Raw genomic sequence first — 140,278 nt, forward strand, 5'->3', positions numbered from 1 at the left:
CTGTGTGGAAACCCTCAAGAGTCTGAGCGGGTTTTGAAGACCAGACGCCCCCTGGTTATAACACTCTAGCATTGCAGCAGGGCCAGCCACCCCCGGTGCATTCACAGTGACCTCTAGTGGATGGGAGGGGCAGCTGAGCCCTGTGACCCTGGCCACAACCCTAACTGTGAAAGTAAATTGTCAGCTGCTAATGGCTAACACACCTCGCTAATGGCTAACAGCACTGGTTTTAGCTAAGGTCAGGCTAGGGCAGGACTGACTGTCCAGCAGCGCAGAGCACGGCTAAATTAATTAGGGTAATTAAATTAATTTGTGGGTCAGCTTCTCATAGGAAAGTTTTAACCAGAAATGACTAGATTTTATATCACAGCTTTACTAGATTGGATGGACGAATAAACAGCTATGCAGAAAGAATGGTAGGATAGCTAGCAGGGACCAGTGTTGCTACTTTGGGTTGACGCAGTAACTCTAAGGCTTCAATTCCTCAAAAGCTGAACTAAAAGGCATGAAAAGCACAGTGAGTTTCAGTACCCTGTTGTCCTTGCATTATGTCTACACAAAATCCTGTTTCCTGCTCTGTCTCCTTGTGATTACTGTTCTTACGAGCTCAGCGTGTCTGCTGGTAAATATTGATGTTAAAATTCCAAACTTCTGTTGTCCGTGCTGTTCTAAACAGGCAGCCCTTGAATGGGACACACGTGCTTCTGTTCAGCTGTAGCATCTATTATGTGAATGTGCTTGCGTGTATTAAAATGTCTTCTGTATACAGTAAGCCACTGACCCTTCTTTGTCAGCTGTGTAATGGTTTCCCTAGAGAAAGGGTTGTGGGTACCAAAAGTCACTTGTTCTTACTTGCATTTCCTGCTGTGAGGAATGTCCATTACCAGATAAGCGGTGATAGAGATGGTCTTTTATCCACTATGGGATAGAACACAATTTACCTAATGCCCATATGTAAAAACTAAAAACCTGACCTTCTAGCATTCACACCTTAGGGAACACAACCCAGAATTCCAGATTTTGCTTTTCACTGTGGCTTTAAGTCTGCAGACAGCCCATGCACCTCTTTTTTCAGCACTCCGCCTTCCGACCCCAACATCTTCCTGTCCCATCCCATACACCAAAGCAGCAGGTGGATCTTCCAGGCCCATAATCTGGGACAGGAAGGGAATAGCAGCTCTGAACTCTTACAGCTAGAAGCAACTTCTGCCTCAGGAGAGAATAAAGGGGCTTTTCCACTACCTCTCACACCCATAATAGCTTGGCAGCCAGTAGGGCAGCTGGTTCCTGGGGTTTGTCCTGAAATAGTCTCTTGTAAGTCTGGGGCCTCTAAAGTCCTACACGCTGAGGGCTCTGTGGTCTAGGTTATGTTAAATGTCCTGTCATGTTCTCCGCAGCCAATTCAGCACAGCACAGCATCTAGACCTCTTTCGATTCTGAACAGCGCCAGCCTCATGTACATGATCTCATTTTTGCAGGTTGCTTTGGCCCTTTCATCCCCCACTTTCTGCTCATGGTTCATATTCTCTTTGTGATGGCCTGATGGTAGCAGAGCGGATTCCAGAAAGTTCTTTGAAACCAGTGGGATCTTATTATTCCTATTTAGTGTTCTCATTCCCCACCTGGTCAATGTGACTCAGCCCAGAATACCTCCAGATCATAGAAGTGTGAAAATTAGTCAATGTGTGAATTTCACTAACTTTTTTTCAACTGCTCATCAGTTGAGCCTTATAGAGCCCTGCAACCCGAGTTCACTTTAAGCATTGACTGTGCCCTTTAAACCCATGCCCATCCTAAGCAGGAAGAGTGTTTCCACAATCCTGAATTTGAGCCAGAAAATGGGACTGTCAGCTAAAGCTTATTAATCGTCAAACTTTGAACCTCAAACTGAAATAATTCTTTACGTGCTCAGAGTAGCTTTTAATATGGTTTCTGAGCATCTGTACTAAAAGGTATCATCACTGTGGACAGTCTCCCAGTTACAGTGACAAGTTCAATGGTGAAAGCACATGACCTGAGCCAGACCAATCAGAATCAGTCTCTTTGGCGAGAACTACTGAGGGAGTCTCTCTCCTTCCCCTGAAGTTGCTAAGCAGGTAAAATGAAAACCCGGAGATGCTGATGGCCAGTTTTGTTCCCACATGGAAAGAGCATTCCTAAGACTGAAACACCAACTAAAGGCAAGCAAAGCTAAAAGATGAAAAGAAACAATATTCTAGATCCGGTTATACTTGACTCTACCCAAATCTATCCCTGAAGTTTTCAGTTATACCAGACTTTAAAAAATGTTTAAAAAAAAAAAAAAATATATATATATATATATATATATATATATATATATATATATATATATATATATATTTGCACACACTATGCAATGAAAAATGTCCTACATAAATTGTAATTGGATCCAGGAGTATTTTCCCAAAAAGGTTTAGCCTAACATGTTTGGTGGAATATTAGAAGATGACATGTAGTCAAAAAATAGTTTGAGAAATGAATTGGACAAATTTTAAAAGACATAGTATTTCTCAGAGACTTGAACTGGGTGATATGCACGTTAAATCTCTCAGAAGAGTAGACATAGTAAATAATCCTTTTCCACACTCATGAGAGTCTTTGGGACAAGTTTGCTAGAGAATATACTTTGGAACATGCTTAGTTTGAGTTTTCTCAAAGTCCAGGCTTTTAGGAAGAAGCAATGCTTTAAGGGGATGACCAAAGAAACAAATCCTTCCAGGATCTGTTCTGGACTCAACTAGATTTATTCCAAATGGCAGTGCCTTTCATGCTAATACTGAATCTGATGATTTATAGAAAAAACTTTTGTCATTCCCCAAAGTTTCAATGGGCATCAAACTCTGTGGCCAAGCAAAAACTCAACCTCAACTGAAAAGACAGAAACTCCACAAATTTTCTCAGGATAACTCTGTTTTCATCAGATCTGCCCTCTTACTCTGTCAGTTTTATTGTTCAACTTGAATGCTTTAGGTGAAATGGCATGTCACACACAGAACAAGAAGACTAAACGACATCTGTGATTTTAGAGTTATTTTAATAACCGGGTTTACAATAACAGTCACTTGATGAACTTTTTTTTTCTTTTTTTTCTTATCTCAGCTAATCTCAAAACACAGTTTTCTTCACGGTTCAAACCAAACAGCTCTTCACATTCCAGAGCTGCCTCACAGCTACCACAGATCACAGGGAGATTTACTGTCTGTCCATATTCACCAGACACAGAACTGAACACTCACATACCATTTTCCAAAGAGGGAACTTACAAGGAATGCTGGCTGCCCAGGACAGCCCATGTGTATATCTGGAAAGCAAGCTGGAGCTTTTCAGGGAGAAGCCCTGGGAAGCTTGTGGGACTCATCACCTCGTTGTTGGGAAGGGCTTCTCAGGGTGAACAAAAGTCCAGACTTAGGGGTGAGGCCTTTGGAACAGAAGCATGACTCTGGTGTAGTCATGAAGAAAAAGGCCGAAGGACGACTGGACTTTGAAGGAAACCCATTTTCCGGATGACTACAACACTTCCATTTTTAGAAAACTTAGTAAGAAATCTCTCTATTGGGGTGGCTGATTTAACAGTTCCACAGATATTTCCTCTACTACCTAAGATTGTGGCCCTGCCAGACAGAACCCTAGTGGATCGCCATCTGGGTTTAGGAACAATATGAGAAGGCTGGGGGTGGGGGTGCATCCTTAGAGAGGGGCCAGGCCAAGACATGAGACAGCAAAAGAAAGCTTGGGAGGAGGATAGAAGATCCAGCATGCCGTCCCGCAGTTGGATGAGGTGCCAGTGAATTCTGAGAGGGCCGTTCTCTTCTTAAACCCTGTGTAGGGCTCTTTGATATATCTTATGAAACAGGACAAATTGAATATAAATTTTACCTTTTGTAAGAAGGAACCAGAAATCAAAGTCAAGGAAATAGTGGGGGTGTTCTTGGAATTCTCAGGAATTTCTATGCTTGGAAAGTTACTAATAGTAAGTGAAGAAAGGGAGGCTTCCTCAGATCACGTTGCCCGTCATGAAGGCATTCAAGGGCTGTTCCTACAGCATGGAAAACTTCTGCAGAACATAGAGTTCTGGTTGGACGTTTCATTCAGACAGCCTAAATGCAACCAATTGGGCCATGAAAGATTTATATTCATGGAACAGAGAGGTTAGGGAGGGGGATGAGTTGGACTCGGGCTATAACAGCAACAAAAATACAGAAGGGGCCGCTCTGACTAGTTATTTATGTGTCTTTTCCTCCATCTGGTGGTTATGGCTGGTACTACAAGATATCCTAAAGCAGAGCCCCGCCAACGAGGTATACAGAATATGCTTCCCACTTGACAAGCTACTCGTCTGCAAAACGGTCACTCCAAGTTTGCAACAGGTCCCCACATCTTTGAGTTATAAACCAAGAGTTACATCCACATCTTCACGTAAGTTTCCCTAAAATAAAGACCTCATGAAAAAGCCTTAAAAGTAGCAAAATTCCTTCTTTTGAGGGGAAATCATCGTTTTCATGATTAGAACAGAAATTAGCTTGCTACGGGAAATCCTCTTTTCTGGCTATTTCCAAATTCCTCTTCAGCTACATGTTCCCTTTTCTCTGGCCTTCCACTTAAAACCTTCGGTTAACGACAGTGGTTTCTCTGAAGCACCTGAAAGTGTTTGAGGCCTGCTCTTCTCTTCAAAGTACTTAGTACACAGGGTTACGGGTTCTACCAGCTGGATCTCCCAACACAGACGTCTGATCCCAGGTTGAATAGAGTTTTCAATACATATGGGCCTCTTAGTTCTACAGATCTACGTCTGGCTCACAGAACTCGCTCCAACATTGAATTTTCAGAAGTGGCAAGATGTGGAAATGGACATTCAGCTCTGACAGACAAGGTAGATGCAAACACTCCTTGCTAACTTCCTTTAGGTGCTATGTCAGGAAGGCTGGGTGCCACAGGCATCTGCTTTGGGATATTTTGGTACTGAAACCAAAGTTCCTCCAAAGGATGTGCTAATGGAAGGGGAGACAGATGGCTTAGGATTGAAAAGTAGAGCCACGGCCATAGAACATGCTCCTTCTGCTCCAGACTGGCTTTCCCAAACTCCTGCTTGACTCCCATATAAGCTGAGATGACCTATTTGTTGTAAAAGTTAAGGAACATCTAAGAAAATAAAATTTCAATAACAACAACAACAAAAATCCTATTCAATCATGGCTGTGCCTGGATCTCAGGAGATCAAGATGGTGAGTCATCACCGGCCCCTCTCCGCTCCTGTCCTAACTCAGGGTGCCAGAAGCATGCTTCTTTTCTTGGTTTGCAAAGACAGGAGAGTGAGAGGTGATCTCCAACGCAGGTTTAGAGGGAGGCGTTACTGAAGTGTGGCTGCCCCCACCCTGAGGGCTCGTGCTATGCTCCCAGCGGTTGCCTTTTAAGAGCACCAAAGAGGTGTGGGTAGGCCAGACGAGAAGTATCTTTCCTCTCTTCCTTCCCAACCCAGGAACGAGAAGAGTTTGAAAGCAATGCTGAGAAAGAGGCCTGACCAAACACTGGCACGACCAAGCAAGTGGAAGCAATGGTTGGGTTTTGGTGTTTTAATAAAATGTTCAAAGGAATAAAATCTACTAAGAGAGGACGTGACAAAGTCCGGAACCCAAAGAATGCCTGCCTCCTCTGTAGACCCCAGGGGACCATGATAGGTGCCCCAAAGAGCCATCTTCCATGGAAATAAATGTAATTCATTAACACAATACACAGGACCCCTTATGCTCACCCACCCACCCCTCTCCCCTCCGTACATACCCTATCCCAGCCCCTCTGAGCCCTCTGCCTTGCTCTGGGCTCCCACCACCCACTCACCCCAAATAACTGTGTCCCTTTTGTTCATTTCCTGATATCCAGCTTTGTGTGTCCCCTTGTCTTAAGATGCAGCACTACACACACTCTCAACACTATATAGCAGACTCTTTTACCTTAGAGTGTCTGATTGCATGCATGTAAATGGGAGGAGGGAGGGTCAACAAAATCAAGGCTAGGCATAAACAGAAGACAAAGCAATATTCGTAAAGCTAGGCAAGCGAGCGTAACATTAGAGAAACATAAGGCTTGAGGCTTATTGATTCTTTAGATCGCAACTGTTTGGATTCGCTTTCCTTCTTAAATATCGGTGTACCATTTTGGCTTCAAAAAAATCTCTTCTTGCTTCTGCCCCCTTTCTTTGGGAAGGGGTTGCTTAACTCAGGGATGTGATGTTAGAACGGCCTCCAGGGGGCGCCACGATGCGCTTGCTGGCCGAACGAACTCCTTCATCCACTTGAGTGCCTGCAGTTGACAATAAATTCCCCGGGAGAAAAAAGGGGGGAGGGGGAGTGGACAAGAGAAAAACTGGATTAATTTTAAGACTGTAAGATATTACGTGCGTTCCTGGACTCATCTCCCAAGAAACTCCCATTCTAGTCTGTCGGATATTCCAGCGTTTCATACCTATCCTTCAGAAAAATCGCCCTCCGCCTGGGAAAGCCGGTTTCTAATCCAGATTTCATCAGACCCTCAGCATCATACCAGTGATAATAAAGAGAACAATGAGGATGGGATGAAAAATAGCTGCTTACATTCATTGTGACAAGCAATATTTTAAGTGTTTCTCAGGTTCTTTCATTCAATTCTCACCACTCTCCTTTGAGAGGTACTGTTGTTATCCCATTGAAAGAGGAGGTGACTGAGGCTGGGAGGGTTTAGGTAACATGCCCAAGGTCTCACAATTGGAGTGGTGACGACCGGGCCCCTATAGCCACGGTACCAAAGGAAACACTGATGTCCATCCATAAGAAAGGAACCGCTAAAAGTTTAGGGATTACAGTAGCCAGGGAGCAGAAAATGGCAAAAACAGTGACAAAAGTTTCTGTGACTAGCATAATGTGACCCCTGGTCATGTCATCTCAAAACTTTTAGCCCTTTTGTTTTCCTCCCCTATGTACGTCCCCTTATGTTTTCCTCCCTCTTGTCTGTTTCTCCCATTCCTTACTCCTCTTCCTTCCCTAGACTGTTTTTTCTCTACGTGTCTCTGTTCCTTCTTGTTATCTTGCTTCCCTCACATTTAAATAGTTCATCATAGACATGCAAATCTACATTCCCCCCCCCCCCCCAATTTTAAGACTACTGGTTATGGAGCAATTGAATAACTATTTTCTATTAATATCAGGTAGTTCTTAAAGAATAGATAATATTAATGACACGGTAAATGGCATTCATATTAATCCCATGGTAAATGTTCAATCAACAGTAGCTATTGCTGGCTTTATTATTATCACTAGGAAGGGAAGAATATAATAAAAATCCTAGGTTAGAAGAAGCTATTGCAGTTTGAACATAAAAATAATCCGAGTTCTCTCTTAACCTGGGCAAACAAAGAAAACACAACACATTGTACAACTCTCACATTCTTATGTAGAGAATCACTATCAATTCACAAAGGAAACCATCTTGCCCCAGCCCCCCCCTCACCTCCACCAGACATGAGCTCTAAGTAGAACTAACTGGTCACCCTCTAAACCTGATCTTTAACCTGAGTTTACCTTGCTTTCTCAACAGGACTACTTTTTGATTCAGCAAACCTTCCTGCTTGCCCTGTAACCAGCTCCTTAAAAGAAGGTCCAGGTTAGCGCCGAGGGTCACCCGATAGTCGCTGGCCGCTGATCTTCCGCTTTCCCCCTCTCTGCCCTTTCTCACTCATGGTCGCCCTCAGCTTGTCTGACTCACCTGAGAGGCTAAATCCCGACTGATGGAGGTTCCTCACGGGCGGGTTCGGCCTCGTGGGAGAGCCCCGGGTGGAGCCCGCAGGGGTGCCCCCCTTAGGTGTGCTGGTCAGGTCAAACACCGGCCCATCATACATGCCCCTCGGGACCGCGTGTAGGTCTGCCATCTGCAACAGAGAGAGCGCGTCACCATTTATTCCTTCAACAAGTCAGGGTCTGTTCTAGGTAGCACAAATATATCAGTGAATTAAGCGTGTGTGGTGGGAGCTCGATAATAGTAACAACAAAAAGGTTATTTTAAAAGGAGAACTAGTGTGAAAAAAAGTGGGGTGTTGCGATAGTGATGATGGAGGAGGTCAGTAAATAGGTGAACCTTGGTCTTAAGGATCCAAGGAGCTTGTTATGGAGCCAGGGTTGAGGGAGGGAGGAGGCTGGGGCACGAAGAGGAGAGGTGGATGGTAGTGTTCCCAGCAGAGGAAACCCATGGTGGAAACGCTACGGACTGTTAGGTCCGCCTAGGTGGCTGGAGCACAGCCCGTGGGACGGGTGGTGGTGGGCGATGAGGTCGTAAGTGCTGGCAGGATGAGCTCCCGTGGGAGCTCCACCCTCCGGCTCCTCAGCACAGATGGGAGTTGGCAGGCCTTGAAATGAGTGTCCTGTGGTCGGACCCACTGGCCTCTGGCTGTGAACTTGCCCTGGGACTGTGAAGCCAGCCAGCAACATCATGCAACTGATGCTCTGTGCTAGGCCTGGTGCCAGGTGCTGGGGCTTATGGCGGCGTGAAGCACGGGGCCTCCTCCAGAGGGGCTCACAGTATATTAAACACTGCAAGACCCCGCCCCCACCAAAGGCAGCAGTACTGTGTCACACACCCTCCACCTGTTACAGGTGAGGCAATGAGGACACATTCCAGAGGAGCCTGACAGGACAGGAAGGCTCAACGTAAGACCTGGAGGACGTCTGCCAGGAAAAGCTTAGCAGCGCATGTGCAAGCTTTCAGTGGGTAGAGCCCTGGAGATAGAGGCTCGCTAAGTAAAGGCTGGGAATCCTAGCAGAGAAGTGTGCCATCTTTAGTTAGGCCCTCCTCCTCTGCTAGTGAGTGACTCAGGTGCAGGCACATTGGCCACACTCATCCTGTTGGCAGATGCTAGTGACCCAGGTGGGATGCGGACTACATCTGTACTCCCCAAAATCCTCGACCAATAACTGCACATCATCCTCGCCTCTTTGGGTCCAGAGTCTACGTCACATTGGTGGAAATAAAGAGCTGATATGTGGGACGTTTGAAATAAAAAACATAAATAAGGTTTTATTTGAACTTCAGAACTAGCTGAGTTATAAACGTTTGTCCCTGAGGAGGAACTAGACAGAATGGGACAGGGAGGGGTGGGTGTGGGCTGCGGGTTTGCATTGTAAGCCTTAAAGAGTAATTTATTTAAAAAAAAAAAAAAAAGATGTGTATATATATATATATGTATATATGTATATGTATAGATATAGATATGATTTTGAATCATTGCAATTTTAAATTCTTTTAAAGAGAAGCACTATAAAATGGAGAAATACCATCTGAGAAAAACTTTCTTTGGCCAAAAAAAGTTTTGAAGCCCCTTTTCATGGACATTAAATCTGTGCTATTGTCCTCCAGGAAGAGATCGTTGCTGCTGTGAACATTGGGGGGAGGGTCTGGGGCACTCAGAGCCCTCCGGATCCACGGTTCCTATCCCCATGCCTGGGGGGACACAAACCCCTTCGCCCCACTCCTCGGTTCCCAGGCTCCTCACCTTCCTCCGGGCTTTAATGCGCTTGTAGACGTAGTCGGAGAAGGGGCTGCAGGGGATGAAGCGGCCGGCCCCCTGGGTCACGTGCAGGTTGCCATCTTCCAGCATGATCTTGCCCTGGCAGATGACCACCAGAGGAGCCCCGCGCAGTTCCATCCCTTCGAAGATGTTATACTCTGCAGCCTAGAGACAGGGGTGAGGGGCAGAGCCATAGGTGTGGGCGTGGGAAGGGCAGAGAGAGGAATTGCGGCTCTCCTGTGCTTGGGATCCTGCCTTCGGAGTCCCTAGAACTGACTCGCCAGGGAAGTGAGGAAAAGCCTAACAGCGCATGTGCAAGCTTTCGGTGGGTAGAGCCCTGGAGAGAGTGGCTCACTGAGTGAAGGCTGGAATTCCTAGCAGAGAAGCGTGCGATCTGTAGTTAGGTCCTGGTGTGGAAGTCAGTGTTGTCGCTGGCAGTGTTCAAGGAGAAGCTGGATAACCATCCGGGATGCTGTACTTGGCAGTCTTAGTTCCCCACGAGCTCGAAATGAAATAATGTAATACGACATGGTGTTTGAGCAAAGGCCACTCCCATCAAAAATGGGATTTCTCCCTACCTCCTTCAGTATTCAACAAGCGCAAGCATCGCTGGAAAGTGGTGAAGGACATCAGTCTGGAGTTGGGTTGTCTGGGTTTGAATCCTAGCCTCACCATTTCCTTGATGCCTAACTTATTTAATCTCTCTGCATCTCCCTTTCCTAATCTATAAAATGGGGATAATAATACTGTGTTTCCAGGAAAATAAGACGTAGCCAGACAATCAGCTCTAATGCATCTTTTAGAGCAAAAATTAATATAAGACCTGGTCTTATTTTACTATAAGACCAGGTATAATATAATATAATATAATATAATATAATATAATATAATATAATATAATATATAATACAGGGTCTTATATAATTGAAGACTAGGTCTTTTATATTATATCATATGATACCCAGTCTTATTTTACTATTTTACTTATTATAGTAAAATAAGACCGGATCTGATATTAATTTTTGCTCCAAAAAACGCATTAGAGCTGATTGTCCGGCTAGGTCTTATTTTCGGGGAAACACAGTAGTGCCGACCTGTGCAAGACTGTTATGGAGATCGAATGAATTACAAGCACAGTGCCTGAAACCTAAGTGTTTAAAAACTATTAACTATTTTTACTAGCAACTATTAAGCCCCTGCCTGTTAGGTACTGGGCTTTAATTATTATCTTCCGCCCAAAACTCATGAGGAAGTCATCAGTGCTGGTCACCAATTATGTTCTTATTCTTTTTCCTGCTAGGCACAACGTGCCATTGCACTTCCTGCCCTTCTGGAGGAAGGTATGGCCACAGGACCAGCTTTGGCCAATGCAGAGGGAGAGGAAGTAATGGCTTGGGAAAGCTTTCCAAGCCAGTACATGGTTTACATGACCTGGCCCCCTGCCTCAGCCATCCTGGAAGCCCGTGTAGAGATGGTACTTCTATCCGCCTCCATCCTGAATGACTGTGACAGGCAGAGCCCCTCTGTTGACCCACTTTGGAAAGCAGGAGTGAGGAATACACTGTTGAGGTTTTAGGTCACTGAGAACTTGGGATGGTTTGTTATTGCAATACATCCTAGTCTAACTACCCTGGTACACCACACACACACACACACACACCTCTCCTGACCAGGTTCCTTGCACGCATTCTCCATGCTGCTCCACCCCCAGCAGCGCAAGCCTTACCGACTGGTGGTTCTTGGCAGACACAATCTTGACAGCATCTGGATCCCAGATCACCAGGTCGCTGTCAGAACCCACAGATATTCTCCCCTTACGGGGATACAGGTTGAAGACCTTGGCGGCATTTGTGCTTGTCACAGCCACAAACTGGTTTTCATCCATTTTCCCTGTGGCCTATTGGAATACAAAAAATTTTTTTAAATTGTCGGTGCAGGGCTTCTGAAGTCAGAGCAGGGTGACCACAAAGGCCCCAAAATATAAAATGGGACCTGTGAGGTTGTGAGCACAGAACCTCACCCAGCAAGCTTCAGAATCGGTCGGGCTGTCATGGTTATCCAGGCAAAATGGTTAAACGCATAGCTTAACAGGGAAGTATCCATTTTTTCTGGTTACATTTACTTACTTTTACCCCCTTCAATTCCAAAAAGGATTATAGAGAATTCACAGTAAAAACAAACGTGATGATGAGCCATTTGTTACATATGTGTTTGTATTTACATGGGCACAGGATAAAAATGGAAAACCTCACCCAAATGATAACAGTGGTTATCCCTGGGGTGTGGAATTTGAGTAATTTGTTTTCTTTCATGTGTGTGTTTTTCGGTGGTTTCCAAGTGTTCTTTATTGAGAATGTCTCATGTTGGTAATAAAAAATGTATATTATTTTGTAACAATTCCAGATAGTGCAAGATAAACATACATTCATCAATACATAACAATGTAAAAAAAAAAAAAAAAGGACCAAATGTAAGTATGTAAGAGAAGAGACAAAAATATTTATCCTTTCCCTCTTCTCAAAACAGAAAGCCTAGGTAAGGAAAAAAGAATTTAGTTTAAAATCTAGCTTTGAGTTTCCTGGTAGCCAAGAAGGAAAGGGAAACCTGTTGGATTACACTGTGTAGATAAATGAGGTACTAGATCATATGCATTCTATTTGGCTCTGAAATAAGTGTTTTTAGGGTTTTTAAAATAAAACAGAGGGACATGATCAACTTCATACGTTAGTTACTAATCTTACTGAAATCTTTGGGAGAACGTCCATTTGCATGGCTATTTTTTAGTCAGCTTCTGTGATGTTAACCATGAAAGTAAAACCAGGCCCCTTTGCCATAAGATACTGATAGCTAATCACTTTTACAGCCTGGCCACTCTCCCATGACCTTGATCCTTACCACGGCCTTGTCCCAGATGACAGACATCCGCTCCTCTACACCATTGGTGCCCTCAGGAATGGCTGTGAAGTTGTCCTTCCCGATCGCCTTCTGGGCGGTGCTGAAGGTGCAGTGAGCACTGCCAGAGAGCTGCAGGTCCCCACTGGCAAAGGAGAAAAACTCCATGTGAATGGGACAGGTGGCTAGTGGCACCTCGGAGGCCCAGACTCGAGAGGCTAGTGTCAGCGTTTGGAGTGTCACAACTTGAGTTTGGAATCCTTCCTCTACCTCTTGCCAATTATGTGAACTTGAGTGCGTGTCTTCCCCTCTCTATGGCTTGGTTACCCCGTATGGGAAATGAGGGGGTGGGATTAGATCATCTCTAGTGTAATAAAATAGAAGGGACCCAAATGATGGATGGGACTGATAGGCAGAGGGCAGCAGCAAACGAGTCCCCCGATAATTTTGGTTAGTCATCATGACCAGCTGTTCAAAATTAGGCAAATCATTCAGTCTCTGACCTTCAGCTGCTTCATCTGTAAAATGGTTATGAAAGTTTCTCACTCACGAAGTTATTACGAGGAACAATGAGATGTGAGTAGTCTCGCCCTCGTGCTTGGCACACACTCCATATTAACTGCTATTACCATTATTAATATGATAACAATAGTATTTTAAAAAATACGATGGGGAAGAGCCTGTTGTCTGCGTTCCAGATCGCAGGGGAATTCTCAATGTCTTTTCCTCACTGCAGACTCTAGTCTAGCTGATGGATGGATGGGCTGCTTCAGTCCTCATCCCACCGGCCCCAGGATGTTTCCACACAAGGTCTACTGCTTGTCATTCTGCACCAACCTGGACAGCAAGGAGTTGATATAGTCAGGAGTGGTTGGGTCAGGACTCAGAGGTGGAGATGTCACAAATGCAGCTGCTTTGGCCCAATTCTTGCTCCAGTAATGGGTTCCATCTGTGCCAAGGCTGGCCGTGATGGGCTCGCCAAAGACCACATTTCCTGTGAGGGGTAGGAAATAGGCAAAGCGTTTGCATAAGCCCTGGGCCTGGCTTAGATAATCATAGCCCCTTAGCCTACTCAAAGCTATAGCTTTGGAGAGGCCTAGGTTCAAGTCCAGAGGCTTACTTTTCCTAAGCCTCTGCTTGTCTAGCTGCTAAATGGGAACATGTTATTATATTCCCTAGATTATCAGAAGCCATTGGTTGCAAGATGCAGTATTAATTCTCAAATTTTGAGTCAAAAAAATATATACCGGGGATGAAAAAAAAAAAAAAAAAGCCTACATGTGACTTGTATTCCTCTTTTGTTATCAGTCTATATTATTACAGCTTTAACAGTTTTTTCCTTTCTTAAAATGTGTATACATTTTTTTTGGCACCCTTTGTATATATATAGGTTATAAGATTCATTCTCATTTCAGAAATTTTAAAATCTGGAATAGATCTGTCCTGAAATTGATAAAATGATGCCTACTTCTCAGGTTTGCAACAATGAAAGGATCTGGCATATACAAAGCGTCTGGCACATAGGAGAAGGTGAATAAATTGGATTTCTTTATGCCTCCTCCTCCTTCCCGTTGTAGGGGCCCAAAGGCCCAAATGTGTGCACATCACTGGGAACAACTGGATCCTGCCGTTCCAAGGACATGCTTCGGTTCCACAAAGGAAAATCCACTCCCATGGATGAAAGGCTCTCATGGTCATTTCCATCATGTTTGTTACTCCTTAACCTAAGGCAAGGGGTGATTTGCTTAAGGACACACCATAGTCTGGGGCACATCAAAGGATGGACTCTGCATCTGGAATTAGGGGCTTCAATGACGAAACCAAGGACAGGGGAGGAAGTATATTGGGAAATACACTGATCTAATCTTTTGCTGAGCTTCTTAAAGAAGAAGGGATAGTGATACAAAAGGCAAACGCTATCTAATAGAAGGTGGGTTGGCACCAAGTTTTTCAGTGCCAAAATCTTGGGCTAAAGATGGCCCTTATAGCTCTGGGCTTCTTTAGTTTTGGTCCTCCATCTTCCGTTCAAGTCCCCCACAAGGTTGAAGTTTAGGAAGCCTTTATGGCCAGGATTATAAGTAGGTTTTTCCTTGCTTCAACTCCTATCAATTGGTTTTGGTTGCTCGGAATTCTGTGCAGGGAAGAATTCTACTAATGCTTCTGGTCTTACCAGAAAAGACTCATGACTGATTTGTGATGCCTGCCGTGGGCAAAGAAGGAAGCAACAGCAACGATGCATGAGGTTGGACACCGTGTATGCGCACAGTGGAAAGTTTGCGAACTTAATTGTCCGACCTCGTATATATGACAGCCCTGTTCTGTGGGATGACAGCAAAAAGGATCCACACAGGATTAATGAGAATTTCAAAGGCTCTCCAAAAATATTTACCAAACTAAGGCATACAGGACTACAAAGAAATGAAGAAATGAAAAGTCAAGGCAAGCACTCAAGTATCGTTTGGAAAAATACACTGTTAAAAGTGGAAGAAGTCTCCCTTTGGACTATCCTTACCTGGCTCTCTGTAGAACAAGGAGATTGTCACTATCGTACCTGGGTTTGAAAACTATATCTCCCAGCTGAGAGATCCTGGACAAGTTGTGTTTCAATTTCCTCATCTGGGAAATGGGGGTAAGAATGCCTATTTCTCAGGGTTCTTTGAGAATTCTACCTAATAAGACATTTAAGTACAGGCATACCTAGTTTTATTGGGTTTCGCTTTATTGTACTTCGCAGATATTGTGGTTTTTCAAATTGGAAGCCAGACCCTTCACCAGCCAAAAGACTTATGAAAGTCTCAGACGATGGTGAGCATTTTTAGCAATAAAGTATTTTTAATTAAGGTATGTGTTTTTTAGACATAATGCTATTGCATTTAATAGACTACATTTAGACATTTAATAGACATTTATTAGTCTATTAGACATTTAATAGACTACAATATAGTGTAAACATAACTTTGATATGCACCAGGAACCCCCAAATTCGTGTTTACCTGGCTTTATTGCAATAGTTACTTTATGGCGATGGTCTGGAACCAATCCCGCCATATCTCTGAGGTCTGCCTGTCTCTATCTCAGTGCAGGACACACATTGGTCCTCGTTAAATTGTAGATTCCTAATATTAATTCTGAACAGCCATGCTGAGTTGGTAAAGAGCACTTGGTGATTAAACTCACTGAGCCTTACAGAGTAACCTGGTCAGGGAGGAAGACTAACCCTGCTACACTCTATCTTCCTGCTCCAAACGCTCTCGATTTTGTCCTTGAGAATTACAGTTCAGGAGATGTTTACTGGCTTCGATCTCAACAGCCAGTTTTTCATCACTGAAGTAATGCTGCCCTTCCACCCTGGAGATACAGCTGTACTCATTCTCCTTGCCAGCGAATCATGAGCCAGAAGGTCAAGGGTGAGGAATTTTTCTACATGAAGTTTAAAATGAGAGCCAGCATATAATTGAAACACTCTGTCCTGATGCCCCCAGGTCATCCTGAGAATGGGTCCCAGGCAGGATGTAGCCATCAGCAGAAGGTCCAAGAGGGTGGGTAGGGTAGGTGGTCATGGAAAGAGGTGTGAGGGTGTTCTCTAGGCTCTTTTCTTTCTGTTCTTTTTCTTTTTCTCTCCCTTTCTCTAAGAATGGGTGAGGAACATTGGGCTGCTTTCCTGGTTCTCGCCCGGTGACTCATACCCAGTGGATCAACCACGCATGTCCTGTTGAGACGTTTAAAAGTTGAGAGAGAAAACAGCAGGCTTACCGTGAGCAGGGTGAGGCAGGAGGTGCCCCAGAATCTGCCAGCTACAAAGAGTGTCCAGACAATTAGGAAGATTCCCTTCCCATCAGAACAGGGTCCCTTTTGCCAAAAGGCCAGGCAGCTGAACACTCAGCCATCAGAGTCAGCTAGGACTATTTTTAGCTACCCCAGTCACTCACATCTGGAGTTTAACAGACCAGTTCTGAGTTTGGTAGGTGAGTCACTCAGCGTGGGTCCCTCCACTACCAGAACAGCTACCGGCACACAGCAGTAACATTCACAAGCCAGACCTAGTGATCCCTCTCCCACAACCACACCCAGAGCCCTGTGTCTCTCGTTTCTCAATGCCATTCTGTACACCAGTGAGCCCATGAGTCTGCTATTAAGGACAAGAATGAAAAGCAGAAAAGACAGCTTCAAAATGACAGTAAACTTTCGCTTAGCACAAGGAGAGCCTATGAAGCCCAAGCCAAGAGCCGTGGAGGAAGGCAGCAGGCAGTGGGGACAGAGCCCTGGGTCATGAAGGTCATGCTGCTGGACACATTTTGGAGATGCATTCAACCTCTTTTTAAAATAACCTGTGCTCACCTGTGTGGCTCAGCACGGGGGGAACCCTGCCCCTGTACCCTGCCCTCAGTCCTGGCCAATCAATTATGCCAGAGCAGATACTGGTTCAGGGATGAGCCCGTGACCCAAGCCAAGGTCATCGCAGTCCTCCTGGGGACTTGGGCTTGAACTGTTGGAAAAGATGTACTCTACCTCCTTATCAGGCCCCCCACCTATTGTGGAGAACAACAGGTACCTCTTGGCTTTTATTCTTGTCACTGTTCAGACAGAAGCCAAGCAGACCCAAAGCAGGAATGAGTGACAGAGCCCTAATCCTATTGTTTCAAACGCTCCATCTGGCCAAGCCTGAAATACCTTCAACCAGTAAGTTACTTTTGTTTGTTTTAAGTCAGTTTGAGTTGGATCTTTGACTACGGCACCCAATATAATCTTGACTAATTAGTCCATTTATAAAGCTCAGATAATGCGAACTGACAATAAAAGATCAAAGGGGGGAAGAAAGATGAACCAAGTCTGCAAAGAACTGATCCAAGCTGTGTCATCTCAGGCAAAACCCTTACCCTTTCCTGAACCTCAGTTTACTCATCTGCCAAGTGGGAGAAATCTGGGATCCTGCTATCCACGCAGATATGGAAAGGATCAAATGGGCTAATGTGAATGAGGGGCTTTCTAGGCAGCAAGACAATAAGCAAAGTAGGCACCATTTATACCACAGGATATCCAGGGACGCAAGGGGCCACGTGGCACATCAGGGCCCCAAGATCTTGGGAGCACAAATCACCTTTTTTCCTGGCTTGTGAGATGAGGTCGGCCGCGCTTTTGCTCATGACCTTCGTGACATAGAGAGGGCAGTTGGTTTGGCTGGCGATGGTGATGGCACGGAACACAGCCTCAGCTTCCAGCTGCAAAACAAACAAACAAAAAAGAGTCTCCAAGAGTCAACAGGAAGAGAAGCCTCTCGAAGCTGCCAGTGCCCTGCCTGGCACTGGGAACACAGCGCAAAGGTAGAAGCCTAGAGAATCTGGAGACGGCCGCGCTGGATAGGAACCTCAGATCCAGCACTTCCCAGCTGTGTCCCTTTCCCGGGCTTCTCAGTGCCTGCGCCCCTCCCCTGTGAAGTACAGGTCAGGACAGGACAGCATAGGGCTGTCGAGGGAAAGCGCAGAGTAAATAAGCCCCGCCATCAGAGGAGCTGGAGTCTTTCCTTGGCCTACTCTCCTCTCCCTGTCATTATCACAAAGGCTACATGTGACAGAAGCCTTCAGCCCCCCCCCCCCCCCCAATCTTTCCACAGCGGATTCTCTGGCAGAACACATTCCCAATACCAATATGTATAAAATAACCAGTAAAGACCATTAGCCATCACGTGTCCTCAATTCCTTTCCTGTGGCAACGGCTGGTCAGTGATGGGTTAATTCCAGCAGGCATGTCTCATCCTAACAATTCCCAGACTTCTCAGCACAAAGACGTCTTTTGCTATCAATCTCCTCCACGCCACCTTAATGTAGAATTCAGGTTTTCAAAGATGCTAATCGGCCCCATTACGAGTATTAAGTAAGAAATAACGATGTTTCACTTATTTTTTATTAGCAAATCAGGGCCTGGAGCTCAGGTGTTCTCAAAAGGCCTGGGTCTGAGTTCTGGTTCTGCCACTTAGAAGCTGGGTGACCTCAGGGACCTTACACAACCTCCCAAAGCTTCAGTTTCCTTGTCTTTAAAGTGGGGATAATAACAGGACCTTTCACATATGGCTGTTGTGAGGCTTAAAAGAGTTCATCCTTGTAAGGCAATGAGCTCACTGCTAGGACAAGGCCATCCCTGAAGGGTGGCTATTGGTCTTCTTGCTGATGGCAGCTTCTGACCAGTGTGCGAGAGCCTTTGTTACTACCCAACGTTACCACCCACGTTAGTCCAATTCAGCCCGAAGCGGAGACACTAACTAGCATTTGTCCATTTAATCGTTAACAGCTCCTTTTGGGATGGATATGACATTCTGGTTAGCCTGCGCAGACCAACACTTTAGAAAAAAACAAAAATAGCTTGTAGATGCTCCATGCTTATATACTACAAACCAGTACCTGGCCATGGGGAGTGTGGTGCATCAGACAGACTCTAAGAACTCGGCTGGTCCAGCTGGCACCTCCCCAAGCTACACTTTGTCCCATGTGGACAAGACCCGATAGGCCCCTGACCGCAGGGGAATGTGGCCACCTTCCTGAAGCACCCAGACAGCTGGAGTGGCGTCCCTGGACCTCGGGCTCTCCTCTCTGAGCAGTATCACTCGAGATAGAATCTGGGTGTGCTTTGAGCTGAAGAGGGGCTGGCTGCTTCCATGCCAGTCCTCCTTCTCCACATATACGCTGACCGCTCCAGCCGCCCCCTGCCCTCAGCCCAGGCCCTTTGATCTCATTCCCTCACAGCCCTGCAGGTTTTTCAGCACCTTGACAACATGACTATCTTTAGAAGGTTACATCATTCTCCAACTTCACCCAAAAGGGCTTCCAGGGTTGCTGGGATCTGCAGCCGAGAGGCTTTCTACTAAAAAGGAGACGGGAATGTGGAGGGGGAGATGGGGAGGGTTGAACAAACAAACCAAGGAACAAAAATAGACTTTGTTCAGAAATCCCCTGGCTGCTGCGGAAGGATCTATCTTGCCAGCACATCTCCACAGTGACCAGCATTTAAGAAAAGTGTCACAAACAGTGCTGGTCACCCTGGGCTACTTGCACTGTGCAAGCAACTTTCCGATCCTTCAGACATGATGGGCCAGCGCCTTAACTCTCGGAGCTTCATGACACACCAGTAACACCAACCACCCAGAGCAGCACAGCAAAGACAAATAGGACAATGCAGTTAGCACAGCACCGGGGAAAAGCCAGGATTCCTTACGAGGCACCTGGCATTAAGGACACAGATGGTTTTCAGGAATGCTGTGACTAAACCCATCACAAAAATTTTTAACTTGAGGTATAACTGACATATAATACTGCATTAGTTTCAGGTGTACCACATCATGATTCGACATTTGTGCCTACGGTGACATGATCACCACAATAAATCTAGTTACCATCCCTCATCACACACTTACACATTTTTTGCTTGTGATGAGAACGGTGAAGACCCACCCTCTTAGCTACTTTCAAATATGAAATACAGTATTGTTAACTACAGTCACCATGCTGTACATTACATCCCCATGTCTTATTTATTTCATAACTGGAAAGTTGTAACTCCTGACCGTCTTCATCCAATCCCCCTACCCCCTGTCTCTGGCAACCACCAATCTGTTCTTTGCATCTATGAGCTTGGTTGGGTTTTTTTGTTTTTTTTTTTTTTAGATTCCACACATAAGTGAGAGCCTATGGTATTGCTCCTCCTCTGACTTATTTCATGTAGCATAATGCTCTCAAGGTCCATCCATTATAAATGGCAGAATTTCATACTTTTTTATGGCTGAATAATATTCCAGTGTGTGTGTGTGTGTGTGTGTCTGTGTGTGTGTGTGCGCGCGTGTGTGTGTGCATACCACATTTTTTTCATCCATTCATCTATGGATGATCAATGGACACTGAGGTTGTTTCCGTATCTTGGCTACTGTAAATAATGCAACAATGAACATGGGAGTGCAGGTATCTTTTCGAGTTAGTGTTTTCGTTTTCTTCAAATAAATATCCAGAAGTAGCACTGCTGAGAGTGCTATGTATAATTTTTTGAGGAATGTCCTTACTGTTTTCCATAGTGGCTGCACCGACTTATATTCTTACCAACAGACAAAATTATAAATTATTTCAGTTGGTAATGAAAATATCATTAGACAAAGGATTTTCTGGGGTGCTGATAATATGCTATTTTTCCATCTGGGTGCTAGTTACACAAGTGTATTCAGTTTCTGGAAATTCATTGTACCTTTATGATAGGAACCCTTTTCTCTATGTGTGTCACATTTCAATTTTTTAAAAATATTCAAAACGAGATGGGCAATGAGAACGCAATGATTTCTGGTTCTGATCTCTGCTTCTACCTGTTGCAGAGTGTGGGGCTTGGAATGACACATCAGGAACAGGGTTCACTTTGCTGACATGAAGACCGTGAATGGGCTCCAGGAGCCAGACCCAGGCTGGTCCCCCAACGCCAATATGCTTTCAGCCATATGGCCAGCCAGTTCACAGCTCTGTGCCCGTGCCAGCAGCTGAGGTGGCTGACATCCCAGATACACGGAATCAGCCCCTAGTTACCTTTCATTCGCTCTTCAGCTGCTAAACACAGTCGCTAATCAGCATTCATTTTACACACGGGAAACTTCCTTCCATACCTAGATGCAATCATCACCTTCCAAACTGACAGACATAATGCCCAGGAAAAACCCATTCAGCCTCTTGTCCACATGGCCAGTATTTTACAGGACTCAAAATATAATATGGAATAAGGGAATAAGTGGAAACGTCTCTGAGATTCACACCGATTAAGAAAGGACTTAGATATTTACCACTCCTAATGAATAACTACAGAGTACACTCCAACTGGCACTATCGTTAGAGAGAGTGGGGATCAGAAGTCATCACTTCCTTTATATTGTTTCTAATTTTCTTAGGGGCCCTTGAGGTAGATTAGTCAGCAGTGGTCTTTGGAAGAAGCATTCTGATAGTGCTGTCTGGTATTCAGAGTTTTGTTTGTTCATATACTGTGGGTACATGTGCCTAGGAAAGGCTGAATACAAACAGTCCAAGTGTAAAATGACTGACAGGCCATAAGGGAAGCTGCTGAGGTTGTGACTGTGATAATGAGAGTCTTGTGGAAGATGCTGGTAAAGAAGAAAGCTTCCACTTTTACGACTTCTCTCCTTCTCCCAGCTCCCATCACCCTGCAACTTACCTCCTCTGGTCTGCTCAGTACATGACCTTCTGGGCCAGTTATCCCCATTTCCAACATCCGGTTTTGCTCCTACAATGAGAAAAGAATAGAAAACACATTTTAGATAAGCTGAATTGAGATGTGGAAAAATTATGCATATTCTCATCTAAAGATGTGTTCAAGAGAAAAATAATAAGATACGTGTGTTAAATAAATTTGTTCACTCTATATCTGGAATTGCAAAATAGGGTAGAGTCTGAACTAAAAGGAGGAAAACACATTTAAGGGTGGCTTGCTTTTATTAAAAGGAAGACAGTCTGTTAAAGAGTATCAGTTCTTTTCTACGTTACGTATCAAAAGTCACACCAGATCATTTATTCTTGATTTTTTCCAGATGCGGACATCTCTGAAAGTATACTCCCTTAACTCGCGTTTTTCTGGGTTTTTTTTTTAAATTCATTCATGCATATTAAAACCTATTCATTCATCAAAATTATTCAGTATTTGCTTCATGTTAGGCTCTAGGTGACGTACTTAAATGACGGCAACGAGGCCCCTGACTTCACAGGACTCACAGTGTCATGCGATGCGTCCCAAAGCCTACTCCACCCACCACCTACATCAGAATTAACTGGGTTGCATTTGCAGAAATATAGATGTCTGCATATCCATGCCTACCAAATCAGGATATATGAGGTTACATACTAGGAATCTGCATTTTAACAAGCCCCTCAGGCTGTTTTATGCTTTAAATTTATGACTTAAATGAATGGACTAGAATTTAACCAGACAAAATAATGCCTCTGAACAGCATTACTTACATTAGTCTTTTGGTCAAATTCTATTTGACCCCTCGTGGCTGATGGCTAAATTTCTCAGACTTCTAGCCAGCTTTCTGGAAGAAGCAGGTGGCTGAGCAGTGAACAAGACACATGGGCTAATTGGAACTGGCACAAATTCTAAGCCACCATCTCTGCAGGTTTGCTGGCATTCACTCTCCAAGTGCAAAAGTCACTTCCTACAAACCTCTATACTGGTGATGTAAGAGAAGGGGAAAGTGAATTGAACAATGCTTTGTCTCACTTTGGAACTACAAGATGTTTAGAAAGGAAGGGATTCCTTCGACCTGGAAAAGAACACTATTTTTATTGTTTTTTGTTTTGTTTTGTTTTGAATAATATAAAATTTTAAACGAGTAGTAGAAAGAAAGATGCATATATTATAAGCAACCATGACATGTAAAATGGTCACTGTCCCCAGCTCTATAGCAGGTCAGAGGGTGATTTTTCCAGTATAGCACCTCCACTTTTCATTCTGACTGTTTCACTTGTCGAAAACATGGACTTAATAAAATCCCTCCTAGACTCTGGTGAGTTTCTACTCTGAATTGCCTCCTGAAGTCACATAAGGACTTCTGCCTAAAGCATCTTCTGTCTTACTATACGACACACTCAAAGAAGGATAAGCTCGCTAGAGCAGTCTTCCCAAGCACATGCAAATCACCAGGGGAACTTTTTCAAAATACACTCGTCTGAACTCTACTCCTGACCTTCTGAATGAGAATCTCCAGAACTCAGAGAATCCTAGGAATCGTTCTTTAAGCTCCACAGGCAATTCCAGTGACTGCTCACACTGGGAAGTCCTGTCCTAAGAGCTATGCTGCCCCTGCAGCTGGAAGAGTAAGAATGGCTTGTGAAGACCCATCGGCACCACCTGACATGGGTAGGGAGCAGTGGGCAGCTGGAAGCACTGATGGCTGATGCAGTTACATTCCAGTTTGGGTCATGGCACAGTTTCGGTTTGCTCCATGAGGAAAGGGACACTGTCTTTTTCATCTTCCTTCTTCAATGTTTTACACATAGTAGGTACTCAGTAAATACTTGTGAGATAAATGGCTAAGGATGCTGCAATCTCAGATTGTCCTGTCAGCTTGAAACTTTTAAAAAATGTCCCTTGTTGAGACCCATAGAAGAGAATTTTCTCAGTCACTTTGGCATAAAGCGCAGCAAGAAACTCTGAGTACAGCAGCTGCCTTCATTTAGATAATGTGATAAAATCTTTCAGCTCAAGCTGAATTTAATAAGCACACACTAGAAACTCATCCAAATGGAGACATGCCCTTATTCTTTTTCTGACTGAGAACAGATCTTCCCAAGGTAGGGAAGGGTCGGGGTGAGGGAAACCAGAGACACAGAAGAAGTTGAAGAAAGGGCTTTAAGTTGGAGTCCGTTTGCCACCACGGGGTCCAGAATGAAGAAGCAGGGAGTTTGGTTTCTAGGGCATCTGGATGGAGGGCTGGGGCCTCCAGCTGCTGCACTGAAAACGTGGAGAAAGGGGAGGAGGAGTGACAGCTCTGATACCACCAGGAAGCCTCCCACGGGAGCAAGGCAATTGGACCCTCTTTGGAAAATGATTTCATTATCTCTGAGTGTGTGGAGGACGTGGGAGAAGGCTGTCAGGGGGGCTGACTAATTAACCTCCTTGGTCAAAAGGAGAGGAAACGCCACACTTAGCTCACCTCCTCCACTAGTGAGGCAGCACTTGACCAGCCGGAGCCCTGCACTGCCCGGGCACTGCCTCTCCAGAAGGCCTGCAGTTGGATGGTGGAGGAAGAGCCTGGATGCACCATCTCTGGGTAAGATGCCCACTGAGGCACATCACCTTAGGGAACTAAGCTTTTGTCCTCACAGTAATTGGCTGTGATCCTCTCGCCAGTGACCTAATCTTTCCGAACCTCATTGTTCTCATCTGTAAAATGGGGAGGTTGGCAGCCATCATTAAAAGGTTGGGTGAAGGTGAAATGAGAACCTGCTAGAGCACTTATCAGAGCCTGGCACACGGTAGTAACCGCTGCCCAAATGGGACCTGCTATTGGAAGCTCACGGGTCTGACACAGGGTTGGCCTAAGCATTGTTCCCATGCTCCTGTCAATCACGTTCACCAAGTGCTGGGCGATTCGGAAACGAAGGCACAGCCCAAGCATTTGTGAGCTATGGAATGCATCTGTCTTGGCTCACCTCTACCGCCTAAGGCCTGGCCAAAGGCGCTCAGGAAATGCTCTCTGAAGGAATGAATAATGGTTTCTTGTTATTAATGTTAGCAAATGGACTAAGAGCACTCACTCTTTTCTGGCAGCCTCCACCTAGCGGAGGCCAATTCTGAGAAAAATAAAACCCTGGTTAAAATACATCTGTGCAATTAGCCCATTAAGCAACCTGGAGATGGAGAGACAAGTGCTTTCTGCTTCCTTACAAATGATCAGTTGGGGCCTTCGGGCCCTCACGTTCATTACTCTTTCCTCAGGTTTCTCAGTATGATTTCTAGGAAAGCAGGGGGACATCTTATCCCCACAAGACATAAATTCTTTATTATCTAAGGCCATGAGTTCCACAGTTCTGGATCGGATCTCTGGCTTCTGAGAAATGCTGCCTTAGGGTTTCTCTTAGGACAGAGAATGTCATGTAGCTTGGACTCATTTTCAAAAGAGCATCAACAATGCTCTCCCAATAGCCTGATTTGAAAACCTCCTCTTCCAGGAAGCCTTTTCTGATTCTCCAGAATGGCCCGATACCTCCCCGTTTTCCAGCAGCTTCCACTTTGTCTCTCACTTGTCCACATTTCCTTTTTTTCCCTCCTTCTAGACTGTGAGGTCCTTGAAGGCAGGTTTTGAGCCGAGTACTTATGCTGTTGTCTTGCACACACTGAGAGTGCGAGCAACAGCGAAGAAATGAGGAACCATCTGCTTCGGGATGCAGACCAAAGCCCATGCAGAAAGCACATTTCAGGGAGCTGCATGCTGTTACCTGGGCAATGATATCCCCATTCTCAGCATGAACTTGAGCAATGGCTCCCAGCTCTCCCAGACAGGTGAAGATCTCGTAGAGCTGAAATAGAAATGAGTCTCTTGTCACCTTCACAAGCCAGTGATGCTTTGAGCAGTCAAGGGCTGTAACTAGAGCCAGAGCAGAAACGAATGGGGTAAGCCAGAGGAAACACGTGACTAGGGCAGAAATACAGGCTAAAACACACACAACCAAAGGGGAGTAGGAGTCCAAAGGAACGCTGGGAAACTGTCTATATAAAGAGCCTACTGTGTCTCCTGGGCAGACAGGGTGAATACTCAATAAAGTGCTACCAACTCCTCTACTCTGCCCCCAGCACACATTTGTATGGAATTATTTCCCAGTGAGCTGAGATAGAGACCCAGAATCCTTCTCAGCAAGTGCTTCCGAAAGCCACTATAGCCTGGTGAGAATCTAACACAAAAGCTGAAATCCCTATGCCTTAACTTCTCCAGGAAGACCTCCCTTCACCTGCAAACCAGGAGGTATGGGAACTGATTTCTTGCAGTTCCTCGGAAAACTTGAGAGTTGTCTAAAAGAAACACATCTCACAAATTTCTTAGGGAGAGAGTCAGAGGCAAGCTGGGACGATTATCCCACATAGCAGGCCCTCCTTAATCCTGCAAGGCTGAGCACCTCACGTGTTCACTGAGCTCAAAAGGGGTTTGGACTTGTTTGGTAGATGGAGACTGAGGCATGTTCTTTTGAGAAAGCTGCTGCCAGTGGAAATTCTAGCTCTCCGTCTGCTTTGCCATGGGCACCCTGCCTGTTACCTTATTTAAAATGTAGTGTGGACTGCGAGGGCTTCAAGAAGCACTCTGGCCCAGCGGTCTCCCACAGTGACTCATGTTGAAAGAGCCAAGGTCATCAGCAGCAATAGGAAACCCATCCACATACCCCAAACCACACAGTGGTGGGCTGTTACCTCTGTGTTGGACACTTGATACAAATCCTTATAGGCCATGTAAACCATGAAGGAGTTCACCCCTGCAAGAGACGGAAGGGAGGGAAAACAGGAAGAAGACAGCATTATCATGACCATTCTCCATCCTCGATTCTCACTTCCATCGCCCACGGGCCTGAGTGCATTACAGGCTCCCGTCCAATACCAAGCGGATGCTTCCCGTTCTCTAAAAGCATTTTCCTATTCCCTCCTCACCCTTTAAAAGCAACAATTCCATGTGATGTCATAGAGAATGGTCTTCTGTGCCTCTTTCTTGCCTCCCACCTCCAGCACTCCCCAGCCGAAGGTCAATAAGCTTCGATACGGCCCAAGGCGGTATATGTCATTGAGAATCACTGCAGCACACTGGTTGTATTCACACACTGGGTGTGGTACCACATACTTGTCCAGTGAGCTTCTTGAGCCTAACCTCTTGAGCCTCAGTTTCCTCATCGGTAAAATGGAAAAATAATAATACCCTGCTTCATAGGATGGTTGGAAATGTTAAATGAGCTAACACATTCAGGCCTGGCACTTATGTGGTCACTATGAATGGATCTCCTGGGATTGGTTCAATTCAAGATTTATTGAATATCTGCTCTACACGAGGCCTGTGAGAGGAGGCATGAGATGGACTCTGTCCTTGGAGAACTAACAGAGCTAATGGGCAGATGTCAAGTGTCACCTTGTGCTTAAATATCTACGTCTTAAGGGTTATAAGGAAAGAGTCATTTATTTTTTCACCCGAAATGAATTATTAATATAGTAATTTACAGAAATAGGTGGGATTGGGAACAAAGAGTCATTTTGGAACACAGAGGATAATTTTGGTCTCCTACCATCAAGGACACTCAGTCCACAGTGGTCCAAGCCAAAAGCGGGTGGTAATTTGAGAACTTCCTTACCCAGAGTGGTTCAACTGAGGGCAGTTTTCCCCAACACTGCCCTTCCCACAGCCTGTGTCATCCATGGAGTGACCCAGGCGCTTTGGAAGGGAAGTGGGTGTTAAAGCCATTCAATTTTCTACCCCAGTTCAGATGCCCAGTGTGACAGGAGACAGAAGAAATAAGGGGAGGGGTTATTCTCACATTCTCTAGCAGGAAGGATTGGGCAGAGCTTGTGGGCTGAAGAAGGGGCTGGAAAGGAAAACTCATCTTCCAGGAAGTGACACTCAGCCCTCCAGCCCAGAGCACACTCCTGCCCTGCACTCACTCCCACCATGTGCTTCAAGACGGCTCAGTGAGTACAAATGATGGAGGTTAAAAATTCCTAATCTCGCATTGATTTGCTATGTGACCTTAGGTAAGATGTTCATCTCCCCTGACTCAGTTTCTTCCTGTCAAATGGGTAGCACTGCATGGGGGTGAGAGCACAGATGGTGGGGAGATCTACTGCTTACTAGCTCTGTGATCCTGGGCTACTCATTCTGAGCCTCAGGTTCTCCACCTGACAAGTGAGGAGAGCAATCCCTATCCCATGGGGATCCTGTAAGGAGTCAAACAATGGCATAAATAAAGTGCCTGCAACATAGTGGTGCCCCTACAGCCAGCAGCCATGCTCGCGGTTCCAGGCTCCAGGCTCCAGGCAAGGAGAAGGGACTCAAAAGAGTGGGTGGTGCAGGAATGATGGGCGAGGGGGAGGCCAGGGAGAAGGAGGAGGGCACATGGAAGCCCACCTTTGTCCTTGATCAGGCTCTGCACCTCTTGCTTGATGCTGTCGTTCCAGTGGGTGATGTCCACATGCAAGGCGTAGTCACAGCAACTCTTCCCATCGGCCCATTCTCGCCACTTCTCATAGGCCTCCGTCAGGCTGGACTCAGGCTCGGGCACCACGTGGTCGACTGAATGACAGAGGCCCCAGACAGGTGACTCCTTGACATGGTCCTTGTTCCCCTCTGCACAGGTCTGCCCCTGCTTGCTTAGCTACGACCACACAAGCTCTATTTCTTGAGCATGGAATTAACCTTGTAAAGTGCTGCTGATGATTTAACTGTCAGGTAAAACTATGTGACCTTGGGCAAATTACTAACTTCTCTATACCTCAGTTTTATCCTCCTTAAAATAGGTACCAAGCGGAGTGGGGGACAGGATGTCCTGATGCCTTCCTTCTAAGTTGGTTATAAGAGTAAGTGGGAAAATACATGTAAAACGCTCTGCCTGATGCTTGGCACATAGTACGTGCTCAATAAATGTTAGCTATCAATGTGTATAGTATGTGCCATCATTACCAATCCTACAGGGAGTCCCTAATAAGAGATAACAGTCGGACTCCCTTCTAAGGGTGGAGAGGGGTTTTAAAGTTTTGTCAGGGCACAAGAGAGTGATATTCTCATGCTGACAAGAGAGTGACATTCTCATGCTGACTGGAAAGAGCCAGTGCCAGTTAAATGAACCTGACACGGGGCCCACAGATCTTATTTCTGTGTAGATCCTTTGTCAAGAATCTGGTTTCCTTGAGGCCCAAACCTATTCTTGCAGTACCTGCAACAATGAATAATATTTTTAAAAATAATAACATTTACAGTTGCTGAGAATAAGGCAAAAGTGACACACTTTCATAGTTCCCCTGGACAGTTGACGGAAAGTGTGAATTGGTACAACTTTCCTAAGAAGAATGTGAAATATACATCAAAACCTTGACACTTTTCATATCCCTTAACTCAAAAATCATTCCTGTGCCTAAGAATTTTTCCTAAGGAAATCAACATGGCTGTATGCAAAATCTGGGTTCTAAAGCTGTTTGTCACTGCAAATTATTTATATAAGTGAAAAAACTAGAAACAATTAAAATCTTTAACAATAGGGAAGCTTGATTAAATATGTAAATCATGATACCTTCATAAAATGGATGATTAGGCATCCATTTTACATGTTGTGGTCGAATAAAAATAAATGAATGGAAAGACATCCATGACATACTATTTTGCAAAAATGGCAGGCTAAAACATACTATATCTATTATGATCCTATTTTTGTTAAATAGAAAAAAATATGTATAGCCAAACTAGAACAGCGATGTGGGATTTATGGTTGGGTTTCTTTCTTTTTTTATTTTTGCATATCTAGGGTTTTTAAATGATCTACGAAGGACACGTATGCTTTGTAGTTCTTTGGACACTTTTCTCCCTTGTCACCTGAAACTCTGACTTTCTTCCTGCTTCTTCTCTAACGCAGAAGACCAAGCATAATGCACGTCTCCAGAATGCTGAACCAGTCCAACTCCTTGGCCAGATGGCAGGAAGCCAAGCCAAAGCCACTCATTTCCTCAGCTTTCTATCACAAACAGCCTAAGTGCACTTATCGGAAAGCAAATACAGGGAGCTACATTACTGATGTCTGGACCCACACCAGGGCCTTTTGGGCAGGCGGCTGCTGAGAAGTCAGCTGGTTTCCTCCCTTCAGCTGGAGAAAAGCTTTGGTCTCCCTGAATTGCACCTTTTATGGCCCTGATGCAATTTTCCTGGGCTTCCATACCCAACTAGCTGAAGCTGAACCCTGCTAGTGCATCTGTCAAAAGGAAGCAAAAGATAATGAGTAAGTCTATGGCTCAGCTGTGCTGTGTTCTTGGATGGATGTATATGGTGTTACAATAAACAGTGCTCTTGCTGACCAACTTTGGGCCAGGGGTTGGGAATGGATCCAATTCATCAGGATTCCTTTGGACAGGATGGACTGCCCTGGAAGGCTATCGGTTCCTGGGTTTCTTTGGAATTGCAATAGTTACCAGAAAACAAACAAACAAACAGATAAACAAACACAAGAAACAAAACCCACAACTTGCTTAATCTTAGAGATGAACTTGTCAAAATACAGCCCAGACAACACTAAGTGCCACTCAAGTCCACTGATTTCTCCAAAACAGCAAGTCTCCATTATCGTTCTCTGTGGGATGCTTCTTAGCTCCATTCGCACATTCTGCTATCTTGTTCTCTGCCCCTCCTGCCTCTGACCCAAGTTGGGAGCTCTGAAATAACTTTCCTCCCACTATCCACAACTTTTGTATTCCACATTCTCCAGTGATGGGCCCAGAGGTGATCATTTCTGATGCCCCATCCACTGCACACCCAGCTCCTACTGTTAAGGCAGATAAGAGAAGACAGCTGTTTTCATAGTCATAAGCCTCATGCATCGCCTCTATGGAGCTATGGCGAGCTGCCCATGGCCTCACTGCAACCTGCTTTTCTCAGGTCCCATCAGGCAGGAAGTCTGTACAGCATCTTAAGGGAAGTATATAAATTATCATCAGAGAGCACAGTGGTTAACGCATTAGTTAAATACTCGCTGCTTGGGACCAGGAGCGTGTGATATTGGGGGACCTACTGATCATGGTTGTGCCGCCCGCTAAGGCAGCCTTCGTCCCTTGGAAGAAGTCATCCACCGTGGTCATCCCCTTGTAGGGCATCTGAAAGTGAGTGTGGACATCAACGCCTCCAGGGATCACCATCTTCCCATTGGCCTCGATGGTCTTCACGCCTCCAGGGACAATCAGGTTGTCTCCAATTTGCCTGGCAAGACAGTGACACAACTGGTCATTTTAAAGAGCGACTTCGAAGACAAAAGTAGGATTATAAGGATTTTAAACTTTGTAACATAGTCGTCAAAGTAGTCTTTGCAAGTGATTCACTAGCTTAGCAATCCAGACACAAGTAAAGGTAGATATACACAGACAACAGTTTTTACAGACACGAAACAATCCAATATGAGGTTTGGTGGAACCATGTGTCCTGGGTTAGTACTGTAATCCCAGGGGTCTGATAGTGTCTGGAATACAGGGTGTGAAATAAATATTTTTGAAAGTATTTTTATTATCGCTTTCATTTTGTTCTTTATTTTAGTTAAGGGTGAGGAATAATAACATTTGGAAAAGGATTGAAAGGGTGTAAAATAATGAACTGTTAGGAGATTGTAGGAGGTAATAAATCGTTGAAAGAACAGGTATGTGAACTTAGCTATCCTCTACGTGGGCTCATCTGTGCTCCTAACAAAAGAGGAATCAGTCCTTTTGTACCTCAGTCTTCACTCCCAATTCCACCCTTCCCTGATAATTTGTCTAAATCACATCTGAAGGCAGATTCAAAAGCAGGAAGTCAAAGAAGCAGATGCCCAGCCCCAGATGCTTTTGTGGGGTCAGCATCTCAGCAGAAGCTTCAAGCCAAGGAAGATGATGATGAAAACCTCCACCAGACACACCTTTGCCCAGGAAGCTTAAGAGTCCCAGGGACTTAATCCCAGGGAGGAAGAGTGCGGGACTCAGGTGGAAAGGAAGCCGGTGAGTATGCCAAAGGCACACTACACAAAATAAGTAACAAACACAACTACTCTTGGCACAGTGCCACTTCATAGCCCATCCCATGTTGCTTGGTTTATATGTGATTTCACATCCTTGATTTAAACAGCCAGTGAAACCTGCCCAATATGGATTCCAGGTAGAACTATGATTCATAAGCCCTGCATTGTCCTTAAATATGACCTACCTTGGGGATACATGTGCCCCACCTCCAGTGGCACGAATGCCTCCCCTTTTGTTCATAGCCAGCCAAGAAAGACACTCTGTTGGGGCAGTGAGACGTCCACACTAGCCTGCCAAAATCTTCTGCAACTAAAATATTCCTGACATCTCTAACAGTTCAACTTCACCGCATCTCCACTGGGTCATTCCAGAGCCACCACAATTCAAAACACACTGTGGAAAAAATGCAGCCTCTGATTGTAACCCCGTTCTAGTCCAGATACTGGCCAGTTGTGTTCCTGTTTTTCGCCCTCCCTGATTTTCCTCTGAGCGAAGCTGAGAACCAAGGGCATGAAGAGTTGCCTGGCCTGTGTGTGTGTATGTAGTTGCGTTAACCCGATTTTGACAACTGGTATAACACCAAGTCTGAAACAGAAATGCCTTCCCCCTTTTTCTCCATTAAAGTAATCAAGGTCACGTTAATCCTTGAAGGCTCAGCTTCCATCGCCCTCCTTACTCAAGTTTCTACTGACAGGCAGGTCTAATAATTAAGAGTGTGAATCTGCTCTGGATATGGGCTGTCTAGAAGCACAATCTTGGTTATGACCTTGGACAAGTGACTTAGCCTCACGAGGTCCCAATTCCTTCATTTGTAAAATGTAGTAAAAATGCCTCCTCCATAGGGTTGTTGTGTAGATTAACTATTAATAGGTGTTAGGCCCAAAGGACACTGTTAGATACATAAGAATTCACCAAATATCAGCTATTATGCCGCTCTCATATAGCTCTACTCCCGTATAGCCCTCTCCTTCTTCTGAATCTCATCTACCATGGTTCCCCGAAAATAAGACCTAACCGGAAAATAAGCCCTAGCATGATTTTTCAGGAGGACATCCCCTGAACATAAGCCCTAATGCATCTTTTGGAACAAAACTTAATACTATAAGACCTGGTCTTATTTTCAGGGAAACACAGTATTTACTAATGCAACACTTGATAGTAATATTACCTGGTAATATTCTATCTGTGCTTTGCACATATACAGATTTCTCAGTTCCCCTACGCGATAACAAGGTCCCTGGGGGAAGAGAACACGACGGTTTGGGTACAATGGGATCTACCATTGGTGAGAGAGCATGTGTCCAGTGACTTAGACAACTGCCTTGCACATAGCAGGTACTCCATAAATAGTCATAGGAAAACAACTACGTCACAACTGGAGTCAATTACAGATACTTCCTGACTTACGATGGGGTTACATCCCAATAAACTCACCATAAGACCAAAGTATCATACGTTGAAAATGCATTTAGTACACCTAACCTACCAAACATCATAGCTTAGTTTAACCTACCTTAACGTGCTGAAAATACTTGGATTAGCCTACAGATGGGCAACATCAGCTCTCTGCTGCTGCCCTTTATCACAAGAGGGTATCATACCTCCTATCACTCACCCAGGAAAAGATCAACCTTCAAAATCTGAAGTACGATTGCTACTGAAGGTGTTTCACTTCCGTACCATTGTAAAGTTGAAAAATCCTAAGTCGAACCATCGTAAGTCAAGGACAGACTATATTTCTGTTTTTACGTTCTGTGAATTAACAATGTTGTTGGAATTAACAATGTTGTTGTAAAATTTCAGGATTAAAGTTATATTTACCTAACCTTCTCTCCACCATCAACACACACATCTGATGGTTAAATTCCTTCTATACCATCCTTGGAAAGTGACGTTGTCTATTCTAATAAAGATGGTAAAAAGGATTCATTTTACATATTCAACTCTGAGAGTAGATGCCTGAAACACTGTGTGAAGACGGATTCTGAGCCTGTATTTAAACAACTGCGAAAAGTTCTGTGATCAATTAGTGATGCCTGTCATGAGCTCTGAAATGAGGAAGAAGCATTAGGTATTAAAGTTTTTTCCATCGTTAAATCTCTAAATGAGGGAGTTCACTACCTCCAAAGAGAGCTGAATATATATAATAATTTTTTAGTAATAGTAAACTATAAAATCAAGTATGGCTCATATTTTCACAAAATTATTGTTTTATATTGGTTATTTCCATTTTCCCTACTTCTAATATGAAAAAGTAATTATGTAATTGGCAAGGCAACTAAACACCAATGTCTTCATTCTTCATTTGTTTGTTTATTCATTCATTCATTCATTCAATGTATTTGATTACTATGTTGATCTTTAGAAAGTTATTTACTTTCTCTGTTCTCCTTTCTCCTCATCTGACAAGAGGGTAATAATAGTACTTACATCACAGGATTGGTGGCAGGTTAGATAAGTCATGTAAAACATTCAACACAGTGCCTAGCACATAATACACGCTCAGTAAAAGGTAGCTGTTATAAAAGTGCTAAGTGCTCTGTGTGCTAAGTACTGCGTTAAGTGCTGGAGATATAGAGATGTACAAGGCATGGTCCTTGCCCTCAAGGGGGGCCTAACAGTGTCAGAATTGCTACGCTTGACAAAAGCACAGGGTGTTTTCAAAGCTCATAGAAGGGGAAGCTAGCCTAGATTTGGGGGCTGGTAAGGAATGTCCACCTACAAAAAGTAATAGCTAAGCCATGTTTTCAAAGATAAGTAAGAAGTCTCCTATAACCAGAATCTTAAACTAGCCCATGAAGTTGAATAATATAAAAATAAAACTGAACGAGGTCAAGGATGGCTAATAGGATGAGTTGGATACACCAGTTTTACGTAATATCTTATCACTGTGTACCTTGCTTTATGTGATGAAAAGCTATGTGTAGGTCAAAATATTTGTTTAAAGGTCACTAGGTAAGGAACCTGCACATAAAGGTTACCTGGCTGTGCTGCCTACCGGCATCTAATAGCAATCTACTTTTTAAAGTAATTCTACATGCCTAAACTATCTCTTGAAATCTTGCCCGGAATGTATGTCCTATCTGTGCTCGGCTCAGCTAAGCCCTACCTAACTCAAAGTTCAGTTGAAATGCCTTCTCCACTCCAAAAGAAACATCTTCCTCTGAAGAGATCTGTGCTTTCTGTGCACTTCTAAATCACTTAGCTCATTTGAACTGCTTTGGTACATATCACAAAAGGCCTTATATTTTTAGGGTGCTATAATTTTTGCACATTTTTCAGTATTCTTCATGACAGTCATCACCTATTCCACGTCTCCAAGACCCACAGAGTGCCATCCACTCAACTTGTACAAAGTAGCCCTCAGCATCATTTGATTGATTAAATTCAGACTTTCCACTTCATTCATGTGAGTCAAGTGTCCTAAGGCTAGCTTCCACTTTTAAAGGACCAGGTGCATCCAGACTGAAGGGTTAAAAATAAAGACTCATTTTTAAGGAGAAAAAATAAATAAATAAACACAGGGGAACCACCAGTCTAGGAAGCAGAAAGCAGCAAGCTTCTTTCTGAGCCTCTAATGGAGAGGTAAAGTACAAAAAGATACAGAGAAATGTTCTAGATACGTACTTTATTAAGCCATCTTCCATGTAAATATCAGCGTAAAAGGACTGATCATCGTTGACGATTCTGCCTCCCTTGATAAGAAGACGGTCACTCTAGAAAAGAAGGGACACGTGAGTCATTCTCAGAGCTAAGATTTCAGAGAAGAGTGGGCTGTCAAGGTTTTCCCAACTCATTGCTCTAGAGATCAGGTAGGAACACAGACACCTGCGTGCTCAGTGTACTCAGGATTTGAAAGAGTTGTATTTGTTGGGGATCCAGTCTTTCTCGTTTGCCTCGAACTCAAATTATCTTGGAGTTTCAACTTTTGCTTCTGAAATTTATCCTAGCTACTCAGAAACGTAGCTCCTTCAGGGGAGACACTCTTTTTAATTATGTTTTCTGCTTCCGTAAGCACTAAATATTTAAAGTGGGATAATATGTACCTCAGTGCCCAGCACCCCGTCTGGTATTCTGTTGGCACTCATTAGTGATTCTCAAAAATAGAACTTAAGATCAGGCATACCATGAAACAACCTTTAAAAGTCTTTATAATGACATGGGGGGTATGCTACCTTTAAAATTCAGGATGCTTACGCATGTATGCACACGTGCACACAAAGTTGTGGAATGTATAAGAAAACCACTCGATGGAAAAAAAAAGACAAAAGAGCGATACAATTTCACTTGGGCTGGAGAAATTATGCAGGAGTCATATTTGCTTCATTATACTCAGTATTTCTCATATTTTCCAAAATGTATTTCTTTATTGGTTTTATTATTTAAAATTTGCTTTTTCGTATGAGAAAAGTCTCTTTAAAATTACAACTTAGATGAAGTTTGGATAAGTGATCCAATTGGAAACAAGGTACACATACTCCAAAGCTTTTAACAAAATACGAACATACTTTAGGTATAAGTCAGGAGAGAAATGAATCAGCTTTAGAGATCACAGATTTCATTAAATGAATGGAGCTTAGACTGCAGCATGAGGGATGGTGAAGCTGTGTTAGGTTCATGGGGGAGAAGAAAATTCTTAGGAGCCCGGTTGAGTGGAACGAGAGCACGAAAAAAGAACAGCTGGTTGGATTTTGTTAAGAATACAACTTACGGAATTCAACTACCTCCCTCTCTCCCTCCCTCCCTCCGTTATTCATCCATCCACTCTTCAGCAAATAATTATTCAATATTTATTATTCAACAGGTGGGGAGGGTGCAGTTGTGAATGAGTCATACCAGGTCATAGCTTTAATGGAATTTAAAGGGGAAGTCTGGCACTAAAGAAAACAGAATGTGAACAAAACAAATAAAATGTAAAATTATATCAGGTGTCACTAAATAGAGGGGGAGGTGGGGCTTGTTTAAATAGAGGCTGGAAAAAGCCTATCAGTGTGGAGGGAGCTTAGGGAACGACGAGGGAAGGGGCATGAGACGAAGTTGGTGAAGTAGGCCCTGGATATCAAAAAGGACATCGGTTTTATGGAGAAGGCAAGCCCACAAACAAGCTGACTTCTAGCTTCAGAAATGAAAGCGAACAGGGCCAGAAAATGAGAACTGAAAGCAGGGCTCCTTGAGGGATATAGCAAATTACCACTTCGTTTGTCCTGCGTCCAAGGTATTGCGTGAGAATAAGAAATTTCATCACGCCATATTGTCAGGGGAGAGGATTTTTTTTAACTGCAGATCATTGAGGCGCTTAGGAAATCAACCTGTGAATGTGGCAAGGAAAATGTGCTAATGTGATCAAATACAAACTCCCACCACACGTGATCTACAAGCCCCTGGTGGTCTGGCCTCTGTCCTTACGTCCACCTTCATTTCCATCATGTGTTGCCTCATATTTTATACAGTGGCAAAACTAAGAAATATGTATTTCTTGACGCAGACCAGGCTCTCCGGCCTTAGCAAAAATGTTCTCTCTGCCTTCTCATATGCGTACCAACCATCCTCTCCTTTATCCAGGCCCCAGTCAGTGGGTTTCACCTGTAGGATACATTACCACCAATTTGGACTTTCTACCGAATTCCATCAGCTCCCACCGCCATTTAGTTCAAACAATTATATTGTTTTACAACAGCTGGTTTATTGTTTAATTGTCTCCTGACTACACCAAAGACTCTTTTAGCCTTGGAACCATGTGTCTTTTGATCTTTTTACCTTAGTTCCTGGAGCCCATCCTCGACAGCTGATCAAATGAATGAAGGGTGGGACCCAGGAAGTTGTATTATTAATATATTGGTATGATGGAAAGGCCATCTGAGTCAGAAAACTATGTGAAGTAGCCAGAAAATTGGGCTTTTGAGATTTATTTTTTTAAAATTGAAGTTGTTATCTACTGTGTCAACAGTAATTGAAAAATTACATGAGGCAATCCTAGGATGGTGCTTTCTAAACTAGGGTGCACATTAGAAAAGTACAGATTCCCACGCCCTGCTCTGGCCACCAAATCTGTATTTTATAAGCTCCATCCATAGCTTTTATGCAGCCATCAACCAGCCCAGACCAAGTGACAAACCAGTAGCAGGAACACTACCCCTGGCACAGTTGTGTGTGTCTATGAGGGCAACAGAAGCATCTCCAGCAGGAGCTTTGTATTAATAATAATCTCGGTAACTATAAGTTCTCTCTCATAACTCAGTGTTTGTCTGGTGTCCTTTATCTTTCTAGCAAAGAGCTGAAGCAAGCTGGTTTTGGAAAGGAGCCAGTTAATGCCCGAACGGAGACCAGCTGTGAAATACGACCATCCTCCTGCCCAGGGACATCCAGCCCTGAGCCATGAACCATCACTTCCTTCAACAAGTATTAAATGTCAGCACAGGAGCGAAAGCTACCTCAGGCCGTGTCCATCAGGGGGATTAGTCAGAGCTGATCTGAGTGGAACTGACACCATTGAGATGGAGTCATTGGAACGTCTTCAAATGATAATTAAAAAAACCTTCTTTGGTTCAATAACCAGGAACCTAAACAGACACAGCACAAAGACGAATTATAGGTCTGGTAGGTTTCAGAGGTGGGAGTCACAAGACCCCTACTCCGTGGGCTATAGTGTATGAATATTATTATTTGTTTTCATCATGCAGAGCAGAGCTATCGAAACCTCAACTCACAGAGCTCAAGTAGATGCTGCCCCTGGGGTCCTCAGCCTGTCCCCCTAAAGTGGTTAATCAAACTGCTTTATTAATTTTAATTCTTTCCATGCATGCGGGATGGGATCCTCTACAAAGGGCAGCCCAGGCAAACTGTCCTCAGACACAGAAGAGTCTGCAAAGCAAGCCTTGGGCTTGGCTTTGAAGAATGACATACGACTGACCGCTCCCAAGCCACATAAAACCAAACCTCACTGGTTACAGAACAGCCTTGCCTGTGAATTCATGGACCAGCTTTGTAGAGTAGTAACACATGCGAGGGACAAAAACCAACAACATGAACAAATCTGACATCTAAGATTAAAAGGCATCCTTGATGATGTTAGAAAGGACTGGTGAATGTGGGCTTGTGGCCTCTTTACTTTCTGTTCCTGGCAGCTAATGTGGTCAGGCATCCATGAGCTGATGCCCAAGGAGGTAAAATGGTCTAATTTGGAGCCTTCCAATGTTTCTCATGTAATGATATATATAAAGAATGATGGTATTTCTAGAGCACATTGGAATAATCTGGTGGGTATTTGAAACCAAAAGTGTAGCAATTCAGAGCCTCAAGCAACCAGCTGAGAACTCTTGGCTGCCTTAGACCCTGCACAGCCATCAAGGGTGAGTGTGCCAAGGTCTTACAGCCCATCAGCGTGCCAAGCAAACCAGCAGGCAAGCTTGGGTCCAGCTGGAATCTCCCACCACTGGGAGAACCAGGCAGACCACTCAACTAGGTGTTAAAACATAACCTCTCAGAACCTTAGTTTTTTTATTAGCTGAGAGAGAGAGAGAGAGAATACACATGTATAAAATATCCAGCATACAGTAAACACATCTAAATATTAGCATTTATTCCATTCATATGATTTATAGTACCTTACATTCTTTTTGAAAGCCTTAAGAGTATGTTGAAGTGAGGTGACTGCACCCATTTTCCAAATGGGGAGATATACACTGAGAGGGGAGTGAGTTTCTCTGAGTGACAGTCAACTAGTTCCAGCCGGAAGCAAATCCAGGTCTCCTACCTCATGGCACCACGCTGATGTCCACCTGAAGACACTGTACCAATTGTCCTTAAACCTTATGACAGGTGGCTCTTTCTGACAGGACTCTCTTCTCTATTTGATACTGAATCTGATTGTTCCAGTGCTGAAACTGCTGACCCGTTCTCTGTGGTCGTAACTTTAGGAATCCAATCAATACCTTTTCTGCCTCTACTTATAAAATCAGCGCATTAAACCTGCCCCTTATGGCCTGAATGTGTTAATGCAGTTTATAAAGGGACCTAATTTATAATCCAGGGTTGCACAGGCCCTTGAAGTCTGATATTTTTCCTTCACTAGGATACAATAATGATTAAGAAAAACAACCATAAGAAATTAGGAGTTTGTGAGAAAAAGGGAGAGGAAAGAGGAGAGAGAGAGAGAGAGAGACAAGAGGGAGGAATGGAGGGAGAGGGGGAAGGGAATGCAGGAGGAAATAAATTCCACAAGGGACGATGGTAAGGATGGCTGTGATTCAAACTAGAATAGAGAATGAAAGGACAGAATCTTGAACACAAGCCTATTGGAGAGATTGGCTCCCATTTTAGTTTTCCTCATCTAGTTTTCAGCTTAAAGAACTTAAATTACCACCTCTGTCTATCTGAGGTAATGAGAACATGCCTCCCAAAGAACCCAGAACACTCCATGGATGTCTCCCCAGCCAATGAGGCCAGCCTGAGAACTGTGCTTAAGGCACATCTGTTTTATACTCTGCAGACATCCCAGCAGCTCAGAATAAAACTACAATCCTAGGAAGAGAAAAAGAGGATATATGATGAAGAATGTGTCTTCCAAAATCAAATATTTTGTTACCTGTGTTCAAAACACAGAGCACAGACGCTAACCCTCCATGGGGACTCCAGATCCTTTTAAATTCCAGATGGAGGCGCAGGTGGTTATTTAAAATAAATTCCCATCTGGGTAATTAGATTTGACACCCCCCCCCCCCAAAACACTTCCACTCTTAAAAATATCAGGATGAATAAACTACGTGGATGAAATCTTATTTTTCTTCCCCAAAGCAGCATCACTTAAAGAAGAGAGGGAAAAGTCTTTCTAAGATAGTCTGGTTGACTCAACATTCAGGTATTTAGGGAAAGGAATTAAACAGGCTCCAAGGAGATCAGAGTTCTCATCCCGGCTCTGCTGCAGAATATGACCTTGGGTGAGACACAAAGACATGAGCTTGATTTCTAGCACTAACACTACCTGTGTCTGGACAAGTGACTTCACCTCTCTGGGCTTCAGTTACCTCATCTGTGAAATGGGGACAATGACACCTTTCTCTTAGGGTGCTGGTTAGGATTATGGGGGATGCTATATCCCCCCATAGAGGGATGCTATATCCCCCCAAGGGCTGAACTCTGCTTGGCATGTTCTAAATGCTTGATACAATTACAACTGGCCACTGTAAACTCCCCTCTCACAAATACTCAAGAAGAACTGAACTAACACTTTGTTAATCAAAATACAACAGACCGTGCCATAAAGGGAATTCCAGGGACGCCAGTCCCCCCTCCAACCCTCAGCAACTGGTCTCAGTTCCAGCCACCAGCAGCCAAGGTCAGTCAAGACTTGTCCTTTACAACGCCACCCCCCAAGGGGAAGTTCCCATGGCCTCTCCAGGTCATTCTTCTTCTGGAAATAAGTTTCCATAAGAAGATAACAATCTACTTGCTCTCTTTCAGCAGGAAGGAATGGAGAGTGGGTGGTGAGGTCTTAAACCTGCCCCCAAACCCACTCTCCAAAGCATGGATCTGTTTCTAGGATCCTCAATGACAAACACACCATTGAGACAGAAGAGAGAGAAAGGTCCGGCAGAAAACATCTTGAAGCACAGTGCAGTTTCTTGGCTTTGAGTCTTGACTGAAACCGGGTATAGTTTGACAGGGTTGGCGATTCCAAACCTCTAAACTATTACAGATGAATCTCAAAAATATTTTCGTCCTTTCTCTCATCATCCAAACATACTTATGGCCATCAACGTGTGCTGGATGGAGGTTAATCTGGGGCACTCCCTTCAAAACCCAACCCACTAAGCAGAATTCCTAACAAACGAGAAGTACTTTTTTCACTCTATCATGTTTGGTTTGACCCTGGAAGGACACAACACAAGGCAGGAAAAGCAGCAAGGCCGAGGAAGCAGTAGCCGAGGGGCAATCTTAACCAGAACAGGGTGGCAGCTCAGTCTGCTCAACTGGAAGATCAAAGTCACCTATGTGCATTCTTCCCTCCCGGGGACTTCACCGATAACCGTTTTAAACATGTCATTATCAAAGGGCCAGACAAGTTATACGGCCTGCCCTGGGTCAGAGTGCAGTGGGGGGATGGCTCCTTAATCCCAGGCCCCGATAACGGTCTCTAATTCTTCAACAGGGTTCCAGACACAGATAAGCACAAGTGGATAACCAGGCCAGGAACGAGACGAGGGGAGGGACGAGCCTGGGCTGCACAGGAGAAGCCACAGAGCCATTCCATTCTGAAGCAGGAAGTTCATCCAGGCCTGTGAAGCCCAAACCTCAGTCACCTGTATGCTGCCTTCACGATATCTGGCATATCCTGGTACACACTGTGCCATTATTTATTTAGTATTCGCCTTAAGTAAATGTATTTTAAAGGGAAACACTGTTTGACTGCCATAAATGCTAAGCCAGTATCACTTACCAAAAATAGACAGGAAACCTAGGAATAAATACAATAAAGACATTGCTAAATGGTGGCTACCTCCTGTTGCCTTCAAAAGGGTTCTAAAGGATGAGCTCAGATCTGCTGCTTTTGTTAGAAAAGAAAGATTACCAAGGGTCGGGGAGGTGTTTAAAGATGGACTAGCATTGCACTGAGGCTTTCTCCTAGATCTACTCAGGTTTGTAATAGAATTAGAAAGAACCAAATTCCCCACTATGAATCTATGTTTTGTAATGCCCTCTTCCACAAGCACCTAGAACAGCAGAAATACGGGCCTTGCTCTTGATACATGGACAGACGTGGACCAATATGGGCCAAATGGGTCAACATGAGCCTGTCAGAAGCAAGAGCATGGCCCAAAACAGAGTCACAGGGATCTGCCAGTACCAGGCACCCCAGCAGAGGGAGGAGCTTACTGGGGCTCATGGAGGGTCACTGCATGGGAAGGTTGCGAGGATGCAGGAAAGAGACAGCATGAGGGAGAACGAGTGCAGGCACAAACATGCCTTATCAGAAAACAGGATGCACCAGATGTGGGTAGAAGAAGAAACATGGCCTGTTGTCAGCTGGGCTTTGGGGAGGAAAAACAGAAAGGTTGCTGCCTGGGAGGGAAACCAGCCCTAAGTGCAGTTTGCAGAGCCATTCAGAATTTAGGTGGCCACCCCAGAAGTTTGGGAGCTAGAGCTGCATTTGCACCTCTGCCACTAACTTAATGTGTGATTTTAGGCAAGTGGCTTGACTGTCCCTGGGCCTCCGTTTCCGCTGTTGAGGGAAGGTCCAGGTCTCTAAAAAAAAGACCCATTTATATATCTATAAAGCACAGATCATAATGCCAACCTCATGGGCTCACTGTGAGAATTAAATATCAGGATACAGGGTCACACACTTAGCAAGGGCTGCCTAAGTGGTAAGCATTACAAATATTACTACTACAAACAATAACGCTACTGTGCTACCATCTATTTCACTGCTCTACTTGTACAGACGTGCAATTCAAGGCAAATCCAAATTGCAGTGCAAATATAAGGTAGTGATTATTATTATAAATAAGCTGCCTGACAAACCTGTGGCTCAGGACCAGAGCGCAAAGTAGAACACAGGCTAAAGAAAAGTCAGCGCTTTCAAGAACTAACTCACGGCCACCTTTGGTCTGGATTTATATGACAGTTTTGTGTTTTATCACTTTTTTTTTGTTTTGTTTTGCATTGTTCCTTTTTAGGTGACAAATCTATGTGCAATGGGTGAAAGCTCTCTGTACATCTGCAGACTAGAAAACTGGACTCCAGCTTTGTTTCAACAGGATCCTGTGTCCCGTTAGAGCCTGTGCAGAAGCCAAATGTCTGCTGCATCAGGAAGAAGGCCTGAAATTTCAACGCAGGCCTTTACTCTAGGGATAAACAGGTTGAATAATTCATTCCTAAACATACACTTATGTGACTACTGGTTGTGAAGTTGTATGTTAGGCGTACAGAGAAGCAAAGGTGAAACAGCAGGAAAAGGAAGCCGTGAACACAAATAATGATGTGAAATAAAAGGAGGAAGGGGTAAAACTATAGCGACGGTGAAATGATCAGTGGTGGCCAATGGTTGGGGGGGCTGGGGGAGAGAGGAGGGAGGGATGAATAGTTGAACAACCAGAGCACTGAGGATTTGCAGGGCAGTGAAACTCTTCTGGAAGATACTAATGGTGGATAAATGACAGTATGCATTTGTCAAAACTCATAGAACTGTACGACCAAAATCTTAATGTAAAACCTTAATATACAACTATGGACTGTTGTTAATAACATATTAATATCAGTTCATCAGTTGTAACAAATGTACCACACCAATGCAATGGTAATAACAGGGGAAACTCTGGGGTGGAGGCAGTGCGGGGGAGTACATGGGAGCTCTCTGTACTTTCTACTTAATTTTTCTATAAAGCTAAAACTGCTCTCAAAAGCAAAGTCAGTTAATAAAGAGAGCAAGAAAGATGGGAGAGAAAGGAGGCTAGGGAAGAGAGAGAGAGAGAGAGAGAGAGAGAGAGAGAGAGAGAGAGAGAGAGAGACCAAAAAGAAGGAAAATCCTCTGTCAGGTAGAAATCAAAGAAGGGTCCACAGAAGCTTCGTCAAGATGGGTCTTGGGAAAATGGCTGACCTGGACATGCAGGTGTGGCCAAAGGCAATTCTGACTAGAGAGGAGGAACAGTAATTTCTCACTAGCATTTACCGAAAACAACTTATGTGCTAGAAACTCTGAGAAGCTTTATGTATATTTTGTTCAATTAACCCTCAATCAAATGCTGTGAATTATGTTACCGTGTTTCCCCAAAAATAAGACCTAGCCAGACCATCAGCTCTAATGCATCTTTAGGAGCAGAAATTAATATAAGACCCAGTCTTATTTTACTATAAGACCAGGTATAATATAATATAATATAATATAATATAATATAATATAATATAATATAATACAATACATAATACCGGGTCTTATATTAATTTTTGCTCAAAAGACACATTAGAGCTGATGGTCCGGCTAGGTCTTATTTTCGGGGAAACACGGTATTGTTATCCCCATTGAATTGATGAAGACATGGAAGTTTAGGGAGGTCAGCTCATGGTCTAACACCATGAAACCAGTCATTGTACCAATTGTACCAGTGTAACAGCTAATTGTACCAATGCAAGAAGTGCATGTTGGGGAAACTGTGGAGTTGTGCAGCGTCCCTGATGCTTAGGATCCTGGGATGGGGGATGATGCAAGAGATGGCTGGTTAGGGAGTTTGACCTTTATTCTGAATCCTGGGGAGCTCTGGAAGGATTTTCAGAAAACAAGTGAATGCGACGTGGAATTAAAAAAAAAAAAAATTAAGCTAACAGAATGGCCATGTTCCACATTAAGGAAAGAACTAGTCAGAAAGTAACAGCAAGTAGCAGAAAAAAAGAAAAAACCTTTATCACTCAGATTGCCAGGAAGCAAATGGAATACTCGTACTGGATGATTAAGGAGAGTTTAACCAAAGGATTATCTAACAAAGTATGAACAGGGTTTAGGGAAATTAAATGGAAGTGCAGGATCCAGGGACCAAGAGCAGGGAGCCATTTCCATGCCCAGGCCTGAAGGAGGCACGGAAGGACGTGGTTATGGGCAGTGAAGAGGGTAGCTGGATGGAGAAGGCTGCCTGACAGGAGCCATGACCTTCAGTGGCGGCATGCAGCCACTCCACAGTGACCCAGCAGGAAGTAATCAGGGAAAATAGACTTCATTGCGCACCTTCCCTCCAGTCTCCTAGTGCAGCCACATGGACTGAATCAAAGCAGGCGTCCAAGGGCAAAGGACATATGGATGCTGACCAGACAGGTCCAGGGCATGGAGCAGGGCAGAGACAGGCAGAGAGGGTATGTGGGTAAGCAAGCAGAAAATATCCAGCCCCGTCCCTGAATATCCAACCATGGGACATGATTTCACACACTGCAATACAGCCACACTATGGATTATTATGCAGCTATTTTTTAAAACAGGTTAAATCTGCATCTTGAACTGAAGGTCTAAAAGAAATATAAAATACGATTCTATTCTTGCAAAAGCAAACACAAAAAAAAACACGCTATGTAAATATGTTTATTATGTTCTTGTGGGAGCAAGAGAAAGGTCTGGAAAGATATCCACCAAATTATTAACACTGGGTGTGGTAAGAGGAAGGGATGCAGAGGGAGGAGGTATGAGGAACTTAATTTTTCCCCCTCTTTCTCCTCTATGTATTTATTTACATCATTTTACTAGCTGCACAAAGCATATAACATTTTACAACTTTTTTACATGGGATTTAATAAAGCAAATTATAAACAGGAAAAATAAGGTGATTGCTCTGGTCTAGTGTGACAGCAAGAATGGGGCATACTGCAGAGGAAAGCTAAACTCAAATTAGCAACTGAAGGCAAATGGAAAGTGGTATGTCAACATTGACTGAAGTTCCAAGGTATGAGGGCAGGGAGGACCCCATAAGAAAAGTGGAGAACAGAAAGGAGAGTAACAAAGCTGAGGCACAAGGATGAATAATAATTTGGAGATGCTGGTCAACCAAACAGCCATGCAGCAGATGGCTAGAAATGGGGGCCTGTGATTTAGAGGAATGCTCAGGTGTTAGTGGATGGACTTGAGTTAATGTCACACTGAAAATGGCTATACCAACTGAAAGGCAGCAAAGGATAGCAGAACGGTCCCTGGAATGGGAGTCAAGAGCCCTAGATTCATTATAACTGACCCTGAGCTTTGCCTCTCTGAGCTGCTGGCCAATGAATGGCACCCACTTCCCTCTTTGAGACGTGGTTCTCGTCTTTGATCACTTCTGACTGGCAGCTGGCTTTGACTGGGCCTTTAGAATGACAGGGAAGCCTAGTGAATTCCCACCCTATTGCTTCTCAGAAACAAGAAACTCTTTCACTAACCCTGAAAGCCAGCCAAAATGCAATTCCCGGAGGAGGAATGCAGGCTCCGGGCTTGGAATGTGTGAGCGGCACCTTCAAATGACAGGCAATTACTCCCCATCTATTTGCGGTGGCCACAGGGATTCTTCTCCATGTCTGACCTTATACTTTTAAAATTGGTGGGGGCTGCCTGGGGATTGTGGTTATAAGCACACAAACCAGTGGCTTATGCAACTTCCTAAAATTGTCCCGTGGTGGATGCATTTAAGAGAATGTACAGCTGCGATGTTCCAGCTCACATCACGCTGCCATGGAAAGGGTCCTCGGAGAGGCAGTGTGGGAGGAAGGGACTGTTTCAAAGACCAGAGATGTTCTCCAGTGTGCTTGGCTTTGGAGTCCAGACATCAGACTGCGTCTGTCCAGGCCTCATCACTCACTTTGCAGCTAAAAACCCCAAGTGGTGAATCAGTGCCAAAGCAGCCTGATAAAATGGTGAAAAAGAGGGCTTTGGAGCCACAGTCCAGGCTATAAAATGAGTTAAATTATATCTGTCCCCAAAGGACGGAGGTGAGGAATCTGGTGCATAGTAGGTGCTCAATAAGTGAATAATTCTTTAAAAGTTAGACCCAAATCTTCTCAGGTCAATGCCTCTCACCTGGATGCCTACCCACTCTCCGCCATCCCCAAAAAGTAGCTGACTTCTTGACTTTTTAATCTCTTTATATATATATATATATATATATATATATAATATATACATAACATAATATATATATGTAATATATATATTATATATTATGTGTATATATATTAACTACCTTTCTCCAAGAGCCCAGACACAATTCCTAAGAAGGAGTATGAGGAGCAGAGGGAATGGAGGAGATCACTTTTTCTGGCTCTTTTTTGACACAAGAATCAGACAATGGTGATGACTGATTCTCTTGGTCAGAGCCTTCTATCTGCCTAGAAACCTGTACACCCATAGCTCTGCTTTCATTTGCTAGACAGTGACCACCAGGGGCAGCCAGTTAGCTCAGTTGGTTAGAGCGCTGTGCTCTTAACAACAAGGTTGACGGTTCGATCCCCACATGGGCCACTGTGAACTGCGCCCTCCACAACCAGATTGAAATAACTACTTGACTTGGAGCTGATGGGTCCTGGGTCCTGGAAAAACACACTTAAATATATAAAAGAAGTTAAGAAAAGAAAAAAAGAATTTCCTTTAAAAAAAAAAAAAGCAGTGGCCATTTTCGACTCTTAGGCCCCAAACTTCTCCGAGTTATACTGACAGAAAACAGCAGATGCCCTTAGAACTTCAAGAGGTCAGGCTGATTTTGAAGAAAATGAACCCTTGAAATAAACGCAATTGAGGCTCCACATAAAACTTACTAGAAACCAAAAATGAGACTAGTGGGCAGTTAATCCTATAACGAAATGTTTCTTTTCCTTCAACAAAGATCTAAGACCTTACTCAATAGGCATCTTGTGGACTGTATTCAAGACTGCTTTATTTTTTTAAGATTTTTATTAAAAATTTAGCTAACATACAATATTATATTAGTTTCATGTGTACACCATAGTTATTCAACATTTATACGTTGAATAAAGAAATGATCACCATGATTAGTCCAGCGACCATTTGCCACCATACCACGCTATCACAATATTAGACTCTATTCCCTATGCTGTACATTATATCCCCATGACTTACTTGTTTTATACCTGGAAATTTGGACCTCTTATTTCCCTTCACCTTCCCCCCTCTTTTAAAAATGTTCAATTACAGTTGACATTCAATATTATTTTTATATTAATTTCAGGTGTACAGTATAGTGATTAGACACTTATATAATTTATGAAGTGACCCCCCACTAGTCTAATACCCACCTGACACTATATACAGAGGTATTACCATATTATTGATTATATTTCCTATGCTGTACTTTATATCCCCATGACTATTTTGCAACTGCCAATTTGTACTTCTTAACCCCTTCACCTTTTCACACCGCCCCCCAACCCTCCTCCCATCTGGCAACCATCAAAATGTTCTCTGTATCTCTAAGTGTGTTTCTGTTTTGCTTGTTTGTTTTGTTCTTTAGATTCCACCCATAAGTGAAATCACACCGCATCTGTCTTTCTCTGTCAAGACTCACTTGCAGACATCCCGCTGACACTACAGGAATACATCCCCCACACCTGAAGGCCTGTAGACTTCCTACCTATCTGCAAAGCCATGAAGTTGCACTCTTCCGATGCTCACTATTTAACACTCTGGGATTCTAACACCAGCGAATAATCTTCTTTTGGAATCGTTTCAAAATAGTCTATTGTTTTTGTGCCTCTGCTCAGAAATATTCAAAAAGTGCTATGACTACTGAATTTTACAGTTGCAGTTGTCTTACGCATCCCAAAGCAAGATATGCATTGTGACATGCATGAAACTATGTCCAAAAAAACAACAAACAAGTTACAACCTCTGCAAGTCCCTTCAAGTCATGTCAGACACAGAAGGTTTTCATCTGTGTGTTATCACTTTTGTCCCTATTATCCCAACCTTTTCATCTTTCGTTCCTCATTCCATTCATTCAAGGTTAGACTGAGCTAGGCCTTGAGGATACAGCAGAAAACAACACAGACGTGCTCCCTATCACCAGGGAGCAGATGGTCTCCTAGCCTTCTGATAAACACTGCTTCCTTGACACCGTTTAACCCAGGGAAAGCACATTAGTTCCCAGTAAAGGAGCAGTGTGCCTTTTCATTCATGTATTTATCTATCCAGTCTTTCCTTCATTGAATGCATTTTGTACATGCCCCCTGTTCACAGTGCTAGAGATACCACCATGAAGAAAATTAATCCCCTGCCATTGTATTGCATGGTTAAAAAGGCAAAGAACAAGTAGGCCACTAACTGAGTGTGATTTCAACAGGAGTAAATGAAATTTAGAGAGTAAGGGGATGGTGGAGGCTTGGCCGAGTGTGGGACTCCTTCTGATGTGGTTTCTCAAAGAAGACCTGTCTGAAAAGCTATCAGCTGAACAGAGGTCTGAACCACCTGAGGGGGGCAAGTCAAGGAACAGCTGCTCCTGTTAAAGACTGCTCCCCACTCTGAGGGAGCCGCCAGTACAGAAGCTCTGAGCTGGAGATGGGCATGGCAGGTCCAAGGGACAGTGAGAGGGGAGGACAGAGGACGCCAAGTTACTGAGGGGCAGTGGCAGGACTGTAGTCCAGAGAGATGGACAGTGAGGGCCAGGCCACGTGGAACTTGGAGAGCCACTCCCAGTGCAAGAGATGTTTGAACAGGGTGTGACTTGATCTGATTGACATTTTTAAAGAATCACACTGGTGGTGCGTGGAGAATGAGCTCATGGGTAGGCAAAGTGGAAACACAAAGACCAGTTAGGGGCTTCCTGCAGTAAGATGACAGAGGCTTGAGCTGGGGTGATGGCGGCAGTGATGAAAAACGGTGAGAAGAGGTTGGGTTAATATTCTATTCTAAAGGTTGAGGCAATAAGTTGCATAGCTAGTATATGGCTGACTTCACTGGGACTTAACCCCAGTATCTGCTGGAAACAAAGCCACTCAACTCTTAACTTGACTGTGTCTTCTTACTAATAAACACCAAGTAAGTTTAAACCTGCACATTTAAACACTGATAGACTACACAGCCTTAAACGAGGAGGGCACAGCTGCAAGAAAGCCATCTACATTCAATAGTTAAAGCACCTCATCTTTCTCACACCATAACAACTGGGTTTACCAGCAGCTCAAGTGAATTTGATTTTTTTGTTATTGTTGATTGCGTATTTATCAGGTCTTATTGTTGAAAATCCTTCTGTAAAAATATGTTACTGTAAAAATATGTTACTATCCCCTTTACATTTCTTCAGGGCCTGGGTTCCATCACTACAAACATTAATGCTCTATTATTTGTATCTGTCCATGTCAACATGCAAAGGTGTAAGACACAGGAAAGACTTTGTAGTGAAACTCAAATTCCCTGATTATCTTTTTAAATATCTCTGATTTGCTTTTATTTTAAAATCAGGGAAGAAATATTTCCTGTCCAATCAATGAAGCGGATTCTAGGTCACTGGGACTTTGGAGTAAATTTTTTTCTCCTCACAACCTTTAAACAATTTGATGACAAGATTACTGAACAGTTTGGAGGGGTGGCCGGATCGCTCAGTTGGTTAGAGCGCGAGCTCTCAACAACGAGGTTGTCAGTTCAATTCCCACATGGGATGGTGAGCTGTGTCCCCTGCAACTAAAGATTGAAAATGGTGACTGGACTTGGAGCTGAGCTGTGCCCTCCACAACTAGATGGAAGGACAATGACTTGGAACTGACGGGCCCTGGAGAAACACACTCTTCCCCAATATTTCCCAATTAAAAAAAATTGAAAATAAATAAAAATAAACAGCTTAGATTAACTTCCTTATTAGGAAGTAGCACAGGGTACTAGGTACTAGATAGAGGTTTTAAAGTCAGAGAAGGAGGTAAATTTGGTGCTAGCTCCCCCACTTAATAACTATGTAACTTTAGATCCACTTAGTTAATCACCATGTAACTTTTGATACATTAACTTTCTGGACCTGGGTTTCTGCATCTGTAAAGTGGGACTAATAATACCTATAATCTAGGCATCATGGATGGAATGAGATGCCATATATAAAATCATGACTAAAAATCAGTTTGCAAAGTCTTTGACATGGGATAATGTCTTATAAATATTAATTATCTGAGTTTCCCTCTTCTGGTAATTGAGAACTTCCAAAGTTTGAAGTTTTGAGTTGTTAAAGGTCTTTGTTCTTAACCTCCGCCCTGTATTAGTTCGCTTGGGCTGCCATAACAAAGTATCACAGACTGGGTGTCTTAAACAGTAGAAATTTATTTTTTCACAATTCTGGAGGCTAGAAGACGAAGATCAAGGTGTTGGCATGGTTGGTGTATTCTGAGGCCTCTTTCCTTATCATGTAGATGGCCCTCTTCTCCCTCTGTCTTCACATGGTCTTGCTCTGTGTGTGTCTGTGTCCTAATCTCTTCTTATAAGAACCAGTCATATACTGAACCAGGGCCCACCCTAGTGATCTCATTTAACTTAATTACCACTTCAAAGTCCCCATGTCCAAATATGGTCGCATTCTGAGATACATGGGTTAGGACTTCAACACATGCATTTTGAGGGGACAAAATTCAGCCCACATCCCTGCCTCAAACAAAACTGTGAGAAAAGCACTTAACCAGAGCAAGAGAAATGAGTCCTAAGCCTTATTTTTAAAAAAAACACACCTATTTTGCTGTGTAACCTTTGGCAAATTATTTTCTCTCTTTGGCCCACATTTTCTTAAACATTAAAATGAGGGAGTTTGGAATAATGGGCTCCTTATTTCTTTTTCTGCCCTTAACCAAACAAAGCTAAGCTTTCCCCATAATTTCTCACAACAAAAAGAGTCTGAGATAGAACACGCAACGAAGTAACTGAAATAAAACAAAACAAAAAACCAAAAACATACCTTCTTTGTGGAATAAACCCAAGATGAAGTCTCTAGAAGCAGACTTCAATTGCTTGCAAATCTTCTAAGTTGTTTAAAGCCCTTTCTTGCTGTAAGGCCGTAATTTAAACCAATTTAGTTGGATAACCCAGAACCCCCACTCTAAATTTATCAATATCCCCAAACAAACTAATCCCATCAAGATTTGGGGCACAGATTGGCTTTGAGGGAAAGAGTGTATGATTTCAAACAAAGGTCTCCTTGAAAGAATTAAGGGGGAAACGTTTTAAAAACAAACACACATGCACACAGAATATATCAAATTAAAACCAGCTTCCAAGCTTATGGGTTAAGCCATTAAGAAGAGGGGAAAAAAGGGACTGGGCATGATTCCTCTCCAGCTGTGTAGCTTCAGGTCCTAAGACACTGTGTACCTACCAAGGTCAACAGCCTCAACAAGATAGGGAGGCAAGCACAAATGGTGGTGAGAAAACAAATGTGCTCATTCAAGAGCAAAAACAGATTTCCCTGGAAAATGGCACAACTGCTGATGCGTTTGGAGTGATGACAAGAATATAAGACTAAGACTAGACATATTGGGATTCAAATCTATAGTCTGATACCCGGGAGCTGAGCAACTTTGGGCAAGTTCCTCAACCTCTCATCCTGGGGGTAGGTTTTTAATTTAACTTCAACTAAAAAATGGCAACTGAAAACAAATCCATCATTTCATTTTTGTTGTTAATACCAAGATGTTGGAAACATAAAAAAAATCCAACAAAATGGGATTAATTTAACCAGATCCCCAAGAATGAGGATAATATGTAGGTATTTAAAATTATGTTATGGAAGGCTATTTAAAACATGGAAAGATGTCATAACATATTGTGGGATGAAAAGCAGGACATAAAACAACAGGAAGACTATGTGGTACCATTTTAATAAATGGCATACAAAGTCGTAAGAAAAAAATTCCAGATGGGTGTAGTCATAAAGTTTACAATGGCTATCTTTGGTGAATTTCACTGTAGTTCATTTTTATTGCCCTCATTTTTTATTTTTTTTTTTTGGTAAATTTTTCTATAACTGTCATGCTTTTTTTTTTTTTTATTGGAAACAGAAATTTCCTACTCAATTTTAAAATCTTGATGGCCTATGGTAAACCAGATAGCAGAAAAAACTATAATTCATTCAGCCCTAGGGCCTCAGTCTCCTCATATGTAAGGGAAAGCTAGATTAAAATAATCTCTAAGGAGATGCTGACTATGAACTTCACAGAGCCAATGTAGCTGAAAACCTCAGGGGAATCTTGCTTAGGATTTATCAAGAAGCTAGGGAGTGCAGCATGGGTGTGGAATCAGAGGGTGGCATTCAAATCCACACTAAGAATCTCTCTCTCTCATTGGTATTTTTGCTAATTCAGTGCAAAATAGCCTCCAGTACAAAGAGTGGTGGGCACATCCCTGGCAAGTTGGCTGTGTAAGTACAACAGTGTGGAGCTGTCTGGAAATACCCAGAAGCAAGGCCACCCCTAACGGGAAGGCTGCAGAGCTTCCTGAATGGGCACAGCCCCTAATTCCAGCTCCGTACAGGGAAGGACACCAACTGGCTGCTCTTTGTGCCTCCCATAACCTGGACCGCTCATGCCTCATGAGAAACAGATGCAGAGAAAGGCTCAACCCTGGACTTATGGTAGGTGAACTCCAATCTGAAACAACGTCTCATAACCCCGGAGGTGGGAGGAGATAAGAGAAAGTAGAATTTAAGGTAAAAACATATAGTGGAGTTAAGAATGTGGGCTCTGAGTCAGTCTGAATTTGGGTTCCACCAATGAAGGCTTGTGGGATCTTAGGCAAATTTCCTGATCTAAGTTTCCTCATCAATAAAATGGGAAGACCTAGCTGGAAATCCATCTACCTAATTGCGTTGTTTTGAGGATTCCATGAGATAATGAATAAAAAGCATTTAATACAAAATACAATAAATGTTCATTCTTCTTATTAATTGTTAAACTAATTTTTCCTGTGTTCTAGATTAGATGCTCCTGTGAGAAGCATCACGTTGCTAGGCCCAGAGCCGATGGTCAATAAATACTTATTTATACCATCAAGAAATAGCAAAATGCTGTTATTACACCTGATTATATTATATCTGACACATCCTAATACATATAGTACTTCTAATGCTTTCTGATCTAACATTTTAGGTTCCATGAATATACTTTAATTCTTCATTTTGCCTCCCTTATAGATGCTCCTTTTAAAAGGATCCAGTGATTATTATTACACATAGATTATTGAGACCATAAAGTACATGGTTTACAGAGATGAGCTTGGTAAAAAGTGCTTTAAGTTTAACTGTCCCCACCCCTCAAACCAAAGAATGAATTTTAGAATAAAAGCTAATAGGAATAGGAATCACTCCGAACATAAGCCCAGAAAATGCTGACAGATGTGGTAGAGTGAGGGATTGAAAATCTTTGAGAACGAACACACACACACACACACACACACACACACACACACACACACACACTCCCTTTAAATGGCTAACCCTAACAGGGAAACAAAAAAGAACTACAGGCTGCTCCCTCACTAAGCTTTCTAAAAGGCAGGATTTGCTGTACAAATGCCTATCTAATTGCTGCTAATAACTCTAATGACTTTGGTTTCTGTGCAAAGGCAGAAAGGGGCCTCCAGTAAGATCTATGTTAGATCTCAGTTCAAAAAGTCATGGTGACAATTTTCTCTATGTGAAAGAAGACAGAAAGGTCTCCACTAATTCTTTTAAATCATTTGCAGCAAGAGAACGGTGGGTCTGTTTGCAAGCAAGAAGTACCCAGGGAGGCCCCTGAAACAGGCAGAGAATGAGGCCAGATGCAGAATTTGGAAACAGGGGCAGAAGAGAGGCCTGAGAAGAAAGAATGGATGGACTCCCTGGCACATGTGCCTACATCAGGTCCCCTATTACAGTTAACTCTGCGTGTTCTGCTAAAGGGCTGTCATGTTTCTCTTAGCCCAGTGATTCTATGCTGGTTTCTTAGAGCCAGGCCTTATGTCTTAAAACTTAATATAAGTTAATATTCTAGTAAAAGGGAGGGTGGTATACAAGCACAAATGCATAGAGGTTCTGATCATCGTCTCCCTTGAAATTGTTCCTGCAAAGTAAGTGTTAAATGTATCCATTCATTCAATATTCATTCAATATTTACAGAGGGCTCAATACGTGCCAGCCTAAAGACTAAGTAAGTCCTGGAAATTCAGTGGTAACGAAACAAAAACCATCTCTACCTCATGGAGTGTTTGGGGCATTATTTGGCTTTTGGGGTGGGTTATTTCGATTGGATGTCCGCCATTATGTTTAAAATATTGGCAAGTGTAACTGCAAAGAGCTGGGTGAGCACTACAGACATGGAGCTGTTGTCTGTGGGTTTCCTTGTTTGTTTGACCAGGCTGGAGTTGGGGCAATTGTCGCTTTTGTGCTCTTATCAATGGTAGTCTTATCCAAGAGAGACTGTTTGTGTCAGCAAATGAATCATGGTTATCATTTTAATAATAATACTCATTTGAATTAATACTAAACCTCTGCTAAAGAAAGGACCGACCAGTCGGCATTATTGCATTTCTCCCCCGCACAGAGTCTATTAACCAAGTCCACTGTCTAAATGAGAAAAAGGCTGGGTTTTCAGGGGTAAAAAGCAACCAAAGACCCTTATATCCAACACAGATGTTGGCTGGTCCCATTGAGTTGAAGCCAACAACTGTTGCTCTCATCCATTTTCTCACTGCTCTGCCTTCCCTCACGGGCAGGGCTTAGAACTCCTCCCTGTGCATTCAGAACAAAATAAGGAGAGGCTGACCATGATCGTAGGAGAAAATAAAGGCTCATGGGGTCATTTGCACTGGCGGGGACCTTGGGGATCACCGAGTTCAATGCCCTCATTTGACTGTTGCAGAATCTGAGAAGATTCATAAGGGTTTGCCCAAAAGTCACATGTAAGTTAGAGGCAAGGGCAGGCCTGAACCACAATGTGCTGACACTCCATCCAGGGTTCTCTTCCTTTCCTTGCATGGTAAAACAAGAGGGCTCTTTTGCTGTACTAGCCAGAGAAACTCCTCTCTTAAAAAAACTAAAATCTCATTTTATCCTTCATATCTCATTGTCCAGCGCTTGCATAGAAAAAAAAAAGAAAGAAATCAAAGACACATGAGAAATGTGTCTTTGAATTCCAGATGTCCCAATTAGGTTCTTGGACCATTCTAAAGTGGAGCTCCCCGATCTGGCTTAGAGTACTGGGTGTGTCGTGGGTTTCTCTGCCCGGCTGAATGAGAATGGGGAGCCTGGCTCCTTCTCTGTCAGGGAAGAGGGCAGGGACAGAGCGTGAGAAGGGGCTTTGGGCTCAGATCTGCACTTATGCAAGGCAGAAAAGGAGCATCTGCTTTTCCACCCTGCTTTTCAATCCTTTTCCACTCAGACGTGTTCCTGGGCAAAAGCCAGAAGCTAACTCAGACAGCTGGCAGAGCAAGGCATGAACCACCATTGGGAGGAGGTGTACTCAGTTGCTGTTCCAGTGGATAGGGAATTACTACTTTTCGGCCTGTGAAACTAATTCACCTCTGGAAGGACCAACCCCATGATCTGGCTATTGCAGCTGTGTGGGTTTAGTCAAGTTACTTAATCTCTGAGCCTCTATCCAGAACACAAAATTAGGGTTAGTAATTGCAGCTCCAGGAGTTGTTGTGAGTTAAGTGAGATAATCCGTGTAGTTTGTGCTGAGGCACACAATAAATGGTAGCTATTAACATTAACTCCACTATGCTTAGTCCCCTCTTTTTAACCACTGAGTTCCCTACAATCTAATTAACACGAGAAACATTCCTCAAGAGACGTAGTTTTAGGACTGGACTCCACATAGAGACTAGGGTCAAAAAAAGAGGCCAAGTTGAGGGGCTCATCCTATTCCACCAGACTATTTGGAGGGGAGGGTCTATTGCAGATATTGAAAGAGACACACAGTTGGATGAGAGAAGGATTTCACAGCAGAAGCATCTCAAAATAGAGGAACTTATTTCTTTGGAGTGTCCAGGGTCTTTCTCACTTGTTTCCCACTGGCCTTCAGAAAATGGGAGGAAAGGTAAGGTGGAGCATTGGTTTGAGGAGGGTGTAACCAGAGATGGTTCAGACCTCTTATTAACATTCATCCCTGAAGGTGGTGACATATTCAAATTTCTAGTTTAGAAATTTGAATTTCATGATTAGAAGTGTGGACTTAGTCAAAGAGAAGCACATTTACATCCTAGTGAGACAATCCCACTACTATAAACATTTTGTAATTTTTCCAATGTAGTAAGCAGTTCTATGAATGTATCAATACATAAGGGTCCCGTTAGGATGTAAAAAGATTTTTTTGTTCTTTTTCAAATTCCATTTTATCTTTTTCCAACTGAGGAGGTAGGGCAGAGAAAAAGCCACTGAACAGGGACTTGTGAAGAAATTGCTACAAAGAGGATTCATAACTTGTGTCACTCTAGGCTATAAGTTGATTAGGACTGAAAACGATACAGTTCAATTAAGTAAGAAAAGTGCCCTTTATTCAGCTTAACGGAGTCTTCTATCTCAAAGTCCAGAGACAGATTAATGGCCTCTATTAGATTGTCACTAATGAATAACAATCATAATTCTGAGGAACACAGTAATATAAATAAAACAGGAAAATATAAGTTTTCTATAACATTGTGTTAATTTTTATTTGTTTTTGAAACGTGTATTAAAAAACTAGTGTTCTAAGTAGTCTCTTTATACTCTAGATCTTTGTCAAGTCTTCCTTTATTAATTTCCACATTCCAAACTAGCTGAGATTGTATAAATAAATCAGTATTGCCTCTCTTGAATACATCCGGGGTTCACAGACCACTTTCACTGTCACTACCTCATTTGAGCCTTTCAACAGCCCAGTGAGATAAGCGGACAGATTTGTATTTATCAACTGACAGTTCTACCACAGAAACTTGAATTCTCTCAGGAAATCTGTTTCTCCAGAATTCCCCCAAGTGCCCAACTAGCTCTGTCACAGTTACTAATAGTCAGAGCTCTATACACCAGAGGTGCTTTGCTAGTATTTGAGCAAGAGAAATAATCTGGCTGAGAATCACCACATACTTGCTCAAAATATAAAATAACAAATGAACACCCCAGGCAGGGCCTGGGCTGAGATTTCCATGATCAGATATCTAAGATTTTTCCATTCCTATGACTTTGATAGTTTTTCTCTGTCTTTTATGCTGGAATTTCCCTTCCAAGATGCCTTATACAGATAGAGCTAGCTTTGGGGTGACTTCCTTCGACCTTCCAAACTCTAGTTCTCCATCTCCTCCTATTTGCTCCCAATCCAACATGGTATCTATTGAAACAAGAGGAAGGCAGAGCTCCAGGAATGGGGCAGCACTTATCCCTTGTCTAGGTTCTAGTCTATTTCTAGGCCTCCAACTCAACCGCTGCAGAGATCTGGGTATTCCCCCAGTTCATAAGGCCCCTTTCACTTCCCTTCAAAAAAAGAAAAAAATTCCCAGGACACCCACATTGCGCACACTCACACCCTTCCAGTGAGACCACAGCATTCTGACTCTGCCCAGGACCAAACTCTCCAGGTCGTTCCTGACTGAGGATGTCTTCCGGCAATTCCCAAACATCACACACATACAACCCAACCTCCAGTGCAGCGGAAATGCATTATCTGCCAGACAGTATTACAGAAATCCAATGAGCATTTGCAAAAAGCCAGTTCTCTGCGATTTGTCTCTAGAGGGAATTCTGGAGCTCTTTATCCACACCTTTCAAAATTGCATGTTCCTCTGGGAGGCAGCGGCTCAGCCGGGCAGCTGAGGCTGTGAAGTCAGACAAGACCTGGCTCTGATTTCCATCCAGTTTTGTCACAAAATTCTCACTGTGTAACTCTGTATAGCTGACTCTGCCTAGCTGTCAGTTTCCTTAACTGTGAAATGGGTTTCTGCAGAGAATGCGCATAAAGCCCTGCATCCTAAGTCTTAGATCCCTACCTATTCCTGTGGTCAGCTTCAACTTTTAGCTTCTGTCAGAGAAAAACAATGACTGTAATGTAACTACCCAAACTTTCTAGCTGTGGCATGGACATGGTAGGTACCATCCCTAAAATTGGTGTGTATATTTATATCACATACAAAGTAAGAGGGACCATGCTATGGAATTTGTTGACCGTGGCAGGAAAAATATGCATCACAGGTCCTACCAGGAGTAGAGCCTGTCTGAATCTTTTCTCTAAATTATTTGCCCTACCAACACCAAGGAACAACGATGGTAGAAGCATAGACACCAAGAGGAGAGCGGCGAGGAGGGGCAAGCCCTTTGATTTCAGCCAGGTGTGTAGGGGTGAGTCCTGCCTCCAACAGGATACCTCTGACCTGGGGCAAGTGCATTTGATTTTCACGTATTTTTTCAAATCTATAAAATAGGGATAACTAGAGTACCTCTCAGTGTGGATCCAAGGATGAAAAGAGGCAATGGATATAATAAACACTCAATAGGTGTGAGCGATTCGTATTAGGAACAATTTTTAATTCATTTATTGATTTACCTGGTCATCATTGGCATCTATGGCCTAAGCACTGTGCTAATGAGTGGAGACAGAGGTGAATGACAATATAAGGTCCCTGCTCTGCACAGCTGGACCACCCCAAACTGCCAGTCTCTGACATTTAGAGGCAATGGCTGGTATTGAGGGAAGCCATAGAGATCATGCAGGGGGTTGACTTGAGAAAGCACGGTGACATCTGAGGCCTGAGATACTCACAGGGAAAGCCCCAGGCAATTCTATCAGTGACAGAGAAACCCCCAACCTGGACTTCCAAGAAACCAATGAACACAGTGGGAGTAAGAAGGCTTTAATCTCAGGGGAGCAGCAAAAATAGGTAGAAGGAAAGACAACAAACAAACAAAATCTTACTGCCGCCCCCTCAAATTGTGGCAAAGGGTGTTGTCTGGGAAGGTAAACAGTACAGGGCCCAGAAAGACTGCCCTCACTCATCCTTAGATTATAGTGACATTTTAGCTACTGGGTGGGGCAGCCTTCACAGAAAGGAATATAGAGAGGGTAGTCAACTTAATTCAAATTCCACAATCGTACCATTATAAAACGTACTAGAATTGACAGGAGGGGATATATGTTATATTCAGATCTTTGATCATATTTTCTGTATATCTATATCTATGTCCATATTTTTGTTAACTAGGAAGATAAATATCTCAACCCTTATAATAGGTAGATAACCATAATCATTTCTAGACTGGCAAATGTACAAAAGTATTTTATTCTGAAATAGAATGTTTCATCAAGGAAATACAAGCACAAAGCATAAAAAATCTACAAATGGATTCCTTGCCCCCAAAGACCAGCAGCCCCACCCCAACTCCTGCCCTAACCCTCTTCTGTGCCCCGTCTCATACCCCCCCCCCACATACCCCTTTCAGCAATGAATACCAGGCAGTCTGGCTTGAAGAAATTCACAACTACTGTACATTCCTGTCACAGCTGCTGGAGACACAGACCCAGCTTCAGAGCCTGCTATGCAGCACCACGCCCCACGCACAGAGAGAAAGGATGGAAGCCGCACTGAAAATGAAGGATGCACCCCAGGGAAGAGAGTCCACACAGGAACAAAAGGGAACCCCTAGCAAACCTGGCCTTGGGATTAGGACACAGCCACATACATATATGGGGGCGTCTAAGACAAGGAAGTCATCAGGGCTAAATTTCTGTATCTTTCATTAAAGGTGGCTTAAGTGATGCCTAGAAGAATGGGCGTGGCCCTCAGTGCCTTAGCACAGGCTAAGTCCGGAAGAAGGACAGTTGAAATCTTCAGACTAGGAAGAAAAAATAATCTGTTCTCTGCTATCCCAAAGAGGAGAACTGGCAAATGCATCCTTGCTGTAAAGCAAGTGGCATATACGCAGCATACCTCCCACATTTAATAGCATGAGAGCTGGGGTCCATATCTCCTGAGTTAGGGAAATAAGTATAAAAATTGAGCTTTTCTCTCAATCAGCCTTTTTTCTCCTCCTTAGGATACATTCCACAGCTCTTTGCAAAGATCATTGGCACTGAGAAAACACCGTGCATTGTAAAAGACCCACAATATTTCTTCAATAATCTGAAGTCAATGATATCAGGTAATGGTAAAGGAGGATGGATTTAAACCCATTGCCTCTATCTGCCAAAAATCAATCCCTACCCATCCCAACTCTTCCCCTCTGGGGAGTGTTTCTTCCCTGGGACAAGGTGAACAGCGAAGAGGGGGTGGGGCACACTTGTGTGGAGTGAAACTCAGGTGATGAAAACGGTAGGATGGTGCAAGACAAATAAACCATTTGGAAGTAAAGTGCACCAGAGGCAAGAACAGCTTCCTCCTGCCTACAGAGGGGAAGGTCCTGCATGACAATCACAAATACACTGGGTGTTTCAAGCATAACCCAACAAGTGCAAACAGACTCATGCTCACAGCAAAACCTAATGGATTCATGGATTCAGACAAATTAACTACAGTAGCAGGTACAGCTCTGCCCTAGGGCAGCGGCAGAGCCTCTCAGGGGCCAGCTGATCACTTCCTTTGTTCGCCCGGCAAAGATGGAGTAACCACCCATTCCCTTACTACACACTACACACAGACTACACACACCCCTCATTCACTACAGACAAAGCACAACTGCAGTGATGCATGCTAAACTAACAAATGTCAGTGGTTTTTTTTGTTGTTTTGCTGCCTTTTTTTTTTTTTTTTTAATGCCCATCCCGGCCTGTCCTATGTCCCTTCCATTTGGGGGCATCATTTCAGGGCAGCCTGGAGGAATCCCAGCCCTGGGTGTGGTATTTTGCTGTGACAGCGATTTGCTGGCCGCTGGTGTAGATGTGTCTTCTATACCTGATAATGGCACATCCCCTTTCACCCTGTCTAGGGGCTCGCCCAGAGCATCTGACACCCACCGGCCACGGGTGGATCGGTCTTGCACACAATGGCAGCTGGACACGGCATGCACACAGCGTGTGCCCGCGATGGGAAACTAAAATCTGTTCTAAAAACTCAGCCTTGTCTTGGAATGAGGAGGAGAAATGACATGAAAAATATAAAACGTATCGCGGGCAAAAAAAAAAAAGTTGGTCATTCCTGCTAGAGCCACGTTAGCTGTCCAGTCCCGAAAATGACGCACTGAAATATGAATCAGGGTGAAGGCAGGCAAGAAAGGGACAGGGTGAGGACGGATGGTCCAGACACCTACCACCCTCGAGACGCCTGGGACAGAATCACCGGTCTGGAGCTGGGAGTGCACTCAGGCTGCTAAGTACCCCTAGGGAAAGGTGTCATTTCTCTATACACCGCCCAGCCAACAGCAACCTTAAACAAAAAGCACGCCTGGCCAGGAGCAGCACACACAGACATCCCAGGCGGTGCAGGGGGTCCAGGGAGGGCCATGAGCCTGTGTTCTTCGGGAACTACGGGGTGGTGGGAAAAGAGGCTAAATAATCCAAAATTCTGCGCGCCACTGTTTGGGTTTCCTCTTTGTTTTGTTTTCTCCAACCCCAGGGTCGCTCCGTCTGGGTGGCGCCCGCCGCGCCGGCTGGACTGACCGCCACTCTCCACCCCCAGGACCGGGGTCCTTGTCTTTCCCCGGGGACCGGACCAGCAAAGCCGGCGGGATCCAAGCCACAGCGCCTGCGGCGCAGCGGGACTGAGCAAGAGAGGGAGGGAGGAAGGCGGCGGCGCCCGGACTCACCGTGATCCTCGGGATGTTCTTCTTGCCTTGGTAGGACATGGTGGCGGCAGTGGCTGCAGCAGCGGCGTCCCTCCCTCCTTCTGCTCCGGCTCACCCGCGCCTTCCTCAGCGCACAGCGCCCCGAGATCAGGTGGAGCGAATGGTGCGCTGGCCACCGCCGCCGCCTCCCCTCGCCTCCGCCCCCCTCCTGGGCTCCCGCGGCGGCTGCCAGAGACAATAGTAAATGTCCCTGGTCCCCCTATCACCCCCGACCCCCCTGCCACACACACACCCTCCTCCACTCGCGTTCACGCCTGGGCTTTTTTTTTTTCCCTTTTGCGATGCCAGCTGGGACCCCGTAAGACAAGAATGGCTGATCCGGGACTCCTCCCTCTTCTGTCTTATCCCTATTGATTTTCCTCTTTGCATGTGCCTCACCCACTTTTTCTTCCTTTTTGTGTGTGTGACTTGCGAGTGCGGCGGAGCCAGGCCGCTCCACCGCCACCAGGGGGCGCGAGGGACTTTTCCGGGTGGGGATGGTGCAGTCCCGGTGCAGGAAGAGAGCTCTAGTGTTGCACTCCTGTCCTCGTGGGCCAAGCCCGGGAAAGCGCCAACGCCTCCCACCAGCCCTCGGTCCGATTTCCCCCCATCACCACCCTCATTTCAGAAAGGTGACGGCTCCGGAAGTCCCTCACGGAACCGCCCTCCTCTGCCTTTGCAGGGTCTGGATGGGGTGGCTGCTGCCTTTGTTACAGCCAAGGGCTGGGCGCCACCTCTGCTGTTCGCTGGGTGGGTAAACAGCCAGCGCAATCTCTTAAAAAGCCGAGAACTGGTCAGACTGTGCAGGCTGCCCAGCCCGCTGCCATCCTGAGACGATGAAAATACGAATCAGAAAATACAAAGCGACCACTCACTCCTGGAGGGCTGTGAGGGGCACCGTGTCAGTTAACATCAACGGTTCTCTGGATTTTAAAAATATTCTCAAAATAATACGTGTTAAAGGAACTACACTGCTTGGCTCTCAGAATCGAAGAGAGATCATTGATGCTGTTCTGTGAGTAAAGAGGAGAAAACACCTGTAGGGGAAGGCAGAAGCCCTGGCACGGTAACTTGTGTGCAGCCATGGATTTTGTGTCAACAATGTGCGCTGCTCACAATCCCCAGTTTACTTTAGGCAGGGCTGATAGACAAAAGTCACTATGTCATCAAAAGCAAAAACATGCCCTTTCAGCGCTGGAATATATTATCCTTTGGTTACCCACTCAAATTAAAGGGCCAAGGGAGGCAAATTTGGAGAGGCCACTGTGGGTGGTGGCTGAGTGGTGTTCTGAGAGGGGAGCTTCCTCAACTCTCCTGCAAAATAATCCCAATCATACTATTTAAATAACAACAACAGTGGCTTGCCATGCCAAACTTATAAAACCACCTAAAGACAAGCCTCCTACCACCCTCACTCCTTAACTGTTGATCCCAGTGTCTTACCAAATAGAAATTCTGTAGATAACCACTTAGCATGACTTAGGTCTGTGTTAGGCATCTTGAATTCACATTTCTGTGAGGCAGAACACTGACCACACTTCAGGACATCTTTTCATTAAATTGAAGCCTTACTTTGCAATACAGAAGCAATATAAAGCATCCACAAAAAGAGGGTACTTCAGAATACTTCAGCTTGGGCTTTCCAGAAACCTGAAATGAATGAACCAGCCCAGTCACATAATCAAAAGGGAGAGTAAACCTCCCTGAAACACTCTTTCTCAAGTTAATCCAAGCTTCTGGTTATTCATGGGTAACGGGACTGAATGCCTGAATGCTGTCTTGACAGGAAAAGTCCACACAGCACTCTCCACTGCGTTTCTATGATACTCTGGCTAGGAGCATACATGCCAGGCCAAGGTCACCTCCCTGAACTCTTTTGCAAAGCACAGCGGGGAGAAAAAGAAAAGATTGAAGCCAAAGGCATGCTCTAAACATTCTGCTTTGTTCTTAAAGCTTAAGTGCTGAGACCACTAGCCAAGAGTTGTGAAATTACAAAGCAATCTGGGGATTGGCATGCAAATAAGCAGGATTATATTTAGAACAGACTAAAAGAGAAAAAGACATACTATGAAACCCTGCAGAGGTTTCTCTGAATCTTTCCCATAGATTTTACTGCCCCCAACTTATTTGAGGGGATCTTGCAAGTTCTTAAGAAAAGCAAAACTATGTAGGGGACAAGTACAATCCTAAAGAAATACCACTGCTTTCTTTTTTTTTTTTTCTAATTTCCTGGGTTTCTTTGCCTGTCTTGCAATCTAATTATCTCTGCTGTTACTGTCATTATAATCCAGAACACTCTCTACTAAAAGAGATTTATACCATATTTTTGATCACTTGGTGTGTGTGTGTGTGTGTGTGTATGTGTGTGTGTTGTTTCAAATTACAAGAATAATTCGTTAAACTCTTTCAGGTCAGGCTTGCCTGCAAGAGGCCATGCAGAATAGGACCTGTGATGTTTCTCCAGATCAGACCGCTGTGACAAGCCATGCCCAGGAATGCATAGTAACCAGCTAATCGGTTCAAGCTGTTGCCATCCTCAGACATGTACAACAAACACTATTTTTTCCCTCTCTCATCCCTTTCAATCATCTTTCTCTTCCTTAGATCAACATCAAGTGTCTTAAGATGAGTTTGAAGGAAAAAGCCTTCCTTGGCTATGCTTTTCTTATTCAAGGAGTAAGAAGAAAGGCAGCCATCAACACAAGATGCCTCTGTGTCTGGCCAAGAGGATGAGGAGTGGAAGCAGCATGGATATTTTCCACAGTAGAATGACTCTGAATGGTTTTCCTTGGATACATAGCAGTTCTTGGCTTTAGGTATCTCAGGAAACTATGAGAGAGAGAGAGAGGGAGACACAAAGAGGCCTAATTTATGGTCCCAGAGAAATACTTTTGGCCACCAAACCAACCACATCCATAGACTTCCACACCTGAATCCAAGACACATTATTCTAGTTGCTGAGGCCAAAATGTTGGCATCATCCAAACCTTGACTTCTCTGCTTCAATCCAATCCAATTTGCACCACATATCCAATCTGTCAGGAAACGCTATTGGTTCTGTCTTCTAAATATGTCCAGACAACGATCTCTTCTTTCCATCTACAAAGCTGCTGTTTGTGACTCGCCGCCATCAGCAATCACCGGGAATACTGCAGTAACCTCCTAACTGGGCTCTCTTTTTCACTGTCATTCATTTATTCAGGATCACAATTTCATACAATATTTACCTTACTATATGCTATTATTTTTCGAAGTACTAGTGTTCCAGAGGTGAAAAATAATAATGTCCCAGATCTCATTGAGTTGACATTATACCCTTATCAAGAGAGTGCCTCACCTGTCACTTGTTAGTCCCTTTCCGTGTTTTATGTATCTTTATGGTACTTTTCACTATATAACATATTGATTTACTATTGAGTAGTACCCTTCTTCCCATCAATAGAATGTAAGCTCCTTGAGGGCAAGAAATGTTTCTGTTTTATTTACTACTATGTCCTGAACATGTGAAACAGGGTCTTGCCCATAGAAATTGCTCAATAATTATTAGGTGAGTGACTGTAAAAATGTTTTAAATTGTGTCTGAAGAAAGAGTAAATAATAGATGAAGTAAGACCTTTCCTGTAATTAAAGGACATGTGGTTAGAAGCTAGAGGTTTAAGAATATTTTTGCTTCTCTAAGGCTCCTTAGAGTTTCCTGATTCTAGATTTCAGAGCAGGTGAATTCAAGATGGTGAGGAATCACTTTGCCAACATGATACAGTCACAAAATTCCAAGGCAACACATGGGCCAAAGAATGGCTCAGTAGAATAGAGTTGGTACTTGAGCACTCATTAGAAAGCTGGAGCTTTGAAAGGAACTGCCATCAAAGTGTATGAGAAGATCAAGAACCTTGTGTTAAAGAATTTCAAAAAAAAAAAAAAAAGTTGATGTTGAATTCAGAGGGAAAACTGCGCTAGAACCCAGAATGGTGTACTGTTTAAGGATCTGGACTGGGGTGGCCGGTTAGCTCAGTTGGTTAGAGAGCGGTGCGGTGCGAGTAACAAGGTTGCCAGTTCAATCCCCACATGGGGCACTGTGAGCTGCGCCCTCCACAACTAGATTGAAACAACTACTTGACTTGGAGCTGATGGGTCCTGGAAAAACACACTTAAAATAAATAAAAGTTAAAAATAAAAAAAAGGATCTGGACTTAGGAGTAGAGGGACCTCAGTCCCTATTATAATTCACGCACTTTCTATTTCTATGACCTATAGCAGATTACTTTAACTTTCTGAGTCTTGGTTTCCTCATCTCTAAAATGTGCATCTTATTACCTACCTTACAGGAGGCCCTATAGTGTTTTGTGATGATTTATTAGTTTGTTCAACTACTATATCTTGCCATGTATAACGAGCACTTTTTGGCCCAACTTTGTGAGGGGAAAAAAAGGAGGTGCATTATACATGGGTAGTACTAATTCCGTATCTATATAAATGTTTTTAATTCTTTTATTTATGCTTACGAGTTAAAAGTGTCACTCTAAAAATCAATAACGATATCTGTATGCAAAATAATACCCTGGAAGATGATAATTGGTTTTGTCGAACTTATGATGAACTTGCAATGACAAAGAGCTCTTGGCCTTCTTCTACAAGTATGATGCATAAGGTATCAGTACATAAAATTTCTTGTACCTTGTATCTGTTCTTGTGTTTTGTAATTATTTGTTACATGAAATTTCTTGTACCTTAATACGTTAAAAAATAAATGCCAAAATTCCTTTATAATACAAAAAACAAGTACCTAAATGTAAACAAATAAAAATTTGAAATAAAAAATTAAAACAAAAGATTTTTTTCCCTGAAAGTTTGGGCCAAAAACATGGGTGCACATTATACACAGGAAGCACTTTATCCCTTTTGCCACGATGGTCGGATATATCCGAATAACTATTTGTATCCACTGACTGCGGATGGAAACTTCCAGAAAGGAAATTTAGGAAAGCAGATGTACATTTTTCTATATTTTTGCATTTGTCAAGAATGAATAACAATAGCACATTTTTATACATAAAAACGATGTCATTTATATACAAAGCAACTCAAATTGTTATTATTAAATGCATAAAATAGTCAAAACATCAACTTTTTGTTTTTTGTGGATTTCTGACACATTTTGAAAAAATAACTTGAAATCTATTAATGCAGCAAAAGAGTTATACATGGCAAAATACGGTAATATTTACTGAGTACTTACTATGGATACCTAAGCATAGGGATACAAATATTTGAATAAAATAGAGACAAAAGCTCTGCTCTCTTAAAGATTCCATTCCAGGGAAGGGAAAAATTAAGAGTCACGATTTAAAGTATATAGTGTTTAAAGTGATGGTAAGTGCATTGAGGATAAATAAAGCAGAGATGGGGATGTGAAAGTCACTCTAATGTCTTAAAGTTGGGCTGGAATTTTATATAAGGGGTCACAGAAGGCAAGGTGAGATGATGGTAGCTTGAGCCAAATGGTAACAGTGAAAGCAGTGAGAAATGGTTAGACATTGGATATATTTCAAGGTAAAGCCAACAGCTGATGGATTTGACTGGGATATGAGAGAAAGAGAAATCAAGGATTACACCAAATTTGTTGGCCTGAGCAACTCAAAAGATGAAGGTGAGACAGGAAAAACTGTGGGAGGAATGGGACTGCAGAGAAAGATCAGGAGTAGATGTGTGGACATTCTTATTAAAAATCTAAGTGAAATGTTGAGCAGGCAGGTAGATATTCGAGATTAGAAATCCAAGAGAAGAGCTACGGGAAAGACGCAAGTTTCTTTCAGGAGCTGTCAGCCTCTAGATATTATTTAAAGTAACAATGATGAATGAGATGACCAAGAGAGTATAGATAAAGAAGAAATCTGAGGGAAGTAAGCTTCCTGAGGGAAAATGAGCAATCAGAAAAAGAAGCAGGGAGTGGTCAATGAGAGAGAGGGAATACCATGCAAGTATTGTGTTCCGAAGGCCAAGAAAAAAAGTATTTCAAAGAAGACAATGTGTTCACTTCCTTAATTGATTTTGAAAGATCAAGGAAAATGAGACCTGAGAATTAATAAGTGCATGAAAACCCTGTCAAGGTTCACTGAGCACGCTAACTAGAGTACCTATAAAATGAACATCTTAATACCCATATCACAATGTTTTTGTTTTTTTAGTTTTGTGAGCATGTACTAAATTGTTTAAGCAGTATTTATATACCTACCATGTGTGTATGTGTATCAAAGTAGTCTTAATGAAGTTGTGGGGTGAAAATCAACATGGAAATTGGACACATCTAAGATAGACAATTCTTTCAAGGGATTTTATTGCAAACTGGGACAGAGAAACGGAGCAATAACTATCAGAGAAATTGGAATATGATACAAGAGAAATAATATCATGATTATATGCCAATGGGGCTAATTCCATAAGGAGAAGAAACATCATGATGCAGAAAAAAAATGGGATAATTGCTCTATCACTCTTGACAGGTAACACAGGTGACATCTAGTGTTCAAATGCAGGGTTTGCCCTTTAGCAAGGAGCAAGGATGGTTTCTTCACAATAACTAAAGGGAAGAGTATATTGGCACAGAGATAGGTAGCTAGGTAATTTTCATGGAAGGAGTTAACGGAAGTTCTCCTATGATTGTGTCTATTTTCTCTGTCAGCAGCTAAGATAATCTGAGAGAGAAGGTATTGGAAGTTAGAGGAGAGAGGAGTCCATATGAAATCAATTTCTAGGAGAGTAAAGGGACCTGGGAAATATGCTGTGATTACGTGGCAGTACTGAGGATTCCCATGAGTTAGTGGCCATGAATTTGAAGAAAGCATGGAGTAGATATTCTTCCAGCCACGTATAGGTGTATACATGCAGACATGGAATAAGCAGGCTGTGCAGTTTAACGAGGGCTTTGCTAGATGAGTGCTGAGAAGGGAGAGAGAAACACAAAGGAACTGAGGATGAAGTATGGAATCTAAGCTGGTCGAGAGAGCAGTGAGGGCACGAGTGTATAGGGGTGTACCGGATAGTGAACATACTGAAGACTAAATGAGATTATTCACGTAAAGCTCTTAGCACAAAGCAACTTAATTAGATAGCAGCCATTCCTGCCATTATTTTTAATGTTATGATTATTATTTTCTGAATTCGTTTATGTCAGGGACTAAGACTTGTTTACCTTTGTAGTCTGTAGCTCTTTTATAATGCTTGGAATAGAATAGAATCAATGGGGAGGGGATTTAATTGAATAGAGGGGAGAGTTAAGAATAGTCTGTCTTCCTTTTAATCGCCAAAATGTCTAAAATCAGTGCTTAGACATTTATTCAGTTTGACTATCAATATCTTTTACTTTTTAAAATCAAGTTTATATTTTGTTGTATTAATATGAGTAAACATTTCCCCCAGTCCTGATTTGAAGGGTGGAGAAAAAAATGGTCCCAAAACAAATATAGAAGAATTTTGAAGGGGCAAAAGTCATTTATCAGGCATTTGTGAAATATGTAGGCTATTGTAATGTGAATAAATAAACAGTTAATCTCAAAACTGCCCATTAAATCATTTACGTGCATTAATTTTACCTACAATTTAAACAAAGGAAATCTTAGTCATGTACTTCCAGGGTCACAGAATGAAAATCAAAGTGGTGATTCACCTGCTATTATTAGATGTTTCCATATTAAATACACAGAAATAACCTGATAAACAATCCTACCCTTAATATACATAAGCGAGAAAGAGAGAGAGAGAGAGAGAGAGAGAGAGAGAGAGAGAGAAATATTATAGCCACAAAGAACTATTCCCATGGGCTTATCCCCAAATCACACTTACACAGTGTGAGCAAGGTACGCAAACCTCCTTCTCCTGGATGGAGTTGCTCATTCACTTCTTTTAGAGAATAATTCTGATGGCCTTTGGCCTTCTCCATAAGCTTTGATGAAAACTCATTTCAAAGCCACAGGCAAGATTATCCTGGTGGGCCCAGTGGAATCACAAAGGTCCTTATAAGAGGGAGGCAAACGTGTCAGAGAGACAAAGGAAGATGTGATGATGGAAGCAAAGGTCAGACTGGTGTGGCCATGAGCCACGGAATGTGGTCAGCCTCTAGAAGCTGGAAAAGGCAAGAAGGATTCCAGCCCTGCTGACAGCTTGATTTTAACCCTGAAAGACCCTGTTTAGACTTTGACTTCCAGAACTGTAAGAGAATAACTCTGTATTGTTTTAAGCCTCTAAGTGTACGGTAATTTGTTACAGCAGCAATAGAAAACTAAAACAGGTAGAAATCAAAGTGAATCAAGGATTGATGACCAGAAGGTTGAGGGTAGTCACTCCACTAAAAAGGCACGATTCCTGGCCCAGTTTCTGGATGTGACCTAGTTTTCAGGCTGAGGAAGGAGCCTGCAACACCATGCCTAGTGTATATGGTAATGATTCTTCTACGCCTTCCTCATGGGCTCCCAGGGCCATATACTAATGCTGGGAAAGGGGACTAAGTAAACATCTTGAGGACTGATGGATACAAGTTCTTAGTTGACACTGATACTCAGAGACGTAAAGCATCATCATAGCCCCTCCCTTAGAATGAAGGCATGTTTAAACCGGGTAATAAATGGACCCCTGGTCTAGACGTGGCTTACATCTGGCCCTTTGGGTTCACAGGTCCACCTAGTGGTCATTTTCACAGACTGTCATTGATTAATTGGAATAGATAAGTATGGCAATTAGTACAACTTCCACATTGGTTTCTTAGAGTGTAGGGTAAGAGCTATCGAATAGGAAAAACCAAGTATAAAAGGCCCTAAAACTGACCTTTACCCCCACCCCAAGATATTGAATCAAGAGAGTAAATTTTAAAAAAAATTTTCATACTAAGGGAATAGAAGAGATTCGTGACACCCTTAAAGACCTGAAGGATGCAACAGGGCTGGTAGTCCCATCATACTGCCATTTAATTCACTAGTCTGGATAATGCAAAAGCCAGACAAATCCCAAAGCATAACTCAACCCATGAATGACCCAAACTAAAGCTGCTGTGATAATTTTCTAGAAAGGACTATCACAGTCTCAAGTACATGCTACATAGCCATTGATTTAGCAAACAACTTATTTTCCATCCCAATCAGATAAGGGGATCAAAAACAGTATGCCCATACTTGGAACAGATGGTAGTTTACATGACTAATCTTGACCCCAAGGACATGTTAATTAACCCTCCCTCCATCATAATAATATCTCATAATATTTAGACTCTCTGGGCATCTTGAAGAACATCCCACTGGTACACTCTATGGATGACATCATCAAATCTGACTCGATGAGCAAGAAGTGACAAGTACATTGAAGGCTTTGGCAAGACACACGAATTCTAGAGCTTGTATGAAGGACACATGAACTCTAAAGAATGGGAGAGGAAGTCTACAAAAATTCAGGGGCCTGACACCTCAGTGAAATTTTAAGAGTCCAGGACTAGGGCCTGCCACAACACTTCCCCCAGAGTAAAGGACAGGCAAAGCCCTTGCAAAGAAGGAAGCACAAAGCCTGGCAGGCTTCTTCAGCTTTTAGAGACAACTTATTCCATACAGGGAAATACTTTTACAACACATATACATGAAAGGCTGTCATCTCTGAGTGATGCCTGGAGAAGGAAGGAGCTTTACAGCAGACTCAGTGCAGTGCAAACAGCCCTGCCACTGTAGCCATATGACCCAATCAGTTCTATAAGATTCAACATATCCGTGGTGAGAAAAGTCACCACAAGGAGGCTATGCAAGTCCCAACAGGAGTATCTCAATTTGCACCCCTAGGATTCGGAAGCAAGAGAATGACGCACTATTTGAAAAATAGGTCGTTGAGTGCTACTGGAGCCTGAACGAGATGGAAGCTGGGACCATGGTCACAAAGTGGCCAGAAAAGCCCGCCATGAGCTGGGTTCTATCAGCCCCAACAAGTCATAAGATCAAATTGGCCCAGCAGCAATTCATTGCAAGGTGAAAGTGATCCATCCGAGATGAAATGGGCTAAAGGGCACAAGTAAACCCCTTGGGCAGGTGGTCCAGTCTCCCATGTCATCCGCTACTATTGCCCCAGTACCTTTCTGTTAGCACACATCTATCGCCCTTGTGATCAGTGGAGCCTGGTTTACAAATGGGTTGGCCTGGTACATAGAGCGAACTAAAAATAGATCATGGCCACATGACCGTCCTACTCAGGGGTGGTGTTGAAAGACAAGAGTGAGGAGATCTCTTCTCAATAGTAAGGAGATCTCTTCCTTACTACTGGCCACAGCTTCAGACCATACACCTACTCATTCATTCACTTTGGAAGGAAAAGCGGCTCAAGATTATACGTAGACTCTTCAGCAGTATTGAAGTATTCCAAGGCAGAAAGGGGAAAGATGAAAAGATCAAGGAAAAAGAGGCTTTGGGCAGAAGCATGTAGTAGACCTATCAAGAGGGCATGAAGAGTGAATATATATGTATTCCATGTGAATGCCCTACACAGAGCATCCATCACAGAGGAGGCAATAAACAATGAGGAAGACAAAATGACTCAGTCAGTTGACATCAGCCAGGCTCTCTCATCAACCCCCTCAATGTTGGCACAGTGGGCACTCAGAGGGAACAGACACAGTGTCAGGGATAGAGGTTATGCAGGGCACCAACACCCACTCACCAATGCTGATCCAGCTACTGGTGCTGTCAAATATCCATCCTGTAAGCAAGAGACAGCAACTCTGCCTCCCCAGTGTGGCATCATCCATCACAGATACACACAGCCACTTGGTGACAAGTTGACTACATTGGACCCCTTTTACACCGGGAGGCATGGTGATTCATTTTACAGAAATGAACACACATGCTGGGCATAGATTTACCTTTTCTGCTGTTAGAGCCTTAGTCAACACTACTGTTTGAGGGCTTAAGGGGTGTTCGATGCGCTGGCATGGGATCCCACATGACATCATATCAGATCAAGCGGCCTATTTAAGAGTAAATGAGACGATGCAAGGAAGGCCATATGACTGTGGGATCTACTAGTTATATCAAGTACCACATCACACCGAGTGTAGAGGAATGGCCCACTGAAGGCACAACTGAAGTACCAATTCAGAGATGATTCCTTGCAAGGATAAGACACCATCTCTAGGGTGCACTGGACATTCTACATCAATGCCTTCTACATGGTGTTGTGTCCCAAAAGGAAGAATACATGGATCCAAGAACCAAAGGTAAGAAGCAGGAGTGACCCCTTTTGCTTTCAGTCCTGGGGACACAATTGGGAAATGTATGCTTCACATGCCTGCAACTCTGGGTTGTTTAGTGTCTTTTCCCCAAAGGGGAAATGCTTCCACCAGAGGCCTTAGCAAGAGTCCAACTGAACTATAAGTTACAGCTGCTACAGGGCACCTTGGACTCTTTGTGTCCAGGCACTAAACAGGCAAGAAGGAAAGACGGCATCCTTGTAGGACCCTGATTATCAGGAGGAGATAGGGCTGCTGGTACACAATGGGGGCAGGGAGGAGAATTATGGCGCCCTTGTGATCCACACGGGTTCTTTCAGGTATGACCTTGTCCAGTCATGATGGTAAATGAACAAGTACATGAGCTGTAACCTGAGAAGGGCATGGTGACCAGGGACTCTGACCCCTCAGAGAGGAGGGTGCATGTCCCAATACCAAGTAAACAACCTGGACCAGTGCAAGAGTTAGCTAAGAATGAGGAGAATCTAGGGTAGTTAGGAAAGGACAGCAGTTATTGTGGCCCTAAGACCAGCTGTGGGAAAAGAGGCCCTGAGACCCACAAGAGAAGACGTACTCCCAGACCCCGGACTTGTTGCTCCCAGGACTTACACAGAGAAGTGAATCTGAGCAGTGCAAGGAAGGGTCTGCAGTAGATACAGTGGAGGTCCACCCAGCTCCTGGTTCAGGGTGGAAGGATTTATTCCTCCACATGCTCTCAACCCTCAGTGGTCAGCCCTTTCTGGAAACTGCCCTTGTCTAAGGTACCCACCCCCACAAGGGCAGCCTGATCCAGTCATTGCTTAATGGGAGCATAGAAAGGCCTGGCCTCCCAGCCCAAAAGGCAACAGCTCTAACGGGTTATCTCAGTTGCAGGGGGGCAAGGTCAGCTAAAGGCTTTGTTAAGACCCTATCACAAATGACGTCTCGACTTCTCGCTCTGCCTAACCTTTCCCTTCCCTTCCTTCCCCTCCCCTCCCCTTCCTTTCTTTTCTCCTCCCTTCCCTTCCCTTCTACAAATGTTGATCCCAGGGACACTCCTAGTAAACTTCCTGCATCCTTTTCGCCTCAGAATCTACTTTCCAGGAAACCCAACCTGTAACAGTGAGGCTGGTATTAAATGAATATTTACATGGAGTGACATTTTTCTTTAACCAATATTTTAAAATGTATAGATTTCACACTCAAATTTAGATTTCCTTAACAAAGGGCTCTTAGACACACATAGGTGCGCAATCAGCTGGAATGGAATACTGGCCGCCTCTTGGATAGACTGTGTATTCCCCAATTAGCCATAATGCCTGTTGCTTCCTCTCCCTTTCCAGAGGGCTGGCTTCCATGAATTTATGCCCCTGCCTGGCTTATCGTCATTTGACTTTCTGACATCAGACCATTTGGAGACTTGGAGTTATTGGGGCCTTAGCGAACAACGACGTTGTGTGTCAAAGGTGACGGTTGTTGTTTTCTGAAGCAGTCTGATGCCTGTTCAGAATTGAGAGAGCAGTGGGTTGTCTCCAGGGAACTACCTCCTCCCCAGCCCCCCCACGTCACCCCAACTGGGTCCTAAACCACAACATTGAAGCCCAGAACCACTAGATCCTCTATTAAAAGCCTGTTTGAGAACATGCGCTGGAGCTGCTGAATGAACGGTTAAGTGCAATCAGTTTCACCCTTGGGCTGAATGGAAACACATGTGACTGGATTCAGCTCTCCCTGTACAGCACAACAGCTCACTCCCAGATGAGGGATGTGAGACTCATTCTTGGATGGAGGCTCAGAATAGCAAGCCAACCCCCAAGTGCAAGGCTGCAACCTCGTTTATATTTTCCAGGTTTCCTATCCGTCTCCAGGAAGGGACTTTGGCTGTATGTCCTTTGTTTTATTTCCTCCGGTTTCCTGTACTCGGCTATAGCAAATGCTCCAAGGCCACATGGCCTCTTCAGCCTCTGGCTCCCTATCTTTTCAGAGAAGTAGGAATGGCAGAGACATGTACCTGAGGGTCTTGTCACAGGTTTCTCCAAGCAAAATCCCAAAGGAGCCAGGGGATGAAAAAGGGTGCCACTTACACATAACTGGTATGTCAACAAGAGTACTTCTTTGTTGGACTGGCCACCTCTACACACTGATCCCAAATGAAACCCTGGATTTCTGACTCAAGACGCCCAATATTAAAAGTTGACCTGACTCCTAGCAGAATTCTTGGTCAGTTTTGAAGGTGCAGGTACTAATTTTTCATTGGCAATAGTGAACAAAAGGGGCAAAAACCAGAGACTGCAATAGAGAAAAAACTGTCAAATTTTTCCAAAATTATTTCAAATTACTTAACTTTGGAATTAGCAGCCTGAAAAACCTTTTAGCTTTACTTGCCTCATCTATAAAATGGGTCAATAGAATAGCTGAGTGGATATGTGAACACAGACTTGAGGGAACAGATCTTACAAAGAAGAAAGATGAGTTTTTTCATTAAAAGGAATTGTTCATGTATATCATTATAGCACAGAGAAATTAAAAGAATAGGTGTGGAGTCCCTGTAGCAGTGAATGAATGGAAAATGGAGAACCCGTGCCCAACTCAGCCCCCAGTCAAATCCTAACCTTGCCTCCCTAGTGTAATCATATACCAAAGTAGATAAGGACTTTCTGAACTTCCAGCAGCATCCTGAGCATCTTCCAAAACGGTATGCATAATTAATTAACGCATATTTTAACGAGTAACCAATTCCTGTTTTCATTACTTCATAGCCACAAATAATTTACAATGGCCTCCAAAAACCCCATGGTATTGCAGACAATAGAAGTGACATTTTGTTATCAATACATGCCTAGTTTATCCATTTCATGGAAAGCGTCTACAGCATGAGGGAAAGAAACGTATATCAAGATACTAGTTAGCAGGACAATGGTTCTATTATAATGAGGGTTTTAAGCTAATGCCATTGTGGAAAATAATTATTATAAACACCCATATATTTTTGACTCGGCCTTAATTAAAATTAGAATCAGGGGCCACTTTCTTTTTCCAAGCAGGAGGCAGGAGACCTGGACATCACTTGAAGGGGTAGCTATCAGGGAAAAGGTTACTGAACATTTATATTTACTATAGAATTTAAGGTGAATCTATATTTATTCTCTATTTTGTCAGCATGAAGTTGAGTTTTTAAGTTTTGTAATGTTGTAAGTTTGTATTAATAGGATCCAAGGTCTCCTCCCTTAAAACCTTGGGACTAGGAAAGGTTCTCATAGGAAACTACCTTATCACAAAGTTTATTGTAACAGACCCTACAGAAAAGAGATTCCACGGAAGGCTGATTTGACTCAACTTTGTGATGATACATTTATTAAGACCTTACTTAAAACGGACTTCTCATTAACTAGTATAAAAAAGATAGAAAAGACGCTTGGAAGTATGGGCAGAGCTCATGACACTCATGTGACTTTTCAAGTCAAATAGAAAATAATTAGCCAATTAACTTGAGAACACAAGGTAGGCTATTTTACATGATTGTGTCCATACAAGAGAAAACTCTCTGAGGCAGCCAAGCACCCACCACCAGGCTTAGAGTGGGGGCCTGGCTGCTTCTCCTCCTTTGCTCAAACTCCTGTGACCACTGTGGCACCCTAATATTAACACCACGCCCTGGGAACCTTGCAAACCACACACACACACACATCCCCACACCACCACTCCCCAACCACCCCTACCCACCCCACATGCTCTGGAGGGGTCTGCCTGAGGCGAGCAGTTTTCTCCTCCAACAATCCAGGTCTCTACGTCAGTGTTGGCTGCTGGTGTGGGGGGTGGGGACCAATAGACCTTCTTGGCTGATCCCTGGGTCCTTGCTTTCTCCTTACTTAGCAAGAGTCTATTATGACTTCGATAGAGCCAAGGGGGAGCCTAGAGAGCCCACCCTGGAACTCACACATGGAATCCAACTCTGCTGGTCACACAGACTGGTGTTTCAATTCTAGCCCTGCCATGTACTAACTGTGGCACCCCTGGACAAGTTCTTCTAAACTCAGTTTCCTCCTATGCAAAATGGGGATAATATGGTTAACTTACGTGATATAAGGATTAGGTGAAATAACGGAGAGTGCCTGATATTCTGTGAATGCTCCAAGAAACTGGATTCATTAATTAATGAACATACTACATGATGTTGCCCCAGGTCCAGAATGTTATTGAGTGAACCTAGTCCAAAAGAGCCAAACAAATTCTATGGACATATATTCTGGTACAATTTTTTCTAAGGAGGGTAAGTTTAGTATTCTTTAGATTCTCAAAAGGGTACCTAACCCCAGAAAGATCACACAATCCTACTGATATGACAGTGCCTCCCAATCCTTACCTCTAGCCAGAACTTCTTTGTCAGCTTCCAGCTCATAAACCCAAATGCGTACGGGATGTCTCCATCGGAGTGACCCACAGGCATCTCCACTCCACTGCAGTGTGCCACCCAGGTCCCCCTTTGGGAATAAAGGGCATATGATCCCAGCTGCTGCAAGTGCCACTGGCAGAGGTTCTCAGTAGTTGGCCACCTTTGAACTTGGCTTCAGCTAAGCAGATTCACTTTGACTGAGATGCCAAATGCCTTGGGTGGTGGCCGACATCCAATGCTAAAAATGAGAAGTTGAGGCCTAGCCCTCTTATCCCAACTCAGGACAGAACTGAAGGTTCATCCTCTTTTCAGAACACCCCCGCAGAGTCAGCTAAGGTTTCTATTGAGGCTACATTCTCCCTCTAGCCAATTCTGCTTCCTTCCCTTCCCTCCCCCCCTCCCCTCCCCCCTCCCCTCCCCTCCCCTCCCCTCCCCTCCCCTCCCCTCCCCTCCCCTCCCCTCCCCTTTCCTTTCCTTTCCTTTCCCATCCACTGGTGTTGATCTCAAGAGCATTCCCTAAAAAGCCTTCTGCATCTTAATCTTTGTCTTACAGTCTGTTTCTTAGGAAAACTGGAACATTCAACATGTCTCAAATAGGTTCCAGAACCTTCTGCACCTTCTCTAGTTCAGGTGGCGATACTTCGCTTCACCTGGTCTTTAACCAGAAATCTGGGTCTCACTTTTTGGTGCTTCTCACTATCTGCTCCCTTTGCCTATGCCTAAATCAACCTCAACCAGTTTGGGTCATTATCATTCAGGCCTCATCTTAAATGTCACATCCTCACTTACCTGTCTATGAATCTTCAATCATCCCCCCATACTTTCATGTTAAAGTCTAAGATTCTTAATGTGATGTACAAAACTCCCCATAGTCGGCCTCTGCTCATCTCTGTGGCTTCACGTCTCTTCACTCCTGATTGTACTTGATGTTCCAGTAGCCCTAGGAACCAGGGGTGCCTCTCTCATATCCTGCTGGTTCTTGCCCCCAAAGCAGTTGCCCATGTCATACCTTCTGCCGCAAATGACTATTACCCTACTTGAACTGGGAAACTCCAGGCATTACCTCTTCTAGAAAGCTTTCTCTGACACCTACCTATTCACTGTCCCCTGGTGCTTTCTTGGGCCTCTGCCAACTTCCAGCGCTGTGCTTATAGAGTATGTTATAATGACCTGTTTCGTTGGCCATTGCCCTCAGGGTCTGTGAGGAAGGGGCTCTGTTTATTCATCACTGTATCCCAGTGCTGGCCTAGTGCCTCACAGACAGACGCAGGCACTCATGAGATGTGTGCTGAATGCCTTGGATGACTACCTACCAACATACATATACTATATATACGTGCTTGCACACACACATACATGCATGCATTCACCAACAAACTCAAAATAATTGTAAACCCTACTTGAGAGCCATTAATCCTCAAGGACTAATGCATTGGTTGGGGCGGCAGAACGCTTTGGATGGCCCCATGTGCATGTTGACAGGATATCACTTTGGTTGACTCTTAGTGAAAACGTTGTTAAAAAGTTAAAAAAAAAAAAAAAACTCAGTAAAACAATTTTTAAAAGGGGGTGGGGACTGTATTTATGAAAAAGATGTAAGTGTACTCGTCAGTATCCAGCTGGGCTGGAATCATGATCTGTCCACCAGTTTCTTTCACCTTCTGCGGCCTCACGGGCATCCACTCAACTCTACTTATAGTACATGTTTTTCTCTAAACATTAGGCCATTACATATTTCTTTGCTCTGATCACACTGAGAAAATAAAATGAGTATCTTTTCATTCTAATTCCCAATTGGAAAGAATCTAATTGAGTCTGATGTAACCCTACAATCTAATCACCTAAGGAGAAGGTGTGGAGAAATCAAAATACAAACACAAGTGCAAGGGGCCCACCCATATGGACTTAGAGGCATTTTGCAGAGAAAAAGGAGCCATTGTGATCTTGGCGGGACCCAGAAAGATGACTAGTGCACTGATTCTTATCTGCTGTCCACACAAAAGGGGCAGACGAGGATGCACAGAAATTCATACATCATTACCAAGGAAAAGAAAAAAATGTCAAGTTTCAGAAAGTAACATAACTCTCTAACAAGGGCAGGAGAGAATAGATTGAGATAAATTTTGTAAATGTGATCCTGGAAAACTTAAATCTGCCTGCTTGCCCATATGCTAATAAGTGTTCTCAGTACAGGTGTTACCTGGACTCTGTGCCTCTCTCTCCGGCCCTCCTTCTACCTTCTCTCTCTCAGGCTTCTTGGTCTTGTCTCTGCCTACCTGTACTAACCTCATTCCTCTTTTAGATCTTCAAAGAGATCAAGTCCACGAGACCATAGCAATCAACCCACTCAGTCCTACAGCTGAAACACGTGAGGTTAGAGAAGTCACATGGTTTGCCCACCCCTAACCCCGCAGTTAGTGAAGCAAATAGTGTAGGGTTCTGACTCGTACTCCAGAGGTCCACTATCTGTTACATATTGCCTCGCTTTATAGAGGTGTGGGGGGCAGAGGCAGTGTTCACGCCCTGTGCAAACCTTCAGTAATACTAAGCTCAGTCTCACATGAAATAAATTTGTGCACAATATCAGAAAGAGACGGATAAATGCTGAACCAGAAAAAATTACTATTTTGAGATCCAAGGCATACTGACAAGGTGTTGGTGTGAAAAGAGAAAAATAATAGTCAAGAGACCCACGTTTTAGCCATGTCTATTTTATGAACAAATTGTTTGACCTTAAGCAATTCACTTAATCTGCCCTCATGTCTTTAATGGAGAATAAATTCGGTGCTTCCAACCTCTTTGGGCTGAGGATCAAATGAGATCATGGAAATGCCCCTGTTTGAAACCAAATACACTCAAAAAGGCTATATGAACACAAGCCTTAGAATTATTTTTCCATCGTGTTACAAACATATCCAGGACTCATATCTGCTCAAAGGCCTATTTACCATCGCTGCTTTCCAAGTATGACCCTCCTGTAAGTACCTCTCTGTTTTTCAAATTATGTATTTCTCCAGATGCACGTTCTTACTTTTCCAGGCTGATCTCATTTGTTCATTTCCTGTCCATATTTCTAATCTCTCTAAGGTTGCTCTGTTCTATGTCTCTTCCTCACTAGTGTCTATAACACCATCCTATTTACCTTCATCTGCAGATATAATTATCATAATAGGTTTACAGCCTCTTTCCAAGCCATTAATAAAAGTGCAAAATGAAATGTGTCTGAAGCTCATTGATGCAGTATCTTCCTGGAACTTGCAGCATGCCATTTTTCATTCTTGTTGGATTTTTCAGCCAGTGTTGAGGTCATTTCTCTGGTTTAGAGAACCTCCTAACTGAACCCAAGGCTGTTTTGTTTTGTTTTGTTTTAATCATATGGGAAGCAGACTTGTTTCTCATGCTTATAATAAAAATAAAGTAAAATAAAATAAGTTATAACATGCCAACCCATGAGAATAAATCAGTGGGTTCCTTTCCAAATTTTTCCTGTCTCACATCAATGTGAGGGTACTCATTGTAATTCTGTCTCTGTGTGCATCCAGAAATCGAGAGGACCTAAGTTGCCCAAGTGGAATTCCAAATCCTTGTGCTTCTTTCCAGTGAAAACCTGCAGCCAAGTTCCTCCATAAACCGGAGGAATCAGATGATGTATCATCTCTGAGACTTACTACAAAGAAACTTTTCCTTGTTGTTTTTCTCAATAATTTGGCTGACATTAGAGTCCCTTCTTTGCTTCCATTACAACACTTGGCAGTTTCTAAAGAGAAAGGAGTTTGAAAAAGAAAAAAAAAACACAAAGACTAACCCATGGGTGAATAAACTTGAGAAATGGTTTCAATGACATATTATTGCAAATAATTTTCTTTTCTTCTTAGCTTGGAATTAGTTCTTGTTTTGTTTTTTTTAATTGAGCTCAACATGCGGTACTTTGTCTCCTTCTAATCTCTGGAATATATCTGTTCACTTCTTACTGAGCACTTCTGGCAATTCCCACCAGCAATTTTGCCTTTTTTCAGTTCAAGCTCGAAACAGTTGGAAATTCAGAGTGAGTCAAATCTTGGGGCCCCTTCTGAACTACCATAAGGATCTCCAAACGTCTTTTTAAAATACATTAAAAATGCTTTACATACAACCACCTTGGAAATGCTAAATTTTAGTTTCTGAATACAGGGGACAGAAAAGCTGCAAGTATGTTAATACCCTAAGTTATTTGCAGTGTTTGAAGAAAAGTCTAATCTATATCAATTCCTTTCATCCATGAAAGTCTTATAGAAAAGCATGAACTTGGGACAGAGACCTGGTTTTCTATCCGGGTTACATCAAATACGTGCTTTATGAAACTGGGAAATTTTCTTAACCTTTGGGAGTTAGTCTCTTCTTCTATATAATGGTGATAATACTACTGTTTCCATCATGGAACACTGTTTATATTAAATGACCAAAATAGTGGTTAATAAATATAGTGTCTGGTGCACAGTAGGTGATCAGTAAATGTCAGCTGCTTCCCTTTCTTTCAATAAACATAATGGGAAAATCTGTCATCTTTCATTAATACACATGACTTTTTCATAACACTATTACCAGGCAGTTATGAACTACTAAGAGGAAAAATGTCTTTTCATGAATTTAATAACAAGGAGAATAATACTATGCAGGCAGCATTCTAAATGCTTTATACAGTATTCCATTCAATCCTCACAAAGGAAAGCAATTTTACTATTCTCATTTACAGAAAAGGATGCAGAAGTTGAAAATGGTTAAATGACATGCCAGTTAGTAGACGGGTCAAGACTTAATAGATATAAAGCATTCTATGTAATGCCTGCCACATGGTAAATTCTTAATAAATATTAGAAATTTGATGAAGGAATAAGATTTTTTATAATACAATTATATCCCTTCTTGTGATATCCTTTTATTTGTTTTACCATCTTTAGTGAGATATAACTTACATATCATAAAATTCACAAATTCAATGTGTTTTTTTTCCCAGTATGTTCACAGAGTTGTACAACCATCATCACAACTTAAATGTAGAACATTTTCATTACCAGAAAAGTCTTTTATTTTTAAAACCTTGATTTTCATAGATTTCTTAAGGGAGAAATAATATTAAAAATGTCACTTTTCTCATACATTGTTGGTTCGAATATAAAATGGCACAGCCACTCCTGGAAATAATTTGTCAGTTTTCTGTAAGACAAAACATGGACTAGCTATTCAACCTAGCAATTACACTGTTGGGCATTTATCCCAGAGAAATAAAAACTTATGTTCCCACAAAACTTGTACAGGCATTTTTATAGCAGTTGTATTCGTAATAGCCAAAAAGTGGAAACAACCCAAATGTCCTTGAATAGGTAAATGGATAAAGTCTGGTACATCCACGCAATGCAATACTATTCAACAATAAAAAAGTCAAACTATGCTCAGATGAAAAAGTAGTATGCTTAATGAACAAAAATAATTTTACAAAGTGATATAATGAATGATTCCATTTATATAACATCATCAAAATGATACAACTTTAGAGATGTAAAATAGATTAGTGGTTACCAGGCGACAGGGATGGGATAGGTGTGACAATGAGGTGGTAGCATGGAGTCCCTTTGGAGTGATGGAACAATTCTGTATTTTGGTTGTCATGGTGGTTATATGAATATGATAGAACTACACACACACACACACACACACACACACACACACACAAATGCATATAAAAATTGGTGAAATCTGAATAAGGCCCTGTTGTTTTATTAACCATTGTTAGTATCTTGGCTTCAATAGTGTACTATTGTTATATAAGATGTGACCATTGGTGAACACTGAGTGGAGTGTTCAAAAAAACTCTATGTATTATTTTTGCAACTTCCTGTAAACCTATAATTATTTCAAAATAAAAAGGGAAAAGCATGGCATTTCAAAAAGAAAGCCAAGACAAGTTTTGAAGAAGAGGCCCTGACATGAAAGCTGGTATGTATAGGATTTTTGAGACCAGTCTTAGGAGTGACATAACTTGCTCATCATTGCTATAGTCTTCACAGAAAGATGGAAATCACAAGACAAAGTGTTCAAAGTGGAAAATTATTCAAGGGAATGAAAGAACAGATAAAAGCCAAGCCTCAAAGCTGTTTATAAATAAAAGCTAAATTAAAGACTAAGGAAGAGATGCATTAGGAAAGGTGGAAAGATCACAGTAATTAGAATCTGTAGGAGCAAACCCACATAAAGGATTGTCTTAACATGTTATCATGAGGAAAATGACCCAAGCTCCAAAAAACACTCTTAAGGGTTTTAGGGGGGGAAATTATAGTGAAAAAAGGCTAAAGTGAATTTATTTGGATTAAGAGAATAAACACAAAGTAGCACCAATGAACATATCCTCAGAAATAAATGTATCATTATTACACTGCTTCTATAGATAATAACAGTAATAATAAGGACAAAAGTAAAATTATTAAGTGCCATGTGCCCAGGAACTTTTCTAAATGTTTTACATGTATCAACTTATTTAATTCTCATAACAACCTGCCGAGATTGATACTATTATTATGGCCCTTTTTTACAGTGAGAAAACTGAGTCACAATGATATTGCTATTTGACCAAGCTGATACAGCAAGTAAGTGGTAGGGGCCGCTGGAACTGATAGAACTCCAAATGGCCATGAACCCCATTTTGAAATTCAAAATTAAATAAAGGAGATGAATTATTCTATAATTGTAGCATGGCAAATTAAGCCCTAATACCAATTAGTCCCTTAATCACCTAGTCAAAAGAAGAAACAAATTGATTTTATTTGAATTAATGTAAACTTTTAGTTATTCAGGGTCCATTCTGAAGACAGTTTTTATGACTGTAAAATAACTGACGTCCATATGATGAGTAGAGCAATATGGCAGATTAGATAATTTAGCCTGTCCAACACAAAATATATAAATGCACAGTTAGGGGCCAAAGCAAGGGAATTGAAAATAGAAGTAAGCAGGAGAGCTGATACTTTAGCTGCTTTATGGGAATTTGCCAGTTAGTAGGTGCTTCAGGATTTAATGTATATAAAACACTTCGTAACCAAGGGTTTGGGTTTTAAAGCTCCAGAGAAGACAAGAAAGGAGGTCCTTCGGTCCACATCAAAGCAGGAGAGGTTGGAAGAGACAGCCCCCCTCCCACCATATAAATTTTGGTCCCCTGTGAAGAAAATCAAGTAGGAAATCTTATTAAAAAAGAATGATGACAAAAAAAAAAAAAAAAGGATGATGACACGGAGCTTGTTGGCCTTGGTTTATGCTCTTGACGGGGCATTATAGGGTGAGTCTCCTCAGAATATGTAATGATGGGGGGACCCTTACACAGGTATAGATTTTACTCTAAACCACTAGGAATTCCTAAAATGAGATATTAACATTAAAAGCGGTCATGTCAAAGATATCATTGGGATAGCTGGCAAAAGAAAAACCACTCAAAAGAGACACTTTAGACGCAGACTCATTAGAATCTTTCAAAAAAGCACTACTCAACATGGGCTCATAATTAGAAATTACAAAACACACAAGCAAGATTTAGCAGACACAATAAGTACACTAAGTCCCCTCAAAACTTCATATAAGAATCAGATAAAATAAAATGTGTGTTTAAATTAACAAAATTCCCAGTACAGATAAGATTTAAGTACAGAAATAGAATATGACACTATCAAAACAGAAAAATGGAGATTTTTTAAAAGGGGAAGGGCATATAGCTTCTAGAAAAAAAATAGCCAATGAAATCAAATACTTAACGGACGATTAAACAGCAGATTGAATACATCAAAGGAGAGAATTTGTGAGCTGGAATGAAAATATGGTCAAATAACTGATTGTGGCAAAGAATGAAAAGAAATGGAAAATACAATAGAGAAGCTAAGAGACCTAGACATTGGAGAGATGATTCATCATCAATTTATAGGCATTTCAGATAGGAAAGGAGAGGGAATGGAGGAAGGCAATACTCACTGTGATAATGGCTAAGACATTTCCAGAATTGTTCAAAGATGTGACTCCTCAGATTCAAAAAGCATGCTGAGTTCAAAGAAGGAAAAATAAAAATACCTGAATCTTTACTAAAATTGCAGAACTCAGAGACAAAGACATAAAGATTAACTACAAGTGAATTTTGATTCTGAAACCACATCAGCTTTGGAAAGACCCCTGGCATCTTTAAAGTAATATCAAACATCACCCAATACAAGGTTAGTGTTTAGCATATTTTATCTATTCTAATTCTCAGTAATCTATGCAATTCACATGTGGACATGATAAGAATATTTCCTTTGTATGCACATACAGTTTTTCAAAATCTCTATCATGTGATGAGTTTGGTCTTAAGAATGTGGTCTCTGGTTCTGGAGTCAGATGAAAGAGATTCTAACCCTGACTCCACCAACCAGAAGCTTTCTGACCTTAGGCAAGTTATTTAATCTCTGTATCATTTCACTCATCTATAAAATGATGGCACTCATAGATTATCATAATATTTTGTGTTTTAAGTGACATGATACATATAAAATGTTTAAAACAGCACCCAGAATACAGGAAACAATGAATATTACCATTACTGTATTTCATTTGAACTTCATAGTAGCACTGCACTGGAGGCTTTGTTTCCTTTTTCCCAGGGAATTATATTATTTGATAGTTAATGGCTCATTCAGAATCACAATTAGACTTTTTAGAGCTAGGACCAGAATTTATGTCTCTTGTGTCCTACCATTCTGAGTTCTCTTTTTAAGCATTGCTCTCATAAAAATGTTTTTCAATAAAGGATTTATCCTGGGTATCCACTGCATAAGATAACACACCTCTCAAACCTTCAAACATTCCCTTTATATTTACTGGTCTGTTAGAGGGGGGCTTACCGACCTTCTTAATACACTCTCTGACTTTTCTATTTTTACTGCATCTCTAGGCTGTACACATCAGTTCAGTTAGGACTGGCATTCAGTTATGTATAAGTATTTGTAAGGGAGGCTGGAAAGTGGAGTTTTTCAAGCTGGACACACAGCCACCCTCAACAAAATCAAGGTTTTCTTAAAACAAAGGAGACAACTGATGATTGGTTACACATATAAGAGGTGTGGTCTGAGAAGCAGATGACACCTTTGGAAAGAAGGAGGCAGCCAAGAGAATGCAAGAGGCTCCCAGGGTTTGTGGCCCTGCACATGCTGTGTAAGGGTCTGCATAATTTGGCCGTGGCTGACCTCTCTGGCTTTACCTTTTGCCCAACTAACGTCCTCACTATCTACAGGATTTCAGGTTCTTAAGTATACCATGCTTTCTCTTTTATAGATCCTCTGTCTGGAAACACCCTCCCCTCCCATTCTATACCACCACCACCACCACCACCACCACCACCACCAGCATCACCCACCATTACACACACACACACACACACACACACACACGCACACCAGCATACATTTCCATCACCATACCATACATGCATATTTTGCCAGGCTAACTAAATATGCATGTCCCCCAAGTCCTGGTTCAGCACCCCCATCTGTCCCTTAGATCTTGTGGCCCTTGGTGCATACCCCTATTAGAACACCTATCACAGTGTACTGTGTGTTTGTGACAGTGGCCCACCTCCCCACCCCACATTTTCCAAACTGTTAGCATCTGAAAGGCAGGAGGAACTCTATTCTGTTTTCACCAGGTCAGGTTGCATTTTACTCATTTTTGGTTCACCAATTATTTCCACAGTATCGGGTACCAAAAGAGTGACCAATAAACATTCGTGGCATAAATAAATGAATAAATTCAACTCTGACTGTGTTCATAGGAGGGAAAACACAGTGCAGACAGACAGTAATAATAGTTATTGTGTATTGAGGGTTTATAAAATGTGAAGCATGATGGGTTTCAAGCTTTAGATGAATTATCTTCTTTTATTTTTCTAACAACTCTACAATACACATGGAATTACCATGCTCATTTTACAAATGAAGAAACTGAGGCTCAGAGAGGCAATTTGCCTCTCATATAAAACATTGATCAGGGATTTGAACCCCGGTTGTTTCTACTCCACAATCTAAACCCTTAATGACCAGGCTATGTTGTGATACTCGAGTTGGCTGTATGTTCTGAGAGAGAGCTGCAGCACGAAGCTCCAGAGCACCGAACAGCTGTTAGGTAGTACAGATCGTGCTGACTCAGTAACAGGCATTTTATCTTATCCGAAGAGAGAATGAAAAGAGAGAAAAGCGAAAGGCTAGGGGGTCTTTCTTTGGGGAAAGAGAGGAAGCAGGGTGACAAATGAAGTAAACTGAGAATCCACATCAGAACAACCACAGACTCAGTCTAAGAGAGGCATTTCATCTATCAATACCATTCTGACAACCAGAGAATTAAACATCTCTGGGGAAAGGGTTCCCATCTTGACTCACAAGGGCAAATGCTGAGTTCTGAAGCCTGTTCTCCACATGGGGTTTAGCAAAAGCAGCTTCCCAGATGGCCTCATAATCCCTGAAGCACGCATTAACATCCCAGTCCCACTGGAAAATTGGCACAGGCAGCAAGTTATACAGAAAGCAAGCTTATCATAAGAATAATAAAAGCTTACATTTATTGGGCACTTATAATCCATCTCAGGCAACTGAGTGGTTATTTCATTTAATCCTCCAAAAGAATATAGTGAGATAGGCATTATCCCCATTTTACAGACATGGAACCAAAGGACAGCAGTTGTGCTTGTTAGTTGCCTACTGTTTCAGCCCCAAGCCCATCCTTCTATCGTCTATACTCTCTGTAACCTCTACTCGGCTGGGACTCTGCAAACTACATGACCCAGGACCCTTCACCAGCTAGTTTCCTATGAAGTTCTGCAAACAGAAGCCAGAAAATGGAGAAAGTGAACCAAATAAAGGGACCAGAACTTCCTTCCTGCTCCCCTGTTCCGGCAGCATCACTCCTATAGCTGCAGTTGTCTCCTGTCTCCACCTTCTCTTGGTACTTCCACGCCCAATTTTGTCACACCTTCTCAAGGGCGTGGGAACAGATAGGCGGAGATCTCTCCTCAGAAATCTGAGCACCGACCCTGCAGGGCAGCCCCTCTGAGCACCTCCATTCTAGCAGTTCTCTCTCTTTGTTCACTCAGCTTTGGGTGGTTGCTGTTTTCCTCTAGCTACTGTCTCTGGTTTTACTTCTATGTTCCTTTTTCACTCACCAGCTTCCAGCACGTATATACCCAATTCTCTGTAGTAAATCCCAGTGTCTGAAGTACCTAGGATGGTGTCTGTTTTTATGACTGAATATGGACTGATACAAAGATGTTAAATATCATTTCTAACATCACATATCTAATAAGCAGCACTGCTATTCCTAAAGTCAGGTTTTCCACAGACGTTTAAATAGACAGATTTATCTGCTGTGGGGAACTAGGGCCACAGCAAATAATCAGCAAATAATCAACACACATATGTTGAAATGAACCAATTTCTCAGTGCTCACACCATAATTACATTTTTGTTAATAATAACATATGTGTATAAATCTTTAGCATTTGGAAGGGATTTCATAGGCATTACTTCATATGATTAAAAAAGGAAATATATTATAGTTAAGAGTGTAACCTTTAGAGTAAGATAGACATTAGTTTAATCTTGGCTCTGCCGTATAATAGCTATGTGATCTCTGGCATGTTACTGAACCTTGTACCTTTGTTGAAACTTAATTTTGTTATCTATGAAATCTGGTTACTAGAACTACCTACCTCATACAGCTGCTATGATCATGTAATTAATATAATATAGTAGTATGTCAAGAACTGTATAGGGTCTGAGATTTTATCCTACTTACAACCTAACAAGTTAGCTTGTTAGTATTTCATGGATGCTGACCGAAGACAGGAGATTCCTGGGTCAGAGACAAATGATTTCACTACTCATGAGAAAAGCATTAGCCAGATTTTCATGTTGGCTTTCACTAATTGCTCATGCTGTTCAATTCTCACAGGGATGATGCAGAGGGATGAACATGGAAGTCTGCACACACAGTGGGTTGTGTTACAGAACACTGTGCTTGGAGGATTCACTATTTTTATAGTAAACTATAGTAACACTACTCTTTGGGGGAAATGTTACCTCATTTGCCAAGCTTGCTCACTGAAAACACAACCATGAGAAATAATCCAGGTAAAGAGGAGTCAGAGCTTTGCATTTTGAGGATAACCAGTAAGGACATGCAGGGATATTCAAAGCCCATGGTGGATTGCCTCTCCCAACAACATTTATGAAGTACTTAGTAATTACATAGTAAATGGTAGTAATCACTATGAATCTCATAAAACCCAATACTCACCCTAATTTATAGATGAGGAAACTGGCTCAGAGAAGTGAAATGACTTGCTTAATGGTAATATGTTTTGGGGACGTGATCACTCTGGGTCCCAAAATCAGAAATCATGACCCCAAATCCTCTGCCCCTTCCTCTCCATCAAGATGCCTATTTGTAAGGATAAGTAGCACATACCATTAGCCTAGGACTGGCTACATAGTTTGTGGGGCTCAATGTCCACTATTTCTAGAATTCTTGAACTTTTGCACCAAAGGGGCCCAAAATATAATCTATTTTACTGGGTTCTGAACTGTATTTACGAGGTACCTGGTTGTCCTCTGAGCTTCCTCAGAAGCTACCAAGGGTAGGGACACATAAAGGGAAGGTTGGGGAAGAGCTCTATCCAAGCAGCTCCACTGTTATTGGGGTTATGCATAAGATTACTTTGGATTTAATTTTAAAGGGAAGGCATGCTCCTAGAAAACCTCTGACTTAACTCAGCTAATATTTTGTTTTAAAGGTAGAGAAGGTAAGACCCACAAAGAAGAAGGAATTTGGCCAAATTTACACAATGAGTAACAGAACCACATCTCACCTTTGCTCTCCTGGCTTTCAGACAAATGTTCTGTCCTCCAGGCTGGAGTTTGCCTCAGACAAGTGTAAGAGCTGTTATATAATGAGATGTGCTTCTAAAACCAGACAGTACCAAGCCACTATCAGGAAACTGCGCACTTCTAATTCCCTGGCTAGACTTGACAATGATCTCTCATACCAGCTAATGTAACACAGTGCCTGGAGTCAGAAAAGCTTGGTACGACTCCCTGCTACACTGGGTAATGAGCTAGCTGATGTTCATTCATTCACTATTTCATTCAAATATTCACTGACGGTCTATTATATGCCAGGGACTGTACTAATTACCAGGGATATAACTGTGAAAAAGATAGATGCATAAATAAGTTACTGAAACTTTCTCATTCATTCATTCAAAAATGTATATTGAGCACCTACTATAAGTCAACCACTGTGTTAGGTACTAGGGGCACTGCCCGCAAAAGGCTCCCAGGCTAGTGGGAAAGAGGTAAACAAGAATCTATAAGACAGAATGATAAGTGTCAAACAGAGGTGCATTTGGGAGTACACAGATACACATCACCTGGCTTTGAGGACCCAGGGAAAGATCTCTGGAAACACTCAAGGTGAAGCTGAGATTTGCGGGAGAGAGAGAGCACAGCCCAGTTACCGCATCTATAAAATAGGACTAATATTTTTCTCTCAGGAATGCTATTGTGGTCCAAAGAAAGACATCAGTTTTCCGTATCTGCAGGGGATACATTCCGAGTCCCCAGTGAATGCCTGAAACTGTGGATAGTACCAAACTCTACATGTATTATGTCTTTTCCTACCTATGATAAAATCCAATTTACAAAATGAGCACAGTAAGAGATTAAAAATAGTAACTAATAATAAAACAGAACAATTATAAAGTACGGTAATAAAAGTTATGTGAATGTGGTCTCTCTCTCTCTGATAACTGATCTGATATCCCAGACTGTTACCAAGTCACAAATGAGCAGGGAGCGTTGACAGCGTGGACACACTGGACAAAGGGCTGATTCACCTCCCAGGCAGGACTGGGCGGGATGGTGGGAAATGTCCTGACGTGACTCAGAAGGGCACGCAATTTAAAACTTATGAATTATTTACTTCTGGAAGTTTTCATTTAATATTTTTGTACTGCAATTGACCTGAACTGAGACTGTGGAAAGTGAAACTGCATGTAAGTGGGGACTACTGATGCCTGCGTCCAGCCTGGCACGCGGGGATGGACGGCACTGCATGTTACTTTGTGTCCCTATCTTCATACACACAGGAGCTGACCATGACTTTACGTCTGTCTGCGGCTGATGACCAATAAAGTCAGCAGCCCACAGAGGAAGAAATCTTTGTCTCCAGCCTCATTAGCATTAGGGACCAAGCAAGTAACCAGGCCCAGACAGTGGCCTTGGAAAGGACCCTGCACTGCTGGCCACTTCACTTGGGAATTTCACCCTGTGGCTAAGACTGAACCAAATACAATTTTCCGCCTAAAGTGGTTTCCTCCCCCACCCCACCCCATTGTCTCCCCCCACTCCTCCACCCCCACCCTTCCCACCAAGTGATTTATGTCTCACGGAGGGCCTTTTCCCCTTCATAGCCCATCTGGCCTTCCTGCCTCAGCCTGCAGGGAGGGTGTAATCCTGTGTTTGCAGCTTTACAGATGGTTTCTATGGAAATTATGACAATATTACAGCTACTGTGGAGCCACATCATTGCTGATTGAATGAGGAGACGGGACTTGAAAGGGGAAATTTGGAATCAACGATCAACAGCCTAAGTCCTTAGAGACAATGACTAGTTTTCGTAATGTTGTTCCTATCAACAGTGAAAACAATAACAAACCACTATTGTTCTTAAGTTAACAATAGGAAGAAGGGTTATTTCTCAAGTCCTTTGTAGAAACTAAACAACTACAGGCCCCAAGCAAGTGCTCACTGGCAATATTCAGAATGAGGATCTCACTCGCATGTGGAATTAAAAAACAAACAAACAAGCTCTTAGATACAGAGAACACATGGGAGTTGCAGAGGTGGGGCTGGAAGGTGGGCTAAAGGGGAGAAGGGAGTCAAAAGGTACAAACTTCCAATTATAAAATAATTAAATCCTGGCATGTAATGTACAGCACAGAGACTATAGTTAACAACACCTTATCCCATATTTGAAAGTTGCTAAGAGAACGGGTCTTAAAAGTTGTCATCACAAGAAAATAAAACTCTGTAACTGTGTTAGTACGGTGACGGATGCTTACTAGACTTAATGGCAGTGATCATTTTGCAATGGACATATACATAGTGAATCACTACGTGACACACCTGAAACTCATATAATGTATGTCAATTATACCTCGATAACAAATAAAAGACATCAAACAAAATCAAAAAAGAGTAAGGTAAAATTTTAGATACAGGTTACAGAAACAAAGGGTATAACTTAAATAACTGAATCCTTCAAATTTCCACCATGTCACACAAGACCAGGCTACAACTGAATATGACTGGGTGTGGTTTGACAACTGCTCTCTCAAAGCATCACATGAACTGTGTAAGGAATTGGGAAACAGAAAGGCTTATTTAGGGGAAAGGAGTGGTCAGCATCACCTAATAGTTTCCAAATGCTGAGACAGTAAAGAAAGGAACCACAGACCTGCACCTCCATTGAAGATTTCTCGCCAGCACTGTTTCTTACTTCTGCTGTGGCCAATATTTTCTCCCATGAGAATGTAATCTCTCTCTCTCTCTCTTTTTTTTTTTTTTCCAACTACGTTTTGAGGTTAACTTGAACAGAATTCTCTTCTTGGTAAAAGAAAATGTAATGCTTTTGTTTCATTTCAAAAGCAATGCTAGGTCTTTGTAGAAAATGTGGGAAATGTTGCAGAAGGAATAAAAGCCAACCCAAGTTATCCATTATCCCACTGAGACAGGTTAGTTAGCGTGTTGTTAGGCAGACAGGAAGGTCCCTGGTAAAATGAACAAAAGACAGCCCAATCCTAAAACTCCAGGTTTTGAAGTAACTTATTCACTCCAGGATAAAATGTAACAGCAACTTGAGGTTAATAAATTATCTCATAAAATTCCTTTTGCCGGGCAAACGGAACAGATCTGTTGGTTGGAATGGGTTATTTTGCCAATCCCTTCAGGATGGGCAAACAGAACAAACCTGATAGATGAATTCTGTTAAAAGATGCCAGCTCCCCTTCCCCAAATAGGCAAGGGAAGGTACAAAACTAAGAGCTTTTGCCTCAGTCAGGGGGCATCCCATTCGGGAACACCCTCCCACTCAGGAGTTGCATTTCTTTGCTTTTTAATAAACTGTCTTCTTTTGCAACTCCTTGGTCCGTGTTTCCATTCTTCGGTTTCAGAGACACGATCCCGGCACTCACTCATTCACTCACACAGAAAAAATGTCCGACATCATCACTGCTCAGAAATATACCTCTGCTAAGATTTTGCTCAATTTCCATTTAATTTTTTACTGTGGCTGACAGCATGGGTTTAGGGATTTGCAAGCTGAGCTCGTGCATATTATTTAACCTCTCTAAGCCTGTTTTCCCACCCAAGGAGTTGATAACACCTTCTTTCAGAGGGCTAAGGGCCTTAAGAAACCACAAACACTTTCTCATGCCATTATTCTTCTGCAGCATCAGTTTTAATGTCTCTATAGTGTTGTTATATGAATATGCCGTACATTATTTATAATATCCTATTACTGGATCACTTGTTCTGTATATTTACTATCACAAAACATAGAGTGACTTCTTATCATCTCCAGCCCTTCCTTTTGTTTTCCTGTGTTATTCAGCAGAGAGGTTGAAGTCAACTGATTTACACCAAATACACTGAGTCCATGTGACTGTCGGGGACACTGAAGACCAGCCGTCAGGAGTGGGTGGCGAGTGCCCTCGCAGAGCTGAGCTAGTGGAGAGAGTAGAGGAGCACTAGGTGGGATAACAGAGAATTTGGTTCTTAGCTCTACCCCCAACCCCCTTCTACTAACTGTGTAACTTGGACACGTGACCTAATCTCTCTTCTCATTTGTAAAATAGGTATAATTATAGTTCCTCCTTCCAAGGGTTTTTGTGAACAGATTAAATCAATGTATAGTGCTTTAAATTTTATTTTTTTGGGGGGATATTGGGGAACAGTTTGTTTTTCCAGGACCCATCAGTTCCAAGTCAAGTCTACGTTTTCAATCTAGTTGTGGAAGGCACAGCTCACTGGCGCATGTGGGAATCGAACCAGCGACCTTGATGTTAGGAGCACTGAGCTCTAAGCAACTGAGCCAACCAGCCACCCTTGTATAGTACTTTACAAAGTACCTCGGCACAGCCTTATTCCCAATAGCCCCACAATGGAAACAACCCGGGTGTCCATCATGTAGCGAATGGATAAACATACAACAGAACAGTACCCAGCCACAAAAGAAGGAATAAAGTACTGATACATGCGACAATATGGATGAACCTTGAAATGTTATGCTAAGTAAAATAAGCCAAACAAACAAAAAAGGCCACCTATTGTATGATTCCATTTATATGGACTGTCCCGAATACCCAAATCCAAAGGGACAGAAAGCAGATTAGTGGTTGCTAGGGGCTAGAGAGAGTGGGTAATGGGGAGTTAGTGCTTAATGGATACTGTTTCCTTTTGGGGTGATGGAAAAGTGCTGGAACGAGATAGTTATGACCACACAACACTGTAAATGTATTTCATACCACTGAATTGTACTTTAAAGTATTTAAAATTGTACATTTTATGTTATACACATTTTACCACAGTAAAAACAACACCAACAAAATAAAACAGTGCCTGGCATATACTAAGCACTCAATGATTTTTATTTTTCATCCTTATTCCCCTCTGAGGGTCGCATTTTTCATATTTATAAACGAAAGGGACAAAATAATCTTTGAAATTGCTTCTAACTCTGAGATTCTACACTCTAGCTGGATGCACCTGCCTTGTTGTAGGGAAATTGTTTCGTGAATATCTGCCTTCTCCCTCCTCTGGCACGACCAGGGCCCAGTGCATCCCTCTGAGTACTCATTTTGAAGCTGCCATCACCTCTTCAAGTACCTGATAAATCTCTGATTTCTAGTGACTCTGAAGAGGCTCATGGTGGACTCTCAGTAAATATCTGTTGGACCCATGAATAGATGAAAGAAAAAAAGAATTTAAGAGCAAATGCCTAGCCATTGCCTCTCATTGCATGCCTCGAGCGGAGCCAACCCGTGCTGCATTCCTGAGCCCTAAGTCAGATTTTGTGCAGTGAGTACACATCTTCCAAAAGGTAATAAACACCTTCCCAAGTACACCTACCCCTTCCCCTGAAAATTCCTAATCATACTTTTATTGGACAAGCCATTCTTGCAGTTCCCAAAGCTCCACTTTTGTATCTGTTGACATGTCTCAAGGGCAAGTGAGCCTAGCAGTCTCTCTGTTCAATTAATTAATACTCCAAGAGGACTTACTTCCTACACTTACCTCTCCTCTGTGCAGCTCCAAGCTGTTTGCTGCCTTCGCAGGTCTCCTTTCCTAGCACTCCTGCAAATCCTCATTTTAAACTTGATCTCCTTCTTTCTCATCACCTGGACTTCTTTTATTTCTTTCCCACTGTCATTTTCAGGTTACCCTCTTGAACCTCCCCCTTTCTTCTGGTTTTGTTTTTTGAGGCTTTTTTTTGTTTGTTTGTTTTTATAAGAGTTGATTTGAGCCAACCTGACGACAAATGCCAGGGAGCGAGTTCTCAAATGTTCCCCTGTGTTTGTTCTTTACAAAACCTTGCCTCTACTTCATAGATCTGCATTCTCTAAAATACCGTGCATCGTTCTCTTCATTGTCAGATATGCATTTTTAATTCCTTCCCCCAATCTCTGACATACTGAAGAAGGAAACAAGTGTTTCTTGTTATGTAGTTATCAGATCTACTTTAAATGTCTGAATCTTTTTAAATGTCTAATCTTTTAAAAATTAGAGTCACTCTGTCACTCTAATACACACACACACATACACATTGTGACCCTTTTCTTATATTCAAGACCAAGGGTTGGTAAACTATTGCCCTTGGGCCAAATCCAGCCCACAACTTGATTTTGTTAATAAAGTTTAATTGGCACATAGCCCCCCACCCCCGTTCATTTACATATTGTCTATGGATGCTTTTGTTATACAAAGCTTTGTAATTAGGACAGACACCTTATAGCCTGCAAAGCCTAAAATATTTACTTCCTGGACCTTTATAGAAAACATTTGCAGATTCCTGTTGTACACAATCAAGAGACATCTCATCCTTTTTTTGCAAACCCTTAGTTGACTGCATGCATTGCCAAATATGGCCTTCATTTTCATATCACCCACACCCATTTGAAACTCCCTGCTCCCCATACCCTGTAATCTCATTAAAATGTTCCCTAAACGTACCACTGGCTGGCTTCCCAACCCTCCCTTGGTGGTGTGTAGGAGAAAACTATATCTCTGGAAAGGTTTTCCTTCCCTATCTATTGTGCGAGATATCATCATTTATCAACTGTATTTTTTTTTCCTTCTCACTCAGTATCCATTTATCACAACTTTCCATTTCATTGGTTTTATTTATTTCTAAGTGATAGAATGTGGGAATATTAGCGGAAAAACAGCCCCTCCCTAACCTACTTCCAAATAAACATAAGCATTGCATCTCTTCTCTTAGTATGTAGTCTAGCTCTTGAAAACAAACCAAAAGGTCTGCCCTCAATAGAGACTGTCCAGAATGGGCAGTGTGCAGGCTCTGGGTCCCTGTAGACCTGTGTTTGAGCCTGGTTTCTGCCACCATCCTTTAAATCAGGCCAACCCCCCTCCCCCCAGCAAGCCACAGCACCCAACAAAGATTATCATTCGGCACTTGGGACTTATGACAACTGTCCTAGTCCCTCTCCAATTCTTCCCTTTCTCTATCTCTTGGCAGCTTTGTAGGGCCTCATAGCTTCTCATGTTTTCTGATTTAGCTACTGTGTTCACCTTTTGGACTTGACCAAATTCTGCTCTCCTGTTTCAATTCCATGAGCCCCATCTTCTCACTCTCCAGAAAGTTGCGCTGAAACAGGGCCTGGTTGGGACCCCACAAAAGAGGCCTTGCCTCTGGCCTAGTACTTAACAATTGATCAACTCCCTCCCTGTGGTTTGAGCTTGGAATGTCCCCTGCCCCAGTTCCCTGCTTTAGATACTTACCGTGAAACTTATGCTTGCTGACTGCTCACAAGACCCCATGCTTACTGATCACAAACTCTATGGCCTAACGTTCTTTCCAGGTTACTGGGTTGATGAGCATGTTAGAGACACACATCGCCTGAGGGAAGACTGCATACAGACCCCTGGAACCATCTCATGGTCTCTGGAGGAATGTCCAGATTTTCCCTTCAATATCCCAGGCTGGTCTGAGAATGGTAAGGCAGTTTTTGGAGGTGTTAACCCTCTACCTTCTCAGACCACTGGTGCTCTGAAAATAAGCGCTTATTCTATGACCCAACTCCTGTGTTGGTCGAGATTGGCTGAGCGGTGCAGGCAGCACCAGCCATGGACTCGTTTGGCCTCTGGTTTCACCCCTACTTAAAAAGTTGGCATTTTTATTTTGGATAATACTCTTAGCCAAGCCAGTTCTAGGTGCTGGATCCCATTCAGTACCCACACTTAGGTGCTACCACATGAAAGGAGAACAGCAAAGTGGTGTATGAAAAGCAATCAGACAGGCCTACAGTTTAAATCCTGACTTTGCCCATTTCTAGTTGTATAATTATAGGAAGTCAAGTAACCTCTCCAAGATTCAGTTTCTTTTGCAGACTATGTAGGTATTAATACTTATTTTGCAGAGTTATCGCGAGAATTAGAGATAGCAGTGCCTTGCATAAATTAGTATTCCATATATGGACCTTCCATTAGAACACATATTGAACCTCATATGTGTGTCCCCAAACCCAAGGAAGAGTAAAAGTTCAAGAGAGTAAGGTGAGAATTACTTTGGTAGAGAAAAGTTTTGTTCTTTTAGTGGATCTCCTTTTACAACTTGAACTTTGTTTCAATGTTTTTATCTCCCGCTAAGATTTAAAATCTTCTTCTTCCCATGTCTTTTACTTTGTCCCACTTACCAGGCTCTTGTGGCCCCTTAATCTCATTTGCTGTTGAGCAATGTGGTCCAGGCTGCACCCGTCTTTCTTACAGAATTTACACAAAAGGCTTCTCTGGCATTCTACACCCTAGAGTCCTGCCTGTGAAGTTTCATATAGGAAGCAAGCATCCCATGCTCAGTGTTCTTGTAACATAAAAATGACCACACCACATGTGGACATTGCTAAGAATATTCCATTGTCAAATGACAATGAAATGAATGTGTGCTAAGATTTAGCTAGAAAGAGGTTAATGAACTCCTTATTTACAATAGCAAAAGAAGAGAAAATAAAGTAAAATCAAAACTGAAAAAAAATGTAAATCTTCAATTAAAAGGAATTAGTAATTAAATATATGATACGTCACAATGGAGTCCTATATGGCCAATGTAAAGCATGCTTTAGAAAATCTTTGATGCTCTGTAAAGATGCCAAAATAACTTAAGGTTAAAAAATACAGTTTGGGGTTTCCGGTCCAGTATGTAAGGGGCTTAGAGGTTGCTGCTCCATCTTAACAACAAGTAAAAAGCTGCGCAAACTAACAAATCAACAACTCTTTTAACTCTTTTTAGATCCAGCAGAAACGTGAGGTCACAGGGAAAACTGATGCCCCCCAAATTGGAGAGACAGATGGGTAGATAACAAAGAATCACAACTTACCCGAGCAGAAACCCACAAGCAAACGCTTTCATGGGAACCAACCAGGATAGGAAAACCTGAACTGCAGTTGACAAACTGCTGGAGGCTCTGTGTGGACAACTCTTGAGAGTTAAAACCTCCAGGGGAACCCAGTTATCAGAGGGCCCTCACAGATTTGACCATTACCTCCAAGAGCGCTACTCGATCCTCATGGTGAATAGCAGAGAAAAGTCTCCTCCTGCTTCTGGAAGGGGCAGGGGGAAAAGAACCATTTGAAGTACACCAGAGCATTCAATTCTTCTTACCAAAGCCTGCCTTTAGGAGAAACTATTTTACCAGAGCCTAACCTACCTGAGGGAGAAGGGGAAGTCCAAACCAGTCAACTCTAGCCTTCCATGGAGGAGAGGGAAATATACAAGTACAATTCCAGCCCCCTCCAGCCATCCTGTTCCACCTAAGGAGGGCAGGCACTGAGAAGTGTGGTGAAGTCCATGGTCCAGGGGACACGAGCTCACCTAAAGACGAGCTCCTAATCTCAGGACTACAGAATGCTACCTGCCCTCCATGCGTTACCGCTACACTACTAAAGTTCTGTTTATTGGAGTTCATTTTATCCAGTGCATCATGTCCACCTTTGAACAAAAAAAGTACAAGGCATTCTAAAAGGCAAAAAACACAGTTTGAAGAGACTGAACAAACATCAGAACCAGAGTCAGCTATGGCAGGAATGTTGGAATTATCAGACCAAGAATTTAGAAAAATTATGATTAATGTGCTTCAATGGAAAAAGTAGACAACGTGCAAGTATAGATAATGTAAGCAGAGAGATGGAAATTCTAACAAAAAATTTAAAAATGCTAGAAATAAAAAAACACTGTATGAATAATGCCTTTGATGGGCTCTTTACTAAACTAGACATGACTGAGGGAAAAAATCTCTCAATTTGAGGACATACCAATAGAAACTTCAAAACTGAGCAAAGAGAAAAAAAGGCTAAATAAAACAGAACAAAATAGTCAAGAACGATGGGACAACTACAAAAGGTGTAACATACACATAATATGCGTATGAATAACAGAAGAAAAAAGAAACAGATGCATTGTTTAAAGCAATAATGACTAAGAATTTCCCCCAAATTAATGTCAGGCACCAAATCACCACAGAATCGAAGAAGCTCAGAGAACACCAAGCCCAAGAAACTATACCTAGGCATATCATATTCAAATGTCAGAAAACTAAAAAGACAAAAATCTTAAAAGGAGCTAGGAAAAAAAAGGACACTTTGTTTATAGAGAAGCAAAGATAAGAATTGCATCTAATTTCTCAGAAACCATATAAACAAGAAGAGAATGGAATGAAATATTTAATGTGCTTAGAGAAAAAAAACCACCTAGAATTCTGATGTTGGGAAATATCTTTCAAATATGATGGAGAAATAAACACTTTCTTACACAAAAAATGAAGGGAATTTGTTGGCAGTAGATCTGCCTCACAAGAAATATTAAAAGAAGTTGTTCATAGGGAAGGAAAATGACAAAGATCAGAAATTTGGATCTACATAAAGAAAGGAAGAGCATTGAAGAAAGAATAAGGGAAGATAAAATAAAAACTTTTACTTTTCTTATTCTTAATTGATCTAACATATAAGAGTTTATTCAAAATAATAATAGCAAAAATGCATTCAATTATGCATGCGTATTATGTATGCTTATGTATAGCAAAGATGACTAGCAGCAATAGAAATTTTAAAATATTTTGAGCTAACCTGAAACTAATAAAAAAAATCATGAGTTAAAAAATAAATATTTTGATCTAAATAAAGGTAAAAATATAATATATTAAAATTGGTGGGAGACAATTAAAACGGTGCTTAGAGGGAAATTTATTTTAAAAAAGATGGAATGCATATATTAGAAAAAAATAAAAACCTAAAATCAATAGTGTAAGCTTCCATCTTAGGAAATTAGAAAGAGAAGATGAATTAAACCCAAAGTCAGCAGAAGAAAAGAAAGAATAAACATTAGAACATAAATCAATGAAATTGAGAACAAGAAATGCATAAAGAAAATTAACAACACCAGACGTTGGTTCTTTGAAAATAATCAACAAGCTTCCAGCCACGATAACTAAGAAGAAAAGAGAGCTGACACAAATTACTTATATCAGAAATAAAACAGGGACATCACTACAGATCCCATGGATATTATAAGACTAACAGAGGAATATCATGAACAACTCTATGCCCACAAATAGCATAAGCTAGACAAAATGCATTAATTCCTTAAAAGACAAAACCTGCTAAAACTCACACAAGAAGAAATAGATAATCTGAATAGACCTATATCTATTAAATAAATATATACCTATTAAATAAACTTGACCTATATCTATTAAATAAATTTGATCAATAATTAATAAACTTCCAAAACAGCACCAGGCCCAGATGAGTTCACTGGTGAACTCTACCGAACATTTAAGGAAGAAATTATACCTATTCTCTACAACCGCGTCCAGAAGACAGAAGCAAAGGGAATACTTCTCAACATATCCTATAAAGCCATCACTATCCTAATACCCAAACCAGACAGACATTACAAGAAAAGGAAACTAGAGACCAATATCTCTCATGAGTATAGATGCAAAAATTCTCAACAAATTAAAGCAAATCAAATTCAGTAATGTATAAAAAGAATTATACACCACAATCAAGTGGGATTTACCCAAGGTATGCAAGACATACATTAGAAAATTAATGTAATCCATCACATCAACACACTAAAGAAGAGAAACGACATGATCATATCAATAGACACAGTAAAAGCGTTTGACAAAATCCAACACCCATGCATGATAAAAATTGTCAGCAAACTAAAAATAGATGGGAACTTCCTCAACTTGATGAGGAACAGCTACCAAAAAATTCTACAGCTAACATCATACTGACACTGCCCAACTTCAAGACTTACTATAATGCTGCAGTAATCAAGACAATATAGTATTGGGGGAAAAAATAGACAAACAGATGAATGGAACAGAATAGAACGCCTAGAAATAGACCCACATAAATACAGTAAATTGATCTTTGACAAAGGAGCAAAGGCAATACAATGTAGCAAAGACAGTCTTTTTCAACAGATGGTGCAAGAGAACAACTGGAAAAATGCAGGCAACCAAATAATCTGGACACAGATCGTACACCCTTCACAAAAATTATCTCAAAATGGATCGCAGACCTAAATGTAAAATGCAAAACTATGAAATTTCTAGAAGATAACATAGAAAACCTAGATGACCTTGGGTATGACATTGCCATACCCTTTGGGGAAAAGGCACAATCTACGAAAGAAATAATGGGTAAGCTGGACTTGATTAAAATTAAATACTACTGCTCTGCAAAAGATAATGTCAAGAGAATGAGAAGACAGCCACAGACTGGGAGAAAATATTGCAAGAGACACATCTGATAAAGGATTGTTACCCAACATATACAGAGAACTCTTAAAACTCAAAAATAAGAAAACGAACAATCCAATTCAAAAATGGGCAAAGACCTAAACAGACACCTGATCAAAGAAAATACTATAAAGATGTCAAGTAAGTACATGAAAAGATGCTCCACATTGTATGTCGTTAGGGAAATGCAAATTAAAGCAACAATGAGATACCACTATACATCTTAAGAATGACGAAAATCCAAAACAGTGAACACCACCAAAGGCTGGTGATGAAGTGGAGCAACAGGAACTCTCACTCATTGCTGGTGGGAATGGTACAGCCACTTTGGAAGACAGTATGGCGATTTCTTACAAAACTAAACATACTCTTACCATATGATCCAGCAGTCACACTTCTTGGTATTTACTCAAATGAATCAAACATTTGTGTCCACATAAAAAGCTGCAGGTGGATGTTTATAGCAACTTTAGTCCTAATTGCCAAAACTTGGAAGCAAATAAACTGTCCTTCAGTAGGTGAATGGACAAATAAACTGTAGTACATCTACACAATGGAATATTATTCAGCGCTAATAAGAAATGAACTATCAAGCCATGAAACCCCATGGAGAAAGCTTACAGGTATATTACTGAGTGAAAGAAGGCAATTTAAAAAGGCTACAGATTATAAGACTGCAACTACATGACATTCTCGAAAAGGCCAAAGTATAGAGACACTAAAAAGATTAGTAGTTACCAGGGGTAGGAGGGGTTAGTGAGGGGATGAATAGGAAGAGCACAAAGGATTTTTAGGGAAGTGAAAATACTCTGTCTGATACTATAATGGTGGATACATGTCGTTATACATTTTGTCAAAATCCACAGAATGTATTAATACAACACCAAGAGTGAACCCTAAGCAGACTATGGAGTTTGGGGGATTATGATGTGTCAAAGTATGCTCATTAATCGTAACAAATGTTCCACTCTGGTAGAGATGTTGAAAATGAGGGAGGTTAAGCAGGTGTGGGGGCAGGAGAAATATGGAAAATCTCTGTACTTTCCATTCAATTTTGCTAGGAACCTAAAACTGCTCTCAAAAATAATTTATTATTATTTTTTTTAAGTGGTAAAGCAATAGTTTAAAAACAGATACTACTGCATGTTTCCACTTTTATTTTGGAATGAAAAATGCATGCGTCATACACAATACATGAAGAAAATACACTACTGTGTTAACGGCAGTTTTCTCTGGGAGATTAAGTGGAAATGTAGTTTATGTTTTCCTAATTTTTTTTTTCCTGTTTGGTTCATCTTTGTTTCTCCAGTACTAGTTTTTGATTGTGCACCTACATAGCAGGTGCTTAATAAACAAATTAATAAATGAGTAAAGAAAAAAAATTAGTGAGTGAAGGGAGATTTGGGGATTCCTCATTACATTTATGGTGAACCTTGTTCTCCACACCCACTGGCCCATCCCCATGTATGTATTTATAAAGAGAGTACGCAGAGCACTAACCAGCATCTGGTCCATCGCCTCATCACAGCCTTCAACAGTTTTGAGCTTTCCTCTTAGATACTGGTCCATAAAAGGGCATATATCCCTGAAGAACTGAGACTGACAATGAACTCATTAATCATTATAATATTAGAACCACTGACTACTATGGCTTTGGTCACATACGTACTCACCCAACTATGTAGGCAATATGAGCTACTCGGGTACAAGAAAAAAACATCAGCATGTCTATTTGTATTTATGCTGATATCTCTTCTTTTTTAGTTTGTACTTTTTATTTGTATTGTATAATGGTTACAAGATATTAATACATTATTTGCGTATGTCATTTATATATATGCACATGTGTATGCATGTACATATAGAGAGAGCATGATCAAAAAAATTGTGAGGTGCACAATCAAAAAAGTTTAAAGGTCATTACCATAGTGACCATCTGTTCCGGCCCCTTCATTATGGAAAGGAGGAAACTAAAGCTCAGAGAGAAGGGAGGTAACTTGCTCAAGTGATACAGCTAGTTAAAGATGGGGTCTCCAAGCTGAGACTGCTAACGCTTTATGCAGTTATTTTGGTATAGCTTTTCTTTTAAACTGTCTTTTGAATGCCATATGAGTCCAAGTTATGAGTACAGATAAATGTTGGTATTATATTTTCCTAGAAGTTTAATATTTAAAAAGTGCTCACACACCTAAATGGACTTTTTGCCTCCTCTCAAAAATGGAGGGTTAGCTTCCAGTCACAGACTGCATTCTCCTCAGCCAAATTTCCTGTTCCTAGTAAGCTTTATCCACTATCTCACAGAAACATTACTCGAAGGGATAATGCCCAATGGAAATAAATCGTAAGGAGAATCAGCTGTAGAAATCACTGACAGAAAAGCATCACAGACAGTCTCTGGCCGCCTTAAACATTACTTACAAGAGCCGTCAGCAAAACCCTGTCCCCGGGGACCATTACTTTGAGGGAACTCTGCCAATCGAAGCATTACTTGGAAGGCACATTTTTTATGTTCCTCAAATGCTCATTGTCAAAGTAAACCAAAGTTCTGAAAGATTTCAAACACTTCCAAGTTTGGGGAAGTAAATATACTCCCAGATTCCCTGAGGGCCAGGTAAGCAAAAGCAATTTTTTCCTAGCTTAAGTGCAAACTTTCATTTGTCAGAGAAGCCTGGTAAAATTAATTTACACTACAGAGTTTGGATTCTGATCACTACAGAGGCTTTCATAAACCTAGAATTCTATTTTCAGCTGTCTTCCCTGGCGCAGGGTAAGGAGGAGAACTTCAATGTCTCTGAATCATTTGGAAAACTTTTCACCCAGGACCAAGAAGGCAAATGACATACGATAAAAAGTTAAGGGTCACATCGCATTTGTTTCAAATTCTCTTCTCTAACACCTACAACCCCCACTGACTTCACAAAGAAAACACCTTGCTCAGTAGTGGCCCACATGGGAAGCAGGGAACTAGAAATGAGCCACAGTTTCTGAAGGATTGAGTTATCAATAGGCCCATATAATCAATGTCATTACTCTGTTTTCACCGGATGACAGAGTCTTTGTGGTATCATTTGCTCTTGGCTGGTCATATATCATTATTCTCCTCCTTTTAGTAATTTCACTGCAGGAAAAATTCCAGAAACCATCTTGAAAAATGGTGGGAAATATTTACTTTTCACTTAGAATTGCTTTTTTTAATGTACTTTTTATCAAAAATTATAAACAAAAAGTTGTATGGGCCAATCACAGAGGATTTGAGCAATATGAATGCCAATCATGAGAAAAATGTAACTATAAAACTTAACAAGGTGTTTACAGGTAGGTCCGGAACCACAGTATAAATATCCAGTCATACATCAAACCTGGAATTTGGACTATAACTCAGAAACTTTTTTATACTTCTATTCTGCCAAACACTTGTTATTTACTTACTTCGTGATTTATTCATTAATTAACTAAACTCATTTTTTTTCTGATGGTGGGAGTAATAAGTAGGTATGCTAGAGACAAAGCATATTTTGAGTTTATCAAGACATTTTAAAAAAATTTCTTTTGACAACTTTGCAATCAATTTGGAAGAATAGGGCTTTGCAGTTACTGTACGCAAAACCAAAGCAACGGATCTCCAAGATGGAAGAAGGTTTCTAGAGGTGTGGCAGGAAGATCTGTCCTTGCCCTGTACTATAGTAACATGTCAGGAGCAGACACAACTGAATTTAAATAAAGAAGCAGCCTCCCAGTCTATAAAGAGGATGGATTCTGGAATTACAGAAATCAGTTTGAATTCTGGCTCCCACTTACTATACATGTAGTTTGGGGCTAACAACTTAGAGTCCCTGAGTTTCAATTTCCTTATCTGTAAAATAATTTTCTGTAAGAAAAAAAAGAGGAGGAAAAAAACTATACATATATATATATATATATATATATATATATATATATATATATAGAGAGAGAGAGAGAGAGAGAGAGAGAAAATATATATATATATATATATATATATATATATATATATATATATATATATATATATATAGTTTTTCCTAGGCACAAAGAAAGTGCTGGAAAAGACGTACTACTTACTATCGAATCTGCAGATGGTCCAAAGCTGGGAGAATTATCATGGTATAATAGAAAGGTGAGCTAAGATGGTAATGAATATTATAGCGGGAAGAAAAATAAAATCCTATAGCTAAAGTATTCTTTTTTTCCTTATGGTTTTAAGTACAGTTGTATCAGCATAGAATGGAGAGCGTATGTGAAAAAGTTTCTGAAGGTTCGAACGACAAGGAACTTACTATGGAGACAACAGCAAGATATGGACACTGAATTATAAGGTGTATCTTGTAGTACAGAAGCATATGCTGTGTATAAACCGAGGAAATTTTCTAGCCTAATGCACATTGCCATGGCCATATCTTGTCTGGAGCACTGTGTTCAGTTCTGGACACTGTATTTTCGGAAGAATATTTACAAAATATAGTATATCCTGGAAATGGTGAGTAGCTCATATAAGAAAGGGATGAAGAAGCTGGCAATAAGGCTAAAAAAGAGAATTTTAGGGAGAATGTGATAATTGCCCTCAAACATACATAGGGCAGTAAAAATCAAAGAGTAATAGTAATTAATATGTACTGAGTACTTATGTGCACAGTAGTCACTGTTACCACATTTTGCAGATGAGATAACTGAGGCACACAGGCCATGTTACATGGTGATAGTCACATAATTTGTCAGGACTGAACCAGATTTCACCCCAGTTGTCCATCCCCAGATCTGGAAGAGCTATTAAAGTTATTTTCCAAATATATATTGCTAATCTCTATCTTATAGGATCACAGTAAGATTTCACTCTCCCAATTTTTCTGAAGTTGGACATGAACTGATGGTTTGCTATGACCAATGAAATGGGAGCATAAGTCGTGTTTGTGACTTCACTGTGGGAGTTTAAGAGTCTGTCAGCAGTTTGCCACATGCTCTTCCCACTGTGGTCATGGGAATTCCATCAATCAGGGACTCTGAGGGGCAGTGATTGAACAGAGCTGCCCTGCTGACCTGTCGGTTGATTAAGGCATTGAAATTTGGGGACTGCTTGTTACTGTGGCATTACCCAGCCTTTTCTGACAGATACACTACTCCACAGGCTTAAAGGAATTAAAATATTTCAGAATAATGAAGCATATTTATTCTTATGTTTCAAAAGATCAGAACTACGAATAGTTTGTAGAAATTACACGTAGGCAAATTAAGGCTTAATTTAGATTTTTTTTAAGTAAAGTCATCTAAAAGTGGCTTCATGAGGTAAAGAGGTTCCAGAAAGTGGCAGTATTTAAACAGAAGCCAAATGATCATTCTGCATCTATGTAGCAAAATATATGGCTTAATTAAGGAGGTTTAATGTATCAAACATGTATAGAATGCCTTCAATGTGCCAGGCAGAAGGAGAAATCCAAACACACAATCTCTATCCTCAAGGAAATTATCAGCAAGTACAGAAGTAGATAACCTATGCTGCCTCTTCTAACAGCGTGATTCAACTAAATTAGAGATAATAACATGGCCTGGATGAAGCTGACAGCAAGCCTGAACTTACAAATAACCATGTAACTCCAGAAATCCTGCTGGTGCTTAAGTTGTATTATTATTTTTCAATTAGGAGCCAAAGTATAGGGTTTACAAAAGGAAGGAAAACGAGAGAATTGCTGGGTTTAAAGAAGGAACATTTTCCCTTTCTCTAGTTACCATTCTTAAATCTTGCAAACCAGGCATATTATCTGGCTTACATCAGGGTTGTTCCAGCAAAGCGAACAGCACTGACTCACAGTAATTTTTACTGACCTTTTCTATCCCTTCTTCCACCTCTTAAGAATCAGGAAGGGAACATTTCAACACTGATCAACTCAGGCCTGAAGGGAGGCAATACCCATCTTCAGTTTAGAAATCAGCTAAACCCTTTCCTAAATATTTGAAGTTTTTCCTAAAAGAGTATTTGAGCAGGGCCTAGAGGAACCCCATATTCTAAAGATGAGGTGAAAATCACAAACTAAGTGATTCCAAGGGACACTGACCTTATTTCCCAATGGCACTTTTAAACAGGACGCGGTTTTCCCTGGTAGTATCAATAAAGGTTTGTTTGGTTGGCTTTTTTTTTAAACTTCCAAAAATCAAACAGTGGGGAGAAATGTGTTGTCCTTTCCCTGGCTTTCAGCATTTTAATGGAAATACATCTAAAACTTGGGTAAGCTTTCACTGTAATTGCTCTGAGGCAGACATTTCCATTTCAGGTTATTATTCATAACTGTATTAGTGTAGAATAATACATGTGGCTGGATTTTGCAGCCAGTATCAATAGACCAGGGTGACATATCTGATTACTATTGTCCCCCAACTCAAAAGCATCAGTTGAACTTTAAGTACTCCAGCCCTGCCCACGCCCTGAGTTTTCTGAACTAGCATTCTGATTTTCTATAAAATAAACAAATAAATCAGGGCAAGCTGTATTTCAATGCCACACCTTCCGTTATTCAGTATGACATGAGTTTCTCAACAATACAAAGACAAGCAATTGGCTTTGGCACATGTAAGAAAGCAGCGAACTTGCAGCTTGTGCTAGATTAATATGCACCCATAATACCAGGCTATTCTTCCAGAGACAGCTGGAATCCTGTGGTACCCAGTCTTGTGTCAAGCTACGTAAACAAATACACACCTTAAAACACAGAGGTGAAATGTCAATCGAGGGCAGACGGGAGACATGGCGATAGTTTAGTCTAGCGGCTCCACACCCAAAAGTTTCAGGGACAGAGCTGATGTTTGAAAAGTGAGTCGGGAGACCGCCCATCCTGTACTTTCATCCGTGCATATGGAGATGACCCCATTTTCCCAGCACCAGTCTGTCCTCTGGCCTGGTGACTCGGGTGAAGATTTTATCTAGGGTCAGAGAGGAGGCCAAGACAATTGTGTCCGGTTACTCAGATGAGAGAAAGGCTGGAAAATCACTGAGCTTCCTGGACTGGTCCGGCTGACACACCCACCCAGAACCAATGCCCCAAGGTTGCGGCAGGGAGGCAAGGGGATCCGCGCACAAAGATGCTGCATTTGGGGACACGCATTAATCCTGACCCAGGCTAGGAGGTCACGGCACTCTCAGCGGAGGATGCCCTTTTGCTCCTAGTCCCCCAGCCCCTTGCCAAGTGAGCAAAAGAAAGTTGTGCCGGGCCATGGCGCCCCCGGTCGAGCAGAGAATGAGGGCAGATGGAGAAGAGACCCAGGCCCCCTTACCTTGTCCTTGGGACCAAGGTTCTGCAAAACCTCCTTGCCGGTGGCGCTGCGGATCTCGACCCCAGCGGGCGTGGGCGACGCGGGCGCGGGATCCCTGCTCTCCTCCCGGCCTTGGCCCCTGCGCGGGGGATCCCCCTCCAGCCCCGGTCGGCTCGCTGAGCTGCGGCTGCTGCCCTGGCTGCTTCGGGGAGTCTTCGCGCCCCGCTGCCCCACGCTCAGGGCATCGAAATCCAGCGTCTTGCTCTCGAAGGCGCCCTCCACGTTGCAGAACATGCCTCCGTACTTCTGCCGCGGGACCTGGTCTGTGGTGCCCGGCCTGGCTAGGTACACCGGCAGGTCGTCTTCGTGGGAGCTGTCCCAGCCTCTTCGGCCCGAGGCCATGGTTGGAGCGCGACAGCGGCCCGCGGGTTTTCTTCCCAAGAGGCGGAAAGGGCAGCTGCCGGCGGCGTGCGCGGAGCCACAGTGACTGGGGCGGGAGGAGGCGCCTGAGCCTTCGCGCCAGAGGCGGCAGTGCTGCTCCGGTTCCTGCCAGTCCCCAGCCAGCCAGCCAGCGCGGCGCAGGGGCCGGAGCAGGGCGCACTCTGCTCACCGGACCCCTCGCCTGTCCACCCGGCCGTGCCTCCTCTCGCACAGCGACCCTAAGTTGGCCTCTCAGGCTTACGCGTCCTTGATACCCATAGAAAGCAGAAATCCCAACTTGACGCGCGCGCGCACACAGGCAAGCACATACACACGCGCACACACACACACTTCCCGCTCTCCCAACAAGCCCCAGATTCACACTCCAGAACTTGCCTTACTCACACATGCAAACAAACCCTACTTTACCCACACCAACTCTCCTCACAAACACAAGGCTTTTCTGCTATGCTTATGCACTTAAACCTAGTTGGCTCAGGGGTGATTTACAACCACACACAAACTCAGATTTATCAGACTCACAATCCCAGACTTTGCTTATCCATAATCCCAGACTAGTCTCATCCTAATCTTAGAATTCTCACAATTGCTCCCAGTTCTAGAATCTGCCTCACAGACCTGCATCCTCAAATAAAGAAATTCTGAATTGGTTGAGAGAGAGAGAGAGAGAGAGAGAGAGAGAGAGAGAGACCCTCTTACTTCACTGACAATACAAAAGCCTATATTTGACTTACATATCTACACTTAAACCATTCTTACCTCCTATATAGCGCCCTAGATTTTGCTTTTTACCCACCTTAATTTGCCTCACAATTACATCACAGATCACAGACGTACATATAGGTCTAGATTTTGCCTTGCAATATACTCCTAATACCCTGTCCTCATACAACAAACCCCAGCCTAATACCTCACAAGCTGACTCAAACTCAGATTTACCTCAGTCAGAACCCCACACTTGGGCTCACACATAAGCTCAGATTTACATCAAAACGCACAGCCAAAGGCTTTGGCTTCCCCGTTACCCTACCTACACTCAGATTTTACTTAGGTATATGCACGCTCTTCCATCCGCATCCTCCTGCCTACATCCAACACATATACTCTAACCCTCACTTTGCCACATAAACAAGGTCCACAAACTGCAGAGCTTGCATGGCATCTTGCATGGCACACACAGCCTAAACTTGCTGTGCCCACATTAAACTAGGCCCCTTCTGGGGTGGCCGGATCAGATCGCTCAGTTGGTTAGAGCGCAAGCTCTCAACAACAGGATTGCCCATTTGATTCCCACATGGGCCAGTGAGCTGCACCCTCCACAACTATATTGAAGACAACGAGCTGCCAATGAACTTCTGGAGGGGCAGCCAGATGGCTCAGCTGGTTACAGCTGTGAGCTCTTAACAACAAGATTGCTGGTTCAATCCCTGCATGGGATGGTGGGCTGCAACCCCTGCAACTAAAGATTGGAAACGGCGACTGGACTTAGAGCTGAGCTGAGCCTTACACAACTAGATTGAAGGACAGTGACTTGGAGCTGATGGGCCCTGGAGAAACACACTGTTCCCCAATAGAATGTATTTAAAAAAACAAAACAAAAAAAACTGGACCCCTTCTCAGAAATACACTCATTCGTTCATTTATCCAACGAATTGAATGCCTTCTATGCTCATCACAAGATCTTGGAGCAACAGTGTTAAACAAGGCAAATGGGGACCTGTCCTCACTCTGAGTGTAGTCTACAACCACTTATTTAGGTAGCAGTCATTCACCATTCTGCTCAACATACTAAACTTTATTTTCTGAACACCCCTACTACATCATAAGCTCCATAAAGGCAGAGATCTGATCTGTTTAGTTTACCTTTGAATATCTTGAGCTTAGAACATGGTAAGTCATAAATCCTCTTTGAATAATTGGATAATGATGAAAATCACAACAACAGGCAACTTTTATGGAGCTGTCGCTATATGCCAAGCACTATTGTCATTGTTTTACATATATTGACTCATTTAATGCTCATAAGCATATGGCAGGCTTCTTTGTGCACACAGACACAACCTTGGACGGCATCTGCCCTGAATTTGATGACCTGAAACTCTGAACTCCAGTTTGGGAGGGTAATTAGGATATTGGAAAATGGGATCTCTCTCCATGGCAGGCCTGCAACAGCCTTGAATGCTTGGGAGATGGAAATGGACCTGAACTTGAATCAAAGTTGACACAAATTATACTTAACCCCAGTGAGGAGAAAGGCACTTGCTAAACTGCCCATTGCTATCAAAATTATTCATCATTTCTTAATTCAGGCAGCTGTTCCTTTTTCACAAATGCTGATTAGTGATGGATTTTCATGTGAGAAATCAGTTACCTAGGCCATTCCCTCCCTCTTGCTCATGTAGGTTATTTCCATCTTTTTCCCATTGCTGTCAACTTCTTCCCCACTCATTCATTTATTTGCAGACTTTTAGAGGGGGACCCTTACTATGTGTCAAGCATTGTCGTGGGTTCCCTCCTCTGTGGAACACAATTCCAGTGGTGGGAAACTGACAATAAACAAGAAGGATCAGGTCAGATAGTCACATGAGCCATGAAGAAAACAAGATAGCCAACTTTTACATTGGCTGGTCAGGAAAACCTTTAGGTCCTCGCCCTGTGATTCTCTATAAACACCACTGGCACCAGCACTGTCAACAAGGTCATTAACTAACATTTACTAGGAATTTACTTTGCGCCAGGCTGTGCTAAGGACTTTCCATACAGTATCTTGATTCATCTTAATAATTACACTACAAGTCGGCTACTATTATTATTATTTTTAACTAGCAAGGAAGCTGGGGCTCTGAGTAAATGCCCAAGTTATGACAGAATCATAACTGGAAGCAAGATATGTGCAAAGGGTCTAAGGTTTCCTCGGAGAGAGGTACATTTTGAACACAGATGCCCGCTTGTACGTGCTCATGCGTGCACGGGCGCATCCGCGTAGATCAGCCTCGTTGTTAGAGCTGCATTGCCTTGCCTCTATGTCTACTGCAATGTATATGCTCAATAGTTACATTTGTTCATGAAACATCATATTTAAAGTCAACAGCTGTATACACATATGTGTTTAATTAAGAAAGCAAAGCAGCCTTTAAAGGAATACTGAAATGGGGATGGCTGATCTGACTTCAGTTCTGCAACTAGGTGGCCTTAGGCCAAGTGCGTTACTGAACTTCTTGATGTCTTTCTGCTTCATGTTTGCCTCAACCACCTAACAGTTTTACCAAGCATTTCATTCCTTGAGTATAACATTGTGCTAAGAATATCATATGCATTGCCTTAATTTTCCTATCAACCCCATAAATTCGGTGTGATTGTTACTCTCATTTTACCAGTGGAGAAAACGACCCCTAAACAAGTGAAGTTCTTTGCCCAAAGTATCACAGCTGGACTTCAAACCCTCTACTAGCTAGTTGCAGAGGCTGAGCTCTTAAAAACCACCCCATGATAGAGTTCTGTTCTAAGGATCCAAAGAGATAATAAATGGAAAGACCAGAAGTAAGGCATTCACAAATGAAATAATTCTAAGTGGCCTAGCTATTCTTGGGCAAAGGTTAACTTTAATTAAGAATATATATATATATATATATATATATATATATATATTCCTAGCTATGTCCTCCTAATAAAAGCATTAGCCATATGAACACATGGCGATTTTGTCATGTCTCTCCCTAGTAAGGCAGAGGATACATTACTTAGGACAGTTACAAACATAAGAGCAGTATTAGGTTTAAAGCCACCTTAAGTCCGACTTTGCGAAGGGGCTATCCAAAACAATGTGCAAGCTATTTCCATAACATGGGCAACAAAACAGAGCTTCCACTTTTCATGCACCAGATCAAATGTGCATTTCCTGTAACTCTGCAGTAAATGACTTGCCACTTTGCTTTGAAATGACTTGTGATGTGAGCCCATAGCATATACGACTTAGGGAAATGTATTCCGGTGGCGTCTTCTATCACCTATAGATCAGAGGAAGGCAGAGAATGCTAGACAGCAAGTAAGCAGTGGCATGCACGAAGCAATACTGAAATGGGAGCGCAAAGAATATCTTTTATACAAAATGAAGTGCACTGCATTTTTATAAGGCAAAAATTGCCTCAATAGAAGATAAAATTTTAATACTAAGACTGGGCCTCCAAGGAGAAAGCAAAGGAGTTGTACAGTTTACCTTGACTAAACAGTGGATTCAAATATTTCTGATCAAAACCCACGCTCTGTCTTTTTCCTCCTTGAATTGCAGAATTACCTGTTTCCTACTTGATGAGTTCAGAGATTAGAAACCTCACTTTCCACTCCGCAGATGCCATCTATGAGGCAATCTTCGCAAAACATTCAGTTCTCTGCCTGATATAAAGTAAGCGCTCAATAAATATTAGTTCTCCATTTCCTCCAAGTATATTTAGATGTATCATGAATATCACACTGAGTTTGCAATAATGAGCTTGATCATGTCCTGAAACCTTAGCCTTGCAGGGTTTTATGGAGCAATTTGACAATATCATAATGTTTGGTATATATGTTTTAAAATGATTGCTATTTTCCATATACCTCTGCCACACCCTAAGAATTTTCCTGACAATCCAGTACTGAGTTGCGGCTCAATATGTGGTGACTAAAGTGTTCATTAGCTATCTAAAAACAGGTTGTTTTTCAAATATATGCACAATGCTAAAAGGAAATTATGAAATATTTTTAATAATTCCAACTGTACATGCAGAAATGAATCCCTGCTATTTCATGAATATATACGCATAGGGGAAAACCTGTAAGAACATATATAAAAATATTAATAGGAGATGAGTTGTAGGATTTGGAGTAACTTTGAATTTATTCTTTCCTGCATTTTTATATTTTTCCAAAATCTTTATAACTGTGCATTACTTTTATAATCATAAAGAATGTTATTTTTAAATGTGTGTCCAGAATGTTATTTTAGATAAAAATACATTTATTGAGTATATCCAAAATTGCTGATGGAGAATTATTGAACCAAGCTGTTAGTTCCTACTCTATTATGAAGGTCGATTATCTAAAATGAAAAATAAAAATAAAAGGAAATTAAACCCCTCATCAGAATCAAGTGTCGCCTCATACAAAGCACCTCAGCAGTTGAGACAGCTGAGTGAGAAAATGATCATTAGGAGGAAGGCGTGAAATGAGGATTTATAAATGTCCTCCAGGCAAATCCTTTCCACCAAAGGATTAGTTAATAAGACACGACATAATCACCTTCTTAGTAGGGAGCTGTTGGGGTTTCCTTCCCAGGTTCATACACTGGGTGTTTACTATTCTCAAATGTTCAAAAGCCAATGTCAATCACAGAATTTCCTTTTGCTTGAAGTGGGAAGGAGACAAATGTTAAATGCTGACCAATATGATAAAATAGATATTCACTTCAAATGCTCTAATGTTCTAGTTTCCTTGGAGCAGTTGCACAGGTGCAATTTAATCTCCTAAATGAAAATCTGTAAGTAAGAGCCAGACAATCAATTGAGTTACAGGATGTAATAGGAAAAAAAGCAAGCAAACAAACAAAAAAACCCCTATAACCTGTCCAACCCCTTTACCAGCCACAATGGTCACAATGCGTTTCCAAGTTTTTAAAAAATGTACCCTGTTTCCCCGAAAATAAGAACTAGCCAGACAATCAGCTCTAATGCGTCTTTTGGAGCAGAAATTAATATAAGACCCGGTCTCATATTACATTCTATTATATAAGACCGGGTCTTATGTTATATTCTATTATATGAGATCGGGTCTTATATTATAGTAAAATAAGACTGGGTCTTATATTAATTTTTGCTCCAAAAGATGCATTAGAGTTGATTGTCTGGCTAGGTCTTATTTTCGGGGAAACACAGTACTTATTTATTTTTCCAGTTTCTTTTCCTGTTTCTTGTTCATTTGCCAAAAAACAAAACCTCACGGATTTTACATTATTGTTATAACAGGCTCATTCTGATTATGTAAAATAAAAGTAATTCTCTCTAACTTTTTGCCATCCGAAGAGAAAAATAACAGTCATGAATCCTTTGTTTACTCCAACTCCCTTTCATCCTTCCTATTCTTTTTTTTAATTTATCGGGATAACAATTGTCATCCTTCCTTTTCAATGAAAATTTCAAAACTACAGAAAAGCAGAGGGTACTTTAAAAAAAAACTCCCATGTATTCACTCACCAGAATTTATAAATTTTAAGTTTTCATCACATTTTATCCATATATTTTCAAGTGATAAGAGTTCAAGTGCCTCTTACCTGTTCTGCTCTCTCTTCCTCTCTCTAAAAAAGAACAACTAACCTCTATTAATCTCTCATATTCTCCTAGAGACTGCTCTCTGTTGGAACTTGATCTTTTAATTGGAATTTTTAAACCCCTTTTTTCTTACCAGATAAATTACTGTCCTAGTTTAATTATTTGCTTTTAAGAATAACCATGATATGTCTGACATACAGAAGCCCCTCACTCCTTGAAAGCTAAAGCTTGCAGCAATAACATTCAGGTTTCTGCCTACTAAAATAAAGGTAATCATAGCTCTTGTATCAGGGCAGAAAATGTCCCACTCAAACTCTCAGAGAGGTGTATGTCTTCAGCACTCTGGGGTCCTGAATCAGCTGATACCATCTCTGTTACAAACAAACTCAAAATCCAACCATTTTATTGTTATCGGGAATATTGTTGTTGTTATTATAGATTGAGTGGCTGAAGAAACCTGGACATAAAACTTACACTTAACATTTAAAAAGATAACTTTTTATTTTAGTAGCCCCTTGAGCATAAGCTAAGTAATGCCCAAAGAAAAGGAGTCCAATAAAATGACTATCTGAAAAGAGAAGCTCCTTTCATTCCAGACAGGAATTTGCTGGCTCCACAAGACGAGGGCACATCCTGGCTCCAACATAAACAGCTAACAGGCAAGAATATGAATGACAGATACTAAGAGATATGGGAGTGAAAAAATGGAAAAAACAGTGAATGATTCTTTCATTGAGAATTTTATAGTTATATATAGATTCAGAAAACATAAATGCATTGGTAATGCCTTCTTATCCCAGTGTTTTTCTCTGATTTTATTTTTCTGTTAATAAATAACTCCTTGTTCACCAGCTCCCTGACATGCCTTATTCTTCCAGATCTTTGACAATTAAGACAAATGGATACAAAATGGGATCTGTTCAATGTTTCGAGTTTTTATAGTTATTTATATTGGAAACACAGAGAAAAAAATAGATAATTAATTTAATCATATTGCCCCAATTTCCATTTCTCATTAAGAAATAGCAGAGTATTTATGTGGAGTGTGATATGCTTGATAAAGACCTGGGATTTGAAGTGAGAATATCTAGACTACAATGGTGGGTGCACCACTGGCTGAGTGAATTTGGGGAAATTGCATAAACTCTATTTCTGTTCCCTCATCAACAAAATGGGAATATAAAGCTGTGGTGTCAGGAAAAATAAAGTGAGATATGGCATACCAAGTTGTAACTGTTCTCTACAAATTTTGTTGTTTTATTTTCTTCAGAGCCTCACCCCAATTTCTGTGACCCAGTAGGTAAACAATAAACATGTGTTGAATTAATGTTATCTGGAACTTTTATTTTTCAACAGTAGCTAGAACTGTATGCAGTGGGTAGCTAAGGATTACTAATCAGTCTTAGGCATGACCAAAGTGAAAATATATTTTGGGAAACCAAGTCAGATTACCTTCTATTACAATCCTAAAACTCTCAGATATTTGTCTCTTAAAAGTATCCTAGACCAAAGGTATAGTCAGAGGTGTACGTGAAACATATTATATAAAAATACACTCAAAATAACAAAATATAGGCAAATGTTTTTAAAGATTGCTATTTCAAAGCAGAGCTCATATTAAAATTTACTCAGTTTTAGCTATTTGATGTCTAACTATGTTAACTTGCTAAAGTGTTTATTTCTTATAAAAAATGTTCAATATGAATATATGCGCAAACGATATACTATAAAATCATTAGTTGTATCAGAAAGGAGTTTTTGGCTATAACATTTATACCTACAAAAAATATATTGCAGTCTTTTGTGATAAGATTGACGGATCAATTCTTGGAATAACTCGAGTATATTAAGATGGACTAATCTAAAATTCTCAAAACCATACATGTATTGAATATGTAAGTTAGGAGTATTATCAAAGGAAAATCTGAGATTAAAATACCATGCAAAAATTATAGTAGATTAATTATCTGGTGAAGTATTTTACTTTTAATATAGTAATTTATTTTTATGGCTTACTTTTAACTAAAAATTAATTATCAAACTAAAAAATTTGAGTAACTTAAGACCTGGATAGGATTTATAACATACCTATAGCATAGTGGTAAGTCTGGTGGTTGTAGACCTTGGGAATTACCCTTGTAACAAAATACAATCAGGATGTAATATTGTTAGTTGGTTTAGTCATTGTTATGGATATAATTTTTGACATTGGCTGTCAAGCCATAATTACTTATTTAAAAATTCAATAATCAGTAATTAAAATACAATCTTAAAGCATACAGTGATGATCAATACCACTATTTGGATTCTTACCAGTGCTTTTTACATCTGGATCCTGAGAAGTCTTTCATTCATTCAGGATAAGATATAAATAAAAACTTCCCATAGGGAAGGCACATCCAATTTTATTAGACATATAACTATTTCTGTAGATTTTTAAGTATTCTTCCCAAAATTCTAGTATACCTGATGATATGGAAATCAAATTTGCTTGTTTTTCTTTCCTTTTTTTTCCTTTCAAGACATTGAATAATGTCTAAGAAACCACTTTGAAATTTATTCTTGTTAAAAATAAAAAACTGTGAATTTTTGAGTTAGCCTTATTCATCTTTTTTTTTTTGTATTCAAAGACCAGTTCTGTTTATTATCCTAAAGTAATTCAAATGCAGGAGAGACAATGTCTGAGCCAAGTATACACTCCCTGAACTAAGAGGAGAATTCTGGAGAAACAAAAGGGACAGTCTGTTTAATCATTTCAGTTCATTACATATTTATTGAGAACTTATTTTGTGCCATGGAATATTCAAGGTGTTGTGGGAGTTCATAACATAGGAGATAAGACAAGTATTCAAATACAATGCTGCTCAGACTGTAATAAGTGTCACAAAGGAAAAGAGAAGTACAGATGAGTAAAGGCCTTCTGAAAAGCAAACCACAAGTCTCTAAGGGGAAGTTGGGTGAGGTCATTCCTGGCAGCATGAGAAACCGGGGAGAACAGAGAGCAATCCTGCTTGGCTGGAGAGCACAACCCTTGTAGGGCGGTGATAGATAAGACCAGGAAAACTAGACACGGCTTGAATATGAGGATCCTGAATGAGAGGGGAGGATTTTTTAATTAGGAAAATATGAGAAGTATACCCTGGGTCATACCTGCGTTGCGATACTAACCTCATCTATAGCCATGAGTTGAGTACCTGGGTTTGATTTCAGATGTAAAATTCACTTCTGCCTCTGCCCTCTGCCCAAATTTCTCCTACGTTCATATTGCCATCTGAAATCATGTTTAGGACCTCTGTTCTATTCCTTAAGACTTCAGTGCTTTCATGGATACAAATTCTCCTAACAGTGATGACACTTCCAGCTATCAGTATATAGATTTCCCATCCCTTGCTGAGTGGGTTTGCGAAATCTCAATGTGTACTGCCAGGAGTGTTTGGAGAAAAGTTTAGAATTGGGAGGCGATTTTTCAGCATGGAAAGGGAGTTTCTAAATGAGTCTTCAGTGTGTTTAAGATGAGAGATGATCACTTTTTGTCAAGGGTGCCAAGTGGAGAACAGTTGTTGGAAAACCAATGATTTGACAGCAAAGCAGAAAGCTTAGAGCTGTGACTGATGAGATGGAAGAGAATCCTGTCTTACTGTGAGATGCAGTGGGATGCAAAAAAAAACAAGATTAAATAATATACACAGGTACCTGAAGAAAGGTTTTAATTCTCTCTATGAGAGTGTATTAGTTTTCTATTGGTATATAACAAATTACCATAAATTTAGCTGCTTAAAACAACACAAATATACTATCTCAGGTTAACTGGGCCCTCTGTCCAGGTCTTAAGGGCTTAAGGATTTACTCAGAATCAAAATATCTACATTTATAATATTTGAGGATGGTGACATGGATATGATCATATGATTCAAAATTATATTTTAATAATAGAATTTTACCATATAATATTGAGGGTATCAATACAAGTGCATAAAATGATGAGATAGTACATGGAAATGCATTCAAATGTATATGAATTAAATGAAACACTTTGTCTTTTTGTTGAGTGGGATTTTTTGAGAGTCCCAGTAGAGTAGTGGAAAGAGCACGTTAGGGGATCAGAATTCTAGTTCAAGCAGCATCAGTTACTAGTAGGGGGCCAGCAGGTAGGCAGCTGTAGACCTCTGAATCTGTACAGTTTGCACAATGAGACAATAAACTTAACAGACATATTTGCTATTTTGCAATAATAGTTGTAGAAATGCATAATGTGGAAATTTACATAAATTTGGGGACAAGTTCTTAGGCAAAATCTTGATGACTTATTAGTTGGGCAAAAGCTCCCCCCTCCCCGCCCCAAATATTGAAGCCAGAGAAGCCAAGTATTGTGAGCCAGGACAATGGCAGATTCTTGCCTCATGTGCTCACAGTAAGACGATTCTCCCAGCTAGGTAACCTTCATCATCTGCTCCTACTGCAGCCTCAGCAGCCCCCTTCAATTCTCCGTGGCCTCAGAAGTTCTCATGACAAGGCTCCGAAGGGGTCTAAAGTTGGAGACTTATGAACTTAATTTATGAGCACATGGCTAAGTCTCCCAGCTCCCTTGCAGGGCATTGCCATTGAGTTGAAATAAAAGTTTGTTCTTTTCCTATATCCTTTTAAAAGGGAAGTCCACAGGAATTTTACCTTGTATACATGTTGTGGAAGTTGAGTGCTAGTCCAAAAGAAATTTCTGTATTTTCCTAGAGCTGGCTCTGGGGCATCTATCCCAGGGATCAGCAAATCACAGCCCATGGGCCAAATCCAACCCATTGCCTATTTTCCTTTGGTACACAAACTACAATGTTGTTGCTGTTTTTTACATTATAAAATAGTTGAAAAAATCAGAAAACATTTCATGACGTGAAAATGATATGATTCAATTTGAAATGTCCATAAACAAAAAGTGTTATCAGAAGAGAGTCATACTCATTTGTTTACGTGTTGCCAACTGCAGACGTGAGTAATTGCAGCAGAGACCGTGCCATCCACACACATGAATATATTTGTTATCTGGCCCTTTACGGCAAAAGTCTGTCAACCCTGATCCACAGCACGTTCAGGTGGGTGAATGTGCAGAAAGACACGTTCCTGTCTCTTCTGGGAATGTTTATAAAGAGCAGAATTTTTAGAAGGCAGTTTGACGATAGATACCAAGTCTGCCATATTTTAAAAATCTGCATGTTAAGATGTGTCTGCCAGGTGTTTCTACTGCAAGTAGTTCTCAGCCAGGGCACATTCTCAGCAACAGTGTTCTCTGGTGTCTCTGAGACCATCTTTATTGAAACAGATGTGTTGCTAACGCTTCCCAACTTGGAGAGGATTTCCAGGTCTCCCCATTTATCCTGGTGGAGGTGAAAAAGCTTCTGCAGGAACTGTTCTTTCAGCACCACATGCCACAGGTCTCAAACGCAGGTCACACACCTGAATGCAGATTGTAACTGATGGATCCTTCAAAGAACAAATCCTTGCAGCTCCCAGGATTCTCTATTTTAAATGCTAATAGTCTCAGATTTATTTCAACTCACACAATTTGGATTTTTTCCTAATACTATAATGCTTGAAATTGTTCTAATTTTTTTTTCTTTGAAGAGTATGCTTGGACTCTCTTTGGGGAGGCAAATATATTAGTTTTGTAGTCAAGAGAAAGATCCTTCACACAGTCCTTATGGTATAGCATCCTGTTTTGCTTTCATATTTTAAGCCAAAGCACTCTGCTTTAAATTTTTACATTAATTCCGAAGAGTTGAAATTTTGTGCCATGTGTCAAAAAGGACCAAAAATCTGGATTGTGGTTAGCAATTTAATGAATACAGCTGCTCTCTATTCCTGTTTCTAAATCTGAAACAAACTGATATTTTAGCTAATGTTTCTATGTCTCTCAAAGGTAAAATCTGAGAATGGCCCAGGAAAAGTTAATAATTGAAAATGAAAAGAGAAAGTCATTGATTAGGTAAAACAGTTCTACATGTTCCTGGCATTTTTGTACCAAATAGCTCTGGTTCCACTTCAGAGGCTGGCAATGCATGGATTGAAATGACATAAGGTGCAGCTTACGTGATTTAGTGTAGATTACAGAAATTTCAATTAATTACCTTATTTTAAAAAAATTCCTATGGGTCTCCCATATGTCAGCACTTCGCTATGTATAGCTGAGGTATCAGTCATTATGGTACAAGGGCTCCCAACATCATGGAGGGGACAAACAAATTGCAAATGAAAATATAGCCTAAATGCTAATCAAAAGGATCAGCTCAGACGTGGGACACATAAAGCCATCTTTGGAGGGTAAGAAAAACCAACTTCTAAAGAATAAGTAGGGAGAAGCAAAGTGGTATGGAAAGAGCCTGCTGCCAAAGAAGACTATATACAAAAAATCAGAAGCAAGAGATGGTTTGGCTGGTTCTCAGAACTGCAAATAGTTTCCTATGAGCAGAGGGGTAGGAGCAAAGAGTGTGAGAAACAGAGTAGATGTGATATATGTATGTAAGTATACATACATAATTTTCAACATGTAAAATATTCCATTAGTTTAAAAATTATATATTTTTATATATATATATATATATATATATATATATATATATATATATATATATATATATGGAAATTCTAGAAGAGGTATTAATAGTTCAAAGGAAAGAAGAAGGCATATAGAGTATCTGTTGCCTGGTAAGTCCTCAATAAATGTTAGTTATTATAATAATAGAAATCCTAAGTTTAGGTCTTCTAGGATGGATAGATACTTCATTTGCTCTCTGATTTGAGCAAGAAGAAAGGAAAGAATCTGGGTTGGTCAGGAAGGAATTTAGTGTAATGGTTAAGAGCCAGACAGACTTGAATTCAAATCTAGATGTTAAATATTAGCTTTGTGCCCATAGGCCAGTTTGTCACCTCTCTAAGCCTATTTCCTCCTCTGCAAAATGGAGATAGTATACTTCATTCACGAAGCTGTGGTGAGGGTTCAAGGCAATAATATACTAGCAGAAATTGAATGGCACAGAGAAAGCACTCCAAAACGGTTGCTCTGTCATTACAAAAGGAGACACAGGACATGTGGCAGGGATTGGGGAACATTCCCAGAAGATGCATGGTGATAAGGATAATTGTCTCAGCTGGGCATGAATTGGTCTTGCTGTGGCTGGGTCTGTTTGTTAAGAAGAATAATCCGGCGGATGAATAGACAGCCAGCCAAGATGACTGGATCTTCCACATTGGGTCTAGCCAGAAAATCTCTGAGTGTGAGTAGAATGAGAATCATCTACTTACTGTAAATTAATTATTATTATTCACTCAGCAAAGAGGGGGAGATGCTTGGTCAGAATTAATCATCTTTTTTTAAAAAAACAGTTATTTTAAATTCATTACATTTGAATATGGTAACGAGATATTTGTCACTTTTATAACTCTTTGTGGGGGAGAGTGTCTATTGTAGGATAGAAAAGGATTAACATAATTTTAAGAGTGTGTTCTTCTTTTCTTTTTCTATATTTATTGAAGCCTAACATAATATTTGTTGCATGGCCCTACTTTACAGATAAGGAAACCAGCTTAGAGTCTGAAATGATTTATAGTAAAATGGGGTTAAAAATCCAGATTTTTCTGACTCTAACCAATGATTCTCAATTCTGGCTGCATATTAGAATAACTTGGAGAGTTTCTTTAAACTATTGATGGATATGACCTACCCCTAGAGAGTCTATGGAGTCATTCAGAGGTAAATAATTCCTAAATATGAAATTCCCTGGTCAAAAGCAACCCCCCTTTTTAAGGCTTGCTCAATACATTATTTAAAAAATGGCTGTGCTGTCTACTGAGGAGCCAAACTGGACAATAAAGCAACTCCCCCTTCCCCCGTCCCTCTCTGCTTTATCCAGTTCAGGACATTTCAAAAGCCGGTTTGAAACCTGGGAGAATGAATTCAACCATTTATGCTGCACTGGGGGGAAGGAATAATATCAGCCCCCGCCCCCGACCTTTGCAATGAGTCATTGACAGCCTTGACGTGGTGACTTTTCAGCCTCACCAGAAGACAAATCCCTCCAAACATTCTACATAACCAGAACATTATCTAGCATTTGAATGAACTTGGTCCACGTCACTTAACCAGTTGACCTTGAAGGCTTACTTCTTTAAATGAAAGATGAACCTCTCTCTCTCTCTCTCTCTCTCTCTCTGGCATTGAAGAGACAATAATTTTCAAAAGTGGTCCCTTATGATTCTGTGAAATTGCTATGATCACATACTATGTGGCTCCTTGCAATCACTCTCTCCATCCCTGAATTACACTCACTCATGTCAAGTGCTGGCCTTAGAGGAGAGGTGGAACAAAGGCTGCGTCAAAATCCCTTCTTCACTTGCATGTCCCTATTGCCTACTAACTGGAAGAAATGATAAAATTTTTTCAGCTTTTTAAAATCCTCTAAAGCAGGGAGTCTTAAATTTGCATTAATCTTGAGCCCTTTTAAGTAACTAATGAAAATAAGGCCCCAGAAGAATTTAAGATACATATGCTTCAAACATTTACCTGCCTTGACCTCTTAAGGGTCCATGAATTCATAATTAAGAAACTTGACACTATGCAAAACAAAAAAGAAATATGGTTGTCATTTTTTATCTACAGAGATGGGCACATGGTCCACACTCAAAGTGAATTCAAAAAAATTGGTAGAAAACCAATTTAATGTTAAACTAGGCATCAACATCTTTTAAAATTTTTGTTCTGATATAGACAAAACAAAAGTAGGGCAAACAAGTCTTTTGCCCCTAAAAAAAAAAAAAAAAAAAAAGCATTTTGATTGTTTTCCTGAAATATAATTTCTTCCTCCTGAGTGTAGTTTAGAAATTGCCACATGTGTGCAGACAAAGGCTGCTTCTCTCAGTGGCTTCCTAAATCAGTCCAACACTTTCTCTTTCTACCGCTACTATTTCTGGGTTCTTTCCCCTCTGTTTTATCTTTATCTTCCAAACATCTAATCACAGATACCCATGAAGGAGCTCTCTGCTCCTTCAGAATGAGCCACCCCAAAATGTGCCTCAGTGGTATGCAGATTACTTTAACCTGCAAGATTTATTGTAGAATTTACTCTACATGTCTCCTTATTAAATAATAATAGTAATAGCTAGTATTTATTGAGCTTTTACTGTATGGTACACATTATTTGACAGAGCTCATGTAATCCTTACAACAACCCTATAAAATAAATACTGTCATCTCCACTGAGCACAGAGATGATAAGTAGTATGCCCAAGGCCACAGAGCTTAGAGGAAAGACAAAGGATTAGATCTAGGTAGAACTTGAACTCACATAGTTAACTGCAAATCCTGTAACTCTTAACTACCACACTCTATTTCCCCTGAACTCATCATGACTATTGGGAATTTCCTCACTACACCTTGATGACCTGAGCAATTTAATTCAATTCAACCATGTTAAAATATAATTTTCAAAAATAGGTAAAATCATGACTTCATGTAAATATAAATATTAGGTTGGTGCAAAAGTAATTCTGGTTTAAAAGGTTAAAAATAATTGCAAAAACTGCAACTACTTTTGCACCAACCTAATATGAACACATGTCAACGATTTTATTAACTCATAATGAGGAAACTAGAGATATGTTAAACAACCACCACCAAAAAAAAACAAAAAAACTTATTTATATATCAGGAATATTGAAATAGATGTGAAATGGAGGCAAACCTGGATTCTTCCACAATCGGGGACGGAAGTCAGTGGGACCTCCACTGGACAGAATTTGCACAGCTATAGACAAGCGCTATTTTGCGTCACTATCAATTATTTACAGCTTACAGAATTGTAGGTCCCATCGAAGCAGAGTAAGATAACACTGGAAGGATGTGCTGTAGACAATGCGTAGTTTTCCACTGAAGCGCAAAATTTTCCTTGTAATACTTACAATTCACCTTTGCTCCTCAAACCCAGAAAAAAAATTACACCTGATAGGTGTGAAAGGAATTTTGGGAGATAGACATAAATTTAAAAAAATGTCTTACAAACAACCAGAGCGGACACTATAAATAATTTCAAAAAAGTGAATTGATAAAAAATGTAAATAAGGGAAGGAGATTCACTCAGTTCTGGGAACCTATTAAAATTTCTATATGAGGCATTTAGGGGAGGTAATCTAGTTGGACTGGAGGGACCGAAGGCTCCCCTGAAGCTGCTTTTAGATAATACTATAGAAAATTAAGAAAATGTAGACCATCTCTATTAAAGAATTTCATAGGGCTTGGTAGGGACCATTAGCCATCTCACGTACTTCAGTTGAAATCTAATAAAATTCCTTGGAGGAAAAGGCATTTAGATTGACCTGGTAAGTAGCAGAAAAGTGTAGAAATGCTATTCAGACAGAGGGATATGTGTGTGTGTGTGTGTGTGTGTATTTTTTAATTAAAGTTGATTGGGGTGACCAGTGTTAGTAAAGTTACATAGGTTTCAGGTGTACAATTCTGTATTACATCATCTATAGATCACATTGTGTGTTTACCACCCAGAGTCAGTTCTCCTTCCATCACCATATATTTGATCCCTTTTACCAGAGGGACATCTTAATCCAAGGCACAGAGACCAAGAGAGGGGAGGTAACATGGGACTGGGAATGATGAGAAAGAGTCAGGAAGAGAAAAAAGGCTCTGCCTCAAAACCAAGTGCTCCCTCGGCCTATGAAGGTCAAGACACCTACTAAGCTCTGTTTTCTTTCACAAGGACCCATGATGGCAGGATCCTCTAGAGCCCTGGTCCCAGCATAAAAATAGACACTCAATATATATTTCCTGAATGGACCAAAGTATGAAAGGGAAGGAAAGAGGGAGGGAGGGAAGGAGGGAATGGAAGGAAGGAAGGAAGGAAGGAAGGAAGGAAGGAAGGAAGGAAGGAAGGAAGGAAGGAAGGATTAAACTTCATCTATGCACTCTGCTCCCAAAAAGAAATTTTTCAACATTTACTACTTCAGGAAAGAGTTAATGACAAAATACTATCCTTCCCACGTGACTCAGTCAAGCCCTGCTTCCACTCTGCCTCCTGATTCCCTTGTCTACTTCCCTCTATAAAACCGCAGGTCCCCACCCTTTTCTTTGAGATGTTCTTCATTAATGAACATTTTCCTAATTGCAATAGCCTGAATAAAATCATCTCTTTCATTGCCCTGTGCATTTTGTCTTTGACAACTGGAAAAAAGAGAGTTCAGGATCTAATCTCTGGGTTTGAAGAATGCTCTGTAAGTCTGTGGGTTAATACAGGATGAAGGCATGCAAGCCTTTAATTTGTTTTAACTGCATCCTTTTTATATACATGAAAGAGCAAGGACCATGCTTCTGTGAAAGCCTCAGATTATAATTTGACAAAAAAAGAAGAACCATTGCTGGTGGCTCTGGCATTTGCATCTTTGGTGAATTTAGGGACTTGCTTGAATTCCCCATTTTGGGGATCAAGGGCTTATTTTTCCTTTTCCTCTTGGATGATGGACTGGGGCAAGGGGAAAGTTGGAGTTGACTAAACTATAGCACCAACAAATACAAGTTTGGGGTAATAAAATAGGCATGCATTTTTATTTATCTAAAGAAAGTGTTCAAAATGTGGCTAAAGGTGGATGCAAACAATAAAGATACCTTTGACCTGCTTATGGAAAAAACAAAATTAGGGAATTTACGGAAGGATATGGTATAACTCAACCCTTGAGGATAATGTTGAAGTATAAGAGCAACTTTGAAATGTGGATGATAGAAAATGAATAGACAGTGAAGAATGAGTTCCTATTCCTTTCAGCCTTATTGTCCCTCAGCCAAAGCATCAAATTTCAGGGAGAGGGCATCTGATTGGTAGGACTTGGATCACATGCTCACCCCTTGGCCAGGGGAGGTCCTAATGAGTTGATTGACAGTTCCACCAAGATAGTAGCCAAAGTAGGAGAAATTATACAGCAAAATGGAAGGGAGACAGGAAGGACTGTTACTAGAAGGAAGAGTCAGGATTTTAGGGAGGCAAAACAATAGCTTTATATGGAATTACTATACAACCTAGTGATTTCACTTCTAAGTATATACCCAAGAGAAATGAAAACATACATCCACACAAAAATTTATATATGAATATTCATAGCAGCATTATTCATAACAGCCATAAAATGGAAACAACCCAAATGTCCATCAACTAATAAGTGATTAGTTGATAAATTGATTCATACAATGGAATATTATTCAGCTATAAAAAGAGAATGGAGTACTGCTACATGCTACAATATGATTAGCTTTTGAAAACATAATGCAAAGTGAAAGACGCCAGCCACAAAAGGCCACATATTGTAAGATTCCACTTATATGAAATGTCCAGGATAGGTAAATCCGTTGAAACAGAAAGTAGGTTAAGTAGATTAGTAATTACTTAGTGCTGAGGAGACTGGCTAACGTGAAGGATGGGGGATGGGGATGGATACTGGTTTCTTTTAGGGGGAAAACTGTTTGAAAATTATATTACGGTAAACGTTGCACAACCCTGTGAATATACTAAAAAGATTCAATTGTATACATGTATGAGATGAGAATTGATTTCAATAAAGCTGTTTATAAAGAAGCAGCTTTTCTGTTACAATACTGTTATTGCAATGATGAAATTTATTGTAATTAACTCTTGTTTTTATCTGTAAAGTTGGAAGAAGCTACTGGAGTGGACCTTAAGAGATAGGAAAGATGGTCACTAGTCTGTCATGGTTTCTGAAACACAAATTACTCCTTTGGATTAGAGCGTTATTTTCTGATAGAGACAGCTCTCACCAGTGTGGTTCCTTAGTTAGCTTTATAAGTTATCAAAAACCAGTATGGATCATTCTGTCAGTCCGTTCCAAATGTTCAACCAAAGTAAAACTGCCTGGAGTGAAACTTCACATGGGGCAGTGTGAAATACTGCAAAGAATGCAGGCTAAGAAGTGGGAGATCTGAATTATTGCCATTGATATGTACTTAGAAAAGACTGTAGGAAAGTTCCCTCCCTTCTCTAGGCCCCAGTTTCCTGATGTGGAAAAAGAAAGTGGTGACATAGATTAGTGGTGACATAGATTAGTAGTTCTCATTACGTGTTGTGATTTAATATTTCCTCAGACAAATTAATCTAAACAAAAAATGAAGCAATATAAAGAAAAATCTGGGCAAATAGTATGGATATTATAGAGATATGGTACAAACCATGATGCTAACATAAGAATAACTGCAATTTGGCAAATGATACATTCTGCTATAGCCTGGTTACTTACAACAAGAAGTAGGAGAATCCATTGGCTATAAACACCATTATTTTATAAAGTTGCGTTTCCCCCCATTTTTTTTATTTAAACCAAAAACAACAAAAGAACAAGACAAACAAATGAGAAACAGAAATTGATTTATGACATTTTCTAAATAAGAATGCTGTTAGTAAATAATTATCATTTAAATGCTTATTATATGCCAATTTGGACAAATAAAGGGAAAGTTCAGGAAGATGTTATGACCAGCCTATGGTTTAGGTGATGAGCAAAGGACTTTCTGAAGAACTGAGATTGCAAGGCTGATGAGATTTCGTAAGGTAAAGGGCTAGGCCAGCTTCCTGCAGGTGACATGGAATCTGTGAAGACCTACGGTCAAAATCAAACATACTGCTCATTCCAGGAACAAATATTTCCCATGTGATTGGCACATGGAGAAGGAGGAAGAGAGAAATACAGCAGCTACCGGTGCTTGCCAAGCACACACGTCACTTCTCACACTGTGCTCAGTGTTTGCATATTTCATTAAAGACACAAAAAGGCTCTATGAGGTCAGCTTACTACTCCATTTTACAGATGGAGACTGATGCTTGCAGTTAAAATATCTGGCTTGTGGTTGTAGAGCAAATAAGGGGAAGAAAGCCTATATATGAACACAACTGATTTGCCTACAGAGGCAGTACTGCCTACTAACGGCATACTCGTCACCTCAGCTTCTCCAAAGCATCACCATCCCTTGCTTTTCCTTGGCCCCAGCTAGGATGACAGGCGGATTTTGCAACAGATTACTTGCTCTGTGATCCCGGTTAGGAAGCCTCTTGTTAAAGTAAATAAGATACTTGAAAGCATGGCCAAAGCTATTAAAATTTTATAAGCCAACCTTACCCAAGAATCTGCACTGGGGTAAATGTCAAAAGGACTTGCTATGAAATCCTATCTTTAAGAACTTCCATATAATTTCTTGTTCCTTAACACAGAGCTGAGAAAGGTAAAAAAAAAAAACAAAAACAGTGTTTTGTTTTCACTGGGAAAATAGTATAGCTTTATTTGGGACAATGATTGAAAAATAACAGTTTGGTCAGTTTTTGCCCCCGCACTGTGATTTGATGCAGAAAGGGCAAAAAGTCAGTCTTCACTACATTTGTAAGAGGATTGCTTGAAGTTGTGCAACATCTCATGGTTCAATGTGTGCTCCTCATAATGGAATAAATTTCTAATAATAACAAGCACCACTCCTCCCATTGTTAATGCTCAAAGAGTTCTTATTTCATACCTCCAACTGCATTGCTATTGATGAAGAAGGTAACATTAATACAAGGCAAGAATTATACCCTACCCTATTCCAACGTCAACAAATGGACCAAGTGACCCAAACACTTTAATTCCAGTCCAAACTATGAAAGACCTCTTGCTAATGCTTGAATTTGTTATCTTACCATTGAAAAAGAAAAGAAAGAAAGAAATGAAAATAAAGGCAAAGTTTACCTATGATGTCTGAGGACTAGACTTACACTTTGGATAAAAGTGTCATTCTTTTGGCCTTTGCGTAAGAGACACTTTAGAATGGAGTCCTTCCTTATAAGCTAAGAATCACTATCATATTTTCTTAAATAAAATGCTCAAAAGAGAAACATTCAGGAAGTTAGAAGACTAAAAACCTAAGTGTTGTTGTTGTTGTTGTTATTGTTCAAATTGACCAATGCGATAGTTTCAATGCTCTGCAGAGATGATGTGAGCATTTCAAAGATTGTACTCCATTCTTTCTGACTTTCATTTCTCTGTTTGCACCATGACTAAAAGTGATTCTAGTTGCTAAAAAAAACCCCAAAAAACAACAACAAAAAAAAACACAAGTGAATTTGAAGATCTAATTGGCTTTATTAAGCAATTCATAAATCTGGTAGCATCCTGTATAGCAAGTAGAAGGAATCTAGATGAGTTGTACAAAATGGAAGGTTTTTCTAGGCAGAAAGAGCTTAGGACTAAGTTAAAAGAGTGGATTTCCGGCAAGAACACCTTCTCTTAGGGGAAAACTCTGGGGTCTTACAGGCAGATGACCTCACTAGTGTTGATCAGGAAATTCCAGACTGATTGGTTTAAAATTCCACTACTTGGAGAGGCTGTAACTGCAATTAGGTTAGGTGTTAAGTTTTGGTTTGGTGACATGATTAGCAAAAGTGACTCCTTTCTAACCTGTTTCCTTTTTTAACAAAGTATATGTCTTGGTTAGGAGTCTAGAAAGATAACTTAAAAGGACCAACTGTCCCTGTTTGCCCAGGACTGAGGAAGATTTAAAACCTGGGAGTTTCCTGGGATGTAGAACTTACAGTGCTAAAATCAGAACAGGTTGGGAAAAGAGAACATTTGGTTACCCTAAGGTGTTTCATGTGCGGATTTTGTTTTTGTTTTCATTTTTGTTTTGGCCTAGTTACAGATCTTTGCTTACACAAACCAGGGAGGACCCCATCCCTTGTGTACAGAGTCAGAATCTCCAGCCAGCCCAGGAACGTATTATTTTTAAAAGCTTCCCAGGTTGTTCTGGATTTCAGATTTTCTGAGATGATACACGCAGTTCCTAAATAAAATTGTTTCTCTTGGTCTCAAATGGGAAATGCAATTAATGTATTTTCTTTTTCTAATTTTTGGAACATCTCCAAAGTCAAACTGTATTTAAAAATAAAAACAAATGGCTTCTTTGAGAAGAGAGCCTGCTATAGTCTTAACATTTCACAAGATGCATACTCTTTTGAAACCTGACTTTTGTCTAAAACCCCAGGGATGGAAACATCAGCTACTAATGTGGCTTTGAGAAATCCGAGGACTACATTTAGACACAATGATCTTCCATTCCCTCCAGTCTCCCCTCCCCATGGAAAGAGATGATAAAGGGAACTCTGAACAATTTCTACTGTAGGGGATCAGAACAAGTCACCCTAAAATGTGCCTCTTTGGTATGTGGATTATTTTGAGCTAATGGCAACCAAGACCTTTCAGGCTCAAGAGAAATTTCTGCATCTGCCCTTACTTACCTAGAATAATTTAAATTAGGGACTTTGTCCATAATAAGAGATTATCAGAGATAACCTTTTTAACCTGTTTATAAAGCAGGAGAAACTATTAATTACTGAACACTGCTCTTTTTATCATCCTTCTTCCCCTCTGAAGCCCCAAGGCCTTACTTCATCCTTGGCTCAGAATGCCTTATATACCTCATTTTAACTTTCTGTCTCGGAATCGATCAAGTACTAGTGTGTGGGGTTCCCTTACATATGAATGTAATTAAATTTGGTTATTTTCTCTTGTCAATCTGTCTTATGTATATTTAATTATTAGACCAGCTGAAAGAACATTGAAGTAGAGGAAAGTTTCCTCCTCCCCCACGCCATTACTCTTGGAATCTTCAAATAAAATGCTAACTTCTCTTCCTTTTTACTTTGTAAAGTTTCTAATTCTTCTTAAAATGGAAGTTTACAGCTTTCCATTTTAACATAATTAATGTTTATTATAAAACATTTGAAAAGTATAGGAAAATAAAAGAAGGGGGGAAATTATCTAAACTCCTTCACCCCAACACAACCACTCTCAATATTCTGCTGTATTTCTTTTGTGCATTATTACTATGTATTGCCTTTTAAAAATATATAAATATAACTGATCATACTATATATGCAACCTTATATTTTTCTAGCCTTTGTCATAATATACTCACCATAAATGGTACTTTTTTTAAAATTAAATTTTGGAAGGTGACAATGGTTAGTAAAATCACAGGTTTCAAATGTACAATTTTATAATATATCATTTACATATTACATTGTGTGCTCACCACCCAGAGTCAGTTCTCCTTCCATCATCGTATTTGACCCTCTTTACCCTTTTCTACCATCCCCTCTCCCTACAACCCTCGGATAACCACTGAAGTGTTGTCTGCCATTAAAAGTACTATTTATCACAATAAATAGTACTTGTCATAAATAGTATTGTCATAAACAGTACTTTTAATGTCATGTTTCCCCAAAAATAAGACCTAGCTGGACAATCAGCTCTAATGCATCTTTTGGAGCAAAAATTAATATAAGACCTAGTCTTATTTTACTATAAAATAAGACTGGGTATAATGTAATATAATGTAATGTAATATAATATAATATAATATAATATAATATAATATAATATAATATAATATAATATAATATACCAGGTCTTCTATTAATTTTTGCTCCAAAAGACGCATTAGAGCTGATTGTCCAGCTAGGTCTTATTTTCAGGGAAACACGGTGGCTAAATTATATTTGAAGAGGATTGGCATGGTTTACCTTACCAGGCTCTTGACTAACTTTCAAGAGCAATGCCATTAAAATAATTAACTAAATGCTAGTAGATCACTGTGAGATAGATATCCCAAAGATATAATCTGGGGAAGAATCACTATTCTGATAGTTCACTTACAGCTAAGTATTTCCTTTAGGATAATGAATGCGTCCTTTCTTTCCTCAGGTATGTTTCTTTATTTTCATATTTTGTTAGGGTTGCTTTTCATTTAGATGCTAAAATAGCTTCAGATGAAATTTTCAAAAGAAAAATCACTCATCATCCCACTGCTGTAACATACCCACTCAATGATGTCTAAGCATATAGATTTTTATACAGCTATAATCACACAATACATGCACTTTTGTGTTCCTTTTTTCCACTATTACATTATAGCGACCTTGCTATGTTATTACATAGTCCTTATAATTATCACTTTTAATGGATGAGTAATCATCCACAAGTTATTGCTTGTGGCAATGCAATTCCTTTGGGTTGAGAATAGGCAAAAATTATGTGAAATAGCTGAGGAAGAAAAAAATTATTTAAGCACCTTCTAAAGCAGTTATTTTCAGATTGTGATCTTTGGCATACCCCAAAGGTTACTGTTAAGTCATATTTAGACCAGAAGCAGAAACCTTATCTTAAAAGCCATCTTGTCTTGATCCTGTCTTGTTTTATTTCCTAGGGGTCTATGATCAGTGGGCCTGGGTGGTCCAGACACTGACCTGGGGCCAGGGTGTGGAGCTGGAGGGCTTGGTCATGCCCTGAAACCCTTTGTCAACAAAAACCCCCTGAAGCATTGAAGGAGGAACAGCCTTGTTTACCCATTCCTATAAAACTCCATTCCTCTCTTTGCTCAGGGATGTTAGGATCTTTTCTCTCTGCTCTAGCCTGACCTCCTGCAGCTCAAACACGCCAAATAAGTTCTAATCGGACCAATCTTGGTCTCCCTCACTCATTCCTCTGGCTGTGCCTAACAGTTACCGTGGTATGGGAGATGTTAAAAAAAAAAGAAAAAGGAATAACAGGCCAAAATGGAGTCACTTTTGTTAACTCACATCACCAAGAGACTTTCTCAGGAACAGAATTTGAAACCGGGTAAGTCCTAATCATCACTAGTGAGGTAATCTGCCTGATAAGAAGCTCCTAAGGGAAGACGTCCTTGCCTGAATTCACTCTTTTAACTCCTTAGTCCCACTCTCTTTCTGCCTATAAAAACCTTTCATTTTGTACAACTCATCAGAGAGCACTTCTAGGTAGTTGCTAGGTGGGACGCTGCCCAATTCATGAATTGCTCAAATTTACTCTTGAATTTTGAATTTGAAGCTGAATTTTGTTTTTTAATAGATATGAGGAGAAATCCAATGTGAGACAATCCGATCTTCCTTCTATCAAAACACTTTAAGTTTTATTTTGAAACTATGCTCTTTAAAAAAAAAAGAAGTAAAAAAGGTATAAAATTAAATTATACAACTTTTGTGGTAGTCTGTCATTTACTAGCTGTGTGATCTTGGGCATATTACACAAATGACTGAGTTTCTTCATCTGTAAAATGCGGGTATTAATTTTAACTTATTGGGTTGTGGTAAAGATCAAATAAATACATATGTGGTATACTATATAGATTGCTTAGAACAATGCCTGACACCTAACTATTGTATAAGTGTCTGTTAAATAAATAAAATAGAAACAAAACCAGCCTCAGGTCAACAAAACTCGAAAGCATTCATGTGACCTTTAAAGCAAGAAATAGAACAATTAGACAGTAATATATCTGTGGATGGCAGTGATAGCCCCAAATTAGAAAAGGCTTACACACAGGCTTGGGGGTAAAATTACCACAGTGTATGACAAGACTCTGATACTCCATAGCTGTTGACTTTAGGCAATTTATTTAACTTTGCTAAGTCTCAATTTTCTCATCTGTCAAAGAGTGGAATTAACATTAACCTCATAAGGTTCTTGTGAGGAGTAAATGATATTTTCCCTAGAAAACATTAGCCCAGGACCTGGCCCATTCTGAGTCTTTTATAATAGAATCATCCCAGGTACAACATATTGCGGATTACTTACTGAAATTTTTTTGGCACACCCACAACTTATTTATTTTTTTAACGTGCCAAATAGCCTACATATGATATCCAGATGGTAGGTATAGAAAAGAACTTTGGTTTCAATTTGCAAATGGACAATAGAAGAGGAAACCTATGCTGATATCTCTCCGGAAATTAATGTGTAAAGACCCTCTTTTCTGTAATTGCAGGCAGTGGAGTTTGGGGAAGCATCGGAATAGTGTGGAAAGAGTTAGTCTTAGGAGGTAGGTGATCCAATTCTAGTCCCAGTTTTGTCCTAAACTTGCCACATGACCTTAAATAAGTCGGTTTTCTGCTTCACTCTTAGATTATCTCCTGTCTAAAAGGTGGTAGTTGGACAAGAGACAGCCTCAAAGATATCTTTATCTCTATTATTGCTATGGAGTAAAGAGGGTGTGCTATCTTTAGAATCCATGGGGCATTAAGGTTTTGTGCACAAGAAGGTGTTATATTTTACAGAGCGCATGCGACTTTGGTAAAGACTGCCATTTGTAATTCAGTTATACTGGCTCCATCTTTTCTCTTGTTGGGAGAGAAATTATTACACAAAATAACCAAGATGTGGTGAAGAATATGAATGGTGTTATAAGTATCTGCTCTTAAAAAAAAATATCTTATCCAGATATTTGTAGTTGGAAGCCACGTATCTAGCTTAAACACTCCCTTTTCTGTAAAACGAAATGAATTACCACCCTGCTTTAACACTGTCTCTGGCTTTAAGCAGAGGAGGAAAAAAAACTGGGTCAGTCATACAGTAGAATTAGAGAATGTTTGTCTTATTTAGTCATGGTCTGGCTGAGTCATTCTAACTGATACAGTTTGGAATGAAAACTTGACCAGATGTTCACTTAAATGAACTACAGAGATTAATTATCAATCCTACCATATTATCTTGAAGGGTGGGTATAATCATCTCCAAAGAATTTCCTGGAGCTGACACAAAGGTTGCCGATTATAACTACAGCTAACACTCTTAGTAACACACAAGGTACCAGGCGCCACTCTAAGTGTTTCACATGTCTTAATTCATTTAGTCACACAATGCTCCTTGGAGGGAGGTATATTGTTATCCTTATTTTACCAATGAAGTCATGAGTCTCAGAGAGTTTAGGAAGCTTGCATAAGGTCACCCAGCCAATAAGTGGTAAAGGCAGGATTTGAATCCAGGAACTTTGAACCCCACGCCTATGCTTTCAAAACTATGCTGTATCCATTATCTTACACAATTCCCTGTTTTTGACCCAAGGTGCTGTTAAAACTTGACTAGATTAGGCTTATCATTAATCTATAAGTGAATGGAGAGGAATTTGAATTATTGTGAGTAGGAAAAAATATAGTGCCTGACCTGAGGGAAGGAAGGTTAAATTTTGGAGAAAACATTTACGTGTATACCTAATTAGAAATCTCTTGGGTTATCCAAAACAACCCGCTGTCCATTCATCTTTTAAAATTATTTGAGGAATGTAAGAGCAACTAAAGTTTAGACCTCTACTGCTAGTCTGTGTAAAATATCTGGAATGTTTTGTTCTGATCAAAGGCCAGAAAGTCCTGTTGGTTGATACTTCTTGGTTAACCTTAAGAAGGAGCAAAAAGAACTGTTTGTTGCATTCTCCTCATTTACAATGAAATCCCAAATATTTATTTGTCATCGGGGCTTGTTGTAATTACTATACTGGTTGACACTGACTTTCTTCAGAACTTAACTTAATGTCGGCAAGCTCCCTTATCTTTTGTTAGCACATACTCTTCAGCAATATAAAGAAAGCATATCCACTTAGGTTTTGAAATAACAGAGTGGTTTAAAAAGGGTGTTGGCTCTGGATGGGGAGATTTGTGGACAGATGCTTTCACATCTGAGACTGAAAACTCATAATATATTTGAATGGTATAATTTCATCTCAGACTCAATCCCCCATTTCTTTCTTCTAAGGACTGTTAAAGATATTTTTAAAACAGCATGTTTTTTTTTCCACTCTTCTCTCTATGAAGGTTTTCAATCCATTTGTATGCAACATATGTTTTCATCTATATAATTAGGAGCCCAGAAACTTGCACCAGTTGTCTATGACACTCGCATATATGCAATTTTGTCAGTTGAAGCATTGTGACATGACATACTCGTATGAATTAAAAGCTTCAGTAATGGAATAAGAAAGATTGCAAGGGAGGTAGCTTTGACACAATGTAAATATTGTGCTAATTACAAGCAACCAAAAAAATTGGAACTCTGATTAAGAATTTCTTTAGCTAAAATATAGTCTACCCAAGAGTAAAAGAAATCACCTCTCCTGTGCCTCTTAACATCTCTTATAGAATTTCTCCAATTGGGAAAAATCTGTCTTCTATCACCTGAATTTTTCTTTCCTTTACAGAATTTATTTTTTGTAGTATTAAAAAATTATACACAACCAATAAATAGAGCATAGAAAAATACCCCCCCAATAATGCTATGTTGGCACATTTCTACTCAGTTATAATTATGCTGCAGCCTTCATTATAAAAGCTGACATTAAATTGTCTGTATTTTCTTTGTATATGGAACCATAACTTTTAATGGTTTTCATAGCAGTCTTCTGAGTGGATGCTCTATAGTTTAACTACATATTCCTAGATTTCTAAACAACTAATATGTTTCCCACTTTTCTATTCTAATAAATAATAGCTCTGTACTCATCTTTATGCCTAAACATTTTCCTTTCTGGGATCATTTCTTCAGGTTAGTGTCCCTCAAGTGGAGTTGCTATTTAAAAATGTTGTATTCTGCAGTTTACTGCAGATAAACATATTTTGTCAGCTTATACTAACTTCCTACAATAAACTCATCCACAATACACTGTTAATTGTTTGTCTAATTCCAAAAATAAAGTTTGGAAGGCAGAAAGTCACTGTTCCCCAAAGGGATTCTGAGTTTTTCTGGTGCTTTAACTAGAGTTTCCAAATTTTCCATATGTGACTTTATCTTCCTGCTTT

The 140,278-nt window shown here is 41.2% G+C and overlaps 1 protein-coding gene across 3 annotated transcripts; it reads right to left on the reverse strand.

The window, feature by feature from the left end:
• Positions 1 to 3,038: 3,038 nt before the first annotated feature.
• On the reverse strand, positions 3,039 to 111,549 carry DPYSL3 (dihydropyrimidinase like 3). Of its 3 annotated transcripts, none has more exons than XM_019739098.3 (14): positions 110,899 to 111,549; positions 35,312 to 35,400; positions 30,715 to 30,899; positions 28,071 to 28,235; positions 26,378 to 26,439; positions 25,414 to 25,494; positions 21,632 to 21,700; positions 17,541 to 17,661; positions 13,280 to 13,436; positions 12,446 to 12,587; positions 11,277 to 11,447; positions 9,536 to 9,715; positions 7,756 to 7,918; positions 3,039 to 6,318 (listed from the first exon to the last, which is right to left on the reverse strand). In XM_019739098.3, the coding sequence occupies exons 1-14, from the start codon at positions 111,277 to 111,279 to the stop codon at positions 6,230 to 6,232; spliced, it is 2,055 nt and encodes a 684-aa protein (XP_019594657.1). In that variant the 5' UTR covers positions 111,280 to 111,549; the 3' UTR covers positions 3,039 to 6,229. The 3 variants fall into 3 exon arrangements, with proteins under 3 accessions (XP_019594657.1, XP_019594660.1, XP_019594659.1); XM_019739101.3 differs by lacking the exon at positions 110,899 to 111,549 and adding an exon at positions 94,038 to 94,233; XM_019739100.3 differs by lacking the exon at positions 110,899 to 111,549 and adding an exon at positions 62,848 to 63,265.
• Positions 111,550 to 140,278: the final 28,729 nt, after the last annotated feature.

The sequence above is a fragment of the Rhinolophus sinicus genome, chromosome 5 (assembly GCF_057876585.1).
Source record: "Rhinolophus sinicus isolate RSI-liver-muscle chromosome 5, RSI-T2T, whole genome shotgun sequence".
In the NCBI taxonomy this organism is placed as follows: Eukaryota; Metazoa; Chordata; class Mammalia; order Chiroptera; family Rhinolophidae; genus Rhinolophus; species Rhinolophus sinicus.

Bases quoted from the DNA above. Each gene is read 5' to 3' on its own strand.
- DPYSL3 (XM_019739098.3), bottom strand. From the start codon at position 111,279: ATGGCCTCGGGCCGAAGAGGCTGGGACAGCTCCCACGAAGACGACCTG. The intron at 28,236-30,714 runs GTAGGTCCCCCA...TCTGTCATTCAG, and splicing joins GGGCGGCACAACCATGATCA to TCGACCACGTGGTGCCCGAG. The intron at 17,662-21,631 runs GTAAGTTGCAGG...TTTGTTTTGCAG, and splicing joins TACTGAGCAGACCAGAGGAG to CTGGAAGCTGAGGCTGTGTT.